Below are 132,400 nucleotides of genomic sequence, written 5' to 3'. Positions count from 1 at the left end.
GCGGCCAGCGGTTTCTACCCACGATCACAACTACCTAGGCAACGTGAATTCATCGAGGGCACCGCGGCGCATTCTTTCGCGCCACCAACGAAACGCCGATGAGTTGGATAGCAGTCTGGATGTCCTTGAAAACTCGCGTCTGCTCTCAGCCATAGCCAATCACCGGCGGCCCACCTCTACCACGAACAGCAACAGTACGAGCAACGTGGTCACAAGAAGTCTGCGTGGTCGCGCCAGTCAGGCAAATTCGCACGACGAGGATCATGAGGAAGAGAATGCAGCTGCCTCCGATGAGGGCACTGATGGAGGCTCTAGCTCGCAGAGCTACGAAGATGAGGATGAAGACTCCGACTCGGAAGACAATCAGCCACTGACCAGCTACGTCTCGCCCAGCAATGGCCGCCCGAGGCGCAAGGCGAAAACATCCTCCTCATCTGCGACAACGCAGGAGCGTTCGCTGCGGCGCACACGGCGGCCGCCATCCAACAACTCAGTCGCGAATGACAACGATGACGATGACGACTATGTTGTGCCGCGCAGTCGTCGTGCCAATCGGGGTGGCAACCAGCGCACCGGGCGTAACCAGAAGAGACCGCGCTACAATGAGCAGTCTGAGGAGGAAGAGGCGGCGGCAGGCTATTCCCATCGGAGTAAACGAATCCGCAATGGTGATGCCCATGCCAGCTCCCAGGAGCGATCAGAGGCCTCCACCGAGCGGGACCAGGCGGAAGACGAGGAGGGTACTTCGGTGGACTCGGATGACCAGCGGGCGAACGTGAGCAGCAGAGGCAGGGTGCGCAAGCCGTCTGCCAAGGCGCGAGGTATCTTCAAGGAGTGACCGCAGACTGTTTTATGTATAAATTAAATCTAATTGCTAAATCAACAAACCATTGTAACATTTGCTAGCGTCTTATTTCTTATTATTGATTAATATGTAAGAGTAAATCACGTCACTTCTCATTGTAATGTCAGTGTCACCGCTACGGTCATTGTCCCACACCAAACCCACTTCGATCCGTCAAATCAGTAGCCCTGAACGTGAAGTGTTAACCCATATCCATTTTACACCGTGGCACAGAATATGTTCAATTATTGTTCAAGTCTTAAGTTGAATATTGGCATGAGTCCTACATTCTATGTGTAGGGGTCACGGCCAAAGCAACGTTTTATATGTATTTCTATAATATATAGGTACTATCATACATATATATTTAAAGGTAACACTCGGAATCACACTTCATTTAAAATAGTTTTAGAATAAAGTATCATGAAAAAACACTGTATGTAACTTTTGGCCTTAATCCTAATTTACAATCTACAATGCGGGGGCAAGATGGAACTACTTGACCGCCTTGGCGTAGTTCTTCACCCACTGTTCGGCCTGCTGCTTGACCTTGGCCACCGTTGCATCCGTTCCATGGTTCTCCTCGAGCTGCAGATACTTTTTGTAGATGACTTGCATCTTGTTTGGCTTTAGTTTTTGCAACACGGCACGTTCCAAAACGTTTCTGAAATGAAATCGGTCAGTGAATTAGGCATCTTTCCACATTATTTTCTATATCTGTGATACTCACCTCGCGGAATCGATTAGACCCGCCTTGATAAGCATGTCCACATACACCGACCAGATGTCGATCCGCTTGGGATAGGAAGTGACTACATCATCGAGCAACGTCTGCGCCATGTCATTGTTATCGTGCTTCGCATACAGCTTGGCAAAGGACACAATGCAGGGAATGTCTGCAACGATGTAAAAAATTAAAACCAGTTACATTTTAACTTAAGTAAATTAAACCTACGCTCTTGATTTGGCAAACCCCGCAATGCGCGCTGGAGCAGATTGTGGACTTGGTCGGACTTGCCCAGCCAGAAATACGCCTCGGCGGCCACTGGCCACACCCTGAGCTCCGTTTTAAACTTGTTGAGGATTGTGGTCAGCACGGAGGACAGTCGGTCCTTTTTCTTGTTCCTCTTTAAGATGTCTACAACACTAATGTAGATCTCCAAAGGATCATTGCAGTTGAGGGCTTCTTTGAGCACATCATCGAAGTTGTCGCTGTAGACGAGTTCCATGTTCAGTAAAGCGCTCCACATGTTTCTCAGTTCCTGTGTTTCCCGGAAGGATATCGTTGATATCGCTCTTCGAGCCAAGTCACGAGCCTTTTCAATCTCCGTGTTGGACAAAAGAAATGCGATGTACTTCAGCCAGGATATGCTGTTGTTTGGCTGGGCAATCACAAGTCGCTCGTACTGGTCGATTGTCTCCAGACGTGCCTTGGGATCAGCATTACGCTCCTCGATCTCCCGCAATCGCTGCTCTTCCTTGACCTCCGCCTTGGCCTTCTCCTTGGCGCTGAGGCGTTTCTTCTTGGCTGCATTTTTTTGTGTTTCCGCCGCATTCAGCTCCTCGTCCTCATCGCTGGAAGTTTCCTTGGATTGGTTCAGATCGTCCTCCCAGAAACTAGACACACCGGGCAAACGCGACTTGCCTTCTCCATTGCTTTTAGGTGTTTCGAACTTGGCATTCTTGGCTGGGGTTTTATCCTCAAAAAAGAGCTTTCCGTTCTGCCTGGGTTTCTCCTTCACAACGCCATTGGTCAGGGGTGGCGTCTTCTTTTGGCCATTGGTAATTTGTTCTACCTCTTCTGTCTTTCGCTTGGTGGGCGTGGCTTTGGCTTCCGTTTTAGTTTCCGCTTTTACTTTCGTTTTAGTTTCCGCTTTGATTTTCTTCTTAGCAGAAGTCTCCTCAATTGTAGCCTTTTTCTGCTTGGGTGGCTCTTCTACTTTTGACTTCTTGGCTTTTACAGGAGCGGCCTGTGTGTCCGCCGTTCTCTTCACTCCTCTCCAGAGGCGCCAAACAGTTTCAGGCACTGCGATATGAAGCTTGTCATGGATGAAGGCTATATTGCAGAAATCTCCTTGACGCAGCTCGGCACTTCCCGAGTTTTCCAAATCGTTGGGGTGCAACCGAATCGGGCAGATGACTAACGGGTTTGTGCCCTTCTTCAGCGAGCACACTGCTACGGACTCCAGTTTCAGCAGCACCTTGGCCTTCATGCCAGCCTTTCCGATCAGATTCGTGGATAGTTCTCCGCTTGGTGAGATATGCGCAATGTCCAGCTTCTTGTTGCTAATGAGTAGCACATCGCTGGAGTAGTCGACCCATAGAATAACTGCCTCGTGCTTGCTACCCGTCTCAGGAGCTTTGGCAGTGCCAGCCAAACTGGAGAGCAGCAGGGCGGACACCTTGGCACTGCCCTCCACTGTGTAGACCCAGTCATGGGAGGTCGCGTCGATGCCCTTGAACACCACGTTGATTTTCTCTCCAACGGAGTATTTTGAAATAGGTGCAGAGGCTTCCTCAAGGGCTGTCTTAATTTGCGCCACTTCGTTCAAATAGCTGTAATGAAATTCGGAGAAAAAGTTAATTATGAACTCAATAAGATCATGTTTTGAAGATCATACCCTTCGACCAGTTTTGCAGTATCACTAAGATCTCCGGTCCAGACATCCGTAAGCTTGGCTGACACTGTTAGCGTCTTAGTTTCCACCTCCTTGCTGAGAACCTTCACCAAAAGTAGCTGCTCCGGTACTAGCTCCACGGGCGCGTTCTTCACGGCATTCAGACGAAGCATCTTAACGTGAACCTTTACCGGTTTGTTGTAGTTGCGAACACACACCATGAGGTCCACCACCTGCTCCGTGGCGTGCTTTACATAAGAGCGAATTATGTCTCCCACTTGAACCGTTTGCCAATCCTTGGTGAGCTGGCCACTGAAGTAGGGGACATCTCGTAAGCTGAAGATGTTCTGCATAATGCAGGCAGCTTCGGTGTAGGAGCCCGCGGGATGGACACGCATTTGGGCGTGCAGCAGTTCCATGTGATCCGACAACAATCGCAGTGGTATTAGGCCCATGAACTCCTCCAGCTTGGGATTCCCGTCTTCATCCTCTTCGTCATCGTCGGCAGCGTAGGTGATTTTAACTTCCAGACCAGCATCCAAGGCATTGGTTATCTCAACGGGACAGATCTCACCTAGCTGGAACTTGTCCTCCGGCAGAGTCAAAGTGATTTGGTCCTTGTTGCGGGTCAGAATGCGGAATTTGGCTGTCTGTCCCTCAAAGAAGGAGTTACTTTCTTTTAGATTCTGCCTGTGCAAGACTCCTTTAATGCCATTGCCAAACTTGACAAGTACATAATTGTCCTCACATCGGACCACGGTGCCCATATAGACGTTTCCAACGTGAGCGGACGCAATATCAGTCAGAAATTTTATTCCCTTGCCCAAATACTCGCTACGATTGCTCACGTAGCAGATCTTTCGCTCGGCATTAACTTCCAGGACGCGACACTTCAGCGACTGACCCACATCGTAGCGGACATTGGGTGCCAGATAGAACTGTTCCAGTATTCCGTTGACCTTGCCAATCTTCACCGACCATCCCTTGATCTTGTCGTCCCTCTTGAATATCTTCGCTGTGACCAGGTCGCCAGCGGTAATGTCCTCCAGACAGTACAGTTTTTCGCTGACCACGTTGGGATCATCGGAGCAGTAGTACAAGGATTCTATGATATCGTATCCTAGGATGCGAACCTTATGCTTCGTTTTTCTTCCGTATTTGGACAACACTTCGTCCTTGTCATAGTTTCCTTTGAAGTTGGCCCTAATGGAACCATAGGATATAATGCCCTTCAGTTTCTTGTTAAGAAGCAGCACCACTCCACCGCTGCCCAGGCGCAGGACTTTGGCTTTCTCCACCACAGTACCCACCTTGAGGGGCTCTTCCTCTTGCTCCTCCTCATTCTGATCTTTTTCTGCTGCCACTCCAGTTTTCATATCTAGATTAAGAGTTAAGTACACCAGTTTTGTTAGGGGCATCACGTAAAGCACCCTGGCGTTGTAATCCTCATTCAGCTCGTAGGCATCCAAAGTATCCAAAGCGTTAGTCAGGTGATGCTCATTGATGTATGCACTAAAGGATTCGTTCATGATGCTGCCTTTGAGGCCATCCTTTAGATGCTTGGCCACCTTAAACTTCACAATGCTGCCTGGCAGAATGTAGTCGAGATTCGTCTCGTTTTGGCTCTTGATGCGCAGCTGGTCCTGCTCCACCTGGACACAGGTGCAGGTGCTTTGGTGGGTGTCGTGGTGAACGTTTTTGACTTTCAGGAAAGCCAGCTGCCCCACGTGTAGCTTCTGTGCTGGCTCCTCGCAGGGCACGAATGCCTGCAGTCCTTGAACTCCCGACTCGATGACATAGCCGTGCTCCTGGATCTCCGCTACGGCGCCAGAGAAGATGAATCCCTTCTTAATGCTCTTGTGATGCAGACTTCCATGCACATCGGCCGGCTTGAGGGAGAGTAGCAGGCTAACCCGTCCGGTGCCCAGCATCTCTGTTTTGATGGCCTTGCCGTAGACGATGCGACCCACCTGGAAAAGCTCGGTTAGGTCGTGGTACTCGCTGGTGTCTCCGGACATGGCCGCCTTGGCCACGCGAGTGTAGGCCTCTGATATATCCGCCACCATGGTGCGCGCGAACATCCGGCCGGGCAAGGCAATCTGCAGCGCGGTGGCTGTCGCCTCCTTGACCACCCCCATGACCAACATGTCCTCCTGCAGCGTGTCCATATTGAGCGTTTCCGCAGAGAAGGCCTCCAGTTGGCCATTTTGTTCCTCGGTTTCGTCGCTCAGGAAGTTGTCTTTCACTTTCGGAGCCTTTTTCACCTTCTTCTGCGAGGCACCAAAAACCTGTGGGACATAAAAGTATGTACAGAGATCTCGAAGAATTCACTGGGCAAACTCACGATATTCGAGCTGATGTCGGCGGCCTTGGCCTCGGTGTGGATTGTCCCGCCACGGGGGAAGCTTTTCTCGTTCGGCACCATCGGTGAGCTGTGTAATTTAGCGTTTTAAATAACAAAATTTCAGCAACGTGCGTTCTACACGTGCTAAGCGCCGATATAGAAAATCAGTTCGACAAATGGCACTAATTTAGACCTAAGATATGGTGGAATCTACAGTTGATCGCGGACTCAAACCAGTTGGGCCGGCCACTGCGTCTGCAGTGTGAACAGACCTTAATACCGCGGTCGAGTCGTGCACGGGCCTCCCCATTCCGGCACACATGTGGAGGTGCAACAATTCGAACGCGGCTAAACAAAATGCAAACATTACGCGAATTTACGCGTAAAACCAAAAGCGGCAACATCCTGAAGATCGTGCGGGAGCACTATCTGCGCGACGACATCGGCTGTGGCTCCGAGCTGTGCCGGGAGTGCTTCCAAAACGAGGTCTACCAGCTGACCGCGCAGCACGCGAATCAGAGCACCCTCTTCAAGTTCCCGCACTACCTCGTTTTGGACACGAATGTGGTTCTGGACCAGATCGACGTGCTGGAGGAGGATGTGTTGCGCAACGTAGTCGTCCTTACCACCGTGCTTAACGAGGTGAAGCACAAGAGCTCCTCCATTTACAAGCGGTTCAATGAGATCGTCCACGACCGCAGAAGGAACTTCTATGTGTTCGTCAACGAGCACCACAAGTAGGTGGATGGATTTTCAATGGGAGGCTATTTTGTAATCGTGTTTCTTGCAGGGACACCTATGCTGATCGCGAACCAGATGAGACCGCCAATGATCGCAATGATCGGGCCATTCGTGTGGCCACCAAGTGGTACGATGACCACCTGAAGGCCTCGCAATCCTCCAAAGAGTTTGAGCGCAGTGGCAGAGCTGCTACGCGGGTTATCCTGCTCACAGATGATGCTGGAAACCGCGCTAAGGCAGAGGAAGAAGGTATTCTGGTGACCTCAGCCGCAGAGTACGTTAAATCTCTCGAGGATTTCCCACTTCTGATGGACAAGCTGTCGCACAAAACATTTGAGAACGAGAAGAAGGGTCTGCCCCAGTACCCGCCGCATCTCAGCATGAAGGAACTGCTGGAAGGACTGCGCCAAAATAAGCTACTACAGGGCGCTTTTCAGGCATCGAGGGAGAACTACTTGGAGGGCAGCGTCAGTGTAGAGAAATTCGAAAAGGGTGTAAGTTAAATTAGTGAAATACCACCCTTGACGTACGATTAACACAACCGCGTATCCCTGTTTAATAGATCCTTATCCAAGGCCGCGAATCTCTTAATAGGGCGGTGGATGGTGACCTGGTGGCCGTGGAGCTTTTGCCCGAGGTGGAGTGGTCGGCGCCCAGTGAAATTGTACTGGAGGAGAAGAATGTCTATGCCGACGAAGTGCCCAGCGAGGAAAGGGCCGAGGATGAAAAGGACATGTTGAAGCAGGTGCGTGCCTCTGCCTCATCCGCAGAGCGCACACCCACAGGCCGAATTGTCGGTATTGTGCGACGCAAGTGGCGCCAGTATTGTGGCATCCTGCAGCCTAGTTTAATAGAGGATACCAATCGGCACATCTTTGTGCCCGCCGACCGGAAAATTCCTCGCATTCGCATCGAAACACGACAGGCAGCTAAGCTGCAAAACCAGCGCATCATCGTGACGATTGACACATGGCCGAGGAACTCGCGCTACCCACATGGACACTTCGTGCGCTCCCTGGGGCCACTCGGGGACATGGCCACCGAGAACGAGGTTATCCTGCTGGAGCACGACGTTCCGCACTGCAAGTTCTCGGACGAAGTACTAAGCTTCTTGCCGAAAATGCCCTGGAAAATTACTGAGGAGGACTACGCCAAACGAGTGGATCTGAGGGATCTGTACATTTGCTCTGTGGACCCCCCGGGCTGCACGGATATCGATGATGCCTTGCACTGCAGGGAACTGCCCAACGGTAACCTGGAAGTGGGCGTTCACATCGCCGACGTGAGTCACTTTATCCGGCCAGGAAATGCATTGGACAAGGAAGCAGCGGCCAGGGGAACCACGGTATACCTGGTGGGCAAAAGAATCGACATGGTACCCGAGCTACTCAGCTCAAATCTCTGCTCACTGGTTGGCGGCGTGGAGCGATTCGCCTTCTCCTGCGTGTGGGAAGTGGACAACGAGGCAAATGTGTTAGGCAAACGCTTCCACAAGAGCGTCATCAAATCTAAGCGTGCCATGACCTACGAAGAAGCGCAGGTTATCATCGACGATGCCACGCAACAGAATGAATTAGCAAAGTCCCTGAGAAACCTTAACCGCTTGGCCAAAATACTGAAAAAGCGACGTATGGATAGTGGGTAAGTTAATATTGAACAGCGCGCAATCAAATGAACTAACGCAACCCGTAACTTACAGAGCTCTTGTTCTCGCCTCGCCCGAGATCCGCTTCCAGGTGGACAGCGAGACACACGAACCACTCGAGGTGGAGGTGAAGCAGATGCGCGAGACCAATTCCATGGTGGAGGAGTTCATGTTGCTGGCCAACATCACAGTAGCCGAGCATATTGCGACGGAGTTCTCCGAGTGTGCAGTTCTGCGTCGCCATCCTCGGCCGCCGCCCACAAATTTCGATCCGCTGGTAAAGGCCGCGCGCTACCAGGGATTCCAGGTGGACATCGAATCGGGACTGGAGCTGTCGCATTCACTGGACAAGTGTGTCAAGGCGGACAACCCGTACTTTAACACAATGATCCGCATCCTCACCACACGCTGCATGATGCAGGCGGTGTACTTCATCAGCGGCAGTCTGCAGAAGGAGGAGTTCTTCCACTACGGCCTGGCTGCTCCCATCTACACGCACTTTACGTCACCCATCCGTCGTTATTCCGACATCATGGTACATCGCTTGCTGGCTGCTTCAATAGGCGCGGATAGCACCTATGCCCAGCTGTTGGATCGCAAGTCGAATGAGGAGCTGTGTCACAATCTTAACTACCGCCACAAAATGGCTCAGTACGCTGGTCGCGCATCGGTGGCCCTCAACACGCATCTCTTCTTCCGCGGCAAGGAGGAGGACGAGGAAGGGTGAGTCAAGAAAACCGCTGGTGGCCAACTTTCTCTTCAAATACTACCTACTCTTAGATACGTGCTATTTGTGCGCAAGAATGCTCTGCAAGTGCTAATCCCCAAGTATGGCCTGGAAGGCACCCTGTATCTGAAGTCGGACAAGGATGGCAAGGACGGTCTGGAGCGCGTTAAGAGCGAGATTGTCTTCACCTTCAATGAAGAGGATTATACGCAGCGTTGCGGCGACGTGGTGTTCCACTCCTTTGATCCTGTCACGGTTCGTCTAAGCCTGGATTCCAGCAATGTGCAGCACGAGAAGCTGATCTTCCGACTGGTCAAGCCGTACATCAAGGGCTTCAGCGTGGAAACGGCCACCGAGGGAACAGAAGGCCAAGCGGTTGCTGCGCCACCTCCTCCGAAAAAGACCAAGAAGGATAAGAAAAAGAAATGATTCTTTGAATTTATGATTAAGTGGAACCCGACTACGCTGAAGATGTGTAACTACAATCATTTCGTATAAATAAAATGTAAGGTTTTTAAATTTCGCCCGTTTCATAAACCTTTTCCACCGTTCCGACTCTCCCAATCTCGGAGAATTTCGAAAGCATACCTTTGATCGGGTGTTTCATTAAGGTTTTGGTTTTCAACTTGCGTTCTACATTCTCCAGATCCATTGCAAAGTTTCGACTACAGTGCGACGGTTGTGCTGAGCTCGCTGATTCGAAAATTCAAAAAGAATATATATAATAAATAAATATATAAGCTTGTATTGAATATATATAAAAACGGAAGTTAAGAAAACTACAATGGAACCCGGTCCAAGTGCAGTGAACTACGAAGGCAGTAAGTCGAAAAAGGTTTCAAGATTCAAATGAAAGGCTGTAAAGTTATTCCATGAGTAATCGCGTGATTCTTGCGGAGCTCGGCACATATATTTTTAAATGCGTATTGAATACATCAGTTAATGGAAAAAAGCTTAAAAAAACAAAACAAGTGTTTTGAACAAAGATGTCAACCATTGAAAGTTTGGTTGTGCCTTGAACTAAATGAATTCTTAATATTTTGAAAATTTCCAAAAACCATCTAAGTGAAGTCCAGCCAACTAATAACTCCTTTGGACCTTTTCCGTTGGAGGTAGATAGGAACAATCCTATGCACAACAGTTCAAAGTGATAACATAGTGTTTTCACCACTGCTCGCCAATTAAAATAATGAACTTTCGATGCGACTTTGAAGTGATTAGAGTTTAGTTGTGCTCCCAAACTGTAGGCACTAAATATTAATGAATTCGATTAGCTTATTCAGACGGAGCCTTTGGAGTCCAATATCCACGGCATGACGTGTGTATTATGCTCGGCGTCTGGGTGAGCCGCACACCCATGTGGGCAGTACATGGGTGCCAGGTTGGGTAAATACGAGTAGAAATCAGTTGAGTGACCGCGACATTTGGAAAATTTAAAATTCAATGTGGTCTTGAGTGGAAGGTTTGTAATTTAGTTTGGTAGCCTCATTTAAAGCAGCGATTAACCCAATAGAGAAAGCAATGAACCCCTCCATCTAATGGTCGCCTGCTGCTCCACGTTTTTCGCAGGTGAATCTGTATGCGGCATGCCGGTGGCGGCGCACGATCCCCTCTACTTGAAGGCCTATCGGCAGAGTGTTCAGAATCCGGCTGCCTTTTGGGAGGAGCAGGCTAATCTGCTCGACTGGGATCGGCCATGGGAGAAGGTACTGGACAACAGCAATCCGCCATTCACCAAGTGGTATACGGGTGGCTATCTGAATGCCTGCTACAATTCCATTGATCGCCACATACTGGCCGGTCGCGGCTCCAATGTGGCCCTAATCCACGACAGTCCTTTGACTGGCACAGTGCGTCGGGTCACCTATCAGGAGCTGTATGACCAGATTGTTCTGCTGGCCGGCGGCCTGGCCAAACTGGGCGTGGTCAAGGGTGATCGCGTCGTGATCTACATGCCCCTCATCCCGGAGACAATCATTGCCATGCTGGCAATTGTGCGCCTGGGTGCGATCCACTCGGTGGTCTTCGGTGGCTTCGCTGCCCGGGAACTCTGTTCGCGTATCGAGCATGTGGAGCCAAAGCTAGTGATCGCCTCCAATGTGGGCGTGGAGCCGGGCAAGGTGGTGCCCTACCTGGACATCCTTCATTCAGCCATAAAGATGTCGCGATGGCGACCACCGCAGCGGAACATAATCTTCCGGCGGGACAATGTATCGCCAGATACCACCAATCTGGATCCTTTGACCGATGTGCTCTGGTCGGATATTCAGAAGATGTCGGAGGGCGAGCGACCCATAGCCTGTGTGCCCATCGAGGCCAACGATCCTCTGTATATCCTCTATACCTCCGGCACGACGGACAAGCCCAAGGGAGTACTGCGCACCATCGGAGGCCACCTGGTTGCCCTGGTATATACGCTGCGAACTCTCTATGGCATCAGTCCTGGCCACACCTGGTGGGCGGCTTCCGATATGGGATGGGTGGTGGGTCACTCTTACATCTGCTACGGACCCCTCTGCCTCGGAGCCACCAGTGTCATGTACGAGGGTAAACCGGACCGTACTCCCGATCCGGGTCAGTACTTTAGGTGAGTGTTAATGCTGGAAGTGGTTGCTTACACTTATTAATGGAGCCCTTTGCAGGATCATCGACCAATACCAGGTGCGCTCGATCTTCTCGGTGCCCACATCCTTCCGGGTCATCCGTCGTGCTGATCCGGACATCAGCTATGGACGGCAGTACTCCATGAAGTCGCTGCGCGCCATCTTCATTGCCGGCGAGCACTGTGACTACGAGACCAAGTCCTGGATCGAGAAGACCTTCAAGGTGCCTGTGCTCAACCACTGGTGGCAGACGGAGACGGGTTCCGCGGTGACCGCCACCTGCCTGGGCTTCCAGCAGAACCTCAGTCCGCCCACCTACTCCACGGGCCTGCCCCTCATGGGCTACGACGGTGAGTGATGCTCCAGATAGCTTGGCTGAGTGAGGACTTAAGTCCTGGGACATCTCTCTTGCAGTCAAAATCCTAAAACCGGACGGCAGTGAGGCGCAGACCTCGGAGCTGGGCAGGATTGCTCTGAAGCTACCACTGCCACCCGGAAACATGGCCACTCTCTACAAGAACGAAGAACTCTTCCGCAAGCTCTACTTTCAAAAGTTTCCGGTGAGTCGTCAAAAGAAACCCCCTCAAGTATTAAGGTATCCTTTAGCTAGTAGGAAGTAGGAAGGATTGGTTCATATCTAACATCCGAAATATACTTTATATTATCTTAAACTTAGGGCTACTACGATACAATGGATGCGGGCTACAAGGACGAACGTGGCTATATCTTCGTGACAGCGCGCGACGATGATGTGATCAATGTGGCTGGTCATCGCTTGTCTACCTCCAGCCTGGAAGACGCCGTGCTCCGGCATCCGGACGTGGTGGACGTGGCCGTTTTCGGGGTGCCCGAGGCCACCAAGGGTCAGGTGCCACTGTGCCTGTACATTCCGGTGGAGAACTGCCAGAAGACCGATGCCAAGCTGTCGACGGAGATCATCAAGCTGATCCGCGACGTGGTTGGGCCCATTGCCGCCTTCCGGCTGGTCACGTCCGTCAACAACCTGCCACGCACTCGTTCCGGTAAGACGATGCGCAAGGCGATGGCGGACTTTGCCCGGAACGAGCGCGTCATCCTGCCGGCGACCATCGATGATGCCAGCGTGTTCATCGAGATTCGCAGGGCTTTGAATCAGCTGGGCTACGCCATGTCCGCACCGGATCCGATTGTGGCCAAGTTGCTCGACTGAAGGGGGTTGGTTCCCTCAACCAAATCCTTAGCTTGTACGATACGATTCCCAAGAAGTAAATAAAATGTAAGCCAGTTTGGCTGGGGGTTTTCCCCAGTTCATGTGCGTAGGCCGCAAAGTGGCGAAAATAATTTAAATGTTAATCGATGGTCTACATGGTGACCCATTCGCCCATTTTCCACTTTCCACTTTCCATTCCCCCTGCACCGACGCACTATTCGCGTACAACTGACACTCAATCAGTTTATTCAAATTTTGTGCAAATTTCGCGACACATTGTTGGGCCAGCCAAGTGTGGATTTTTTTCGAATAACCTACACCCCATTTCGCATATGGCACTGGCATTGCATTATTGGGCCAGAATGTGTCCACATCAAAGATGGACAGCAAATGGCAGCCAGCCATAACCCAATTAGTGGTGGGCAACATGGAACGCATTATCCATGAGTAATCAAATCCTATTCTATCTTATTACATTAGATACATTTTGCGTGGGTATTTCTAGAGGCAAAACAATAACATATAGCGTAGCATTAAATTTCCTTTAGTAAAAACACAAATATCTTGGAAATAAATAAAAAATATCATAAGCAACATGAGTAGTTTTAAGTTTTCTCTCTTTTGTTTTATATACCAGTGTTTTATTTTTAATTAATATTTTTATAAGACTCGTAACCATAGTGGTGCATTTCATGAGCAATTTTCATTCCCCCACTTCTTTAGTCACGCTGACTGTAACAAAAGGAAAGCAAATTAGATTTCCATCTTGCTTAATTCGAATTTTTCCATTCCAAACCCGGTTTATGTGTGCAGCAGAGTCATCCCACTTCAAGATACTCATCCTGACGTCACAGTCGAAATTCTTATCGGGGAACTTGGCAGGCGAAACACGCACAAATTCAAATTAATTGCAACGCTTCGCCTGCAAATCCCAGTCTCATAAACCGAAGATTACTCTGCTACGCATCCGAGGAGCCAAATGCAGTGGCCAGGACAACGGCTTTAAAGTTGCGGCTTAAAGCAGATCCGTGGGTTGGACGGGACAATGTTCGACGGTGGCCATAAATGATTATAACTACCCATAAATAGGTGATGGTTGCCGGCCACTGATCATAAAGCCAACAACTTTTACAACATAATTAAGAGCTGATAAAGTTATATAATAGATAAACACATTGGGAAACTCGGTGGGTTCCCGTTGCCATGCCCACCTCCGCTGCTACCGTCGAAAGTTTGCCAAGTGCACACATCGTGCTTTGGTCGGTGTCGGTGTCGGTGGCGTATGAGTGATGTTTGAGCACGCCCACCAAGTATCCTGCAAGGAGCGCAACATGTGGTCCCCCGTCCCCCATTTTTGCGCGAGTCCTGCCTGTACATTCCCGTCAGCCAATCAGAGGCCACCGCGCCATCTGCGCTCGTCCTCGGCGGAAGTAAATAAAAGCGGATGTCCTGGCTGGACAGGACATCATTCGAGTGCTTGCGTTCAACAAGTCCAGCAAACAGAGCAGCAGCTGAACCCCGGTGATAACCACTACCAAGTTTGCACATTCACTCCTTTGTGGAAGCACCGATAACTCAAAGCCCTCATCAGGTGGGTACTTGTGTCTTGAGATGTGCCGAGTGTTAGATACTTAAGAGGAATACCAGCTGCATACGCAGAAAGTGAATCCTTGTGGTTTCACTTGGAAAGTGTGAGAGATTAAACAAATCTAAAAAGTGCTTTTATTAGTAGAAAGATGGAACTATCATGAGGACTTAAGAGCTTTTACTTAAATATATTATTAACGTAACTGGTGTCCAATGAATATCACCTACTTGCTGTGATAGATTTTTTTTTCGAAATAAGCCTTTAATATATGAGAATGATTAAAAAACTGGTTGGGGTAATAAGATAGAAAGAAATGTAGAATTGCGCATATGTAAAACTTTTTGAAAATATTACTATACCTTTTATATCATGTGGGGAAGATTTTATGCAATGGTATATTTAATCTAGCAATCGATCAGCAGTGAGAGACGTTCCAACTAAGTCGCAATAGATGGTGTCCTGCTAGTAAGCAGGCCTTGCAATTGATTTGCATACGTGCACCTTGATTGAGCCCTAAGCAAGCATCAGTAGTTGGGATCCTTGGAACGTGCCCTATGTGCACCTCCCGATTGGCACCTCCTCCTCACTCCCGATTCCCGCTGTTGGGGTTCTAAGCTAAACAGATGTGGGGACAACACGTTCGCACAGGTGTTTGCATGTCGACTGCAACACGGGGCGTATGAGTGCTGCCTCCATTCTATTCCACTTCCATTTCCATCATTTCCACCGTAATCATCAGCCAGAGGCGTTGACGCAGAACAAATTGCCTTAGCCTGCACCATTTTCAGCTAATAGAAACAAATTGTCTGTCGCGTAAACGTATTAGGGCAGCATTAAGTCGCCTGCTTGGATGCGATTTAAAATGGATACACCGCCGCGAGCCAGAAAGCCAAGTACAACTCCAGTTATGCATAATACTTTGCCAGGGCAACGCCATCATCAGCGAGTGGCAATCAGGCACGTAGCATTAAGATCATTACACTTAATCAAAATCAGCGGGGTTGGAAGGGCACCGAGCATGGCCAAGTCGCCCTCCAGCGAGGATGTCCTTGCCGAGCAACCTTTGCCGCCGATAATCAAATAAGCTCGACACCAGCTTCCGATGTCAATCATAATGTTTCATAACCCACTTGCAGCATGTCCTTCGCTCAGTTCTTTGTCGCCTGCTGCCTGGCCATCGTCCTCCTGGCCGTGTCCAACACACGGGCCGCCGCCCAGGGTCCACCTCTGTGCCAGTCCGGCATCGTCGAGGAGATGCCCCCGCACATCCGGAAGGTGTGCCAGGCCCTGGAGAACTCCGATCAACTGACATCGGCCCTTAAGTCCTACATCAACAACGAGGCATCCGGTGAGTGAATTAGGTCTTGACTTTCACAATATCCGCACACTACTCGACTTTTATCTTTACTCCAGCTTTGGTGGCCAACTCAGATGACCTGTTGAAGAACTACAACAAGCGAACGGATGTCGATCACGTTTTCCTGCGCTTCGGCAAACGTCGTTAAGGACATTTATGCAAGGACATTAGCGAACACCACCTAATCCCGACTTGAGACAACGACACTGGACCCTGACCACAAGCGGCGGAATCGTTTCTGTTCACACAAAAGCACAACAGTATTTTGACGTCTTCAGCATATTTATGTAAACGTAATCAATGGAAACTCAGAACTATACTCAATTGGAAGCTCTCTAGTTCATTAAATATCCAATGTCCAATGTTTCTATGCAACAACCAAAAAAATCGAATACATATTTGTACATACTCAAAGACCCTCGAAATGTGCTGAAAGTTAAACCCTTGGTTTTGATTTAATTTGTACTGTTTTATTTGCTGAGTGTTATAAAAACTAATAATACGTATTCCAACGATGTATAAATATCTCACACATACTTCCCTAGCATGAAGCACTATTATTAAATAACCAACAAATGTTTTCAAATCCAAACACTAGTTTCCGTTGTATACTTTAATAAAGACAAACTTTTCCTCTCAATTTGTGAATGCATAACAAAATGCAATTAAAATGGTTTACATTTATAGAAAATTTGGGCTGCTCCTTGTAATGTATTGCGATGATTTTGGTGAGATAGATTGCTAACTTCACAACGGTTGGGGATCATAAATAAGCTATTTAGCTCTTTAGTTTATAGTAACTCACCAAACAATAAAAATAAAAGTTTGAAATATTTGTTTACATTTTCATTTATTGCGTTTGAGGGTTTCTTATACTTTAGATCACTCTAATAAAATAAATGTTTCTAAATGAATTGATTTGAATTATTGACGTCATTGCATTTTGTTGTACGTCATTTGAGTAAACTTTGAAAAATATTTCCGAATTTTATTCGTATCCTTGCAATATATTTTGGTATGAGAATGGTCAATGGGTTCCATAGTACGCAGATACTTTCGCTCCATTGGGTTTTTTGATTTTCAATATTTTGCTTTTGCTGAAAAAGTTAAAAGTTACCATTTAATTGCATGTATTTATTAAATTATTTTGCCATTCTTAAAGGTTTTATTAAATTAATAAAAAATTAAACAAATAACAGAATATTGTAAATCAAATGGACAGAAAAACGTGAAATAATGCAGTTATTTGGTTTCTATGCATATTCATAAAATCTCTAAACTTGCAAATTAAAAATTATATGCCTTTTAAAAATGATTTCCTTTCTCTGATCTCATTACATATCGCTTTATGCTCGTTGGTCGATTTTCTGATATTTTGTAATGTTTTTCATTTGTATTCCATTTTTATTGGATGATGTGACTTTGTTTTAGGTGCTTTTTCTTGAGGCAAAAATTTGTTTTTAGCTCTTTGGTAATAAATGTTTATTTATTCTTTATTTTTATTTTCAAAAAGGAAATTTGAAAAAAAAGTATTTTAGGCATTTCATTGTCATCTAGATTCGATTCTATATAAATTTGTTGTATAAATAGATTGATTTTATATTTAGTTTTCTTTGGATCTATAGAGATTGTATCTCGTTGAAGTATAATTCAGTCTTTTGAATCAATTTTCATTTGCATAATATCTTGTTTTGTCTTTTTAAGACTGTAATTAAGGTATTTGATTCTGCTTAACAATAACAAATAAAATTATTGTATACATAAACGAAAATATATAAATAACATAAAAGTGCAACATTCAAAATAAAATTTTTTTATATTCATAATCTCTTTGATTTCTTTGTATTCGTGTTGTTTGCTTTGAGATTACCACCCTCGACATATCCATTTAGATCGTTTCCTTCAGATTTGATAAGCGTATACCGCTTTAATTTTGTTAATTTTGATTTCTCATTCCTGTAAAAAAATCTAAATGCTACAATTTATATGGTAAATGCGGCAATAGGGCCGCATTTGCTTGTATGAAGAGCTCAACAGCACTATGTTAAATTTTTCTTCTCAAGTATCAATAATAAAGTTACCTTAAGTTATTCAAAACGTTTACTTTATAATGAAATATATTACTTAGACGAACAGGGCGGTTAGATTGTGTAAAAATTGCTTGTAATCATCAGATTAAATGAATATTATTTGCATGCTGAGATCATCATATACTAAATGTTTTTGTATATATATTTTTTGGCTTTAACCTTAACTTACCAAAATATTTTTTAATATTTGCTTTTTGTACTTTCAGTGCTTTCAGTTTGTAAATTTCGATATTTATCTAAGTGAATGGTTATGGTACGTGTAAGCTCAATCATAGTAAACATTATTTTCGCGACACTATCTTAATAATTTGATTGACTGATGTCCTTGAAATTTCATAACGCATTCGTAATATTGGATTTTAGTTTCGTTTTTTTCCTGAGTTTTGTTGGTCAGGTATACTTGGCACTTTGTTAATCGCTTGGCGATTGATTGTTCTTTGCATTTGGTTGTAATCGTTTCGTAAATACTTAATACTTTGTTATTTCATTCATTTGCCTCTCAGTTTTCATGACTTGAATGCTTGCAGTGCAGCTTCGGTTCGTGAATATATTCAGTCTTACGTTTTTTCACATTTTTCACTTATTATTCGTCTTTTGATTGATTGTTTGGCTTAATAATTTGCATTTTTACTGATTGATTTCTTTTAAACAAAATATTTTAAATAATAATATGTACGCTTAAATAAGTTTAATGCATTAAACACATTTTTGAACATTATTTTATTGACTTTGATTATGGTTATGGTTTTTGCATCTTTTTCTAATATACTTTGTGTATTTCGTTACTTGATTTTTTTTCGGCTTAAATTTAAGGAGTTACATAATTACGAGCTTTTGTTGCTTAAATTGCTGCTATAAGAGGTTTTTGTAAAACAAAAAAAGTAATAAGTCACGCTTTTGTCACGTTTTCGTCATTCATAAAGAAAAAACATAATCTTGCAAAATCATAAACGCTTTCAGATGCATGTGGGATTGAAAATAACTGTGTCGAGAGTCGTTTGCAGTTTTCAGCTTAATAACTAAAATATACATTGCATTCATCTGTATACAATTTTACATGATTCACAAAATGTTTTAATTTAGTTTCGTTCATTCAGAAGATCATGTACGTGCGTACTCGTATTTTTCCGTCATATAAAAAATATGATTGTAGCATACTTTGGTCACAGGTGACTTGTAATTGTAAATGGAACTAAGGAGGAGCACATTTAATTTTCTTAGGCTGGAGCTCAGTGCAGGCTAGCTCCGTTTGTCTATTAAGAGAACATTAAACAACAGGCAAGGCGGATATTTTCAATATATCTGTTCAGGATTCGTAGGGAGACGAAACGAAAACAAAGGGGGATAGTAATTTGGGTTAAGGGTTTATGTAGAAAGACGTCGAAACACTAGTTTGCTTAAATGCTAAGAAAAAGAGAACTGTTATCCTAACAACTAAAATTGTATGTTTTGAGTGACCGCGTGTGTGTGTGTGTTGCGTATTATGTATTGCAAGTTAATTGATGCATTCAACATATATTCCCTTCCTGTTACTCGATATTTTTCTGCCCTAATCCCTCATATTTGGTTTCTTGGCCTATCGAAGCACGCGCAGCGTTCTGATCTCTAGAGTGCCGTCAGGGGTGGGAGTGGGAAGATGTTTTTTTATTTTAGTAGTAGGCGGCTGCGTTTGAATAGTTCTGCGAGTAGGCCTGCGAATCTGTAAGAAGACACCGATGACGGATGACGCAACTAGAGGGCACTGAAGGAACATACCATAACCCGCGTAGGCGCGCTCATCATAGCCAGTACTTTGCGCTCCGTGCTGGCTGTAGTCCGCTTGTCCGGTAGCATTGTAGTCCACTGCAGTCGAGCCGTACTGTTGGCTGTAGTCCTGGCTGTACGACTGGTACCGCGTGTCCTGCGGAGCAGCATATCCCGTCGAGCTGCTGCGAAGCACAAAGAAACATTAGCACTTGCTTGGTCCAATTGAAGGCAACAAAAGTAGAGAGATAGAGGTCAAGATTAGGTAACCCACTTGTAGTTCTGATACTGGCTCTGATCGTATTCGGTGCTGTGGTGGGCTCCGTAGCTGCTGCTCGCCGGAGCACTTGTCTGCGATGTGTGAGGCGCATAGCTGCTGCTACTGCCCTGGCCATAGCCATTGTATCCCTGCTGGGTGGTCTGGGTGCTGTAACTGCTCTGCGCGTAGGGATCCACTTGTTGTGTCTGGTCGTGGGTCTGATAGCTGTGATGGCTGCATAAGGAATAGCGTCAAAAGTTGTTAAATTTTTTTTTGCATACTTAGAAACTCTGTGGCTATGTTTCGCTTGATTGATTTATATAGATTATATAATTTTTAAAAATTTGATGTTTTACCTTTGCTGTGGCGCATGATGACTTGGCGGCGAGCCATAAGAGGACTGCGAAGACATGCCGCCGCCCCCTCCGCCACCCATATGCTGCTGGGTGGAATGGTACTTGGGCGTCATGGGCCGTTGGCCGTAGGGACCGCCCTCGTAGCGACCGCGTTTGGGACCAGGACCACCGGGAGCGCCGCGTTTGAGAGCTGGTACCGGTGCAAGTTGTGTATTGGGATTATGTGCCTGATGGTGATGCAAGGGTGGCCGACTCATACCTTGATTGTAGCCGCCCCTGCCGCGAGGAGCTCCGCGCCTGGGCATCGATCCGTGCTCGCTGCCCGGACCGCCGCCCATGGAATTGCCGTGGTGGCTGTGGGAGCCACCGTACATACTGCCGCCTCCACTGCCGTTCATGTGCGAATTGTAGCCGCCGCCACCACGTCCACGTCCACTGTAGGGACCACCGCGTCCACGTCCACGGCCCAGATAGGGAGGAGGTCCCCCGCCGTTGCTGCCACCAGGACCGGAACTGCCGCCATGTGAGTTGTTTGAAGAAGGGACGACTGCTGATGTCTGACCATCCGTGACCTCGTCACCGTCTGCTTCAACTGCCGGCTGCTCTCCACTGATCGCCGAAGTGGGCACTGGTGATACGGTCTTGTTGTTCTCGGCACCTGTGTGTTGTTTGGGAGCTAAATTGGATTGGATTGGATTTACAAGGTGTGGTAGGGAGTCAAGGGTTTGTCTGCGGAAACTTACGCTGCGAATACAAGGGCGGGCGACCGCCCCGCATGCCCATGGGAGCGCCACCACGCGGCTGATAACCACCGCCGCGTCCCTGATAGCCCATTCCGCCACGGGAGCCACGCATTCCCCTCGGAGGACCCGACATCATGCCCTGCATGGGCGGTCCTCCGCCCATTCCACTGCCGCCGCCTCCGCGCATGCCACCCATAAAGTGTCCACGACCGCCACGACCACGACCGCGATCAAAGCCACCGCGCATAGGTGCTCCACCACCCCGTCCGCGAAAACCGCCGCCACGTGGGCCGCCCATCGATGGCGAGGACACTGAGGCTCCTTCCATGCTCCTCGCTGGCTGTTCTCGCACACTAGATCACACGCGCTAGCACTTCCACAGGAATACCTCGCACTTGGACGCGGATTTAAAGACTGCTGAAGCCGAAGGAAGAAGAAGCAGCGTTTGGAAGCCGGAGATTGGCGATTTAGGGGACGATTGCTGGCGACAGGGAATCGCTTCTGCCGATGCTTACTAGTCACTTAGTCACTCGGCGCGCTTTTAACTGTAGCTTATCTTAAATAACTTATTTTTCTAAACATTATTCGGTGTCCGGAGCGCGTTGGTTTTCGTTGAGTGAAAAAATATGGCGGCGACTATTGATTTTTGTTTCAGCGCTGCCCACTCGTCTATTTTCCGCCAGTGTTGTCATCCTCGGTCGATGATCTAGATATAAAACATGCTATTTTTAATTTCTACAGTTTAATTTACAAAACAAGTTAAAATCCAAAAAAGGTTATAGCTCTAAAATTATGAAAAGAACATACAAATAGAGGCTTGCCATTATTTGTAAGGATATTTTACGTAAGCATATATCAAAAATATATCCGGAAGGTATACTTTAAATTGTAGTTAAAATGACTCCAGCCAGTAATTTTTTTTTAGTTTGCTTAAGAAAAATTAAGGTGATTATTGCTTAATGACTTAAAAACCCCTTTTATTATTATTTAGATTAGCAAAATAAATCTCTAAGCAGTCACAAGGACCTAATCTGTTGGTAAATTGCCATTCGCGGACTACGGCCACACTAAGCACTGGGAAAAATGGAAAACACAAGATAAAACGTGAACCCTTCTGGACGAAATTCGGTGGTCACAATCTGGTATCTGGTGAAAAGGGACAACAGGCGAGAGCGACAGGATGCCGGGCAAGGTGGGGGTGAAGATTAAGGCGGCGCGCAACCTGCCCGTGATGGACAAAAGCAGCGAAACCACGGACGCCTTCGTGGAAATCAAACTGGCCTCGGTGACCCACAAGACGGATGTCTTCCGCAAGAGTTTGAATCCCACCTGGAATACCGATTGGTGAGGTCCGACCATTCACTAACTCCATATATTGTAACCCTTGCTGTCCGATAGGTTCCGTTTCGAGGTGGACGATGCTGAGCTCCAGGATGAGCCCCTGCAAATCCGCCTGATGGACTACGACACATACTCCGCGAACGATGCGATCGGAAAGGTCAACATCAGTTTGAATCCCTTGTGCTTGGAGAGCTCTAGTCAGGCGGTGCACGGCAAGGGCACCGTGCTATCCGGCTGGATTCCCGTTTTCGACACCATGCATGGCATCCGCGGCGAGATCAATGTGATTGTTAAAGTTGATCTGTTCTCGGACGTCAACAAATTCCGTCAAAGCTCCTGCGGCATCCCCTTCTTCCACTGTATAAACATTAATATATTCTTTAATGAAATCGTCTAATTATACTCTTTTCTTCAACAGCTCAGTGTGTGCCATTTGGCTACCGCGCCCAAGTGATTCATGGCTTTGTTGAGGAATTAGTGGTTAATGACGATCCGGAGTACCAGTGGATCGACAAAATACGCACCCCGCGTGCTTCTAACGAGGCTCGCCAGGTGGTGTTTCTCAAGTTGTCGGGTCAGGTGCAGAGGAGAATGGGCCTAAAGGCTATTAATATGGGTGCTAATGCCGTCATCGGTTATACCCAGTGCTTCGATCTGGAGGGCGACGTGGGAGTGGTGGCCCGAGGCATTGGAACGGCTGTCACGCTGATCAAGGACACTAGCACAAGTCAACCGAACAGTGCGGATGTGGCTCTGATCGAAGAGTGAGTATTTGGTGGCACTACGCGCTGTCTGATTACTCAAACCTTTTGACTTATTTTGCTGTTTACAATACTCTTGCAAAGCAATTGTCATATTATAGCTGTCTGATTACATGATTACATAATGTTATTATCCATGTCTGTGCTAGTAAAAGTATTTCTTATCAGGGTGCAAGAGTATTTGAAACTTCGGTTCCCGAAGCCAACCTACCCTTGATTGTACAAACAATTTGTTTAGCATCTGTAGCTGAAAGTAGGAGCTAGTAGAAAACGAACTTAAATAATTTCTAAAGCGAATTTTTTCTTCTTTTGAACGTTCTTCCCCACACCGAAATCTCTCCGACGATGTTCATCCCTCAATATCTTAATTTTCGCTCCTTGTCGTATCGTATTGCACTTTCCAATCGTTGTCGTTTCGTTGTTGTGTCGTGTTTATGTTTATAAAACATTAACGTACCATCTTATCCAAATACGGCTAGACTGACACAAAAGTATCTAGACTTCCTCAACTGTGCGGGGGCAAGCAGCTCAAGTTTGCCGCTTTCCGGCCGCACGCCGCAATATCGTCTCAATATCTATAGGGAACCCAGCTCGTCGGCGCCCTCGTCTGCAGCAGCGGCGGCAGCAGCAACGATGTTTTACTTGGAGAGTGCCAGCAGCGACACCGAGGATGCGGAACTGATGCAGGATCTCATAAGGCAAGAGGACGAGCGTGGCGATCGAAATCGCGAAAAGAAACTACGACACCGTATGCGCCGTCTAACGCTCTCTTCGAGTAAAATTTTTAGTCAGAAATACGCTACACTTATCCGACGGATTGAACCAAAGATACCGGAGAATGCTACACAGTCGTTGAGCAGCATCTTTGGCGGGGCCACTGCAGCCACCTCGAGTTTTAGGCGGCGACGCAAGTCTCGTTTCGCCGCATCGACATCCAAGTCCTCGATTCCCCCTTTTATAACAAGATCCATTAGTAGCGATTCTAACGTCCGTCCTGGTCATATGCCCGTCAAGAGTTTCCTTACCGTGCCAGGGTTGATGGAGTATCAAGAGAACACCCGCTCGGCACCTGATTTGCCAGGGGATGAGTTTCAGGCTAGGACTCGACCTACATCAAATTACTCAACTGAATCAGAAGACTCTCTGCAGTTGGATCTGGAAATAGGTCCACCTGAGAGCAATGGGGAAGATTCCCCGGAAGAGGAGGAGGATCTACAAGATAATTGGATTAAGCCAGGAGAGACTCGGAGCTGCGAGAACAGCCAGAAGGATTTGGGTCCTAGCCACCACAATCTGCTCGACGACCTCAAAGGCTTCTCACGTCGCCTGCAAAAGTTAATGCATCTGAGCCCCAAGTGTAGTAAGTTAGAGAACAGACCAAAGCATCCGTTTGTGCCCTCGCTGGAACGCAAGCCGTATTACAGCTCGCAACCGGAGCTGCCTAGCTGCTCCACTGATTGGCTGGGATCCAACCTCAGCGGATCCTCGTCCATGCTGCAATTGAACTTTCTCCCCAGTTACGAGAAGACCATGCAACGCAGTGCCTCGTTGAATCATCTAGTTGCCTCCGATACTCCTATTCCACCCAACACGTTGCTGCTGAAGGCGCCCGAGCTGCGCGTCTGCCCTTCTACACCCACTCCCACCCAGTCCAATCTAGTCGTCTTCGATTACAATAACTCCCCTTGCCTCACCCAATTAGATCAATCTGTAAATATCTCTAATAGTACTAACCATAGTAACCACAATAATGAATCATCATTGCTTGCTCCATTTGCCATTCGACAACAACAACCACCACGCGTAATTAGATCCAGCACCGAGCTCCAACAGCAGCCCTGTTCCACAGGAGCAGCCGCAAGCACTGGACCGTCCAATATACCCACAACGGTGGAGGGTAGTAGTCCCAATTTGAAACGCTTCGCCTCGCCGGTGAGCAACAGTCGTCTAAAGTTGACGCCCAGTCCCTCGAAAAGTGGCATCTCGGCGACAACAAATGCGGATAGCGCATCCACATCTACAGCCTCGACGGCCACGACAATGGTGCCGGCCACCGTCGGCGAGATCTGCCGCAGATCCTCCGACTCCGACCTTAGTGTCACGCCCAAAGGTATGTAGGGGAGCCAGCCTATGTAAACAGCCCTGTTTTCGAATATGTTTTAAACGTATATTTAAAGTGTTCGCTAAGCTGAAATCGTATTCTTATTTAAAATCGGAAACATGACTGTTTAGGGAGTATCATTCCCTTTAGTTGATAACTAGAGTTAGGCTGTAGACTATAAGCATCTTAACACCAGTGGCTATCAATATTTGTGTGTTCTCTGTCAACGTGTCTTTTTCTGACCGTCTCGTCTCTGAGTAACCATAAACGTATCTTTCAACGTTCTATCCTTGCGTCCGCTGCCACATCTCGCTAGCAGGCATAGCCTTTACGTTCCACCGGAAGCGTAAGTAGATGCTCCGCCTAATCTCAGTGTCCTTTCTCGATGTAACTCTGTGTGTCTGTGCGTGCTCCTTTCTGTCTCTTTACACCCTGCACTTTAAGCAGGTTATTGCTCTTCTGTATCGCCATGTCTTGAATGCTTCATCCGATCTGATCTGTCCTTACATGTTACACTACACCATCATCTCGTGTCATAGAAGTGGGACTTGGTGTGTTCTGAGGATCTGAGTTTATAGGTTTACATTTGATTTAATGTTTTTTAAATTAAACTATTCAAGTGCCCCAGAGCTTAAGTCTGGGCGTTACATTTGGAATATAACATTTATTTTAATTAATTATCATAATAAAATTTTTATTGAAAATTATATCGGCCCATATTTTCACCATTTTCTGTCAGCCTACTCCATATCTCCAACACTCCATACGTGTTTAAGATATTCTGATGTAAATATAAATGTAATCGCTATGTGTAAGACCCGGAAAAGCAAATCCAAGTGCACATGAAAGGCTTATAGTACCTTTGCTACCCTTTTTAATTCCCAGGAAACTCCATATGTGTGGCCAGTGAGCGTCTGGTGGCCGCCACGGCAATGATGCGTTTAACGCAGCCGACGGTGGGAGTCAAACCCGGAACTGCGGCCGACAGTCTGGATATGTTGGAGTATCCCTTCCTGACAATGACAAAATACCCGACGGGCTTCATTCTTCATTTGGGCGCAACGGTCGCGGCACGTTCCGTAAAACTGCTGGAGCGCGTGCCCAATCCGGATGAGCCGGAAGTACGAGACAGCTGGTGGACGGAGCTACGAATGGAGATCCGATCGCATGCCCGGTCCCTGGGCTGTAATGTAGTGCTAGGTTATGCCGAGACCACAACCATATCGTACGTAAATTGCAATAATCTATTATATTGAAATGCCTGAACTCACCTATCTTTGTTTTTTAGTGACGATGTCTGCGTTTTATCTGCCACTGGAACGGCGGCTGTGATTAACATGGTGTTTAATCGATCTGTATCGCAAACCGATATCTTTACCATGTCAAAAGCAACCGCCAGCGTTGCGGCCATGACGAATTCCGTGGAGGACGGAAATGGAAGCACCGCCGGGGATACGAGCATTGGCAAGGACAGCGGTTCCCTGGGTACCGGTAACAGTTCGGGAGGTAAACGCTATGGACTTCCCCCACTCAATGGACCCCGGAATGCCTGTGCCATCTGCCACATACCCTACAACCTTAGCTCGGTGCCTTTCAATGTGAAGATGAAGAAGTGCGCGGTTTGCCGCAAGGGAAGAGTTCCGGATGTACTGCTCGCTACACTGGAAGTGCCTGAGTTTATGCAGGTTACAGGAAGAGGTTGCTTCATGCAGGCCCAAGTGGTGCGTGCCAAAAGAGATCTGCGTGCGGAGCTGAACGCCAAAGAGATATCGGATGGTCTGCCCTTCCTGGAGTACGAACTGCATCGAGTGCTGATTAACAAGCTGAAGGCCAAGGGCATGAATGCTATTTTTGGACTACGCACGCAGGTTGCCATCGGCGAGCGTATGATAGCGTTGATAGCCACGGGAACGGCTCTATTTCTCACAGCTTTACCGGTGCCGCAGGTACCGAAGATCGTGGCAGGCAACTCTTGGACCGACAAGCAAAAGCTAAATGAGTTGCAGAAGAAATTGCAAGAAACGTTTGAACGTAACCAGGAGATATACCAGCTGAAAAGCTTGGATCCGGATTTGGTAGCCAATGTCGGTGGAGTACCTTCCACAGGCGCCTCTGGCGATAAACAATCAGATACAGACGACTCTGATGAAGAGGAGATGAACGAGATCGATCTGAACTGTGGCAACAAGGAGTTGTGTGTCCTGGAAGTGGACGATATCGAGGACTTGGAAATCATATCGCTGTTAATGGAGCCATATCCGCCGGAAGGCTTCCATGTGGTTAATACGCAACAGGTACCGGGAATGCTGGAAATGGATACAGTCAAGAATCTGCAAATGTTTACCCAAGTGTGGCGCGCTCGACTCGAAGTGGGCCAGAGTGTAAACGGCTTCCCCAAACACTTTCAGAGGTAAGTTCGTAACGTTTACCGTGATCAGCACTAAAAATATTTGGTTTCCCAGACTGTTGCAGACCATTTACTTCAAGCTACGCACTATGATACCCTGTGCTATCTGCGATCTTCGCTTCCGACTGGATCTGCCAGAGACGGTAAGGGAATTGCTATAACTTTGATCATAAATCATTAACTTACATGTTTTCCTACAGGATCAAATTCAATTGCTAGTCACTGGCATGGCTATGGGCCTAAGCGATGCCAACAGAATGAAGTACCGCGGACGTGGACGACCGGCTCAGCAACAGCAGCCGGCACCTCAACAGCAGAACGGATTTCATGATGGCACGGTGCACGTCACTCAATCTCAGCCAGAGTTACACGGAAAACGAATGCTGCAAGAGGAGGATTACATATTTCCGTTGGACGAGGATCAGATGGTGGACACACCCACGCCAACCAGCACCGCTATTCCGCCATTCGGAATGAGCTCATTTAAAATGCGAAAAACTTCGCCATCTCGTCTTAACAACCTTGGTTCGGGATTGCCTTCAACCGGAATTAAGCCGTTGAACGTTGGGTCGGTACCACGTAGCCGTTATGTAAGTCTATTAAAATATCATTGATGTCGTTATATTAATAATATTATTCCTTGGCAGTTTCCTCTGCGAGATCGTTATGGCGTGGATGTGACGCCACTGAGTTTCATACCTGGTGGCCGTATAGATAAATATTTGGGCAACCTGAACTTTTTCTTTATTCGGGAGAGCACCTCGATCCGGGAAATCGGTGGCATCAGCGGATTTGTCCATGGCTTTATTACCGAACTGCTGGCTGTAGTGAGGGCTCACATCGCTTCGCTGGGCGGAAATGCCATGGTCTCTTTTTACATCACCGAACTAATGTTGTTCGATAATCAGCACAAAAATCAGGTAAGGCAAACCATAATCTACACACCCTTAAGTTTTTCCACTGAAATCTTGTATTCTTAGGGCCAGTGCCTGATTAGCATCGGTGGCGATGCTGTCTATGTGAGCTACCATGCCGATGACTGATATAAAAACTTACGGGGCATATAGCGCATGTTTTACGCGAATCGTCCCAAAAGCGTTTACTCTCTATTTTCTTCCGCTTAGCTAGAACTATCAGCTCTGCCCAGCAACTGGAGTTAAACTGAAGTTAAACTAATTCACATTTACTTAACAACTTTACAGCGTCTGTAGATGGATTCTTTATGCAATATCTGAACTGTGAGGAATCATTCTAATCCTAACTTAGTGCGAATTTTTTCGGTCTTGTTACTTGTTTGCTTGATGTTTTTAGCGTTAAATCAATTGCAATTTCTGTACATAGTTGATGTTTATTGAATATTGAATTTAGAACGAGTGCGAGACACAAGTATACTATCGATATATACAATTGTTGCAACCACAAACATGACACATATACTCGTACCCCTAGATATCCAATTTTGGCGTGTAAAATACAATACATACAATATTATTGAAATACAACAATTGCTCAATTAAATGTATTTGCTCGATTAGTTTGGTGTAGTGGAGAGCAGCACAAACATGACCCAAAGGTGGAGCAGAGCCACATAGACGATCACGGAGACCCGCATCATGGGATAGCGACGCAAAAAGGTTCCCACACGAATGCCCATGGAGTCCGCCTGGCGAAGAGCTCGCTTGAAGCGACGGGCCACACGATTGTCGAATGGACTTGGATGCATGAGAAGCGGAAATTGTGCTTTGACTAAGTAGAATTCACATTTAGGTGCTTTTCGGTACTCGAAGTATGTTGGACTTACCATCATCTGTACTGTTGAGCAACGCATGGCGGGAGCTGCCCCTTTGGCTTTCCATTTCCACTAAGTGCATGTTCTGCTGTAGCTGCGTCTGTGCCTTCTCGTGCTGCAGTCGCAGGGCATTTCTCTCACTCGTAACTCGTTCCAGGAGACTCTGCCGTTCGACCAGCGATTGGGTTAAGGCCTTCAACCGAGTCTCGTAATCGTTTTTGGCCCCCGTGTTTGCTTCTTCGCTCAATCGCTGACGCATCTGCTGAAGCTGCTGCTCTCGCTCTTGGAGGCGAGTGGCGGCAGCAGCCATTTGGTTACTAAGCTGCTGCCGAAGTGATGCCAGTTCCTGGGTGAGCACTCGTTGATCGGATTCGGAGGTCACATTGTGTTCCCTTGCCTGTCGCAACTCCTTTGCTAGGGTTTCCTCACGTTGGCGGGCTGAGCTCAGCTCCACCTGTTGTTGTCTTTCCTGCGAAATGTAATCGTCCAGCTGCAAACGCGCCTTTTGCAGTTCCTCATTGGCGTGTTCTAGTTCTTGCTTGAGTGACTCGTGCTCTATTTGCAGAAAACGTGTTTCACAGTCTTTCGACACCAGGTTTGGATCTGCGCCCTCCTCTGTGGGCTTAGCCTTCAACTCTGCTATGAGGGAATCCTTTGCCTGCAGGGCTCGCTGAGCTTTGATTCGATATTCCTGGAGCTCCTGGCGCTGCTGTTCCGTTTCTTTCGTTTGCATTTGCAATTTGTGAGCGGCGCTTATGTATTCCTGCTGCAACTTGGCCAGATTGGTTTCCAGTTCGGATATGGAGTGCACGTAGGCCATGTTGGCAGCCTGGGCCTCATTGTGGTCATGAACCGCCTTGTCCCGCTCCTCGGAAAGAGTTTTAACCAGAGCTTCCAGCACCTGCGTGTGCTGATGCAGATCGAACTTTTCGGTTTCATTATTGAGATCATCTAACCGCAGACGAAGTTCATCCCTCTCGGCTGTGATCTCATTCAGGGCGATCTTGAAGGCGGCCAATTCATTTGTGTCCATTGAGTTGAGGGATACGTCGGGGCTGTTGGAGAAACTGGCTGATGTGGCCATCTTTTGGCGCATATCCTTGGTGACCACTGAGCCTCCGCCCTCGCTTTTCACACTAGATGAGCTATTGGCCCCCGAGCGCCTCACTGGCGACAGAGTCGACTTCATGGACGTGGACAGAGACTGGGTGCTGCTCGTCATGCTCCTGCGCATTGGATCCGCTGATCCGGTGGAGTTCTCTGTCTGCAGGGCCGTTGCCGCATTTTGGTCCAGCTTGTTCAAAATGTTTTCGGCCTTATCTGCCAGTCCTGTGATCCAGGATGACATACTTTTCTAAAAAAAAAAAACAAATCTCTGCGAGCAAAACACGTAAACAATATCACAGTGTGCCCAGGTCTTTGTTGACTGCGGAATGGTCAACTCCCAGGTTAAGGCCACACTAAGCGTAACGGTATTATTTTGATTTATAATAATATATTTTGATTCAATGAAAAATTCTATAAAAACACATTTAAGATGATTTTTAATAATAGTAATACAAATTTGGCTTATCCGTGCAGAAAGTTTAGTTTATTATCCTTATCAAAACTCTAAAGGTACAATTGAATATTTCATTCAATACTTCACGGGGCAGTATAATTTTCGAAGCTCACAGCTATAAGCTATCTTTATCTCTTCACTTTCCAATGCAAAAGTCCTTGAAGACGACGTCGAGTATATCTTCGCAGCTGATGTGTCCGGTGATGCGTTCGATGCAGCGCACGGCGTTGCGCAGCTTGGAGGCGGCAATGGCCATGTCAGGGTAAACATCTGGTCTGTAATCTCGGAGGAAAATGTCAATGTTCTCAATGCAGCGCTCCAGTTGTTGGCGGTAGCGTGTGTTTGTGATGCGTGGATTCTCCGCCTGCGGTTCTCCGCACAGTTCTTGCAGCTGCTTCTCCAGAGATCCCAGAAACACGGGCATCTTATCGGGCTTATGGCATGATATGGCTAAGACATTGGACAGCTTGTCCAACTGTTGATGCTCCTCATCCGACAAAGTGTCCGTTTTATTGGCCACCAATTGTAGGCGTTTTCCTGAGCACATGTCCAGGGGTATATCCAACTCGCCCAGATAGCTATCTACAAACGGAGCAACTGCGTCATCGTGCGTCAGCTGTGCAATGTTCTTGGCTTCTGCGAGGAGCAATATCAAATCAGATTGGACCACGCAGTTTTTGGCTCTCTGCATTCCCTCCTGCTCTATACTATCCGTGGTATATCGGCGTAATCCGGCTGTGTCTGAAAATACCACCGGGTATCCTCCGAAATTATGCATTGTTTCTATAATATCCCTTGTGGTGCCCGCCTGATCCGTCACTATGGACACGGATCGCTGACAGAGGAGATTGAGCAGACTACTCTTGCCCACATTAGGTGCTCCGATGATCACAGTACGAACTCCGTCGCGGAGGAGCTCTCCCTGCCGCTGGTCACTCAAATGTTCGCGAATCTCGCGTTTCACCGCTTTCAGTTCTTTGCCGAGTTGCAGGATGATGCCTCCCTCGATTTGCTCCTCTTCGGCGAAGTCGATGTAGGCCTCCAAATGGGCAGCACAACGGATAAGTCGACGGCGCCAGTTGTCGTAGAGGCGCGCCAGTGCACCGGTGCTTTGTAGCAATGCCTGGAGGAAAAGTGGGTTTATAACAAAATTAACGAGACCCTAAGTCCACTGCCCACCTGCTTTCTCTGCGCCTCCGTTTCAGCATGGATAAGATCGGCCAAGCCCTCCACCTCTGTCAAATCCAGTTTGCCCCCAAAGAAGGCTCGCTTTGTGAACTCTCCTGGTGCCGCTGGCCGCAACCCATCCACTCTTCCCAGCGCATCCAGCATGGCCGCAATGACTGCCAGGGATCCATGCACCTGGAACTCGCAGGAATCCTCGCCAGTGAAAGAAGCCGGTCCCGGAAACCAAAGTAAAAGTCCGCGGTCAATCATCTCCTTGCTGGCGGGATGGTAGAAGGATTTCAGATACGCCTGACGAGCCTATTTGTAAAAGTATTTATAAGGGAACTATTACAATTCACTATTATAGTAGAGGTTTCACGTATTTAAATATAAATAGTTATACAAATGAAACCTGGCAGCTTGCCAAATATAACGAACTAAGTTGAGAAATATTTCAATTTATATACTTTGTTTAGTAAACTTAAACAAATTTTTTTTTTAATTTGTATATGTATTTTTATACAAGACTTTTTTAAACAGTCCAAAAATTAACTTTTTACTTAAAATATAAGGAACAAGTCTTTTCATTTGTATATAATTATAAATTGTGGATACTAGGAAACAAAGCTATTCAATCTATAGGTCATGATCCTTCCTACGTCGGATAATATATGCATATATTTATTGACTTGCCTTTGGCTCGTATTCTTTGTTTGCAACAATTGCTCGGAGGGCCTTCTTTGTTTGCGGCCCGGAGACGCGGATTACCGAGACGCCGCACTTGACATGACCGGAACTGAGGCTGTAGATGGTGCATCCGCTGCTGGCAAAGCGCCGGAAACTGCCCAAGAAGCCATTGGACGCGTTTCGGAGCAGCGCCATCGCCGAAAAACAATTAAAAACCAACCGCCGAATAATAAACAATTAAATGTGATATTAAGTGTGACCGCGGAATGGCCGTTACAAAAATATATCATTCCGCTCGGAGATATATACTAAAGAATTGTGCATAAAAGATTGCGAGGCGGTGGTATACTTGGCTAAATTTTAGTTCTGACACAAACCTTTTTTACGCTAAATTGTATTTTTGTACGTCGGAAAAATGTAATAAAAAATCTATTAAATATACTTTATATGATGTCCCTATAAATATTTATTGTCAAGTTATTTTTAAAAATAACGATTTTCAACAAAAGTAGTTAAGTAATAATCAGTTTATTGACCAGAGCATTTGATATTATGGTCTCAATGGCATATCTCGATGAACTTGTAAATAAATCTTCACTTGATTTGATTTCAAATTTGGTAATTTTATTTTTTTTGCGATTTGTTGCAAAGGTTTACGATGTTACCCCTTACAAAAATTGCAAATTTTTTTTCTCTTATTTCACATTTAGTTGAGGTATGGACCTTAGAACTTCAGTCTTGGGACATTTTTGAATTACTACAATACCATTACATTAGAAAAATTAAAAAAATATTGAAAAAAATAAAATTCTAAATTTGAATGCAGATTTTTAGAGAATTGCTCCAGAAACATTTAGAGGTATGCCACTTCAAAATCCGATTAAGATCAGTTGAGTTATGGACCGTAGAACTTCAGCCTTGGGACATATCTTGATTTTTGTGAATTTCTACAACATTATAACATCAAGGAAATGACAAAAAAATTGAAAAAAAAATAAAATTCTAAATTTGAATGCAGATTATTAGAGAATTGCTCCAGAAACATTTAGAGGTATGCCACTTCAAAATCCGATTAAGATCAGTTGAGTTGTGGACCGTAGAACTTCAGCCTTGGAACATATCTTGATTTTTGTGAATTTCTACAACATTATAACATCAAGGAAATGACAAAAAAATTGAAAAAAAATAAAATTCTAAATTTGAATGCAGATTATTAGAGAATTGCTCCAGAAACATTTAGAGGTATGCCACTTCAAAATCCGATTAAGATCAGTTGAGTTATGGACCGCAGAACTTCAGCCTTGGGACATTTCTTGATTTTTGTGAATTTCTACAACATTATAACATCAAGGGAATGACAAAAAAAATTGAAAAAAAATAAAATTCTATATTTGAATGCAGATTATTAGAGAATTGCTCCAGAAACATTTATAGGTATGCCTCTTTAAAATCCGATTAATATAGGTTGAGTTATAGGGTTTAGAACTTCAGCTTGAGCTACTTTTCTTTGAACTACTTTTGAACTACTACTTTAGAATACCTTTTCACTCTACGAGTAAAGGGTATTGAAATTTCTTCCTAATTCCGCTAAAAAATGATAAAAAGCATTTGCATTTTACATATCTCGAATAGCCCTTCGAAAATAACGAATTTTAGCCAAAAGTATTTTTCGGCATTTTTGGCCAAAGTAACCATTGAATTAAATTCTCAGCAGATATTTTAGCTGTTTGACCATTTTTGACAATGTTATGATGATCTCAATAAACTTACATATGTTTTATTAGCAACAAATATCACATCTGGACTACAGACACAGTACAACATTTTCGGATTTGGACGCATTAAAATCTGATGCCTTGGACACTATTAATTTGATCAGGCTACTAAGATAAACAATTGCTAGAATTTCTGATGAGAATACAACTGTCAAGTATAACCGGATGGATTAGTATAGGAATTGGCGTTGTCGGGTGCTACAGGCGTTTGACATCCGGAGCGATACAATGGGTGGTGGACAGCAATCGGTGGCCCGAGCAAATTTGTTGCGCTGGATCATCGCCGCATTGGTATCCCATTGGTTGATAAAGGCACGTGCCTCGTCGTCACATGGTTTTGCCGTGCTTGGGCGGTCTCCCTGAAGAAAAGAAAAATATGGGAATCTGTAGATTGATTTCTTTCCATTAAATACCTGAGTTCGGCGACGTCGGGGGGCCTCTGTGTCCATCGTTTCCAGGAAATCCCGCCTGCGATTTCGCTTGGTCGCCACACTCTCCGGGAAATTGACCCAAGTGCACTCGTAGTTGCGCTTCTCCAGTTCCCGCGGATGGTACTGGTCGTTGTCGAAGCGCTCCTGATCGTCTCCGGCGGAGATGCGACCGCTGTGGCCCTCGTCCTGCTCCCACATGGAGCGTCGTTTGTTCTTCTTGTACACATCCGCTTTCTCCCGCTCCCTGAGTATCTGATCGTCGGGCAGGTATTGACTGGCCACCTTACCCTGTTCCCGGGTACGCTGGTACCGCCTGGCTATGTGGCGAGTGGAGGCGCATTCGATCCGCGCTCGGAGGAGCTCGATGCAGCGGTTCACCATCATCCGAGTGCCACCGTGTATGTTAACCATCCTCGGAATATTTTTTTTTTCAGTTATAGGAATTTTATTAAAAGAGTTAGTGAACTGTGCAAGTTAACTATTGAAATGCCAAAAAGTAGCCTGCTTCCAAAGAGGCGGCGTGTAACAAAATGAATCCGCTCGCAACAAATCGAGGTGACATGTAAGGTGCGTACGAGTCAAAGCACACCTGATGCTGTAAGCCAGCCCATCTTTCTTAATTAGCGCTGCTCACCTGGCCTCAATTTTGCACGACTAGTACCTGGCACACAGTTCAGTTCAGTTCTCAGAGTGGCGGCATGAGGTCTACGATTTTGGTACTTCTTTGGCTCGGAGCCATTAGAGCGGCTTTTGGGAATCAAACCCATCTGGTGGACTCCTCCTTGGAGAATCGCTTGCTATCGCGGCGAGTGCGTGCTTTGGTATTTCCGGACAAGGCTGCCATCCTCCTGACCGCCGCCCTAACTAAACTCATTTTGGGCGGACGACCAAGTGGACTCCAGTACAGCCTGGAATTTGATATGTATGTTCCGGTTCCCGACACCGTCGAGGGTTGGCAGCCCAAGATTCTGAAGAGGATGAAGCCGAAGCCAACGTCAAAGCGCCGATATGATTGGTCATATACCAAAAGACCTGAAAGCTATCATCCATACTATGCGGGGCCTTATAGAAATGCTCATTACCATAGGTAAAGTGTCTATATCAATCAGTTGAAGAAATAAATTCGAAATTTTAAGTTTCAGTCCGGACATTAATAAGGTTCCATTCTACCAAGCAACAACGAGGTAAAATTAAATGAATAATTTTGAAGGACTTTAACATAGCTTGAAAATATTTCAGACCCTCATTGAATAGGGCCTCTTTCTATCAAACCCCATGGAGTTGGTCCGCAAATCGGAAGAACTCAAATCAACCGGTAGAAGAAGTTTATGAATCCTGGGATCAAGTGCCCAGCTGGAAGTTACATCGTGGATACAGAGAGCGCAGAGAGATTTTCGATCAGTTTGAGGCCCTGGGAAAAGTGTAAGCCTTAGGCACTCCACAAAATAATTTAAAACAACCCACCAATTTACAGTTTTCAGTTGGACCTAAGGTCCTGTATCAAGAGAGCCATGTGTGAGCTAAGGGCCAAATTAAATGCTGGTGAAGATCAGGGGTTTCTCATGGAGGATCTAATGCGCATTGTGCTGACGTAAGTGAAATGATATATTGTGCCATAATGTGCCCATTAAATAAGCTATTCCTCAGAGTTCCCGAGGAGGTGACCGATGATAAGTACAGGCATCGCATGGATATCCAGGACTGTTCCCGATTCTACGCCCCAAGTTGTCCGTACAATGTTCTAGACTTTCTCGCCCAAAGTGGTGCAAAATTGTAAACGTAGTAAGCCGATAATCAAACTTTCGCCCCACGTCATTGTACTGTGATTTCGTATTACCCAGAGCTCACAGTTCCTATTCCGTTCTCTGACTGGATAGGTCTCTAACCTCCCAGTGTCGTGTTCCTCGAAATTCCATCTAAATTTGCGGCCCAAACTTTTTGGAAAATATATTTCGGCTAAAATTCAAAATTCCAGAGCTTCATAATGGCACTGAGTGTTAATTCCTCTCGAGCGCTGTTTCGTCCATCCCCAATGATTTTGGGTGCGGTTAACAGCTGTGTGCGATTTGCATCTGGTTGCGATAAGAAGGGAGAGAACCGGTGTCCCAAAGCGATGACCAAGTTCCCCTGCGGCAAGCCCCAATTGCAGGCTCCGCCTGAGAAGAAGAAAAAGATGATCAAGGCAGAGTCCATGTGGCTGAACCCATTCTGCGATCCTGACGACACGGCCTGTCCGTTCAATCCGCGCTTCGACGATATCTACTATGTCGAGTCGGACAAGGCCAAGCGGAAGTATTGGCAGACATGGGTGGCCTGTCCGGCCATCCAGATCAAGCCCAAGAAGATATGCTGTTTCGCCAAGGCCAAGCCGGCTCCTGTCAAGCGGCGCAAGCCATCGGCCAGGCCCTCGACCGCCTGCCCGCAGCCCTGTCCGGATCCCTCGGAAGAGGATTGTCCCCGACTGGCCCGTCGCTGTCACCGCGATGGCCGCCGACCACCCTCGTGCAGAAGGGAACGGGGACCCTTGCCGTGTGTGAAGCCCCGGACGCCGTATCCCTCCTTCTCAGAGTGCCGGCGTCTCAAGCCCGGCGCAGCGCCCCTCAAGGAGTGCAACTGTCTGGTGAAGCCGCTGCTCTGCGAGATTTGGGCCGAGTTCCGACGACGAGCCATTGCCAAGAAGTAGAGCCGTGGCTCTGATTATATAAAGCGCTTTTACGATTCTACAGCATATACACTTTTTATTTGTATGAGGAAATTAAATTGTGTGCCCTGAGTGCCAGCACGGATGCCGGATGTGTGATGTGTGATCATTGAAACGGATTCTTGGCCATGTTGGTCACTAGGACCCAGAGCAGCGGATTGCAGTCGCTGTAGGTTCGCTCGCAGTCCGCTCCTCCACGTCCCGCGTCCCGGGCATGCAGATACTTGCTGGCCACATTGTCCAGGGTGGGTCTAAAATTGTATTTCAAGTACATTTGAGCACTTCATTCCTGCCGAGTAATATGGCTACTTACACCAGCACTGCGTTCACGATCTCACTGAAGATGTTGCTGTTCTGGAAGGGTTTCTGCGCGATTTCGCATATGCTTCTTAGCAGGCAAACTCCGCCGTGAGCACCATCTAATCTGCGGAAAAAGAATTAAATTTAATAAACTGTAGGTAGATAGTTAGCTAATCCCTTTAGTCATACTCACTGCTCCATGCCTACTTCGATGGCATTGTAGACCCAGGTGCGGGCCTCGTCGTGCAGGACTTTTGACTGCATGTCCTTGCGCCATTCGCGAGCTGTAGACACAAAGGTGGTGGTGTTCCAGAAACTCCACCAGTATAGCGGAATGGTGGTGGGTATCCACTGGCCTTGCACGTTAATAAACCACCAAAAGGACTGTGTTTTGTCGGTCTGCTTCACAGGATACGCCAGGCTCGGTACTAACTGAAAGTGGATTCGATAAGTGGAATGGTTGGAGATGTGACGAATCTACCATGTGGTAATCCCACCTTGACAACGCCCTGTCCATTGTAGATGGCCACGCGTTTGGACCGACGCAAAGAAGCAAGACTGCTGTTGCCGCTCTCATCTGGATGGCTTATACTTTTGCCAATCCTTAAAAAAGGTTCGTCTGAGGTGTAGATGTTCTTTGTGAGGCTCAGCACCAAGTCAATGGTGAATAGCAAACTGAGGAGCAACAAAAGACAGGTCAGAACTCTGTGTACCATCTTGTTTGTGTTCCAGTGCAATGCTAACTAATCGTTCTTTGTTTAAACTTGGATCTAAGCCACGACACACAAGGAACGCAAGATGTGTTTGCCTAAGAAATTGACAGATTCGTATTGGGAAGAACGCACAGAAAAAAATAAATTGAACTAAATTCGTGTTAAAAAGTTCATGTTTATGGCACTTTTTTAGTAGTATATAATAAGAAGATGTCTTCAGCTTATGTGAAGGGTATAAGACAACATTTAGATAAAATCTGAACTTTTTTCTGTGTGGAACCAAGAATAGCTTTTCCCAATGACTGAAGACCTTTGGGTAATGAAATGTTCTTGTGGAAAGAAATGGAGCCAGCCGAAGATGTCTCTTGATTAATGATGGAGCATGCGTTCCACTTTCAGAGGTGTTTTGTGGACCGTTCTAATTGCTATTCACGCATCTGGCTGTGGTCGTTGATCCGCTCATTCACAGCTCGCCTTAATTAATCCCCAAATAGACAATGGAGTGCTCTGGATTTCGGGTGTCTCGTTGCATGATTCCCAATTGGATCACATCGCCATGTATCGCCCAAAGCTGCAGAACGTCGGAGATCTCGGCCAGGTCACCCTGCTGCTGATCACCCTTTTTCGACCCATTCATGGACTTCTGCTCTATCCCGCCTCGACGGTGCTCCAGCTGACCTCATCTGTCTCCATTCCCGCCGACCTCAACACCCGCACCAAAGTCTTCATGGACATGGGCTTCCAGATGAACTACAACCTGCCGGCCACGGTGTCCGCCTTCTACAATGCCACCATCTGGGCAGATGAGCTGTCCCGGAGGCAAAAGCGCCAGTTGGACAACAGTCTGGATGCAAATCTGCAGCAGTTGGATCTGGAGGGCGGCATGCATCCGGGTGATTTTACGGCCGGACAACTGTACAAGGGTGTAGAAAATATGCTCGAGACCTATGGTTTCCACAGATCCTGTCTGCTCCGAAGTGTCTGTGAGCTGGCCCTGCATCCCTTCGCCGAGAACCACTTCTATGGAATGGTCACCGAAGTCATAACCTTCCTGCTCACGTAAGTTTTCAACTCTAAACTCTTTTTTTGCTATTTTACTTTTTATGAGTTAGATAAAACAATAATAAATATTTCAAAATACAATTATACTAAAGAAGATATATGTATTTATTTAGAAATTTCTGATTTTTATTGCAGACCATCTCAACACGAGGGATTCACTGAGGACGAGCAGCATTATCGTGATAGATACGAAAAAGCCGAGCAAATTGGCTTTCTCGGTGGCCAGTGCCATCTATCATATCCGAGTTGTGAAGCAGATATCATAAATCTAGTCACCCGACTGGTCAGATGAAATAAATATCTTAGCCATAACATTGTCGCTTATTTAATTGGTCCAGATTATTTCTGCAATGGCACACAGTTGCAGTTTACAATTAAGCTTCATTGAATTGAAAATGCCTTCCTAAATTATTATGCCTCTAGGCCAGCTGCTTGTCCACAATCAGTTTAATGAATCAGGTAAATACTGCTAGCTCAACAGGCTGCTGATGCCACTGAGAAAGTCCACGGGGCAGTTGGAATATATATGTCCACAATCCTTTCCAAGAAATCCTTGTTGTTCAGCAAGTTCGTAGACTTCTCGGTAAATGTTTTCCCCAGGTGCAAAGGCCTCATGCAAAGAAGGCCTGCAATTGAAAGTTATACCAAAATTCAAAGACTAAATATAACGTTTTGATTTTTACTTACGTAAGGGTAAACGTCAGCAGGGCGTTGAGCATATTGTTTTCTATGTCCTCGAAAGGATGTCGCGCCAATTCACAAACACTGCGCAGCAGGCAGGACTCATCAAAGCCATACTGCATGAGCATATTCTCCAGACTCTCGTACAGCTCTCCGGCCGTAAAGTCACTCGGATGCACTGTGGACGCAGCTTGTGGTAGATACTTTGCGGTCTCATTCCACAAGTGACGCTTTTCCCGCCGCGAAAACTCATCTGGCCATATGGTGGCTGCGTAGAAGGAGGACGGTTGAGCCGGCAGGGCGTAGTTCATCTGAAGACCCCAATCCCAGAAGACTTTGCGATCCGGAATGACCACGGGCACGGACAGCGAGGAGGTGATCTGGTAAACTGAGGATGCCGGAAATAACAGAGGGAGCTCAGCCCGGATGGGTATGGCAATGCTGCACAGCAAGAGCTGAGCTCCAATGAAGTGGACGCCAGTGAGATACATTCTGATCTGCTGACCATCACACCGAGAAGAATGTGTATCTCAACTTGATTTCTTGACAACACAACGCACTGCCCTAATTAGTGACTGCTAATGAAACGCACAGACATTGCAATTTACATGTAGACCTATTTCCACAGCTTTTATTAGTTCTAGTGAAATATTACTTGACTCATGAGCTGCAACACATCGTGTTTGCAGTGGGAATATAAACTCAAGCAATCCCGACCAAGGAATCCATCTTGCTCGGCCAGTTCGTAGGCATTTCTGTACACGTCTTCGTCATCCCGAAAACCTTCGTGTTGGGAGGGGCTACAAAAATGATTATAAATTAATTAACTAAAAATACAGATCTCTTAAATTATTCTCACCTCAAAACAAAGGTGACTATGTCGCTGAGCAAGTGCTGGTGGTTGTCATCGAAGGGGTGCTGTGCCAATTCGCAAACACTTCTTAGCAAGCACGTTTCATGGAATCCGTATCCTGCTAAGGTATCCTCAAGGAAAGCATAGAGTTCCCCAGCCGAAAAGTCCTTGGGATGCATACCAATGTCCTTATCATGTCCATATTTGGTGTAGAAGTTCTTATCCGTCAGTTCCAGTTGGGGCACTTCGCGTTTCGCTTTGTAGTTGGCGAATCCTGGCCAAATGGGTATACTATAGAACTCAGTCAGGTTATAAGGATAGTTGTAGGAGATGGCGAAGCACCAATCAATCAGAATACGACGTTCTGGATAGAGTTCAGCAATGGGTATGGACACTGAAAGTGTCAGCTACAAGGGATGAGTTAGTATTATAGCCCAGATATTATCAGACTTTACTTACACCCAAGTTGGAAGAGGCTGGCCATAGCAGAGATTCCGATTGATGAGTCAGAATAAGAACCAGGATGCACGTAGTTAGGCAATTTCGTTTCATTTTGGGTACCATTCGTCTTGAGTTTTGAAGGGGAACTGATCGATCGACAAACAAGCGATTTCCAGAATTACTGCACAAATTGGGTCGGTGGGTTAATGGATACATGATCATCGTAAATATACTCGTATCAAGACGTCAATCAGCTGTAGGTAAATATTTGGGCAATCGGTTGGCACTGCCAGAATAACTGGCCTCTTTGGGCAGCATCCATAATTCAAGCTTTTCAGTTGGCTAAGATGCTACGAGCCAAGATCTTTACCTTATTGGTGCTGTATGCCGCTTTAGGCCCAAGCTTGGGAGAATATCTGGGCAAACCGAAGAACACGGAACTTAAAGATGTAGTGCCTAGAGTTTTTTCCCGGCGGCGAAGAGCGGTCTTGTTTCCGCCGGGATCGTTTGTGAAGTTCACCTGCTCCCTTGCTACTGGACTTCTGGCCACCTATCCCAAAGGAATATCATTTGTTTTGGAAGAAGCTGTCTATTTTCCGATACCCGGAGCTGTGGAGGATATCTACCCGAAGAAGTTTCTACCCCAGACCACGACTAAAAAACCGGACAAGCTGCCAGATTCAATTATTTACATACCCGGTACAGATTGGCGTTTTAAGGCCCAGACTTTGCCCAAACCCAAATGGGGACAACCGCCTCCGAAAACCCAACGCATCGACGATGATAGCTATGCCAATCCCTATAAGTGGCAACATTGGAGTCAGAACCAAAAATGGAATACTTACCAATGGGAAGGAAGCGATTCCAACAAGGCAAAGTGGTCGAAATGGACCACACATTCGCCAAAGTGGAAATCCAAATGGAGTCAGCACAAGTACAGTGCAGCCTGGCAATCGCACCATTACCACGGCCATCGCGACCGAAGATCACTGTTCGATCGTTTCACCAAACTCAGTTCCCAGTGGGTACTTAGGTTTATTTTTATATCTTTCTCTCATAATCTTGCACCCCTTAAGGATTGGCATCGATGTGAAGTCTTGTATTTTACGCACCATCTGTGATAGCAAAAGACTGCTGCTGCCACCTGGGTATTCCATGCTGCAGGACATGTTGCGAGTGGTATTCACGTAAGTTGAAAGCCTCTTATTTAAAATTTTAATATTTCATTTAAGCTATGTTTAAAAGTCTGCCCCGTTTGGATGGCTTGGAAGATGAATACAGCCGCATAATGGACAAAGATGCTGATGAATGTGCGGCGGAGCTAAAGTCTAAGTGTAATATGAATTTATTGATTTGGCTGTTGAGTGGCAGACTTGAATAAAGTAAAACTTATTTATCAGTCACGTATTTGGCCAAGACTCAAATTAAGTTCTTCAATTGTTGAAAGTGCAATTAACACCTCAGTACATCAACTACAATGGTAGTAGTACATAGAAATTGGTACTGGTTGTCTTCACTTTGGACATCTCAATCAGTTCTCTTTAGAAATGCGTGTCGAACTGTTGATCGTGTTGGGCTTCGAACTTATCCACTTGACTGTGACCCAGGTGGACTCAAACCGCACGGAGTTGAACCATGTGCTTGATAGAGTCTTTTCCCGTCGAAAGCGTTTCGTGCTATTTCCTCCAGGATCAAATTTGAAGTTTACTGGGCAGCTGAGTAAAGGTCTAATCTCTGCTTATCCGAAGGGTGTGAATATGAATATCGACCAGGCTTGTTATTATCCCGTGCCCACAAAACGCGAAGATGTCTACCCGAAGCGATATCGTCAGAGAACTACGACCACGGAGAAACCAAAGACAACGACGGAAGCCACCTACGTTTGGATACCCGGAACAAACTGGAGATATAAGGCCACTCCTCTAAAGAAACCCATGCCAATTAAACTGCACCAACGCATCGATTTGAGGCCTCAAAAACCAACCTACGTGGATCCGGCCAAGTGGGCACATTGGTCCAAATATGGTCACCGTTACGAAAACTGGTCGCCAGCGAATCACAACTATGAGAAGTACAGGCAGCCTGGCAAATGGAGCAAGTGGACCACGCAGTCGCCCAAGTGGTCAAAACGCTGGTATAGATCTGCAGATGGCGAGTACTACGATCCCGAGGTGGTACCGTATGAGGATGTGAGGTCTCAGCCGCTGTTTGATCCCTACGATCCCGACATGGCACCGCACGAAGTAGCTCACTATCCCGAATTGGCGCATCTCACGGATATGCGCCATTACAACGGACATCGCGATCGCAGGCAGCTTTTCGAGCACTTTGATGGTTTCAGTAAGCTGTAAGGACGAGTCTTAGGTGTAATTTACTATGACTAACTTCTTCGTAATACTTTAGTTTGGGAATCGATGCTAAGGCCTGTGTTTTGAGAGCCATTTGTGATGGTAAGAGGCTGCTGCTGCCTCGGGGATATTCGATGATACAGGATATTGTGAGACTTGTTTTCACGTAAGTTTAAGTTTAGTGCATTTCTACGATATCAGTTGACTAATTTATGTGTGTTTCATGAATATCATCTTCTTATATTTTAAAACACATTAACCAACTTAGACTACCCACCGTATCCGGCGTAGAGGATGACTACTCCCGGGCAATGCAAATGGAAGCGGACGACTGTGACCGCCAGTTTCGGGACTCGTGTAAGCTGAACTTACTGGCCTGGCTAATCGGCGGAAAGTGGAACTGAATAAAAGCAACTTTAAGCAGACTTGGGGAGTGGGTGTTTATTGTATGAACTGGGCCTGCCACATCGACTGTTTGCACTCCGGATAGAGGGCGGCACAGTCCGCCTTGGAGGCGTGGGCCTTGTCGTAGTGGGTGTCGCGATAGGCAACCGGCTCGTTGTCCATGGCTTCCGGAAGGGTGAACACCGCTCGCATCAGTTCGCCCACGAAGGTGCCGGGCTCCTCCTCCGCCGACTTCTGGCCCGTTTCGCAGAGCGTTCGCAATACGCAGTGGTGGCCATGGTGACCTCGTCTGTGGAGGAAGTAAGTCGTTTGGCATGCTAATTAGTGGATAAGTACTTCTCAACTGTAATCCCTGCTGGGTCTACATCAAACTAGTGGCTCAACTTTAAGGTATCTTCAAGAAATACAGGAATAAATGTACACATTCCTTGGGTTTGAAGTCCAATGCCTCAGCGCTACTTACTTGTCCAGATATTTCTCGATTCTCTCGTACAAGGACTGTCGGCTTCTGCGATGGTGCTGGATCTGGAGTTGCTCCAGGCGGCTCATCCTGTCCTCGTGCTCGGTGGCCACTCCACTGCGTCGCTGGCGTTTATGCGGATTGGCTGCATCCGGAATGCTGCGCTTGCCAAACACCGGATATATGCGATGATGTCGAGGAGCCGGCCTTCGAGTGGGTCGACTGGTGGTGGTGGTGGTGCTGGTGCTGTCCTGTCGTCGCTGCGCCGCCGGCGGTGCTTGCTGTTGGCTTTTGAAGCCGTAGTGTCTATCTTTGAGTCTGCAAATGAGAAGGTTAATAATTAAATTAGGAACATGGCTGAGATACAACTGAATAGGATTGAATACCAAGTCCAAACTGAGCAAAGCCATTTTGGAGGGATGGAGATGTTTTTAATACGTAGTCTTAGTGCAGTCTTACCTTGAGTTTAGAGCCCAGTAGGGATACCGTGAGTTCTGGGCGTGAGAGTAGCCTTCCGTCCACTTGGCGAATGGATTGCTCGAGCTGGAGCTGGAGCTGGAGCTGACTCCCGGACGACTGTAGAAGTAGTGGTTGTCCTTGCGCCTGCCGCCCTTTGGCCGTGAGGAGTAATAACTATCCGCATATCGATGCGACGGATGCATGGGAGTGCGGAATACGGGCGAGTGGCTGTAGTAGGAGTTGCTGCCACCCGAGGATGAGCCGTAACTCGACAAATTGATGTAGTTGGGCTTGTAGTCCGGCGGCCTGCTCGTCGTGGTCACCGAGGCATCCACATCCGCATCCACATAGGTTATGTTCGACACGGTGTCGTTACGACTGATGTCTATTGTGCCGTCCTCCAACTTGGTCAGCAGATCGTCCAGCTCCTCGCTGGGCGGCTTGCTGGGCAGCTCCCAGGCCAGGGCCACCGTAATGCCCAGAATCAAGTAGTTCGTGTGGTCCACCACTCCCACAATCTCATCGTACACTGAACGGATGGAGATTTGGAGAACGGGGGTAATTGAGGCATATGATTTGCATTACGACAGTGGCGTAGTAAGGGGTATTAAAAAAAGGTTTTATATTCGTAAGATACACAAGTTTAGTCTTTGTAATTAAGCTCTAAATATTCAGGATTTTTAAATGTTTGTGTATTGGAATTGCGACAACCCCGCAACGAATGCAATGTAAAATACCCTTCAGCTTCGCCACTGTCCCGTGACTGAGGACTTACCCATCTGAAAGGAGCTGCCCTCCGGAAATACCAAATAACGTCGTTTCCGGGACAACAGCTCCTGGCTGGCTGACTGGCTGTTCTGGACGGATGCGGACGCAGACTCATTCAGCCGCATCTCGATGAGCTGCTCCAGGCTGCTGTCCGCATTGTTTATGTGCAGTGATGGTGGGCTCCCGGTTGCCAACTGGATGGATTCCCCGGTCTTCAGTGCGTCGACCAAGTTGGCCAGCATGAGTAGCGCCAGGATGGTCGGCCAGCAATTACCTATTGGGGAATTTCCCCTCTCGATGGCGTTGGAGCAGTTCCCCTTCTTTTTCCGAGTCCACATTTTTCCAACCTGCTGTCGAAGCGTTGTCCATGCGGCAACTGTTGGCCAACTATCGCGCTGCTGGCCTAAACCGAAAGAGCGAGGCGGCAGCAGAAGCGTTCTTGGCCAAAACTTGGCTGTTAATTGTGAGTAGTGGTGGTGGCCAGCCAGCTTTCCCTCCAGAAAGTTTCCAGTTTCAGTTTGAACTCCGTTCGTTAAATTTCTTTCGCCCTCCTTTGTCTCTCATTAGTTTTCACACTTTTCGTCTTTTGTGTTTTGCCAAGCAGTTTGTCTTGCAGAGCTGCTTCTTTTGCGTTTGCCTTTGCCTTTTGCTCCGAGTGCTCATTGGTCTATTTAGAGGTTCAAATTACTTTTTCACGCTCCCAACTTTTGGTTTACTCGCTTTATCCCGAAAGTAGCACACTTCCATCTTATTCCGATAGTGCTGCGGAGTTGAAGTTAAAGTAATGTGATCACTAGTCTCCGTTTTTCCGGGGACAAACTCAGATGCTCCCCCCAAATCGGTAAATGCTTTCAGCTGGAAGTGAAGAAACTTCCAAATGACTTTTGTGCAATCTTTCTTTACAATATCCGACTAGAATTGTAGTTACCATTGAATGCAGTATATAACTTGGAATAAAACTCAATAGCGTGCTCATATTTGCCAGCCTTTTATTATATTTCTTGTTCAATCCAACCAGAATGTGTGATTGCAATCGCCGTAGATTTGCCGACAGTCGCCCTGTTGCCGATGTGCCGCCAGATAATGAGGTGAAATCATTAGCTCCAGGTCCCCCGGCTCCTTCACGTCATCGCCGCTGGGCAATTGGAAGATGGCCGAGAGCAGTTCCATTATAAAGCTTTGTGGCTTGACCACACTCGTCCCTCGCAGGACATGCTGTTGCCTTTGGGCGGATTCGCAGAGGGCGCGGAGCACACAAGAGGTGCCATTTAGTCGTCGCCTGGGGGAATACAGGTTCACTACACCACTGAGCGAAATGATTTATGGTGGGCGTCTTGAACTCACGACTTGTACAGGCGTTCGATTTTGCCAAAGAGCAGCTGCCTCGAGCTGAGATGCTGCTCCAGGTGGAGTCGCTCGAAGTGGGCATCCTGCTCCAGACTTCGTCGCCTCCTGCGCCTGGCGAACACGGGGTATATGTGGTGTTTGGGTGGTGCTCGCAGCACTTGTCGTGGTCGCTGGGTGTAGCCATAGCTGCAAAGTATATATATTATAATATATGTAATATTTTAACTTTATTCTGTATATTTCAGCTTTACTTACTCCCACTTCGAGGGGCCCCACATGTGCTGTTTCTCGCGCCAGTTCTGCTGCAACCGCTGTCCATTCCGCGTCCACCAGTTGCCCGTTTCCGCCGCCGCCGACTCCCCCCTCTGCTGCCAGCCGGCGAGCGACTGTCGCGCATGCCAATTAGCAGGAATCGCCGCCTGGCCCTGCTGACCATTTGCATTTGCATACGCATCCGCATTTGCATATGGGTAAGCGGCCGGGATGCGCTGGATATTCGTGTAATACGAGTGGGTGTCATGCTCATTGGCCGCATATGCCGGTGGATTCGCTGGCGGTGCGTGCACTGCCTGCCAATTAGCCGAGCCTGCTCCTCGATTGTCCAGTTCCAGATTCGGGGACTGTGGGTCCGGTTCTGGATCGGGAACGCTGCCATTCCGGCGGACAGTGCCGATGGTGCCGTCGTTGATGCGCGTGAGCACGTTTTCAATCAGCTCGCTGGGCGGCTTACTGGGCAGCTCCCAGGCCACGGAGCAGGTGATGCCCAGGATGGCGTAGTTGGTGTAGTCTATGATGGGTATGATGATGTCGAACACCAGCTGAAAGGAGGAGCCCTCGGGGAAGAGTAGGTACCTTTTCTGGCGATGCAGGCGCACCATCGCATCCCTTCCGGATTCAAGTGGACCAGCAGGAGCAGTAGCAGTGGGAGCAGGTGTAGTGACCACTGCGTGGAAGTCATTCGAGTGACCATTACCACTTGGTGCACTATAATTTTGGATCAGGCAAAGAGGCAGCAGCAATATGAGCAGAGTGCCGACTCCAGCACATCCAATTACTTTGATTGTTTTTCCCATTTTTCCTTAATGGCAACCAGCAAAAGTCACTTGGTCAACACTCGGCAGCCAAAAGGTAGTTCTAATGGGGGCATTTGCATAGGAGAGTTGTAAAGGACATAAATCTCAGAATTTATTCACATTTTATAATTATAATTACTATATACATATATAAATTTATAAATTTAAGAGCGGAGTTTTTGAAAGCAATGGGAGTATCTCTCAAGAGTGTTTTACTATTGGAGCAGGTTCCACCATTTTTATTTTCACGAATTGTGCCCCTTTTGTTCACCAGTGTAATTGAGCAATCGAACATTCCGATTGCTGCGTGCCTGGGCACTCACATCGAAAAAAGCGGCGACGAAATTTGCATAATTTCACTTTAGCTGTGACGCTTCCATTTGCCGGCACTGCCAATCATGCGTTAAATTAATGCAATTTTCGACAATATTCGAGGCGCAAGAGATGGCCGATGGCCGATGGTCGATGGTCCAGTTTGATTCCGTTCCGATCGGGCTGCACAATTAAAACACTGCCATTTTGGAGGGGCCAAAACTCCGGGCGGAATTGAACGCGAATTTATGAAGCAGATAATTACCATGAGAGGCGAATTGGTGCCTCGATTGGGAGCGATTTGGCCGGGCCTAAACTTTTTATTTTACGATATGTTGATGCCATTAGCTGTCCGAATCGAACTGGCACTGAAACTGATGCCACGCATTCCGGCCAGCGATTTTGGGCCAGTTCGGCCTGGCAAAGTTTAATTGTACAATTAGCACCCAATTGAGTGTCGTTAACTCGGTTCGGTGGCATCCCAAGTGCTCTTTGGAAGGTGCTAAATAGTCCGATCCATTTGCATCGCATCTCCCAATTGAAATGGCCTGCAGCTGAAGTACTAATTCCTCGATTTTTCACTCTAACCAGCCCATTCATTTACTACGTTGTCAAATTGCCCGATAACAGATTGTTTAATTACTATATTTGGACGGCGATTGCTGGATTTTTCACGCTAACAACCGCAATAAATAATCTTTAAAGTGACACGTCGGGTAAAAAAAAACAGTAGCTCATGGTTAATTTTTAAAATATTTTAATCACTACAGCTTTCGAAGGGATTACGCGTTTCAGGCATTTCGTAAAATTTTCAGCTTGATTGAGTGCTTTTTAAATTCTACATTTTATTTTACCTTTTACCATCGAAACCCAAAATTAATGTTACGGCAAGGCTTTTAATTAATTATTGTGTAAATACTTCACTATTATTTAATATGAATTGTTCAATAAAAATAAATATATTTCATCTTTAAAACTACTAACGAGTTCAATTGGCAGGACACTGAACCGCCAGAAACACCGCTTGAAGGAAGGATCCTCCGTTGGAAGCGCCATCGAAGTGGCAGACAAAAAGCCCTGGGCTTTCAATAAATCCAGGTGCCAGCAGAGGATGCTCCCTGCAGGGACAGAGGCTACATATCCGATGGTAGGCTCCGCCAAAGGCGATTGAGTCCCATTCAGAATGCCATTCCGGTCACGGAAAAGTGGAGCTGGGTGGAGGGCAGATGGTTTAAGGAGGCATTGCGGATCGAAGCCACGTAAGTGTTCCAGATAGTTGCAGTGGCCACAGCTTCAGTTGCGGTTTCGGTGCTCAGTATTGATTCCATCCAATCTTTTGGAATATAATAACATAAATGGACGATTATGTTCGGGTTTAAATATTCATTTGAAATGTGGTCTTTGAAAGTTTTGTGGTTTTAAAATTTGGTTGCATCTCGCTTCAGATGCAATTTAATTGGACATTTTACAATTCAGTTTATTTATTCAACCCCAATTTGTTTCTTGAAAGATAACCCACACCTTTTTCCTCAGTGCATAATGGTAGTTTTCTGTTAACTTTGCGATTTCTCCGTTTGTCAATTTCTTTGGCAAACTAAGAGCTGAGTTTCCCAATGCTGCCACAAGTTGCACCGGCTGCAAAATTAGTTGACCATGCACTCCAGTGGCAAACAGTTCCAGCCGAATCCTTACTCCGTCCTGCTCCTGTTCGTCCTTGCTGCGAGTGTTGCAGGAGATGGGATTGATGGAAAAGCTAGCTCCGGTTTGAGCCTCAGTCGCTCCAAACGCTTGGCCATTTTCAATGGCCAGGGCACAAACAAGGTTGACCATCGATCCAAGTTTGTCATTCGGGCTCCTAATTGTTCTCCCCCAGATTGTCGCTGGCTTGGCGTTTCCCATTAAACAGGCGGATACGGTGCAGTCGGTTTGGGGATTCGTCAACTACCAGGCGCAATACGTGCCATCGCCTGTCCCAATTTACTGGTGGAGCTTCTGGAACACCTCGACATTTGTGTCCACCGCCAGGGAGTGGCGGAAAAGCATCCAGAGCAGGGTTTTCCAGGACGACAGTCGTGTTTGGCTGTACGATGTCGTGGAGACGGGCTTGGAACGGTGGGTATATGATGGCTCATCTGTCATCGCCTTTTACTGGCTTATTCCTATTACAGGTTCGGAGATCGGAATGCAGGTGCCTGTCTGCTCAAAAGTATCTGTGAGATATCCCAACGACCCTTTATGCACAACAGCATTTACGGCGAGATACTCAATGCTGTGCTGGTGTATGTATAGTTTTCAGTACCTTTAAAGAGCTCATGGAAAATGTAGCAATTGTTATCTTCCACCATTTAACAGTCCATCCCTGGATAATGTGCCCGAAAAGTATCTGCAAGCCCGGAATGCCGGAAAAGCTGGTGCCAATTGCCGGAAAACGTACAGTGGCTGCAGCAAGGAGCTCTGGAATAAACTCATGCAAATGGCAAGGATAACAATTCAAGTGTAATAAAAAATAGTTCAGTTGAAAATCTCTTGGCTCATCTATGTATTTAATATTGTTTTAGAGATTTTTCGGTTCATAAACCAGTTCATTTTCTACGCTTTCGGCTGCACCCAAAAAGTAAAGCAACATCAATTTAAATTAGTTTCTCGAATTCGTGCTGTGCGCTCCTTTGCATTTGTCTTTTCGATTCGAGCTGCTGGTATTTTTATTGTCTCGCTTTTTTATTTCTGTGGCTGGTGCTCGTGTGAGATTTTTACTAATTTCCAACCAAGTTGAACTGTAAACAATGTCAGCAGAGAAACCAAATGAAAACAAATGCAGCTAGCAAAACACCGAGCGCAAGGACGACGGGCAGCCGAGGTACAGGGGCTCCTCGCACTAACGAACAGCAGTCGTCGCAGCAGTGGCAAAAATTTTGCAGCATGCAAAACATTTGTCAAATGTAAATTAGCAAAGAAGTGCGGAGGAAAGTGCGGGGAGGGAAAGGTTCTGCTGCTTCTGCGGTTTTTCCCCTTCCAGTGGCGCCGCTTGAGGGGCGCGGATAAGGGGGTGTGGCAGGATGTGGGCGGCTTAGGGGGCGGCGTTGAACGGGTGTTTGCCTGGTACAAATCGCATAAAATCACACTTAATGCCCGCAGGCAACATGCAGCATGTAAAAAGTGCAGCGAGGCGTGAATGTCGCTGGCACACAAACTTTTCCATGTGTGCGGTACACACACCTACACGAACACACACGAGAAAATTAATTAAAACACTACATTTCAATACAGTATCATTGGTGAGTGCTGAGTGCTTTAAAATATTTAATAAAATTCAATATATGTGGACAATGTTTTTAATCATTTGTGGGCACGCTCATTGGAATTCAGCGATTCATTTAGCTAATGAAACTCACAATAATTTACGCATGGTATTTATTATTTTTTGCCGTGCACACACGCACACTCACATGCTCAGGCGGTGGTGCAATGTTGCAGCTGAACGCAAATGCGGAAGCATTAACATGGTCACACCCTCCTGCCCCTCGGGCTCGTCCTCCTGTTTGCGTCTATTGTTCGCAATTATCATGGAAAGCAAAAGGCAATGCTTAATTTTTGTTATCCGAAACTTTTACTTTGCCCCGCTGCACTGGCACACCCCTCTGCTAGCCAAAAACCAAAAAAAAAAATTATGATAAAAATATGCAAAAGTACAAGTCAAACTTTAATAAGCGCCATTTCTGATCTCCGTGTCGTCCTCGTTTGGTTTTTGGTTGGCTTCTGGTCCACACGGCGTATGAGCAATTTGCATTTGTTTGCGCCACGTCCTTTTGGATCCTTTGGGGGACCAAACAAAGTTCTAGGCGATGCTCTCAAGTGAATTTTATCGCACCCAGATAGCAAACAAAACAAGTTTGCATTTGTATGCGAGGTAGAGCCTTAAGCAAAGTCAAGTTATAATTAAATTTTGGAAATGCAAAGGCACAGACGACATCTGAAAAAGTGCCACCAAGAATTCCGAGTGCTTGAATTGAATTAAAAAAAATTCTGCTATTTAACAAATGATGCTAGAACTGTAGAAAGTTCTTAGATAAGTACAGAATTATGTACTTCAAGAAAATTCTGTTCTAAATCATGATCTATGGTTTAGCAGCTCTCGTTTCAAGTCACTGACTCTGAAATTATTTCACACCTGGGTGTGAAGTCCAATGAACTTCTGGAACCAGAATCTTAACGGGAAGAGATTTTTCGTTAAGAGTTTGTTACAATTTCCGTAGAAAATATGGGACAGTTGGCTAATATAATTAGCACCTTGGCTTAATCACTCAAAAGAAATTAGCAAAATGTGCGCTATACCTTTTATTTATATTTTCGAGCTGTCTGACTATGGTTGTATACAGCTGTTGGATTCAGCATTTTAATTATGTCAAATTTACTCAGATTTACGCTGCTGTTCTGGCTGACATTTCAGCAGCAGCTCTTTCTCTGTAATTTCCGCTGCTGTTTCTGTTGTTAGCTGGTAAATGTCAGCAGCCAATTAGGAGGAGTGAGCCAACGGATGTGCCACTGCGTCTTCGTCATCGCGAGTCAGTCAATGTCACTCTCTCGTTGTCCACCGGCGCAGTTGGCCCACTCAAAGTCCCAAACTCCCCAGCCTTCCCAGCCATCTGGGGTAATCGGGGGATTTTGGATGCCAATGCCACTCCAGCGCCTGTCTTGGCCTTGTCATCATTTGCATAAGAAATTTATCTCAATGAGTAGCTAATTGGGAAATTGTGACATGCCCGCTCTGCCCCATCGGCAGCCCCCGTGCTCCTGCCCAGAATCTCTGCCCCAGTTCCCCTAAGTCAACAAAAGGGCTGCGCAAATCCGTGGCACGTTAGTTTTATTGCACTAATCCTTGAACTAATTTGGGGAGGCGGCAGCGAGAGTGATTCGCTGATGCTGAGAGTCTTGGGATTTTAAAATTAAGTCTGGTCTAGGCATATTGGTTTTTATAATGCCAGCCATAGGAATAGAGATAGAAGTACCTTAGGATAGAAGTGCAAGCTTCAAATAAATCAATTGATTGGTTGGGGGATTAAGTCATAAATCACTTGTAGTATTTGGTAAAATGAAAAAACTATCGGAAACTTTAGTAAGTAACTGCTGTGGATGCTATTCGCCTGGACGGAATTGTGCAAAGCGCGGCAATCAGCGTTTGACTAACTAATTGCGTATAAGCCATGCGCTCTGCCGTATCATAGACGGTTTAATTTAGACACACACACACGCACACGCGATCCTGGCCACAAACTGAATTGGCTAACTGAGCTCATTAGCAGCCGCTGTCAGGGTCCATATGCCCCATCTGGAATCCCCCCATCCGCCGCTTAAGATAGGTATGCAGATAGATAGAAAGCCAGCAGGGTGTGCGGCCTATCGCCCCAACCAACCAATTACATGTTCGATAATGTGAGGCAAACCAAATGAAATTAATTGCACATTTTAATTGACAACGCATCAAATCAATTTGCATGCCAGTCAAGCCCCACCTCTGTGCGATTAATGAATGAATGAGTGTGGCAGATGAGTGTGCAGATGAATGCAACTGCACCCAGGCTGCCCTTTTCCACCCAGTCAGCCCTTTTCGCATGCATAATGAGCCAGTTCAGCACACCAGATGCGCATTTCGCAGGTCCTTGACGGCCAATAAATTACCCGAGCTGTGCGCTAATCTCGTCTATAATGTTTGGGCCAAAATCACACAGATACTGCTCGTCTACCATTGTATCGGATGGGGGCCAAATAGCTTACCACACCTGTCGGCTCATATAAATTTTGGATGTCGAAGAGCCTTTTAGCTGTAAATTGCCTATTTTCCTAAGTAATTAAAATGGCTTTCGTGCTGACAATTAAAATATTTATTTGCTCGTAGTAGCAAGAGAGTTTTTATTATTATTTGCAATTTGGGCAACAGCTAAATGCTTTTATATTTTCAACAATTTATTGACTTTTATTTATTTGGCGTCAAGTGCCTTGCATTGTAAAAAGTACACAAATTGTATCAAAATAAATAAATATATAATTGGCAGACCGAGTAAGATAACTAAATAAATTTGCAAAGTGCCAGCTATCAGATTTAATTCGGAGCAATTAAAAATTGTTATTTTATTATATTGGAGAGGCTTCACACATTGCATTTTGAATACAAATAAACTGTCATTTTATTTACAATTTTAGCAGTCAATAATGTTTTAAGTCTTAATACATTTATGGTGATTTCATTTGCTCACTAATCATTGACTATTCTACATCTACGAGTTTAATTTGTTTATGTCACTAGTAGGTCCTATCACCTGCCATTTCCAGGGTATTTGAAATATAATTGTAATGGCGAAAACACACTTCACCCAAACTCACAAACTTACAAGGAAAACGAGAAAAATCCAAATAAGAAATTTAAACTTCAACCAACAGCAGACAAATTCCGCTGTCAGCAAAGTAGCAAGTAAAAACTTAAGTTTTTAGTGTAAATAAAAAATTCCAAGTGATTGTAAACTACATTCCTTAAATATATTTCTATAATATTTTTCTATAATTATTTAAATATTCAATAGTTTGAGAACTGTGAATAGAGTTATAGATAATATAGATATAGATATAAGCTATATAGTTTCCTAGGCCAATTTTAAAGAAATCAAGTGAAGGTAAAGTGCAATGGGGGGTTAGGTGATTGGAGGCTGGATGCCTGTGGATCGAGTAAGGTCACTTGCAGTGCACAGGGTGAGTGTAGTTGACCTCTTAATGCGGAAATTCAACGCACGGCAAGATAATTAATAGTTGATTAAGGCTGGGGCAGCAACTCGCTGCTGCGTGTGCATTTAACTACGTGTATTTTTTCACTTTCTCTTAAGTAGGACAAAGTTGTGGCCCAATAAACTCTTAAAGTTTTGCGGTCAATGTCCCAGTGGAGGGACTCCTCCAGCTCCGAATCGCGTATCCTTGTGGCGAAGTTCTGAATGGAGAGCTCCCGCAACTGCAATTTAATGCCCTTGTACGCGTGCATGTAATTTATGTTTTTCAACTTAATTAAAGTTAATTCTTAATGCCGCTGCGGTGGGCGACAGGTTTTCCTTGGCATGGCAAGGGGCGTGGCACGTGCATCAAAGGCTGCCGCAAACATTTTAACACCACTCGGCATTTTCGTGCTGGTGACATTAAACAGCTGGAGCACTTTTGTCATGCAACGAGGTCAACAATGGGCAGCGAGTCCTTGCTCCGCCCGGTATCCTTTTTTTGTTTTTTTTTAGTGCAGCCTTTGCCCAACTGCTCATTTTCAGCTGTTTAATAAAAATGCCAATTAAATGCATGTCGCTGATTGCCACACGCAGGATCAGCGGCTGCCGGAAAAACAGAAACACTCATCCAAAACCTGCAAATGGCACACAAGTTAATTATAAATTGCAAATGGCAACAACACCGAATTAATATCATCAGCAGCCACAAGCACTTATAGAAATTTCCACACAAAAATCTGTAAAATCTTCAAAATTGCGTAGCTTTAATACCCAACTTTTTATTCATTGAGCATTAATGCGAAGGAAATATTTATGGGAAATAACCATCACTTAACAATAATCACTTTCAATAAATAGTACTTGAATATATTTAGTTTCCCTTTTGTATGTAAATTTACCCCATCAAAGGGTATTAAACATAACTTAAATGAAGATAAATAGGCTTGTGCTGAAATAAAGTTTTTAGTTTGTATTAAAACAGGCTGAATTAACAATTGTATGAAGGTTTATTGTGCCATGGTACGAACTTTAATGTTTAATCACCCCAGGCTTCAATCTCTTTGAAGTGCTTTTATTACTTTCAGTATTATTATTTTAGGCAATCAGTCCGTCAGTTTTGTGTGTATATTTATTTGTTTTGATGTGCAATTCAATCTGTGTCTTGTTTATTTTATGTAGCTCAAAAAAAGCAAACCCGTTCACTTCACTGCTGCTATTTGCCAGTGATGATTTCCTGTGCGGAAAACTCCTTTTATAGAAGGTTCGTCGAAGTCGCATTTAGTTTATTTAGCTTAACATTAATTGAAACAAACTTATTTTTTACATTATCTATAGATACCTATTCACATTTATTTCCCAATCTGTTCTCTTTTCCAAGTGCTTAGTGCTAAACATCATCCGTGTACGGGGATATGCTGTCGAAACTCAAAGGACAATGGCTGTGCATGATTTGCTCGCAGTTCTCCTCCCGCAGATGCGGCATATGCCGCTTGTCGTGCTCATCCAGGCTGCAATTAAGTAAAGTGTGTGGTTGGGCGTATTAATCCACGACTGGCGGGCACTCACGTAAATACGTATTTCAAGAGCTTAAACAAAAATCCCTGACCATGATCCCCGGCCAGGACGGTGCAGTAGGCCTTCAGGACACAGGCTCGTCCATCCAGGCCACTGCGATCGATCAGCTCGTGGAGCAACTCGTAGGTGTCCCTGCGAAAGGGCCTGTTCTCCCTTTTGACCAACACCGGGGTATTGGCCCGAAAGCCATAGCCATGGGCCCACACAAGCGGCGACTTGATCACATTGTTCTTGACATTTACGCGGAACTTTAAAGGGGGTTTAATATTAAATATAAGCAACTTTTACGGACCTGAAAAACTTTTAAAGGAGCTCTAACTGGAAAAATAAACATATTCTCTAATTTTCAGTTAGGGCTCGTTGTTTACCCACAAATATACGAGTTGTCTCTATGATATCCAAATATCGCTTGGCCCGACTGTGAATGGCAGTGGAATTCTGATCTTGGCCAGCCACCAGGGTCAAAATGGAGAGAACTAGGCCCAACCGAACCGTGACCATTGTAACCAATGTAGGAACTCAACTAACAGCAGAGCATGGAATGAACAGCTTATGGATGTTCCTAGCTCAAATTAAAACAGGTTTCCTTGTGTTCATACCTTATGAGCATAATGCTAATTAAAGACAAAGCTGTGTCCACCCCACCTGGAAACTGGAGCATATGATCCACTTACCGGAATATCAATTTGAGCATTTTGAAGAGCATTCCGCTCTTTTGCTTGGGATTATCCACGTCGTTAATGGCAGTGCAGAACGACTTCAGCATGCAAGCGCGACCATCGAAGCCATGTCTATAAGGGAAAATGTAATAGATGACACGATATAGTAGTATATTGAGAGTGGGAAACTTCAGAGGGCACTCACCCATCCAGAGCGGTCTCCAGTTTCGAGAAGAGGTCCCGCTTGAACAGGCGAAAGAAGACGGCATTATCCTTCTTCTGCTCCTCGATGGAGGGAAAGGGATAATTGGCACGGAAGCCATAGCCGTAGGCATACAGAGTGTTGATTGTCCACAGATTGTTCTTGCCGTTGGTACGCCACTGCAAAGCATCGAAGGAGCCAATTAAAACAGGACACCACACACCCACCATAGATGCACCCTGTACGCACCGACATACGTGATCCCTTGCTGAATTGAAGATACCGCTTGCCCCGACTCAGAATCCTGGTGGAATTGCCGGATGCGGAATCGAAGTACGAGCTGGGAATATGGCTAGTCGATAGACTGTCCATTGGGCTCTGGAACTGTTTGGGCAGTGTGCTGAGCCCGTCCGCATTGTCAACGGGTTGGGGCTGAGTGACGGGAGGATTGGACGCTGGGATGGGCACCACCAGGACCAATTGCAGCGTCAGCAGTGCCACCGCTGACAGGTGAGTCATGTTGCTGAATTTCCAAGTGTACACTAATTAATACTTTCAACTGCTGCGGATTATTTCAATTCTTGACGTTTTTCCGGCTTAATTGCCTCGCTCACATTGTTCCTCGTGGATGGCTCTTGTGTCCAGTTCCAGTTCCCCCGGGCAACTGATATAAGCTTGGATATATTTAATCTGGCTGACATAAATACGAGAGCCAAAAAGAGAAGCAAGCAAACAAACAAAGAATTTGTTCTTGCTGGCGTTGCTTATTTATTTATTGCTCTGTGTGGTTCGGTGACATCTCGTGTCTTGGTCATTCTATCCATTCTATCCATTCTGTCCCGTCTGTCCATTCCATCCTGCTCCGGAATTCTAGTTTCTAGTTCTGGACATGACGTTTACTTGTTAACACTTTTCTCTCCATCTTTCACTGAGCCACTGCTTGTTGACGTTCCCAATTTCCCCGTTTACCATTATAAATGAGGTCAGTGGAGCATGCGGATGAGGTGCTAACACCTGGAAATGGTTCCTTACGGGGGCTTATGAGCTCCAGATTACCGTGAATTAGTAATATTAAAGTGGTTTATATAACTATATAAGTTTTAAGGTTACGGCAGTCGTTATAGTTTAATAAAAAGTTAAATTGCATTTAAATTGGCTATTCTTCTGATCCATTTGTCTATTTACTATTTTTACAGATTTTATGACGCTCTAAATGTATTACAGCCCATATTTATCGATGCCCAAATGTTGGCCAGTAGTCGTAAATGTGTCAGCCAGTCACCTCATTTTCACTCATTGCCCAAGACAATGCCAACTTTCCTTTTGATTGATTTAAGTTTTCGCAACAGCAGCAAGGAAACTTTGGCCAATGTATTTTTATTTGGCTTCAATTGAGGTTCGTTTGCCACTGGCAGCATGATAATGATGGGCCAGAAGGTGTCAGGAGACCAGCTTCCACATCAGTCAGCCGGAGTCTGCCCACAGACACCATCAATTCCATTTGTTTGCGGAGGAGGGATGGCGGTTGGCAACTTGCAGCTGGCCAGAAGATACATGAAGTGTCATTTTTAACCTGGCTCAACAAGTGCCCTTTCCGACTGCCCTTCGCACTTCCCCTCTCCAACCCTCTCCAAGTTGACATTTAAAAGGAATTTAATGCGAAACACTTTTAGGAATCGGATATTTATTAGGCGTAATAATTTTTCGGCGGTGTGGTGTATTTCCCAAAGGCCAGCTCCAGCAAGGAGAAGTGGCAGTTGTACTGGGTGCAGTCGTCGGAATGGGCATTCCGATATGCCTGATCGTAGTGCACTATGTCCGCATTCTCGTGCAGTTCCCGGGTGAAAATCCTCTGCTTTGGCAAGCTGCGCATATAGGAGGATATTAGAAATCCAGTGCTATTATTAAGTGGTTCGGAACTTACCTGAATATGGTACGCAGCATCTCGCCCACCATGCTCATCTTGGTGCGCTGGAAGTACTGGCGACTTTCGCAGAGGGTTCTTAGGATGCAGTCACGTCCATTGTAGCCCATGCTAAATGCATTTTAGCGTAGTAAAATAACGAAAAACAGTTGCATTTTATCATGTGCCAGGAAATACAATGGATATAGTTAGAAGTAAAGCATATAGACCAGAAAATTCAGAAAACCCCTTACTTATCCACCACCGACTCGATCTGCCGGTAGATGGCGCTCCTCGACCTTCTACGCAGAACTGCTGGAGCCACAGGATGCGTGGCAAATCCGTGCAGATGCTGTAGTACCCACGTGGTATTCGGCAGGTCATAAGCCACTCCCCAATTCAGGCCGAAACTGTTGTAGCCATAGTACGGATTGCCAATGATGCCAACGGTGAAGCAGACGGCCACCTGATCAAGGAGACGGTGACAACAACGGGCTGACTGCTGGAGGGGATTGGTCGGGATGACACATACGGAAAACGAGGAGCCCTCGGGAAAGCTGAGATAGCGCTTCGGACGACTGAGCACTCGCTGCCACCGGCGATGCAACAGATGCGAGGATGTAACCAGAGACTCCGGCGAGGAGTCGGATGTGGATGTGGTGGAGTCGTCCGCACGTTCCATCATAGTCATCAATGTTGGCGGTGACCATAAATCACGGCTGACATTACCCGGGAAAAACGAGGCAGTTGGGTCGAGTAACGAGGGCCCCGCATTTGTCGTTGCAATTAAATCGTAAATCAAAAACTTTGCAACAATTAAACGATAATTAAACAATGCGGAGTGCGCGTAAATCATGGCGGAAAAGAGGAGCAACGTGGCACGTGCCACTCTAGCAGGCGACTGAAAACTGAAAACTGCAAACTGCAAGCTGCCGAGGCAACTCACTTCGGGCCAAGACAATGCATCGGCTGGGCCAAAGGAAACTGGCCCAAGTGCAAATGTGTCAATTGTCCGTTAACGTTTAGAATGCTCTTCAGACACTTGCAGCAGTCACGTTTACAATAAACATGGCACCGGCCCAAAAGGTCGATGGGCAAACGAAGGAGGGCCGCCGAGGAGGGCGGCAAGCATTCAACTTAATTGAATTGCCTCTGCCGACACTTGCAACTGCACCTCCACCTGCATTCCCAGCTGCATCCACAGCACCTGTCGATGCCAGGCGAAAGGTCGGGCTGCCTGGGTGGGCAAAGTCAAAGATGCGATGACAGAGATCGATGGGCTGGACGGCAATGGCGTCCATATTTGCCAGCTCTGCTGCACGGCGAAAGTGCAGTGCAATATTAGTTCACGCCTCAAGTGATTGGGTGACTGAAAAGGCCTTGCCGTGTTGGTTTAAACTGGCAAGAGAGTTCTAGTCATCGAGTCTGGCTAACAGGCAAAATTATGCCATTGAGCGGAAGAAATTATAAACAGAAATAAAATAGTCATTAGCGTTGATGATATGGACTGGCACATAATGAACCGTTTAAAGGAGTTTTCCAGCAAATAGTATATTTTCCAAGGGACTTTATGCTCGGGAGTGGGCATAACTTTTCAGCCACCCTTCACGCCAAATCCCCGCCTGAAACAGTGGCGGCTGTCAACTTGAATGCTGCGGCCTGGGCGACAGGCGAGCAAACAAACAAACAACTTCATTAACCCCATAGGGCATACATCGCATACACAAGGACTCCCACTGCCACTGCCACTGGCAGTGGCACTGCCACATGCGAGTGTAGATGTATACTATATGTGGGGATATATATCCGGACATATCGGATAGAGGCAATTGAGGCCAGGGAAGGCGCTTAGCTGACCCATTAGAGGGAGAGGCGGTCGTAAACCAGAGGAGCCAATGCCAAAAGTCAGGGGCGAAATTGCCGGGCATCAATTGTGGGACGCTAAGCAAAACAGACAATCGAAAAGCGAAACCAATCGAGGGAAAACAATCATGAAACACAAGACGAGCGAACACCCAACACACATTCAAGATACAAGTCACCGAATTCCCGACACGTGAAGCTGAGGTCAAAGCCAGGGGAAAATCCTGCGGAGGATGTCAAAAGGAAAAGCCAGCCGGTCGAAGGACAAATATGGTAACTTTTTGACGACCACTTGAAGCTTAGGCGCTCCCAGGAATTGAGGCAGAAACTCAAGTCGTATCGAAAAGGGGATCAGGTCCTTGATTACCATGACAACGCCCATCACCGAATGTATCTCAATGTGCGGATGTGTGTGTGTGTGCTTGGGTGTGGGTGTGGGTGTGCGGATCGTTGATAAGACATTTTACAGATTGCAGATAGTTTAACGGCCACCCGCCACATAACTCTGCCCCAATTACGGCCTAATTTGCTATGCATTTTTCGCATTTGCCTCAAGTTAAAGTTGCCGGAACCGCAGAGTGCGACTCCGACTCAGACTCACGGTCCTCTACGGATATTAAACTATTTCCGAAGCATACAAAAAGCCAATTTAAATGCTAATATAAAATACCAACATTTTATTATTATGCCATGAGCACGCATCGCAGAGTAGGGCGGTAATATGGGCGTTGTGGGCTGGTGGGAGTGGTGGGAGTGGTGGGCGTGGCCTGGTAGGGACAACGACCACTTTGGGTGCGAAGTTTCCTTGGTCGCAGTGTGCGTGATAAGCCAAGTGGTTTGGCTGATTTTGGCAGGGTGTCCTGCCACTTGGGCCATGCAAAGGATCTACATATGTGTGGGTGGATACATCTGCGGGCCGTACAGTGCGTTTCGCAAATAAAAAGCCCCAAGAGTCATTAATCAGAGCGAATTTATGCGAGTAATTCAAGACTGCGAATGAGATGATTTACGTTTCCTAATTGTGCTAATAAATCATTAATATTGATAGGATACATGTGAATTATAGTACAGTTCCTTCAATTCAAAACTACTTCTATTAACTGAAAAAGGCAGTATTCTTTAAATACATGAACTATTTGCTCAAGCTAATTTTGCAGTTGCGAAGTGAACTTTAATGTGCTCCCCAAATTGTTTTGTTTGACACACCCAATGATGAGTTTATACACTTCGGTGAGGCCAATTCAGAAAGTACAATAGATTTTAAATATTCTTTGTCTGCACGGGGCCTTTCAAGTAGTTAGAGCCGAAGAAATCTCAGCTTTGCCTCTATTTTCACTCCCAAAAGGACCTGTGGTGGTCGAGTGCCTTTGACCCATGAATACCGATCCATGAATACCTGCCCACTCACCTGTCTATCATTGTCTCCAGGCGGCCATAGAGCTCACGTCGATGTCTGCGCTTGATTTGCGCCTGGGCCGACTTCTTTGTGGTCCACCCGTGGGCATTCTGCAGCACCCAGGTGACATTGGGCAGGTCGTAGGCAACGCCCCAATTGATGCCCAAACTGAGGTACAGCAGGTTGGGGTTGCCAATAACACCGGTGGTCAGACAGACAGCTCCCTGGAACACGGCCACAAAATGTTTTATTCAAGTAAGTCAGAGTTGCATGCAAGTAGATCCCAACTATGCATAAACGTTTTTCCTTAAATTCGTGCTAAATTCTATTTTAAAGAATTATTTTTTGCCGTGCATACTGTTTCTGTCCCATTGTTCGGGGTTCGTTGACTCACCGATGCTGATGAACCCTGGGGAAAGGCCACAAAGCGCTTGCCTCTCGAGAGTTTCCGCTGCGACGATGAGGCCGCATGTGGTGTCAGTGGGTCCTGGTCCAAGTCCCGGTCCGGGTCCCGGTCCCGGTCGAAGTCCTGTTTCCCCTGCGCGACGACGCCGAGTCCTGGCGGCGGAGTCAGCGTGACATTGTTGACTTTGCCGGCTTCGTGACTTGTCGCCGGCGGAGCAAATTCATCCGGCAAACTGCTCTGGCATTCGCCCAAAAGCCATGCCGTGAACAAGAGCGTCAGCCAAGTCGCAGACATTATTCCAACTGAATCAATAATTCGGGTCTTTGATATCCGTCCATATTGCGTCTGGCTCTTTGTCTTAACGTTCTATCAAAATGGCAACTTGTTAATTGAATTAGAGCCTGGCCAAGTGACCCCTTTCAGACTAATGCCGTGACCAAATAGCTGCTCCGGACCGAATTGGATAGCCACGCGAACGGAATGGGCACATTACTTGTTCAATCTGGAGTTAAGTGTCGATCCGGTAGCGGTCTGGATATTCAGTTCTTGGCCAGCTTCGCCATGGAAAGCTTAATATGGTTAAGGCTGGCGGTTTTGGCCATTTTAGTGGCCTTAGTAGCGTCTGGCAATAGTACTACTTCCCTAATGCTTAAGTCTAACTCCGGGAATAGAGGCGTGACCTACATGCACGAGAAGATCCATCTACTCCATCGCCAGAAGCGCTGGCTCACCTTTGAACTGGGATCCGCTCTTACGGTGAGTAAAATAGTCATGTACTGTCTAACTAATGGCAGTTATTAAACTTACTTTTGTTGGTCACAGCTTACTGCCAATTGCGCCAAGGCGATTCTAGATACGATTCCTAGAGGACTTTTATGGCTGGGAGAGATTACGAGTCTTTATGAACTACCTGCTGCCATTGAAGATTGGATACCCAGGCGTGTGGGCAAGCCGAAGGTGAAACCTACACCGCCACCACCGCCTCCTCCTCCTCCTCCTCCACCACCACCACCACCGGCGCCACCTGGTGCTGCTGTCTATCCAGTTGCACTTCCACCGCAGCCCGTGATTGTGCCTCTGAATCCCGCGGATCCCATACAGTCCTTCTACTTCGCCTACCCGCAAGGCATTCCCACGCTGAGTCGCCGCAAATCCTATTCGCAGCAGATGCAGATGGGCTGTCCAGCCTCGCACCTGGTCAAGGACATGTACGGTACCTACTACTGCCGACCATCGGCGATGTCCCGCCGGTTGAGAAGGGAACTGGAGAGCCAGGGAAAGCGGGTGATCAATGAGGCGCAGAGTCCGCACGGCATGCTCTTTGATCTGATCTCCATAATGGCCACCATGTAAGTATTGATCTCTTTGATCAGTGTGTGTGGCAATGGACTTTCAACATTTCTCTGCTTGCAGGTTTAGCTACCAGCCCAACTACTGCGTGATGCGAACCCTGTGCGAGGCACGTCATCTGCTGGCTCCGCCGGGCATAACGCTCTTCCACGACATCTTCCGCATCATGCTGCGCTACGTGCATCCGGAGATAGCCCACAAGCCCAAGTACCGGGAGGCCTTCACCGCCGGCCACTCGCTCCACCAATGCGCCACTTTGTATGGACCACATTGCCGGCAGAGTTTCTTGCTGCTCATCAGCGAAAGATTTCAGGAGAAGTACGCCCACTGATTGTATGAAAGTGGAAATATGGAAAGCATATTGTATGGAAATGAATTTATCCAACTGGACGAGGCCGCAACTGCTATGAAACCCTATATAGACTTAATGCACCGCGTTGCATGCCAAATTTGATTGCAATAAACGGAATTGTAAATATGCTGCGTTTGTTTTTAATGCAGTTTCATGGAAATTTCTATCAATTTAAGGGTATTGGTATGCATTATTAATTACAATTTGCATTGATAATTTCCCACAAAAATTGTACTTTATAGGAGCCATGAAGGGAAAGTTAATGTATCTATAAAAGTGATAAGTGTGGTGTTTAGAATCCACATTTACTTGTCGCCCAGCCTTGCCCCTTAATTTCTGGCGCTTATTGAAGCTCGTAACGAAGTTAAAAAATCAATACTTGTGTGCATTAAGCTTGTACAAATTGTGTAATACTTCCACAGTGCAAACAATAAATACAAATGAAAAATGAGTGCATAAATTGATGAGCAAAAAAATGAATTTTATTGTGCGCCACAGCAGAAAGTTGAATGGAAATTAAGTAAATACTCGTACATCGACATTTTTATTGACCATTTTTTTGGCCACTTTGTGGTGCGCTTCACCGAAAAATGCAGCGCATGTGAGTTCTACTGTTTATATGTGTTGATAGTTAAACTTATTATTGCTTTTATATGACCCCCCGACTTTAAATATCCGATCCGGTGAGATAAGTGTATTTGATGTTAAAGTAGGGTATGGAAACATTGATGGAGTCCCAAGTGCATGGAACCCACTCTCCGGGGATCCCAACTGGCAATTCCATAATTTGTGCTGTTTGTTTTTCGCTTCACAATGCTGACAATTGGAGTGGAAGTGGAAACAAAACAAGTGTATTTCCCACTGTTGACAGAAATTTACATGCTACAGCAATCAGTGTTGGCCGTGTCGACGCACGATGGCCAGGGGATCGGAGATAGGGGAACATAACCAAAACCCAAGCCCAAACCAGGAGGACCACCTCACAATGGGCACTTGTTAAAAGCAGACTTTGCAGGCAACCGCTAATCAGTGCAATCAACACGGCACTCGAACTAATAAGCCGCTAAAGCGACTGGTTCCCTATTCAGTTTGGTTTTCAGTTACCAACGGAACGTTCCACCGACAGTATGAGACCCTCGCCAACTGTCCACTTCAGTTTGCTGGCACTTTGCCTCCTGCTGCACGAGGTGCAATCCCAGGTGATGTCCATGTCACCAGCTGCAAATGCCACTCGAACAGAGGAGGTGGCCAAGGTTCTGCGCCGGCACAAGCGTTATCTGGCATTTCCGGAGGGCTCTTCGGTTTCGGTGTGAGTGTGTTGATGGCCAGTTGGCCAGTTGGCCAGTGAAACGGCTCTAATGGAAAGCATATCCTGCAGGGAGCCATTTGCATGACGATCGGCATGATTGGCAACCCAGATGTCGACTATCTCAGCTGGGCGGTCAACTGGGGCGTGGCCTACGATCTGCCCAACCACCAGTGGGTCATCCAACACGCCCATGGACTGAATGCCACCCTGGCCAAGGATACCATCAAGCGGCGATCCCGCCGAGCCTTTTACGATGAGATCCAGTCCTTATTTGACAAGTAAGTGAAAGCGAAGTGCAATCTTGAATCTATGAATCCTTTAATGCTACGTTATTGATTTTCCCGTAGCATGGGATTCAATGGTCGTTCCTGTGTGGCTCGAGCTCTCTGTGAAAGTGCCCGGTTCATGCTGCCGTCCGAGGAACGTGGCAACATGTTGCAGGAGTTGGTCAGGACCGTCTTCAGCCTGCCCTCCTCCCCTGTGGCTGCCCACGAGCCACAAGCCCATCATCAGTACGATCGCATGTACCGCCGATCCAAGCGGAACTCACGGGAGTGCCATGAAATCTATCCAGGATGCCAGTTTTCACTGCTGGCCTTGGCTTTGGGCAAGTACATGGCAGCCACTACCACGAAGTTCAGTTCATTCAACTACATGTGAATGCAAAAATTATTAATTTGAACAAATAAATACCAGGAAAAGTTGTCACAGCTCTGGAAATTATTTACTATTTGAAAACGGGCTTGTGATAGAAATTGTTTATTAGTATTCCCTTTCCTTGTTGAACTTGCTAAAAAAAACTTAAATAAAAGACGGGCTGGTTTTTTTAAAACAAATTATTTTCATTCTTCTTTATTTAATAACGCGTAACATTTATTTATATAGTAATTGTTTTCTTTTAATGTGTTGTTTTTTAATTGTTTTCAATTTTAGTGTTCTTTTTTTCGCAATTGTTGCTATTATTTCAATTTGTTTTTGCGTTAGCTTAGGTTCGTTAATTAGTGTCTTACATTTAGGTTGTTAATGCATTTCTTTTTATACTGTTGTGTTAGTCAACATATTTATTCTTCTATCGGTTTCGTTTACTTTGTTTTAATATCTTCAATTTATTTGTGTATGATCTGGTAATTTTTGATCAATTTTCAATGTTTTTCAATTGTTTGCTTGCTGGCTGCGCGTGAGTGTAATTAATTTAGTTTCGGTTTGTTATGTAATATGTTTGCTGTTTTGTTGTTCAAGAGAGTTTCGAATATATATTTAATATATATAGTTATCATATATATTTACGCACGTATTTGTTATGTGAAATGTAAATGCAACGCTTTTCCGTTTAAGTTTAAGTATTGTGTCACATTTATCTGAATTATACTGATGCACAAATGTCAATTTTACCTTCTCATTTTCATTAGGTTCGCATTTAGCTGATCTTGCTTTGATTTGCAGTTTCAAATTTAACTTACTCTATACTTAGTCGCAAGTATTTTACATAAATCGGATTATCGTTACTTAGCTTACTTACGTTATGCGATTCCTTTAACTAAATTTTCAATTTAGTCAAAATTGATTCTCGTGTAGAATTTTTAGCGAGCGCTTGGGACGCCTAACTAAATGTTTACTCCATACTTGTATTTATATCTGGCTTTATTTTACTGCGTATATGTATGTATATTTATCGTTAATTATTTGGTTTTAGGTATTATTTTTTTGTTGAGCAATTTGCCGTTAGTTTGGCCCGTGGGCATTTTACCTTTAACTTTAATATTCGTGGTGTTGTTTTCCCCAGTGAGTTGCAAGACTTTAAGATTTGCCATTTGCTTTGATTTGTTTTGAGTTAAAAATCTTGACGCTAAAATTGATTTTGGTTTTCATATCTCGATCGAACGAATTGAAAGAAAATTTACACAAAACTTGCAACGGAAGCACTTAAGTCTAACGGCACCTAATTGTTAATACAAAAAATATACATACAAGTGTATATGCATAGTGTATACCTCCTAATGCTATATACTTTCAAATACATAGCTAGTACAATTGTTTTACACTCGAGCGATTTGTAGTTTATGAATTTACACATTTGATTTTGCTTTATCTCGCACACACACACATGCAATGCCATTCACTCAATTTCATACGAAACACATACATACACAAGCATAAAATATTCGACTTTATCCGTAAATGTGTGTGTTTAGCTTAGGGTTGTGTGTGTGTATTGTGCTGCTTGCGAATCCGCGGTTTTTTCTATGTCGACGATTAAAAGCCTTTTAAAAAATGAATTCTCTTTTGAATGTATGGAGGTGCTACAAAAATGGATAGATTTGAAATCAGCTAAAATTTCCATTGCATGCTCTTAGGCGACATATCTATGCTCTACCGATTTCTGAAGCACCTATAGTAGTTTGAATTACTGAAAAAGCCAGGAACTAACTAAATCAATTGTGTTGGTTTTGCTCTCGGAAATATTTTACAAAAGTTGTCTGGTTTTCCATTCGTACATATGAAATCATAGGAAATGAGTCTAGTTGTTTGTATGCTATAAATGATGGGGAAATTCTAATTGCTCTGAAAAGTGTACTCGTGTGTCGGTGTCTAAATTTTCTAGCTGCCATTGAAACCGTTTTTAATGAATTAATTTATGTATTTTTGATTTGCCTCGCTTCTGGACAACTTTGTGAAAGTTTGTTAGCCAAATAATACAAATCATTCGGCAACTGTATGTACAAGACGAGCTTTAATGGAATGGATCGATGTGCTGTGCTTAGAAATTGTGGAAAAGTGTAGTTCATCTATTGTCAGGTACTTGATTAGTTGCTGGGAACCTAATGGGGTCAGAGTTCAAGTGAGAGAGTGAGAGCGAGGAATGCTGCGTGAAAGCTGTCACCATTCAATTGCCTGTTAACCTGTTAACCCTTAAAGAATGCCATGATTATTCGCTATTCAAGCTTGCAGAGTGCACTTTCAGTTTGTGTGTGTGTGTTTGGGGGTTGATGGTGTGTGTTTTAACTTGTGTGTGTTGGCTTGCGCTTCAGATACTTAGCATTTCTGCATAATCAGCGCCGCAGTTGCTTCCAATTCGATTTGTTTACTTGTTTCTTGTTTAGCAATACGCAGACTTTGATTCTTGTTGTGTTTGCTACAAAAGACGACCTTTGATTGGAAGACATACGATTTTATGTTTTTTGAATCTCAGGGTCAAGCCGCATATTTATCAAATACCTCAATTTCCTGTTTACATCGTAATTATTTTGCTTCAGTTAGCCCATTTTGCTCGATTTCATATATTTTGTTTAATAACTATTTCGCGTTTAACTAATTATGATAATTGTTAGTGCTAAGTGTGATTGGCCTTAAAATGGTTTTCCTTTTGCTAAAATGAAACACATTATTGCCTTGTGTAAATGCCCCTATTAAAATGGAATGTAACGCGAATTAAATCGAATTCTTTTGGAAATATCTAGTTGTTTCAAATATATCCCTTAAGGGCATTATACTCGGCAACTGTTGAGTAGCTTTCGTTACTAGTCTCCTCAAGTATTTTCCTGTGCTTTATCTAAGATTTCTGTGTGTTCACAAGTTCGTTGTCCTTTGTAACTGTAATCGGGAAATGAATTGTACTGGAATTAAATTCTTTTCGCTTGCTGAATGATCGATCGGTGATGGATCGGCGGTTGCCTCACAATATATATCTATATATACAGGTTTGAATTGCTTCAACTGCGTGCTTCTTGTGTATGCATTGCTGTGTGTGTGTGGGTGTGTGTGTGGATGTCCTGTGGTGGTTACTTTAGTTATATACAGAGTTATTGGTGAGTTGCCTATATAGTTAGTACTTAGGTTCAATGTTAACTTCGAGCCCCGATCTGCATGATCTACCCTTACGTGACTATAGCTCCTTCGCAAAGGATCTGTTTTCCATTGCCGTGGACACACTGCGAAATTTGTTTGCTCTTAACTAGTTCGTATATCATTATACTCGTTCCCATATCATATATAGATGATACATATATGTGTATATTTTCTATATGTTCTATTTGCATTTCATTTCGTCTTATTTGTGGCAGTATTTAAATTACACGGTTTCTTCTCGATTACCTAAATTAACTGCTTAACTCTTTGTATCAAGCACACTAAACATTTAGCTAGAAACCTAGGGAAAACTTGAACAGAATCGATTCGAAAAGGCAAATTCAAAATGTTTGACATTACTAGCATAATATACAGATAGTCGCTAAATTCCATTTAATTTACGCTTTAATATTTATGAATCAATGTTGAAATGAACTGTACAACTATAGGTCCGACCGATCGTGAGTGGGATCGACAGATCGACAGATCGACAGACCGACTGATTGAGTGATTGAATGAACGATTGTTTGTCTGTTTGCTTGTTTGTTTGGGCGGTGCGTGTGTTTGTGTGTGTGCAGGACGAAGGACCGGCACACCCACACGCCCACAGACCCACACAGAGCCAAACCTATTTGTTTATAACCTAAAAACACAACCAATGAGAGCATATACACTTCTATGTATTTGACGTTAATTCGATTTTGTTTTTCTCGAGTATCTTCATTTTTCCTTTTTGTGTTTTGCATTATTTGGTAAAACGAGTTTTCATTTATTTCTCTATTTATTTAGTTTTTTGTTTTTAGTTTGGCTTTAGCGTGTCGATTTCCCAAGTGAAACAATTTACAAAAATGGTTTTTGTTGAAATGAATTTCATCTAATTGTTCTTCCACGCTTCTCGCACTTTTTGTATGTGTGTTTTTTTTTCTCTTTTTGCATTTTTATATTTGCATAGTGACATTAGGTTTAAATATGCATAAATGTTTTATAGGGGTTTTACTCATTTAGTTTATTTTATTCACAGAAAAGTTACGCCATTTACTTGTCATTAGTTCTTTGTTTTCATTTCGCTTTGCTGCGTTTAAATATATTTTAATAGTTGATTGTCTAAAACTATAACAAAAGATTTGTTAAGCTGGAAATCTGTACAAAATAGTTTAAAATTAAGAAGCTTACAGTAAATAGTCGATTCAACAATTTTTATGCATTTAAACAAAACTTATATCAGCACACTGAAATAATTTTAATAATTCCTATTGAACAAACATATTTAAAGCTTAAGCAAATGTTGATTTAAATGTATATAATATTTACAAGTCACACCAAAAATGGCTGATATTTTTTGCCTATGATTCTGAAGTATGTAAGACCTGAACAAAATCAATAACTATTATTATTGTACAAAATATATTTCATTTTTCCATTTGGTAATACCGGCATGTCCTTTTGCATTAAACCATATCTTTTCCTTTTTTTGTAATTCAATTTAGTCCTCTATGAATAATTTTTTGCAATCAGTTTTTTGCGTATTTTCCTTGTGTCAGTGGTTATTCGGTTTTGCATTTTAAAAGGTGTCATGTGTTGTGTTCCATATTCTATGTATTTATGTGTGTGTTTTTTTTCTATATATACTTGATTTTTTTTCAGACTTTTTTATTTTATGCTTTTCGATACGGAAGTCGAGAATGTTGTCAAATAGTTTACGCCCTTATTTTCATTTTAGTTAGCAACTGTGTGTGTCAATTTTTTGTATTTTATATTTTATAAGCTCAGTTTAATACTTTCAATATATGTTGCACAATTGTATTTCCTGTTTGTGAAATAAATGAATTGGTATTTTTGTGGATTTTGTTGCTGCTTTTTGCATTGTTCATTTAACCGATTTAATTTAAATGTGACATTGGTTTCGTTCTAAGTTTAGTCCTCGCATTTGTATTTAATTACTTGATTTATGATATTCCGACGTTTATTTTATAGGCTTTATAATACGTTTAGTTTTAATAGCTAGATATTTAAAAAATGTTAACTGTTGATTTTATGCACTTTACATTTTAATACACCCAAAACGGCATCCGCTATTTAGATTTTCCTGTTTAGTTTTCCTCTTTTTTTTAATCTTTTTTTTTTATCGCTATCGTGTGATTGTGTGTGTGTCATCTTTGGCTGTGTGCATTGGGATGAAATATTTGATTATAAAAACATGAAAATTTAAATTTTCCCACCCAGTTCTCTCGAGCATTTCACCCAAAACAAGTTTGAAATTTATATATTTTCTAGCCGAGCTGTGGCCGCTTTTTCTGTGTGCTTTAACAGTGCCACATTCGTTGGCTTCGAAAACTATTTTAATTAATCCACACTCACAAATGTTGAATATTTTCGATTAGGAATTTTAATTAAACTTTTGCCGCCTCGCACGCACAACTCTGCTGACGCAGCAACAGAAGCTGCAACATTCAGGCTCTTCGCCTGGCAACAATGCGCAACACCCATGCCGCTCGACAACCCTGGCAGCGTGCTCAGGGTTGTCGCTGTCGCTTGTCGCGACATTCTTTGCTAATAGTTTCCACAGATTTCACTTATGCTTGGCAAGTTATTGTGGCTGGAATGTGATTACACTGAGATAATTGAAAAGACTCTAACACAATTTCGGAATTTAGTTTTATTTCCTTTCACGCATAATAAGAAATGTTTTGAGCCTTTGATTTTAAATACTCAACAATTGTAAGAGAAAATCAGATTGAATCTAATATTTCTGAAATCATTTTGAACCTCAAAACCCTTTGCAAATACTTTTGTTTTCAGTGCACCTCCAATCGCGTGTGTGTAAGTATTTGTTTACTTTTGGCTTTTTATTAACTCGCACACAGCCTCTTATGCACATAGCATTGCAAATTGCATTCCGCACTTAATTTGTTGCATGCCTTGCGGCGCCGCCACGCCCCCTTTTGCCACAACCCCGCCCCTTTGGGCGTCGTCTCTGGCGAAAAAGCAACGGTGGCTCGTGCATTTGCTTAATGTTTACTGTTCTTGTTGCTCCAGCGGCAGAAAGTTTTGCAAAATCAATTAAAAATGCAAAGGCATAAATGAGGGGCGAATGGGCGGGTGGGCGTGGCAGTCAACCTTGTGGCAAGTTTCGTTTGCTTTGGCATTTAAATTGAAGGTGTTTTCTGTGTGCCACTCGAGCTGGGGCATTGGAATGGCCAGAAACCAGACCCCAGACCTCAGAAGGCAAAACTTGGAGCTCAGGACGGCACTCGCGTGGCCCGTTGAAAGTAATTAAAAACTTTTATTTTAAATTGAACTTGCCAAAGGTTTCTGAACGCTCCGTATGCTCCAATGAATGCATAATGAGTGCCGAGAACTACAAAGGAGCTGCTTATATAAACGGCAAGGATGGAGTGGTTGGGTGGGGAAAAACAATCAAAATCTAAATCGAAATCGAAATCAAGTGGAAATGGAATTCGTATTATACGCAATAATTTAATTGATTAAAATTGCTTTAAAGTAAACAAATAGCCATTCGCTTTAGTTATTGTTACTTGTTTTACGCCGTATCTGTGTGTTTGTGTGCGTGTTTTTAATTGAAATTGTTTTGTGTTTCGACTAGCTGCAATCCTATAAATACGTATACGTACTCTATATATATTTATATGTATGCTTGCACGATATAATATATATTTATGTTTGTGTGTGTTGCTTGCTCGTGTGGTTAGTAAAAATGTGTGACTTTAAAAATGTGACGACGACTCGCTTGTATCGACATTCAACTAAATTTATTTCAGAATTTCGCGCTTCTTACGAGCCGATTTGTCGGAACTCGTGTTGTTTTTAATATTAAATTTAATTCAATACTTGATTTGCTTAGCTACAACTAGTTACGACTTATTGGCTAATTAAATGTAGTTTATCGTATTTACTTCACTTATTTATGCTAAAAATAGATTGGAATTTTATGAGACTTAATTTAACCCATTCTGCGTGGGCCGCAATTCTTCAGTGTTTGTTTTTGCTCTGCTAAAAATAATGTGAAAAATATGCACAAATAAATAAACCATTAAAATTGATTTTCTTCTTCATATGTATATTGTGGCACGCACACACTCACACAGTCTCCTGCTGAAGCACCCACACTCACGCACTGAACACATGCAGTCTGATTTAAATTTAAAATGCAATTTTAAAACATTTTCATTTGTTTTTCTTCATTTTTGTTGCTTTGTTGTTGTGTGTTGTGTGGAACTTTAAAACTAAAAGATGTAACAAGGAACTTTTTGGCGCTCAAAAATACAATATAACTTACAAAACTTCATACGCTTTTTACAACACTGGTTCGGGAACCACCTAAACTCCATCGACCACACAATCATACATCAAGTACATCAAAAAACTTACAAACTAAGCTTCGCTACGCAGCGATCTTGTGGCTTGCTTCGCTGTCCAGCACTGTCACGGTTAATCAACACTACAACTCCATCAAATTACATTACATACATATTTTGATCAACTGCTCCAAAAACTTGCCTCCATTCGATTGTATCTCAATTCATTTCGCAATGTTCACTTCACTCGCCTCGCGCACATTTACGATGGGCTCCACGAGTCATCCGTTTCGTTGGTGCTGCCAACACTACTCACAATAACCTTTACAACACTGCCGATGACACTGCCACTGTCACTGGCGTTGCCCATGCTGATGCTGCTGCTGCTGCTGCTGCTGCTGCTACTGCTACTGCTGTTAGTGTTGTACAACGCCGAGGAAATACTCATGGTGTGGCTCATCGTATATTATCCACGATCATCGTCGCGAGCGGCGAACAGGGTCCGCAGCGAGCTGATGATTAGATTCCACCAGCCGGCCGCGAACCCAAGTGGTCGCTATAAGGTGTTCTCGCTGCCCATCTTGAGCAGCTCGAACTTCTTTTTGGCAATCTTCGAGTAGAGTATATCGATCGGCTGCGATTGGTCGTACAAGCTGGGCGCCTGCAGGATAATCAGCGCTGTTCCGACCACGCAAGCGATCGCGAAGATCCACAGAAACATACGATCCAATACCATGGCAACGTACTTCCAGTCCTCTTCCACCTGAAAGGCGTGGAAACAAAGTCAGGATGAGTAAGGATTTAATTTTAATCACTTATGATCACTTAAAAGTAAGTGGGTACTAATAAATAGCTAAATTTAAAGTATTTGTTTATATACAAATAAGAAACGACAGTCAGTAAAACTAATAAGTCTTTCACCGCTCCTAACCATCTTCATTAATCATTTTGCCATTCGAACAAAATGGTTTTGGCACATCCAAATCAGATTTGCGGTTCGGGCCTTGCAAGTTAAATTGAAATGTTCCGGAGCAAACATCGATTGCAACTCGAAGCTCACACTCACCGCACACTCCATCTGCACACACACACACACCCACACACAGACGATGTACACACACCACCCTAGCAACCAATTGCACACCCAGCAATTCGCCGACAAATGGCAAACTGCAGTGCAGGAACCGCATGTTGCGAACTCTTCGTATTTGCGCACAAACAACTCAATCACTCAACTCCAAACGGCGGCGACAGACCGATTGCCCTTCACTCGGCACCACCATGGTGCACCAGCACTACCAGCTCCACCAGTTCCGCCAGTTTCGCCAACGTGATCCCAAAAAGGATCCACCAGCACCACCCCACTCGTTTGCGATTCCTGATTAGAAAGGACGCAAGCAACGCGATTTAAACGGCTCTGGTTCGTTTTGGCCGGGCAGAAATGCATGATTTTTACGGTCCTAATGCGGGTTATCAGGAGCAGACATAAACACTGTACCAGACATGCTGGCCAGGTCTTTTCGGGTCTGGCTAGCAGCGGATCCGGTGCGCCTGTTCCAGCTGCGAGTGCCAGACAATGATTGCGGCTGATTGGCCTGCGACGGCGGGAGACTCGCCCGTTTTGCAATGCTGCGTGTTGCGGAGGTGGGGCTTGGATTATTGGATTAGTTTCGCAACATGGAAAATTAATAACATCGCGGTATTGCAATTGCGAATTGGGAATCCGCACTGGATTAGTTGAGTTATGGAGTGTAGAACTTCTGCCTTGCGACATTTATTAATTTTTTGAATTTCTACATCATCATCACATGAAAAATTAAAAAAAAAATGTAAAAAAAATATATTTCAAAATTTTTATGCAGATTTTTAGAGAATTGCGCCAGAAACATTTAGAGGTATGCCACTTCAAAATCCGATCAAGATTAGTTGAGTTATGGAGTGTAGAACTTCGGCCTTGGGACATTTATTAATTTTTTTGAATTTCTACATCATCATCACATGAAAAAATTAAAAAAAAATGTAAAAAAATATATATTTCAAAAATTTTATGCTGATTTTTAGAGAATTGCGCCAGAAGCATTTAGAGGTATGCCACTTCAAAATCCGATCAAGATTAGTTGAGTTATGGAGTGTAGAACTTCTGCCTTGTGACAATTCTTAATTTCTTTGAATTTCTACATCATCACATGAAAAAATTACAAAAAAATTAAAAAAAAATAAATTTCAAAATTTGAATGCAAATATTTAGAGAATTGCGCCACAAACATTTAGAGGTATGCCACTTCAAAATCCGATTAAGATCAGTTGAGTTATGGAGTGTAGAACTTCAGCCTTGGGACATATCTTGATTTTTGTGAATTTCTCCAACATTATAAAATCAAGGAAATGACAAAAAAATTGAAAAAAAATAAAATTCTATATTTGAATGCAGATTATTAGAGAATTGCGCCAGAACCATTTAGAGGTATGCCACTTCAAAATCCGATTAATATAGATTAAGTTATGGACTTTAGAACTTAAACAATTCTGAATTTTTTTGAATTTCTACATCATCACAAAAAAAATTAAAAAAAAAAATTTTTTTAATAAATTACAAAATTTGAGTTGCGCCAGAAACATTTATGATAAAATGTTGAAATAAACCAAAAGTAGATGAACATTTTTATGTAATTTAAGTTTAATTTAAGTTTAGAAAACAAAATGAGTATGGATACATAGTAGATACTCGTACTTACACTCTCAAACTTATCCTTGTTCTTCACGTGCTGCGCGATGAAGCGGGATCCCTCGATGGTCTTCTCCATTTCGCGGGCGTAGGGCTTCTCGAACGTGGGACTGAGATCGGCGGCGGCGGCGGCGGCGGCAGCGGCAGCGGCGGCTGCAGCGGCCGGACAGCAGCCGGGACTGATGTCTCCGTTGAGGCCCGACGGGCTGAACAGGTCGTCGTCGGCGCCCGGGAGTGGCAGTGAGGAGGGGAGCGGCGGTTCCGCAAAACAGTGGGCGCTAATCCCGCCCGCGGCGGCCAAGTCGAAGCGATGCGAAGCGGGTAGTGCTGGAAAAAAGATGAGAATATATATAAGTGTGCTGGAAGTAAGCAAATTCTTTAAAACCCTTAGCACGTACATTTCTTTTAACAAGAACAACCCTTTAGAATTGAAACTACTGTTGGTAAATAGAAAGTAAAGCCCCTTTTAAACTACACTTTCCATCTCTAACAGACGCTGCTTCTTGCGTAACTTTCTACAGATTCAAAGGCCCAATTTGGGATAGATTCTTTTTTCCGAGTGTTTGCCAGCATTAACAGCATTAGGCAAATAAAGTTGTAAATGCAATTTTCAACTTTTCTGCATTGTCTTCGCCGTCGCAATGCTCCTTGGCACAAAGTCCCCGAAGGAAGTGAGTGGACAAAGGACCCTCAACCTCGAGGGCGACACAACAGAAGCAGAGGAGCAGGACTTCAGGTCCGGGGATACAATAAGGAAACTCAATAAATAGTTTTCTGCATTCTGTTTTCCATTTATTTCGCTGGGCCATTTGAAAGTTTCAGGTCCTTTCTTTTAGGATTTCCCTTTCTTTTTCGCGCGCTTTGAAAGCCTCTTGAAGAAGTAGGAAATATTTAATTCTTTGACCGTGAGCGGAAAATTATTGCTTCTCGTGGCGTATACGCAATATTACGTATACGCCAAGTGTGCGCTTGATTAAAAAACTACTTCGTTACTGCTGACTCCATTTTAATGAGCCATCTAAATGCTGTCAGTTTGGGGCGACAAAATAGCATGAAAGGCATTTCCCAGAACTTATAATGCCGGGACGAAACTTTCCCTTTTGGACGGCGTCCTTGCAGATGCACTTGTTAATTGTCATAAATTATTTCGCCCCGCCCTCCGAAGACGGCATCATTATAATGTGGTGTGTCTGAATGCATATAATTTCCATGTTGTTGTGCATATTTAAAATGGAATATAAACTGGCAAGTTGCAAGTTTCCCGTCGCTCGCTGCATGCACCGTTGGTAACGTGCCCACTAAAGCCAGTTGAAAACATTCATAAATTTCCCAGCTGCAGGATGGGAAATTACAAGAAGCCCACGAATCCCAAGATGCCAAGTTCTACACAGAAAGTTTGCCTCAAGCGGAGCGGGAAAATGGGTGGAAAACTTTTGCTCCTTTTGAATCGTGGGGGAATCCCCCACGAATTCTGCACCCGCCAGAACGACCACCATTGTTATACGGAATTGGGTTTATGGATGGAATTGCGGTTCCTACCTGGAATGCCGTAGTCGCCGCTGAAACGCTTCGAATCGTAGTTGACAAACTTGTCCACATCCGGCGGCAGGTGATAGACATCGGTGAGCACCTCGGGCGGCTGATCCTCCTCGGGCTCCTCCTTCTTGGGCCGCTCGATGCAGAGCAGCTTGGGCAGGATCTGGATGAAGAGGCGCTGCACCCACGGCGCCATGCGATGCGTGACAGGGGATCTAAGCAGGCAGGACAAGAATACCCAAGGATTGAAATCAGAATCAATAAAATAAGAGATTTTTGTGTTGCCTCACCTAAAGTTCACATTGAGCACGGCGATGGTGACCACGACGGATAGCGTGACCAGCATCATGGTGAAGAGCAGATACTTTCCCAGCAGCGGCACCGTCAGCGAGGTGGGCGGAATGATCTCGGCCAGCAGGAGGAAGAACACGGTCAGCGAGAGCAGGATGCTGATGCAGAGCGAGATCTTCTCGCCAGAGTCGCTGGGCAGGTAGAAGACCAGAACGGACAGGAACGAGATGCCCACGCAGGGGATGATCAGGTTGACCGTGTAGAAGAGCGTCTTCCGGCGGAGCGTCAGGTTGAACACTATGTCCAGATACGGCTCCTCGCAGCAGCTGTAAAACTTCTCGTTCCGCACCGCCGGCACCCGCATGATGTCCCACTCCACGGAGATGTAGTAGTCCTGCAGGTCGATGCCCACCTCGATGTTGTCCGAGTCGGCGGTCTGCTTCAAGTGCCGCAAGTCGACCTGGAATGGGTTCGAGACATAACTTTGTATTTTTGTGCACTTAACTGTATATTTCGTTTACAAATTAGGTTTTAATTCCATAGCTTTGAGCTGATTACATCGATTCAAGTGCGAGGTAATCAATATGCAGGACCAGCTGCTCTTTCTTTAAACTTGCTGATTTATGGCCAGTAACTTTGGCAACTGCTGCACCTGTTCGCCTGTTCACCTCGATCCAACATCAAGCCAGGCCAATCATACATCTATTTATGCTGATTTGTTGGCCCATTTCCCCAGACGCAGTTTCCTCGGAAACATTTGGCCCAAGTGCCGCTCGCGGAATCAGAAAATCAGAGGTGATGGAAAAACGTACTTTCTGACAAATTTTTGACAATCGTCAATTGCTCGGAGAATCGTTTGCTGGGAATGGAGATGGGCATGGGCATGGGGATGGGGATGCGGCAGGTGAATGGTTCCTATTCCCGTTCCGGATCCTCACTCAGCGACAGATGGCAGGAATCGCGATAAGTTCGACTCACGTGCGAACCGAAACCGAAACACAAATGGCATTTGCGCTTGTAACCTTTATTTCATTTCCATTTGGCTTGATTTGTCATTTTGTTGTCTGTTGCTCATTTATCAATGTGCACTTGTAGTGAGTGTATTTTTTATAATAACAATTTATATTCTTCCTCTAATATAGAAGACACAGGCTGGCATTTCATTTAGTATACTGTCCTGGAAGTTTTTAAGTTAACATACGACTACATCTATCTACATCTATAACTCCTAATTCTGTGTGCCGAAGAGGTCGAAAGAAACAACTTTAAGGACATCTAGTCCTGCGAGACAGTCGTGATTAATACCTCGTCCTGCACTTGTGCTGACACTAAAAAAGGCCCAAAAAGCGATCCACAAATTTCGCATCCCATACGATTTGTAGGAAAGTCGAAAGTCAATGAAGCATGCTCGAAATTTGTGATGCGTAAAGGGGAGGAAAACGAAAATTTATATGTAGAATAATGTGCTGTCATTTTTCGATTTTTCCCCCAGCTTCCGATTTTCCTACGCTTTTGTTGTTGCCCATAATGAACACAATAACAACAGGAAAAGGCGCCATATAGCAATATAGCAGCGCAACAGTTGTTTTTCTCGAATCAATTTAGCCATACACTTGAAAAAAGCGAGGTTGAAAAAGGTATAACATACATTTTTAGTTATTTTAAACGGGATTAGACTTGGCTATTTGCTTAATTTAAAGTAGTTAAGAACAAGTTTTTTTAATATTTTTTCTTTGCATTAAAACTTGGGTTCAGTTCGCTTTTTTCTTAATACATTAAACCATGCCGACGCAAAAAGTTTTGGAAAAGGTGTGGGCGTGGCTGGTTCATTAAACGCAGCTGCCAGCTGTTATCTGAAACACAAGCACACGCACACACACATGTGCATGGAAAATGGAAAATGGAGAAGGGACTCCCCACTTGATTTATCACATGACAGCAAGTGAAACGTGTCAAGTGTATACAAAAAATGAAAACAAAGTAAACATTAACAGATTCCAAATGAAAAACGCGCACATATTTAACCACGAAAATCCCCCCGAGTGAATCATAAAAAAGAAACGTTCAATGCCATTATTTTAACATGTTTAAATAGTCGTTTAACCGCCACTTTCTTTTTGCTTTAAATTAATGTTTTTTTAATCGAGTCAGGGCAACGTTTGATTAGCACTCAGTCAGATAGAATCAAGCCAAAGCCTCGTTCTCGGTTTTTTTTTATTTTGCTTCGATTTTGATTGATGGGCTGAGGGATAATCTGTTCGTGGCCAGAGCTGCCAGCTGTTGCCTCCTTTCGGAGAATGAATTCTGGGTCACACCCGCCATGAAGTACCCAACTCACCATGTAGCCATCGTAGGTCCAGGAGCCGAACTTCATGAAACATGTCTGCTCGTCGAAGGGAAAGTACTCGACATCAATTTCGCAAAAGGATTTGTAAATGGCGGGCGGTTTCCACACCACCTTGCCCGTGTGATGAAGAATTGCTTTTGTCATTATTGTCACTTCATAGTTGCCATCGGCGCTGCAATGGAAAAACCATGGAAAATATATTGGATTAATATAATAGGTATATAGGATTGCTATTTTGTGATTTAACTTTTAAATATATCACGAAAAGTTCTACCAATTTAGTCGGAAGATTTTTTTGGGCTCCCATTGAAGCTTTTGGTGGGCGATGGCACGTTTTTTCTCCGCCCGAAATCGACTAAAAGTGCCGAACTAATTAAAAATACATTTTAGCTTCTAATTACGAATTCATTTTAGACTGGGAAAACTGCGGCTAATGCTTGGATGTTTGGGTACTGTTTCCCCGGGGAAGGGGCCACGCCCCCCTATATAAGGCATATAGCATCGGCCGCTGCGAACGACGGTCCATTAGCAGCAAGGTCCTTTTTGGATCCTCTGGCTATGGCCAACGGCCAGAGACTCACACTAAATCTAAATCCGAAAGCAAAGCGTTTTAAAATGTTATTACAACAACAGCAGCAGTGGCAGTGGCGGTGGCAGTGGCAGTGGCAGCAGCAACCATTAATGGCTAAAAACCATTTAAAATGGCTGTCGGCAGTGCACACACACACAAGCACACACACACACACACAGGCTCGAGGGAGTGAGATGGAGATTAGGGATGGGATAAGGGGGCGGTGGGGCGTGGGCGGCTGTCTGAGGCGACAGAGAAAGAAAATCAACAAAGCGAACAAAAGTTTATAACCGAAACCAAAAAAACCAAAACCACGCCTGGGGGTCACCGCAATTGCAGCCATTATCTTAACGGTGATTCACACACAGAGTCCACACAGATATACATATATACATGTACATCTATATGTATATGTGTGGGCTTAGAAGCCGGACAACGCGGCGTATGAGTGTCATCGCTGTGGTGCTGGCAGTTATCCTGGCCAAGCCGACGGCGCCTGCCGCGTCTATCAGCGCGTTAATCTCAGCGCCGCACAGCGAGCGCCATCTTTGTATCTGTGCTTCCTGCGCCGTCAAAGTTTTCAGGCCACAAATCGAAGCGGTCCACAGTGGGCCAGATGCCTTGGAAAGTGGTCAGAAATAATCGGTAATATTACTTTGAAAATGGCTTGATGGCAAACTGGAACGGTATCCCAATTACTTGTTATTTAAATTGATTGCTCGATTGATTAGTTGAAGTTCAAGGGTTTCCGCATTGGAGAGTTGGCTCCACTGTACCGTCACGGAATCAAGGGAGTTGGCAACCCGCTGGCGGGCAAGAAAAACTTTTTGCTGACTTTGTTGCCGCTGCTCCCGATTCCCGATTCCCTGGCCATGTCCTTTTCTGCCCGCTTCCCTCTGTCCACCCCATCGCCATCGCCTTTGTCTTGCTTCTCAACCCATCCACCCAACCGCATCCCTTCGTCCTTCTGGTACTTCGCCATGCCATTTTTATTTTTATAAATCTAATGAAAGATAATGAAATTTTATTTCGTTTCTTTTGATTTCAACGCAGTTGTCGTCAGCTTTCATGCTAAAAACTAAAAGCCAACAGCAGTTGAAAAAGAATCATAGATAGGGGATGCCTTGGGTGCGGGGTTGGAAGGATGTGGGTGTTTGTGGAGCAACCTAAACCAGCCAGACCAACCAGACGCCCATCCAGCTACATACAATAATAGAATTAAAGTGGCTGCGGCTCCTGTGCCACTGATTCCACTGTAGCTTCAGCTGTGTGGGTGTGGGTGTGGGTGTGGGTGTGGGTGTGGCTGTGGGTGTGGCCCTTTGGTCGAAGAGCGGGCCTCGCAAAAGTTCAGCTGATAATAAAGTTGTCAACAACATTCATTTAATTAAAGAAAACAAAGCCAAAGCAGAGCACTTTGGGAATAGTACCGAGTGCTGAGTGCACGAAGCCAGATCCACATCCCAATGTGGCCAAAACGGGCGTCCGAACGGGGGAAGTCTAATGCCCAGGCAGAGATTTATGGTATTCAGCTAATATGGCATTTCAAAATGGTAATGCGTTTCGCCCATGACTGAGTTGGTGTGCGAATGTGTTAGTGTGTCGGCTTAGTGGCATTATTATTATTTTTTTTTGCCAAATAGGGCAGACGTATGGGCGTGGTCCTAAATCTGTTTTAAACGCGATGGCCAGAACTATTCCGCACGGCAAATAAAACTTAATGCGATCATTTATACATCACGTTATCAAATGAGATTGTTTATCACATCAAAATAAAACCAACATAATCAAGTGGGGAAAAAATACAAGAACTTTCGAATGATTTAAATCGAATGTGTCGAATATAAATTCATAATCTGTGTCATATGCGCGGAGTATAATATGATGGAATCCTCTTAAACAGCGCAGATATTTTTAACGATTTAATGAAAGCAAATACAAGTAATTAAGTGACACAGAATTTGAGCAGAATGTTGCCGAATTTACTCTGCATGTAGACAAACAGTAATTATTCGGCGCTTGCCAAATAAACTCATATGCGTTATGTGTGTGGCATGACGGCTAACCGAAATAAACCACTAAGTGCGGCCGGAGTAAGCTTGGTTACGGGCTGAATACGGCCAAAACCGAAACCGGGGTCTGGAGTCACTCGAGTGCGATTTTAATATCTTGGATCAACATGAAAATTAATTGCTGGAATTAAGCGGCTTTCACAAATACAAACAGTGCCCCAATCAGTGGGTGGAGTTCGGTGTCTCTTGGCTGCGAGTAATTCCGAGCAGGCAGCCTATTTTAGCAGCTTCAAGTGGATTTCATATTCGCTTGCGGAGTTTGGCTGCCAAATAGCTTTGGTAGTCACGTCTGTCGGCTGTATGCGCATTTGATGGGCTCACATGCGAATGGTGGCCGTATAATTAGGCCGGATCCCAGGAGGCCACTACAAGTTGAGTGGAAAACAAATGCAAGTGGTAATTGCAATTAAAAATTAACAAAATGTTGCAATTTGCTGCGGCTCTGGCCGAAAACAAGACCGAATGCCAGAACGCGAGCAATAAATAACAACTTTTGACGCTTGTTTTGAATTCTTTTGTGGCATTTTCCAGCATTTTGGCCCTGAATGTGCCGCGCTTTTGCAAGGATATGAATGTACGAGTGTGTGGTGCAAATGCCGCACGCAACGCACGCAGGTATTTTTTTGGTTCTTTTTGTTTTTTTGTTTTGCGGTGGTAGTGATGGGCCGGCACAAATTCGGGCCATTTACAAAGGCTGGCCAACTATTTATTTTGATGCCACTGCGCGTTTAGCAGACAATTAAACATTTTTCATTGCATACAAATGGGCGCACGAGGCGCAGGCGATTCCCATTCCGCGGACCGCCACTCACACGCGTGCAAAAAGTTGCATCGTAAAATAGATTGCCATCGTCCTTGTTGCGTGCGTGCCTGCGTGTGTGTGTGTGTGGGTATGTGTAAGTGTGACAATAAACGCGTTTTCCTCCGCCGGCTGCTGCACATGTATTTGCATTTAAAATTACAGCCAGCAAACGCGTCTTTTTTGCACTGCAGCACTTGGCGCTTAATTTCTGCATAAATTTTCATGCCCGCTTGTTTGCTCCAAGGATCTTCGAGCGGAAACAAATCAAACTGAGAGAGCCCAGCAGCCAGGATATTGATATTGACGTTGGACTTACGTTTATTATCCTTGCGGCAACATTAAAAGCCGACAAGATAAATATTCGACTATCATTCGCTTAACTTTTATGAATTTGGCTCAGATTCTCGGCCGAGATTCTATGCGGGGAATGCCATAAAGCAGCCCGTAAGCCATCACCTTAACTTGACACTAAATTAAATGGACTTTGGCCAGCCTTTTCGATTGGCATTTGGAGAGAAAAAGAGAAAAAGAAACGGAAAAACACGCAGCACAATTAAGTGCGTTGAACACAAAGGACACTTCAAGTTCAATTTTATGTGGCAACAAAGCGAAAGCGCTTCATTATGGTGCGTACAAATTATTTGCAGTTTAAAAAAGCGTCCCAACGACCAGAACCCTGGCCATATAACACCCATGGCGTTGTTCGGGTAACACCCGCTTCCAGTTTCTTTAGTTACAATGCTTTTGTCGCTGGCTGGCTGGATGGCAAATGAAATTTAAGCTTTTTCCAAGCAATAAATTACGACTTTTTATGACACTGCCGCCAACGAAACATCCCGAAAGTGTGCTATGCGTATAGTTGCCTTTGCCAAGTCGCTGGAGTACAAAATGTGAGTATCTCCCCTCGTTTCAACACACATAAAGGGCCCATAAAGCGCGTAAGCCGATCTGCCGCAGCAACAACATCAACAGCAGCCATGGCCAAGATATCCTGACCGATGTCCTGGGAAGAGTACTCGAGCAGCTTGGCAAATCGACAAAGTCAAGTGTCCAGGCAACCAAGCCGAGGGGCTACAGTGGGCAGAAGTCCTCAAAGGGATTGCAAAATGAATTTGGTAAGCACAAGGAATCGATAGGGTTGGCTAAGATACATTTCAATAATATTAAGTTCAATTTTAAGGCAAATGTAAATGAATGTTAAAAGCTTTAAAAATTATAAGTTTATATATTTTTGAGCATATTATATATTACAATGTTTCGCTTGAAATCAATTTCATTGATTTTCATTGAATTCCTTTTAATTCCTCGACATGTTCCATTGCCTCTGCATCAGTGGATACATTTCGATCCTTGTCCCCTAATTGGCTTCACTCCAGCAAATTATAATAATTATACCGACCCAACGTAACGTTCAATTTGAGAGCAGTTCGGAGCCCGATCTGTGGACTGGAGGCCAAGAAGGACCTCGCCAGGACACTTAGCCAGCCTCCAGGGAGAGCCGAAAGGCAACCGCAATGCTCAAGTTACATTGAAATAAAAATACGTTAATCATCGCCTGATAAATGGCCTAGTCCGGGTACAGTACAGCTTGGCTTTGATTTATGCCGCCGCCCATTCGGGGCAATTATGCAAATGGTGGAGAGGCTCCAGGCTCCGGACTCCCAGGTTCGGCTCCTGGCTACAGGAGATGCTGGGATGCTGACCGCAGGCGAATCCCGGAGCCGTTGAGCTGGGCGAAAATTAGTTTGGCACTTACTTGTTATAGAGCACAATATCCGGCAGCCATATATGCTCGGAGGGAACGTGCAACGTGTCCACGCCGCCATAGTCATCCGGATTCCATTTCAATTTATAGTCGTTCCATTCCTGAAATGGCAAAATGCACATTGTAAAGCAGTGGTCTACACAACAAAAGATGTCACTATCCGAATGGCAATTATTTATGCCCGATTGCCATAAATAATAGAAAAACAAATGTATATTTGCGGGCTGAAAAATTAGAAAATATCCGCACTTTGAGTGGGGCTATTCAGGCCTTTGGTGTATCTATAAATATTTCATTTTGCGGTTCAGGGCGTTTAACTCTCTTGTATGGCTGCAATTTCAATTTCATTAATTATGCATTAATTCATTGGTCGCTAAGCTGTTGGCATTAAATTACATTTTCATAATACAATTGTGCTTCGATGTTGGGTTTCAATGTTTAAGCACGCATTACTATTTAAGCACGGGGATATAGGTGCTCAACGACCTCTGAGGTGCAAAAATTAAAGTATAAGTTTCACGTAAGCTAAAAAAGATTTACTCTCTGCTATTTTTAAAGTGAATTGAACTTGTTCAGTGGCAACTAACTAAATATTATGTTAGCTGGGGTATCTGTCAGTCGATACGCTTTCATCGGACATCGAACTTCTTTTTCATTGCTCATACGCATAACTGTAATTATGTTGATTGCCACTTTCCATATACATATATATATGTATTTATACGACCACGCCAAGTGGGAGCCATCACACTGGGGATTACCAGAGTTGATATTGGGTTGGGGTTTCATGGTGGTCAACGGAGCGGGAGCACGCTTGCTTTTGTGCTGACCAAGCACGAAATTCCCCGATAATTGCAAATATAATTGCAGAGTGGGATTCCCGAATGGTTTAATATTGATCCGACTTACACACGGAATCGGGTTTCAATTGTCCTTACATGAGTCTCAGCCATTAAATGAAGTAAGTGAGTTACCAGTCAAAAGTGATGTCCGCTTATTGTACAAAAAAAATATAATTCTAGTGCTGAATGATGTTGGTCACAACAAATTCGAATAATATAATATTTTTAGCCCTAATGTCGCTGCTTTCCCACTACAATTATGGAAATGTATGGCTCACTTAATTGCGGTTGGCCACCAGCTTAAATGCAAGTGCATCTGCCCAATACGTTTCCAAATACACAATAGCTTTTATGGGCTACGTGCGCAAGCGTTTGTGGCTTTATTGACAGACTGCCGCCCATTTATGAATGGGCGTGGCATACCACGAAACCAAATGCGAAAACAAATAAATTGCAGTATGATGCATGGCAATTGGTTCCTGAATCCGGCCTTATCTGGCTCTTTATTACACATTATTCGGTTGTGTAAGTGGCAGCTATTATACCAATGCACATGCAGTGAACTAAATGTTCAGCCAATTTACTACCACTTCTTCAAGCCTTAAGTAATCTTAGTCATATTCAGATATCACTTAAATTTGTATAATTTTGTGATTGCGCAACATATTGAATTTTCTCAAGTGTACTTTAAAAAGAATCTTTTTGAATGGCTGGCGAATTCCTAATCGGGAACACGATGGGCCATTCAACATTCAACACACTCTCATCATGAGGACTGAAATGAGCACTTGCATTTGGATTTTGGCTGAAACAAACACAGCTGCACACAATTGCAAATTGCTCGGCAAATGCATAATTTATATATCATTTTGCATGCCGCTTTTGTTATTGTTTTCGGTTTTAGTGAATTGTCAAACCAAATACTTTGGATAAGCTGCTGCCACTATTGACTGCAATTTGTGTGCGAGGAATTTGCTGTGCATGTTTTATGCAAAACCGGAAAACTTTAAAGTCCCTCCAAAAGAGAAAAAAAGATATTTGAAGAGTGTTTAAAAGCAGCTGGGATAAAAGAGGCATTACGGACCAATTGATATTCCTCTGGCTCGTACTTTTTTCGTTTTGATATTTTTTTTGTTTTTTTGTTTCTGGGCTTGTGGCCAACTGCTGCTTGCCGCATTAGTGCAAAGCCAATGGACATGTCGAGTGGCAAGCGCACAGGAACTGGAAGTGGGAGTGGTCCTGGCGGTCCTGCTGGTCCTGCTGGTCCTGGCAAATGGAGCCCGGCCACTTGGCCAACTTAGAAGTTTGGCATAATGCGAGCGCGTCGAAATTGGCTGGCCAAATTATTTTGCATTCGACGGCAGCGAGGCATGCAAATGGCCAATTCATGTTCCCCGAAAGCCAAATCACAGCTGAGCAAACGCAAAATTATTTGTCCAACTATTTCAGCTTGTGCGCGGCTGAGTCATGATGCGTGTATGGTATAAACGAATAACTTACCTGTTCCACCCAGACATTTGTTGTCATAATTTGATTTTTCAGATTCTGCAAGTAAACGAAACAAAGGCATACAGATTTGTTAGTCTCGAGTGTTAACAAGTGTTTCATTAATTTACTGCTGACAGTTTCCACTTCTGCTGAATGGAGAGAGGGCTGGCTGTGTGGCTTTTGCAACAGCAACACCATTGAGTGGCAGAGACCATTAAATGGAACTCGTTGCGCCCGGAAAATGTTGTTTTAGTGAACTGAGCTCGGGCACCTCCTCCACTGCCAACCCAATGCAGCTCTTGTCGCGTAACAAATCTATTTCAAACTACTCCGAAAAGTGGAAGAGGGTGGCTCCAACTGGGGCGAGTGGAATCGAGTTCGTGATGTCGTGAAGTGAGCTGCAGTCTCCTATAACCATTCAGTTTTAATCAATTTATGTGCTAAGCGAGATCATCCTCCCCTGTCGAATAGAGAAACTTTTGCCTTTAACAGCAGCTAAAGCTTTCCGCTTTCTTAAGTGGCCATTGCGGAGAGCCGCTAATCGAACAGAGAATTGTTAATTGGGAAACGGATTATAGGCAGGAAAGTATCTCAAAAAATTCTTCGCAATTTTCTAATTTTTTGATAGCAATAGAAGTAATGGGCCAACATATTTTTATATGTTTTTTATATATCCATTGCTAGACAACCTATGATGAAAAAACCTCTTGAAAACATCAAAGTTTTCCCACAAGTAGTTTTCGGCATTTTTCGTCAAATAATAATCAGATTTTTGGCCAAAACTTTGGAAATATTCGTCCAAATATCGAATGGCATATCTCGATGAACTTGTTATTAAATCCTCAATTGATTTGAGTTAAAATTTGGTAATTTTATTTTTTTGCGATTTTTTGCAAAATTTGATGATGTTACCCCTTACAAAAATTGAAAAAAAATAAAAAAATTTTTTTTTTTCTAATTCCGCTTGAAAGTGATAAAAATAATTGGCATTGATAAAAAGCTGTAAGAAAAAGTTTTTGTGAGGCCTTTATGATCATTTTTTACCAAGTTATATCGAATAGCCCTTCAAAAAAAACGAATTTTAGCCAAAAGTAGTTTTTGGCATTTTTCGTCAAATAATTATCAGATTTTCGGCCAAAACTTTGGAAATATTCGTCCAAATATCGAATGGCATATCTCGATGAACTTGTTATTAAATCCTCAATTGATTTGAGTTAAAATTTGGTAATTTTATTTTTTTGCGATTTTTTGCAAAATTTGATGATGTTACCCCTTACAAAAATTGAAAAAAAAATAAAAAATTTTTTTTTTTCTAATTCCGCTTGAAAGTGATAAAAATAATTGGCATTGATAAAAAGCTGTAAGAAAAAGTTTTTGTTATGCCTTTATGAACATTTTTTACCAAGTTATATCGAATAGCCCTTCAAAAAAAACGAATTTTAGCCAAAAGTAGTTTTTGGCATTTTTCGTCAAATAATTATCAGATTTTCGGCCAAAACTTTGGAAATATTCGTCCAAATATCGAATGGCATATCTCGATGAACTTGTTATTAAATCCTCAATTGATTTGAGTTCAAATTTGAAAATTTTATTTTTTTTTCGATTTTTTGCAAAATTTGATGATGTTACCCCTTACAAAAATTGAAAAAAAATAAAATTTTTTTTTTTTCTAATTCCACCTAAAATTGATAAAAATACTTGGCATTGATAAAAAGCTGTAAGAAAAAGTTTTTGTTATGCCTTTATGAACATTTTTTACCAAGTTATATCGAATAGCCCTTCAAAAAAAAACGAATTTTAGCCAAAAGTAGTTTTTGGCATTTTTCGTCAAATAATTATCAGATTTTCGGCCAAAACTTTGGAAATATTCGTCCAAATATCGAATGGCATATCTCGATGAACTTGTTATTAAATCCTCAATTGATTTGAGTTAAAATTTGGTAATTTTATTTTTTTGCGATTTTTTGCAAAATTTGATGATGTTACCCCTTACAAAAATTGAAAAAAAATAAAATTTTTTTTTTTTCTAATTCCACCTAAAATTGATAAAAATACTTGGCATTGATAAAAAGCTGTAAGAAAAAGTTTTTGTTATGCCTTTATGAACATTTTTTACCAAGTTATATCGAATAGCCCTTCAAAAAAAACGAATTTTAGCCAAAAGTAGTTTTTGGCATTTTTCGTCAAATAATTATCAGATTTTCGGCCAAAACTTTGGAAATATTCGTCCAAATATCGAATGGCATATCTCGATGAACTTGTTATTAAATCCTCAATTGATTTGAGTTAAAATTTGGTAATTTTATTTTTTTGCGATTTTTTGCAAAATTTGATGATGTTACCCCTTACAAAAATTGAAAAAAAATAAAAAATTTTTTTTTTTCTAATTCCGCTTGAAAGTGATAAAAATAATTGGCATTGATAAAAAGCTGTAAGAAAAAGTTTTTGTGAGGCCTTTATGATCATTTTTTACCAAGTTATATCGAATAGCCCTTCAAAAAAAAAACGAATTTTAGCCAAAAGTAGTTTTTGGCATTTTTCGTCAAATAATTATCAGATTTTTGGCCAAAACTTTGGAAATATTCGTCCAAATATCGAATGGCATATCTCGATGAACTTGTTATTAAATCCTCAATTGATTTGAGTTAAAATTTGGTAATTTTATTTTTTTGCGATTTTTTGCAAAATTTGATGATGTTACCCCTTACAAAAATTGAAAAAAAATAAAAAATTTTTTTTTTTCTAATTCCGCTTGAAAGTGATAAAAATAATTGGCATTGAGAAAAAGCTGTAAGAAAAAGTTTTTGTGAGGCCTTTATGATAATTTTTTACCAAGTTATATCGAATAGCCCTTCAAAAAAAACGAATTTTAGCCAAAAGTAGTTTTTGGCATTTTTCGTCAAATAATTATCAGATTTTTGGCCAAAACTTTGGAAATATTCGTCCAAATATCGAATGGCATATCTCGATGAACTTGTTATTAAATCCTCAATTGATTTGAGTTAAAATTTAATAATTTTATTTTTTTGCGATTTTTTTGCAAAATTTGATGATGTTACCCCTTACAAAAATTGAAAAAAAATAAAAAAATTTTTTTTTTCTAATTCCGCTTGAAAGTGATAAAAATAATTGGCATTGATAAAAAGATGTAAGAAAAAGTTTTTGTTATGACTTTATGAACTTTTTTGGCCAATTTATTTCGAATAGGCCCTCGAAAATTACGAATTTTAACCAAAAGTAGTTTTTTGGCCTTTTTCGTCAAATAATAATCCGATTAAATAAATTCAATATCAATTTGATTTGATTTTCTAAGCACATTTATGTAAGTTATAATGGACAAAACCCTAACATATCCCCATATTATCTGGCTCATTCCTAGACATCTCAAGGGAAGCTACTGAATCTGCTCCCTCATATTTCTTTGCACGACGTGGGAAACTCATTAAATGCGGGGAAGCTCAATAGAAAAAATTAGAAAACGATAAAATTGCGGAATAAATCACTTAAGCGTTGAAAAATGTAATTAACGACAGAATGATAATGATGCGGCGTAACTTGTTTCTCGCACTTCTTTCCGCCGCAGAGTCTGGACCTGGAATCTTTTGTAGGATGGGGGTGGAAAACCTCAGGGACCGCGGCAATATGTCGAGGCACGCAGTGTTAATAGATTTTTCCAGCCACGCAACCCAGGCTGCCGACTCACGGATCCTTTATCCTGGCTTCCCCCGGTAATCACCCGCTCAGAGGACTCTTAGTCCTTCTGTGGACCAGACCAGAACAGAGCAGAGCGAGGCAGCCAGCCCGTGGAAAGGTCATTAGGCGAGGGCGACGCGGAAAACCGGCAATAAAACGACAAAGCCAAGAACCAGGCACAATGACTAAGAAAGGCGATGAGTACGGCATAAGGAAGAGATAAAATATGCGGCATCATGGGAGCGGGAAAGCCGAAGGATGTGGAGGATGCGAAGGACACGAAGGGAAGCTGAGCCGGTAGCCTTTATGCTTTATGTGGGGCATCCGTTGCAACCAGTGGCAGAAAGCGGAGCACGTTAAAAAATGGGGAATTACTCAGTTTCAGTAACAGTATCTAAACAGAAAGTAGGGACAGATTACTTTAAATTTTAGCTATGAGCTGGGCTTTGGCATTTCATTATTTATTTACTTTTATTTAAATTCATTCAACCTCCTTTTATTCTTAAATTAAGTAGCTAGAATATTATTTGTTTTGAGCAATTTCTTTCAGTGTGGCAAACGCATCAGCACAGGCGTTGCGCCGCAGCTTATCTCATAAGAAATTGAGAAATTTGCAATCAGGATGCCGACTTCCAGAGTAGTTGTAGTAGTGGTTGTACTTGTAATAGCGGAGGTCCTCGGGCAGTTCGCACCTCGGATTGTAATTGGTGTTGCTTTTGTCGTTGTTGCACGTCTCGCCTATTCGCACTTAGGCGGGGGCAGCGGCAAGGATACAGGACTCTCCCCCAACACGATGCAGGATATACAGCATTTAAATAGCTCAAGCCAACTGCTTTAAGCAGTCGTCCTGCAGCAGGATTTGCATCCTCTGTGCGGGTGTGTGTGTGTGTGGGTCTTTGTGTGTGTGTGACAGGTTTACCCACTCGGGGGATCCGGATACCCAGTTCTGGGCAGGAAGAGGATTGCCCGGTGCCGTGCCCATGGCTTGCCTCACTGGGCTTGTTTGCAATTTAAATCGAATTTCCTGTGTGCAGTAAATAAACTTTGCAAAAGGCATTCCACTCGGCACACAAAAAAGTGTCCTGTGACCACAGGAGCAGCCAGAGCCGCCTTTGAAAGGCGGTGTAAGCTGAATAAGCAGTAAATTAATTTCCGAAAATATCATGAAATACTGGCTTATTTCAGGAGGTCCTTTCTAATTCCGACAATTGGTAGGGGGAAAATGCAAGAGGTCAAGTTAATGCACTTTGGAAGACTCTAACGTGTACCTTGGGTCAGAAAATGTACCATTTTCTGTATATATATTTTTTTTTGTTGGCACCAAAACCCAATTATCTATATATATAATTCCATTTTATTTTACATTTATATTGGCCTAGTACAAGGAGCGCTTGAGATACCTTCTCCTGGTATTTCCAATTAAATTGCAGCTCTGTAAATTCCACAAGCCCTATGCAGCACATTTATGTACCTCAAATAGAATGTGAAAAGTTAATTTGGTTGGGATTGCAACACGAGCACACAAAAGGCTTGGCTTTCCCAGTTGAACACAACCCAATTTCGGTCTCCGTTTCAATTTCCCCAATAATATGTGTAATTTATGGTCAACATGCAATTAACTGGCACGAAAATGTGCAACATTTGCCATTTGAATGCATTTTGGGCGGCCAAATGTAAGCCGCTCTTGCAATGCACCTGCTATTGTGATGGCCAGCCAGAATTGCCCTCCTCGGGCTGCATATACAGTGTGCCTGTCACCTGGTCGAGCAGCAGTTATGCAACTAATAAGCCCAAGCTACCCGGAGCCAAACTCAGCCGTGGATCTGGTGACCGAGGAGCAAGCAGATGGAAAATTGCAAATTTCAAATTCTACGGCCAAAACGCACGGCTGCATTGTAGCAGCCTCCACATACTTTTCAGCCTCCCCTCTCTCTCTCTCTCTCTCTCTCCCTCTCTCTCTCTCTCGCTCTCTCCCTCTCCCTCTCCCTCGTCCTTCTGACAGTTGATTGCAATTTCCAGGAGAACAGAAAAACAAAAAAATGTATACAAGCAGTGATTTCAGTGCGGAGAATTTACAAGCAATTGTATGCCAATAAGGAAAAGAAGGCAACACGTGTGTCCCACAACAACAGGACCAAAGGGGGCGTGGCCGGGGTGGTTGAAGTGGGCGGAAAACGTGGACTGCCACTAGTGGACTATTGCAATAAAAGAAATTCTGCGAATATTTCAAGCAAGCCAGTCAGCAGTCAAGCGCACACAGGGCGGCTGTGCGATATTTCTCTGCACCAGCAGCAGCTCGCACACACAGAAAAGCAATTTCGATATAAGCACCTTATGCCAGATGGCCAGATGCCCCACCACAGTGGAGTGGAAGCAGGCGAAATGGCTTAAAGGGTTGATTTAGCCAAATAGTTGTGCGGTTTTCTGGTGATTTGGAAAGTCGATCGGACCAAATAGCAACTCTATATTGTTAAAAAGCTTTAGCAGTGTAAGAAATAAATTATGAAGATACATAAAAATAAATCTACGCTAAGAAATGGATAACTCAAGAAAACAAGGATGTTCTCCATACTTCCGTGCAATCCCAACAACAGGCCAAAAGAACGATTTATCTTACAACTCCTTTTTTAATTAAACCAGATTTTGCCGAAGCTTGGTGCCAATGTGCATTGGTATGACTCCTTCTGCATCTGACTGCTGCTGCTGCTGCTGCTGCGGCTCCTGTCCTGCATGTCCTTTAGTGGTCTTGGTGCTTAGCGCGTGATTTATAACAGCAGGGGAAAAAATAGAAGCCAAAAATCCGAGCCAAGGAACAGGCATCACAGGGCAGCAGGCAAAGAGCAGGAGCCAAAGCTCAGCAGAGTAAAGGGAGCCAGGGAGCCAGGGAGCCAGGGAGTTGGAACAGAGCTACTGTGTGGCCAACAGCACGTAACTGTTAGCCGCTTCCCATTTCCGGCTGTCATGTGCAGCCACAGCGAGCAGAAGATTGTGCTCCATTTGCCTGGCCAAGCCGATCTGGCCTAGCTGCAATTGCAGCCAAGCTCCTCGGTATTGCCACGTATGCATATACGTATATTTGATATAGGTAAGCCGGGGTGTTGCTTAATTCAAACGTCGATGCCCTAGCAACTGGCAATTGCATAGTTAATCAAGAAAACAATCAACTGGGCCAAAAGCCATTGATTTATTATGCAAACAACCAGCAGCGGGACAATGAAGAGTGGGCTGGCTTAGTTGCCTGGCTTTTTAATCGCCGGGTAAACAGTTATTAATTGTGCGCCGATTGTTTGCTGCGGCTTACACAAATGCCGTTTCCTACTTACCGGCGTTGCGGGGCTTTTGCGAATTAATCTGTTATGATTGTCATTTGATAAGCTTATCATGGAACCACGCCGCGGGATGGGCACACTTGTCAAACAAATGGATTGCTCAGTTTGGGGCATTGTTTGCAGCGCTTGTCTGCCAATTGGCAGACTATTTGGAAAAGGGATCAAGGAGCTGGGAATGTTCTCTCCAATTAAAACCATCAATCTTTTGATAACTTTCCAAAATCTTGGTTAACTCTCTAATGACGCTTTAAGCACTTGCAGCTTTTAAATTAATTTGAAAAAAGAACCAGCTTCGTTGTAACTCTTATTCAACCCTGTTTAACCCCGGACAAAACGCATCCTGAACACCCCTGGGAACTATAAAATTGAAAGTTTTTCTGTTGCGCGGCAACTAACCAGACACAAGCCCCATTGATTTATGTGCGAAACGTGTTATCAGAGGTACTTTGCTGCAAAAAAGGGTCACTTTGCCTAGCACTTACCACATCGATCAGCTGGGAGAGGCGCAGACCCATCTTGACGGTGAGGCGGTCCGAGTTGTTGCCCACGGGTCGGATGAGGCGATTGTAGTTGCTCAGCAGGTCGTCGTAGAGTCGCTTTGCATCTGGGTTGGCCAGGCCGCCGGTGGCAAAGTGTAATGCTATGAATACAGCTGCGAATAGCACGCTACCCATCTTAGGCCAGGTCCAACCCTGGTGTTGGAAATAGAGTAAAAATAAATATGGAAATAAGTTGCGGGTAATGTCTTTTGCCAGTGCGGATTTAGTTCGGCTTGCATTAGCATTATTTCAGTATAAAACATAAAAACTTTCCACTGCAATTGTGCGAGTGCGAGTCGTAAATTTTGCTAAAGTGTCAAAAGTCTTGGAGCTTTGTTCCCTTTTGGGGCACCAGTAGCACCAGTAGCACCATCGTGCAGCCGTAAACACCATTTAATCTTTGGCTCAAACACTCAAGACACCATCGCAAACAAGCATGAGTATGTGTGTGTGTGCGTGTGTGTTTACGTGCGTGTGTGTGTTGGAGCATCCTTCCGTTTCCGGCGTCCCCCTGCGCTCCACGTTTTTGTTATTGTTCAAGCCCGGAGTCCTGCCCACACAATTACCCATATACTACACATCACACACCAGCCACCCACTCAATATGCGTTTCTGCATTTTATGCATAAAAATCCCAGCGTTATGCCAACAGACATTCTGAAGTGCTGTCGTGTACAGCTACATTAGGCGCAAACAAGCAATTATTATCAATTCCTGGGCATTCTGGCCAATTAGAAAAGTGGCCAAGAAGCAGAGATGCAGAGAAGCAGAGAAGCATAGAAAAAGGAACGATATATGTGTACCAGTAAATATTGACCCAAGTAATTGAGACAAAAGCAATAACTGTTTGCTTGGGCAGATATAAAACTGAAATATTTGGCAATGCAACTTTCATGTGGCACAAACAAGGAGTATCACACTGCACACGAAGTAAATGGTTATCTACATATATTTACATATTCCTGAGCAGCTCGATCAATTTTGGCTACTTCGGCTAACTCGGAATGGCCACTTGACCAAGTGGTTTTATGCCGACTCAAGATTTGCCCAAGCAAGGCTACTGTAACTTAAGACTTGAAACTTTTAACTGAAAAACTGTATACTTAAAAGTTTGTTATGCTTAGTTTTAGCCTTTTTCCTCGAACTCCGCAAAAGTTTTTCGCAAAAGATTTTGTGTGTCAGCTGGAAAAGTTTTCCATAATTTGATGTGCACATAGAAAATCGTATGTGATGAATCTGAGGGAGCGAAAAGGAATGTCCTCGGCCAATTACATTTATCAATTTGATGGTTTGGCAACGAGGCTAAATTAATTATGCTAATTTAATGTGTAAATTGTTCGTAATTTGTGCATTGATTCTATAAAAGTGCGGCTCTATCTCGACCCAAAATAAATCAAATCACACACCAACGTCTGCATAATTCAGCACAAAACACGTGTCACTGACCGCAGAGCAGAGCAAAAACAGCAGGGAAAGAAATAATAATAATAATATTAGCCGGGAAGGCAACATGACATGTACACAAAATGGCGACAGGACAACGAACAACCGAACAACGAAAATGGCTGGCATAAACAACGACAACGAAAATGAATGTCATTTCGAGGGCTATTTATGCGCCTCTTAGTTGGCAGATTATTTCATTTTCATTTCCATATGACCATTTATATTTATTTATTATTTATACTCCCTCACACACGCACGCACACCCAATTTTTTGGCCACAATTTGGCTTGCTGCGGCTGTCAACGCTGCGTATGCGCAATATTATTTGCTGACTATTTATTAATATGTACTGGGTGTCAGCTGTGTGTGTGTGTGGGCTTGTGTGTAAACTTTTCGTTAGAGCACTGCTCACCATAAAAACCAGACGATGACGTGTCCTGCCCCGAAAATAGCTCGCAAAGCCATTAATGAAAAATGTAAACTGCAAAACTTTCTCATTGAATGTTTGCTGGCTTTTTTGTTGCGAGAGTTTTAGAAGGACTACGATTGCTGGTCGACTGCACAGTGGACTATTATTCAGTATATACTCATATCAAACATGCATATTAATTTACACGTTTCTCTTTAAAGCATTCAAGCCATATGTAAAATATAGGTGAATATTTCTATAAAACTATAGCTTCAGAATGCCTTTACGGTTCAGTAAAGTTCCCGTGTACACCACTGTTCGCCAGTTTAATTACACAAATGTTTCTTCTCCATTTTGGTTACACGGAGTTGGCAGGATAATGAAGCCAAAAAAGTGACATTGACTGCGGGCCACAATTTTAATTGCAATCGGAAAAAGAACAAAAAACATAGATAGAGGGAAGAGTAGAGACCGGCTTATTGCGGAACGAGCTTGATTTTAGCACAGGCAGGACAAATTCTCAGCTTTTTCGAAAGGGGATCTGTGAAATTAACGCTCGGTGCTTCATCCTCATTTGCGGGGATTGAAGTCCACTACGACCGCGATTAAGTGCAGCAGAAGCAATATGAGCAGCGGTTCAGGTTCCCCGCCAACAGCAGAACAAATTGTTATGTAATTGCCCGATGTATATATATATATAGACGAGATACACAATCCACTGTAACACTGCCGCACAAAGGCAAGCACCGGCATCCTGTTTTCCCGCTTGCTTCCATTTTATTAGCACTTGTTGGTCGCCGGAGGGGCGGAGGAGCGGTGCGGTGGAGCGGTGGTGGAATATAAAAATAATAAGTATCAAAAATAACTGACCAGCTCTATGGCCGTAAAGAGAACGAGACGGACATTGAATGCACTCGACGTGTCCGACGGTGGCTATAATTTCAATCACTTCCCCGGCAAACTGAAACTGCAGCAGGAGCAGCCAAAATGTGGCATTAAAAACACTCGTAAACGTTGCAGGATCGCAGGACTCAGCTGAGCTGAGGGGTGAATTTTAGTGTATCAGCTTCTCTGCTCAATTTTTTCCCTTGTGCTTTTCCACCCGTTTGAGTGCAGCGGGCGAAATTGCAGCAAATATTGAAAGAGAAACTATTTGTTAGCTAGCCGTCAATTTGTTCGTAATGAGCTGCGGCTGAGTCCAAAGTCCAGGCTCTTTGTTGTTGGCCAACTTTTGTTGCTGGTGCTTGTGCTGTGTTGTGCCACAAATGAAAATGTCTTTCAGCGTGGTAAATATTTTATGTCATTTCTGTGCTCGTCTTTTGTGCGCTTACTTGTAGTTGCCTGGGTGCTTTATTTTTGTATTTTTTCTTTTTTCGGTTTTTGCTTCCTTCACTTTGGCCCGCTTGTTGTTCCCTTTTTCTTTTATTTTGTTTTTTCTTCTTCCGCTGGCATTTTTAAGCGCCAGTAAATTTTTTAGTAGGCAGAGCTGCGCAGAGCAACCGCAGCAAAAGCAGCAACAATAACCAAGTGAAGCTCTGCCGGAAACGCCGTCGACGGCAAAATGGCTGGCGAGTCAACTTCCGCTTGCTGTATGTGAGCTGTATGTGTGTGCGTATGGGTGCTCTGGGTGTTGTGGGTGCTGTAAGGGTGTGGTGAGGGTGTGTGCTCTGGGCAGAGGGGCTCCTGCAATTTTCCAGTCGAGTTCGTTTTTCATTTCCGTGTTATTTGTTTTGCATGTGCCACTTCGTCCCTTATCCCATTTCTTTGTTACTCCCACGCCGCCTTTTTCGTTGCATACTTTTGGGCTGATATATTAACATGGCCGCAACGGCAGCTGCCATTTTTGGCATTGTTGCTGTAATTGCTTTTGTCTCTGTGCCCCCGTAATTGAATTTCACTTTTCCCCCTTTCAAAAAGACCCGTCATCATCGCACTTAATCCGTTGGTTCCCCATGCGAATCAACTCGTTTCTGTGCCTGAAAAAGTTGCACTCACAAAAACAATGTATACAACTATAGTCAAGAGTTCTGACCATTTATTCTTTGCAACTGCTCATATTGAATTAAATGCCATACATTTCCACTACCGTAATTAGTGTTTATTTAAGAAAAGCCAGTAGTTGTATTAACTTTCTTTGGGTACTCGAATTCCCAGCCCACTAAAGCCATTCGAGTGTCTAATTTATGCAAATATGTTTTATATAATTGCAGTGGCTTGGTCCTTCGCATTGATTGGCCTGTTATTAGCTGGCTGACTATCTGGCTGAGTGCATTTTTCCGAAATTATGTAAATTTAACTGAGAATTATGTGCAGAATCAGATGCATGCATAATTTATACATATTTTGAAGTCATTTCTTGGGCAATGCTAAAGGGTGGAGCTGTGTAGCTGTGCTCGGAAAATTCATAGCCAAAAGCTAAAAGTGAGCACACAAATCGAATGGGGGAAAGCTTCAAGCCGGGAAGGGAAAAGCCAAAGGGATAGATGTAGTAGGAGAGTTGTATAATCAAAGGAGCGCGCACACACACTGCCGTAATTTGGCTGAAGGTAGTCCAAAATACCTGGCTGAGTTTTTTGCGTGTACTTTTTGTCGGGTAAAAGTAAAAGCTGAAATTTTGTTATTTGAACTTTTGCTTATGAGCGCCCTCAGGTAGCTTGTTAAACATTCTTGGGCTGCCTACATATACACAAATTTATATGGAAGTGTGTGTACATGTTGTGTTTTTTTTTGAGAAACGAGAGGCAAACTTCAACTTGAAACATGAAAATTTGCATATGATAAGCAAATAAGCAGATGTATGCAAGGTAGCTGGGCAAAGTTTTATTAGATTCTTGATTCGTGAATGGAAAAGGGCAAATCGGCGTTGATGGCACGGGTAGCGCGCTTTTGCGGCTTCTTCTGGCCAACGGAGGCTATGAATATGCGGACCGAAAACCTTTGGAAATATGCAAAGCATTTGAAAATTATTTTTGCATAAATAAAGTTGATGTAGTCTCTTGTGTGTGGCGCGCCAAAGGGTTGCAAATGAGCTCAAACATCTGAGCATTAGGTCCAAAGAGGCTTACCAACTATGTACCATTGCACAGTCACTTGAGCAGCGCAAATGATGTGCAAATGTGCGTGAACCGCACACAAATGGTGGAACTAAATCCGTACAATGCGGCGTATGCGCAATATTTAATTTCAAGTGCTGCGAGCTCTCACACGCACGACACACACGCACCTAGACAAAGCTAATTTTCGCTCAAACTGAGGGTGAGTGAGTGTGTGTGTGTTGCGGAGCGTGTGTGTGTGTGGGGGGGAGGGGGGGAAGCATGAAATGCACTTGCTTTCACCATCAGCGCTTTAAATAAAATATTAGCATTTATTGCCTTCTGCACTCAGCGGACTATTTAGGCGGGTCGGGTGGATGCACAGGTTGGCCAGGATGCGCAGGATGCGGGGTGCTGAGATGGAATGCCGAACGGGAGTCGTAACTTGCCCTAAGTGCTATGCAAAAGGGTTGCTGCCCCCATCCCAGGTGAATTACCGCTGCTACTCCTGGCGAGAATCCGGAAGCTGCAGCATCAACAGCAGCGGCGTTAATGTCGCCGGGTGACTGCTGCATTTGCCGTGTCTCTTAATTTTATTGGAAAACCCATTAGCCACTTCAAGTCTTCAGTTATTACCAGATTTTATAAAGTATTGAACTAATTTGGTAAGCTATTAGGTGAACTTCCTTTCGATTAATATTTCTGTGTAAGAATTTATTGGGAAAGATGAGATGTTTGATTATGATGTATCTTCCTGATTGTCAAACGTTAATAAAATCAAATGCTGTCCCCTTGAAACACTATCCACAAGTGTGGTAATAGATGCGAATCCTCTATGCTACTCAAGCTAACTTATTCTGCCAATTACTTAACGGATGATGTGTCCAACTCGAGTGCAAGCTTCATCAGTCAGCAGGGCCAAAAGCAGGGCGTTGCTGCGGTTAATTTGGCTCAAAGCCACACAAATTGCTGGCAGTACAGCAAGTACTTGCAGCGTGAATTCGCAACTCATACAGGAGTAACCAGTTCGTAAGCAGCGAGTGAGCAGCGAGGGGGACTCAAATGCTCGCACTTAAACCAATTGAGCTTTAAACGCCCAACTGACAGGGGCAACAATGGCAACAGTTTCAGCAACATTTACCAGGACTCGGGAGCAGGACAATCGGCAGAAGTGACAGCTCAGCTGGATGGCGGAGACACAATGGGATATGGATATGGATTGTGCTGGAAATGCATCTCACTTATGGCCCGTTGACTCCACTTTGAGAGCCATTGTGTGTGTGTGGCAGTACTTGCATTATCCCATCTGCTTATCAATAAACAGTAGTTTCCGCTGAGTCGCATGAGTGCCAAACTGTTGAATTCACTTTGCCGCCGACTTGCGAAACTGTATTTCTCCTGAAGGACACGTCAATTGGCCAGGGACACAGGTGCGAGATTATTTTGAGAATTTTTCCGTGCTTTATGGCCAAAGTTGGGCGGGTATGTTGGCTCATGCGAAAGCTCTTCAAGCGCTTTTATTTGGCCATCAAAAAGTTTCATACGCCCTGTTGACCGGGCCGAGTTAATTATGTTTATGCAATGGCATTTGCATAAGAAAGAGCAAAAGAGCAGCCAGATGAGCAGATTCCTCTTCGCTGGACTTGTGGGTACATCAAAATTTCCGACTTCAGGATCAGAACAAGATGTATGCATAATAGCCCGAGGTGTTAATTTAATAAACGAATTACGAAAACATGAAGTGCCCGAGGCAGGAACTGAAATGTGACGGTTAATGCTAATTCTCAGACGAGATATCCTTTGCATAATGCCAATTTTAGATGGACAATTATGCTAAGTAATTTCGAGATGACAAGCTTACTGGGGAGGCTATTTAGGAATACGGAAAGCAAAATTATAAAGCGATTAAATCCGGGCATATCATTATTTTCTCAAAAATCCGTCAAAAACAAGGCTGATGAGCTAACATTGCCTACTATAAATCCTAAAAAAATGTTCACTAGTTTCTTCTCTTATTCAATCAATTGTGTGACCATTAAAATGTGATATGTACCAGTACTCATCTAAGTTTACTCTGGGCACGTTATTAACAATCCAGCTAAATGGGTAGTTCCTGCGGCAGTTGATGCTGTCAAAACTGCAAACATGGCTTTCATGGCTGCTCTAGGTAATTCCGGCAAAGGGTGATTTCCCTCCATTCCCGGCAGCGCAGGATCTCTCGAGGAATAGTTTTATGCACGCAGCTAAAATTTGTGGCATACTTTCTGGGGCCGCCAGAGAAACTGAAACTGCTGCTGCTGCCGCTTTTGCTGCTTTGGCTGCTGCTGGTGGAGCAGCTAACAACTGAAGAATGTTGGGACTTGCGGCTATGAAACAGCATGCCAAAAAGCAAATAGACGCCGGGGTTTGGGGCTGGGATCCTGCCACGCCTCGAAACTAGCAAATATGTAGGTTGCCACCACCTCCTCCTCCGCCTCCGCCTCCTCCACCGCCTGCTCTTCGCTGAGGGGCAGCTACCCGTGAACTAGTTTCGCGTTCGCTTTAAATTATCTTTGATGCGAAAAGCGAGGATGGTTGGGGCTGGGAAACGAATTGCCGCAGGTGTCAAAAACACACAGACAAAGTCAATTTGCGCTGGCAGACGACAGGACATGCCGGCGGATGGGAATGGTTTGGCTAAGGGAATGGGTGTGGTGGCATGGGTGTGGGTGGGTAGTTTGGGGTGGGGCAGGAGTGAGCGTAGTGGCGGTAAGCGTGTGCTGCTCATTACGCGGCGCCTTTGATGTGCAGCAAGCCGTCGTAAAGAGCCGGCAGCAACAACAAACAACATTACAAGCGCCAAGTGGCCCGCTTTCTGCTGGCTGCTCTCTGATTATAATCATCATGATAAGTACTCTATATACCACGTGCCACGCCCACTAGTTGGCTGCCTAACAATGGCAAGCCGCAAGCCACCGCCAGCCATCCCATTTGATGTCGCATTTACCGCAGCAACCGCCCGCCGGCGACGGGAGGGGAATCCGAATGGCAACGGGAACGCGAACGGGAATGGTAATATATCCCCCTGATTTTGGGGTGGATCCAGGGCGAATTTAATGTGCACCTGCACGACACACAGCGCCTCGTGTTTATCTTTAATGCATACAAATAATGCACAAACTGCAAATGCTGATGGCAAGGGCGATGGCGATGGTGATGGCGATGACGACGACGGTGGCACCCGCAACTGGCAACTCGACACGCCATAAAATCAAGACACACGACATTTTAGAGCCGGCAGCAGCAATATCAGCAGGAATATCTGGCAAATTGGGGAAACGCCCTCACCATCTAATTCAGGCAAATGGGCTAAGCGATGCACTGAGAAAAAACACTCTGAAAATCCCATGACAACTTTGTGGTATTACTTCCCTTTCATATAATATTCATCATCGAATGTAACCAATAATTAAATTGCTATAATATTAGGCTGAACATTACTGGCTTTCTAAATTCTTTGAATTATTAAATAAATTAATAATGCATTAATACAATTTTAATGCAACAAGCGATAGGAAACCTATTTATCCTGTTATCCCTTTTTTGTATGTGAAATGAAGCATGTGAAGCTCTAGGAAGAGCAATAAAATGAGTTTCCGCCAACAGCTCTTTAACATCGAATAGCAATCCGAGGCAACAAAACTTTCATAAATTTCGACAACTCTCATCATCTTTCAGGCAGTGTCAGAAGCAAATTGATAGTCCCAGTTCGATTTTCAGCACTAGGAAACAAAGCACAACCGGCTGTTGGATTGACTTTCACCCATTTTGATAGATAGATAGAGAGATGTCCGTGGCGACCAGAGGAAAAACAATGCCGACAGCTGCCAAGGCCTGTCAATATTTCAGAAGAGCGGCTACATTAATCAAACGAGTCCGAGTCCTGGGCTGCTCGTTCACCTATTTCGAGTGATTTGGGCAGAAATAATTGGCTGTATATGTGAGTGGGGCATTGGCCAGTGGGATTGTGTAGACCCCTTGCCAATTTCTGTCATTTGATATGCACAAAAGATTTATGAGTTAATTAATGTAGCGAAGTGCCCGTGGAAGCGGATTCGTTGTTGAGCATGATTAATGCGTTCATCGTTTTTTGTCGCGACCGGAAGCGGAAACGCAATTGTTGCTGCTACCGGTGTGGCTTAGCATTAAAGTCTCGACAAAGTATGCTCGTTGCATTAAAGTGCATCAAATTGGGTCAGCTGGCTGACGCGTCTGCTCCACTTGGTAGTCGTAACTCATTCATAGCTCATAAACGGTGCTAATATTGAGTGTCGATTTTCCACCACACTGGCCCAGGACATTGCACCAATGTCTCTCTTTCACACTTTCCCCCTTTTCCCCGCCATCTGCGTCGCTTTTCTCCAGCTTGTGTGTGTGTGTGAGTGAACAATGCAGCTGTTTTCCTCGGCTTCTACATTTTCTGCGACCCGCTTTTTGTGCAATGGCGCCGAGGACTACGGTCTACCAACTACCGACTGTGGAATAAGGACTCAGGACAACGGACTGCGGCGGCAGCTGGTTCATTACGGAAGCCAGTATCCTGTTAATAGTTTAACATAAACTGTGGTAAAAAGTGCACGCCGCCTGCCGTCGGTTTTATTGATTATCCTTGCTGCTGCAGGACACTTACACTGCACTCGCTGCTGTGCTGCACCGGAAGTTGACACACTTAGCGAATGGCGGCCGCCCTCAAGATGGCCGCCGCCCACCGGATGGCCTACAAAATGGCGGGCAATTCATAAAAAAACCACATCGTCGAAGTTTAAGCAGCGCTTCAAAATAAGTTTCAGCACTGCTTCCATATAACCCTTACCACTAACTCTGCATTTTGTATCTATTTTCTGGCACACACACTTTCACGTACCAACTGCAGCGTCATAATTCATCTTGGTCTGCTGGCCCTAAGATTGCGATTCTATCGGTGGACAGGAAAAACCTACATCCCTGTCCTCGGATAGCAGATTCATATACCCTTTACTACGAACTGAAATGAAAGTTGTGTTTGGCTAGGAAAATCGGAAATGTTGTTCAATGTTCAATGGACTTTGCTATCTGAAGGAATAAATCATATTGAATTTAATGATTAAACACCGAGTTCGTGCATTTTCAGCTAACTGAATATAATTTGTATACCACCACTTTTAAGGGATATTCCCCGTCGAAACCATTCCATTCCATAGACTGTTCAACTTATTTTTTGTTGCGCCACATGCTTTGGACAACCATAGTCATAAATTTAAATCAAACCATCTGACAGGCGACCGAAGGCGATTGCAAATTTATCTATAAGAAGGGCCAGACAGCATTTGAAAGTTGGACAACAGATGTCCGCTGTAAAATTATTCCTATTTCTTGGCCACGAATGTACATAGCCAGAAATGTATATAAATGATATACGATAAATAAAGGTTTTTGTGGTGGAAATGTAGGTATATACGCGTATCTGATTTATTCGCCAACATTTTGGTGCTTTGACTAATTATGTGCGGAGTTTTTGAATGCACAATTGATTGATTGATGGATGGGTTTGTTTGGCGCTCATTATTTGCAAAATTGATATTGTAAAACAGATGTTTCCGCTCCCACTTCATTGTTATTTAATTACCCCCAAATGCGGAACACGAAGTTTGGCGCTTGATTAATGTTTGACCATCGCTCTCGCAGCTCGCCAGTATTTCGCAGGTAGGAAATGAGCGATGCAATCGATAAATGAATAAATGACAGCTAATTAATCCAAGCACGCACACACAAACACAATCGGATAATTATTGTACTGCCAGCACGCATTTTCCCTGTGTCCTTGTTGCATTTTAAACGCTTTTCCATTCGCCACGAAGGGCGAAAAAGTGAAAAGCATTAAAAATTCATTAGCATTCAACTGACACGGCGCATCGATATCCTGCGATACAATGCACCGCCAATTAGGCAGCAGATCGATTTCGATTTTAGCCATCATTGTCATAGTTTCACTCCGGGCATCAAACTGGCCAGAGCCCCCGGCCAAGTGAGCTTTATTGACTTAGCAGCCATCGTGGTCGCTTCATGCTCGGTTGGACACCAGATACTATTCGAGTATAGCAGATACCGGGTCCTTAGACCCTGAATAAAATGGACAGCTTGAAACACCCACAACAACTGCCATCTGGATGTGGATGGGTATGTGGATGGGTATGTGGATGTGGCTGTGGACTCAGATGAGGGTGGATTGGTGGCTTGAGAGGAGTTGCATGCGGTCTGACTTATGCATTGCCACGCATGAATTATTCAAATACTATGCCCATGCTATATATGCATAGCTGCGAGCTAGATGCAGAAATGAAAATGAAAACGAAAACCTAGAGCAAGCAAACCAAAACTCAAACAGCATAAACTGCAGCCACTGGAATTGGATTGAGTTTTCTGCTGCAAATGCAACTGAATTTGCAACTGCAACTGAGCTCTGGCAAAGGGGGCGGCAGCGAGTGTGGGCGTGGCCGGCCAGAAAGTCACACACACAGCCACACGAACGAGCAAATGCGACATGGTGGAACAGAGTTATGATGGAAAACATTGGAATACATAGCCCATTTGAACGCAAGGTTAGCAAACCAACATGTTCATTTGAAGTTCGTGTGTGGAGAATGCAAAAAATTCAATTTCTCTGCGAAATCTGGCACAAATTGTGAAAAATGGGAAAAGTAATGAAACTGGCACACATAACGGGTGCATAACCAGCCACAAAAGCGATTACGCCAACATCCACGAAACTGCCATTCAAATCGAGAAATACCCTCGATTCCACTAGCTTGGAAACTAAATTATTACACAACTTTTTGGCAAAGGCAATTTGATAAATTGCCGAAATCGCTGCAGAGTCTGGCTAAAACGAAATGATGTGATTCCGCAGCACTTAGCCGACTCAGAGCCCCGCATATTTGCTCAACTTAATGGCTAAAAAGCAACAGAAGCGCGTAGTTCGATTATTTAATGCAAATCCAATGCATTGTCAATCAGCCAGACAGACTCCTCATCTGCTCATCCGCTCATCTCCTCCTCGACGGCACAGTTGGCAAAGCGATTTTCAATTTCCAATTTCAAATTTCAATTCTATGCAAAGTAGACGATGACTATCCATCCAGCCATCCAGCCATCCAGCCATCCCCCTGATTCCATGAACAATCGGGTGTATGTGTGCCAACTATTGACACAGAACTCTCACTCACACGCTCATCCAGCCACCCATACAGCCATACAAGCATACAACCATACATCCCCAAGAATACACACACACCATTGCATGGCAGAGCACTTGAGCAAATAGCCGACTATCCGAGTAGCTCAGGAGGTGGAGGCATACGAGGATGCGAGCGACTCCCGGCTGTTCCGGCTGCTGAATTCGCTCCAATTAATGCTGGAATTTGTGCTAATTTTGATAAAATGCTTTTCTCAAGAGCTCTGTGGAATGAGTTCTCTCTCGGTTTCAGGAATTAGATCAGAAATGTGCTCTACCAAACTGATAACACAACATCTAAGTAATGCAGTGCAATGCATGGCTGCTAATTAGATTGGCAAACCTTATTTTTCGAATCACCATATAGTAAAGTATAGAGCTAATAATCACAAACATCAGTTGAGGAACTTCTCCGGTTTTGTGCCCCTCTAACTGGCTCTAACCATCGCTGCCTGGCTTTATCTGCCTCGCACCATCGCCTCTAGTTTACTTGCGCTAATAGCATTGAACGAGCTGGAAATCAAAGCAGCGACATCCAGCTGAGACTCCTCGATTTGCCACGCCCCCCAACCCGATGGATGTGTGAGTGTGTGTGTGTGTGCCGCCCTTTGTCTCCTGCCGCGTGTCGCAAGTGCATTCAATTACTTGATGTGTCTATATGGCAGCTACAATGTCGCCTCCAATGGCCCCATCGGCCCCCTTAAATCACTGCCATTCCTTCGGATTCGAGCGCGTTTAATACAATTGCTATTTTGTAGCGCAGGCAGGCGGGTGGGTGGAAAGAAGAAAATTGTAAAATTGATGGATAAAATGATGCAATGGCACTGGCTTTTCCAGCATCCTGGTTGTCCTCTGATTGTTTTTCTCCTATCCCCTACCCCATCCAATGGTAGAGGGTAAAATATATATAAATAAATATGAGTGGTTGTTTAAAAGCTATAACCTGCTGACAGGAAGATGAGATACATCTTCATACGTCTTACTGAAAATACTGCAGATATTCAAGTCGCAAGTTCCAAGTGCTGTGTGGTTGTCAAGAGCTCAAGGATAATTGCGAGTGGTTAACGTGAATTAGGTGCCATTTAAAGTATAATTCAAGCACAAATTCCCAATCACTTATCTACGAGCTTGCATCTCACCCAGTCGCATTTGTTGATCAACTCACCTGCAAGCAGACAAATGAAAATTTCAATTAGCAAATGGTTAATAGATGTCGCACTCATGTAAATAATTAAGTTGCAGTCTGAGCTCCAAAGGCCCCACTGGTTTTTGCGACACAAAAAGCCCTGAAAGTAGCCGGAAAACAGGAGCAGACAACTATTGGATGCTCTCAGAGATTATCAGTACAAATGTACTGCCCATTATCCCGAGCATCGCACATAATCTCCGCACAAAAGGCCGTGCAGCCCAAGGAGCTCGAACAATGCGAGTTGAAGTTTGATAGCCTTGAATTGCGCTTATCATTCGGGATTTAATTGAAAACTTCTGTTGACCAAAGAACATGGACATGACGTTTGAGGAAATGAAAAGTCGGCGGGCGCGGGCAAATAGGGCAGTGCACAGCAGCTGGAAGCTGTCACGAGCTGGAAAACACGCTGCTGTCACCCAGAAGGCAGGTGGAAAGTTGCCACTTTCCACATGCGGAACCGCATGTGGCTCCATTATCAGGGCATCCAAATGTTTGGCCGTGTTGCACTTGACTAAAACCCAGCCCTAAATTAGCAAGAACTCTCCATCCAAACCGCAGTTGCACTGAGAAAAAAACACAGCATTAAAAATAATTTGATTTCGGGATATAATATTCTATAGAAGTACTAAACATTGATGGCGTGAAATCCGTAAAAACTGTTATGTTGCTTATATTCAATTTTCATTTAATTCTTGTCTTGTGGCTTTTCTCCCAGTGCAGCCACTTTGGACTGTTGCTTTCTCTCATAAATTCTAATGCGGGTGTGAGTGTGTCTGTGCTTTTGGGAATTTTTTGTTATACTTTCGGCGCTTGGTTTTTGTTTATGTTTTAGTGAGTGGTGGAGGTGGGTGGGTGGCAATCTTTGATGGGTGGATGCGGTGCGGGGCGGTGAGGTGCCAAGGGGCGGGGCTATGGGCTGTGGGCTGTGGGCTTTTGGCTGCGGGCCTGGCTGTTAATAATGCGTTGTCCCGGCTTTTTGTGTTGTCGCAGCTGCAAAACTCATGCTTTTGATATGGCAGATAAGCCCAGCATAAAATATTTTATTAGCCAGCGACTGCATTCGCCGAGGCGTGGGGGAAAAAGCAGGAAAATACAGAGGAAAAAGAGAAAAAGAAGAGCTCCAGCTCGACATAATGACGTCGACAGTGGCAGCAGCGGAAAAAAGTGCCACTCAACTCAAACAGTGGCATTTTTTGGCGTTTTTCTTTTCGGCAGCTTAGACATAAATTCCTTGTCGAAAAACGGGCATGGCGAATGGGTTCAGGGGTACGGAAAATTTTCCATTTTCCACTCACCAGCCAAAGGATAATGAGCGTGTGGTCGTAAGGGTATGCGGGGTTCGTTGGACTTGAGAGGTTTTTTGGTTTTTTGGCTTTTTTGTTTTCTGTAACCATTGCGAAAATGAAAATTAATGAATGCGAGCAAATGCTTTTGGCATTGTGCCAGGCAAGGGCAACATACCAAAGACAGTAAATTAAATGTCATATGTCAACTTCTCTCGCTGTGTTTTCCAGCTTTTCTTTGCCGCTTTTCCAGCTCCCATTTGCCAGCGTGTGTGAGTGCGTTTCCCTTCAGCTCCCCTCCCTGCTGCCATTCGCCATTTGCCTTTTGCCTGTTTCCTATTTTGCTGCTCAGTCGCTGTTGGTCTTGGCCAAGTTCATTTAGCCATCTGCCAGCAGACGGCCGCCTCTAATGCCCGCTTGATGTATTTTAAATTAAATTTCAATTTCAGCCGCTTCGCTGTAGCGTAATTTAATCCAATCCGTCTGAGAGTTCAATTCGATTACGCCCAAAACTCCAACAGCCACCACTGCATAAAGCCCGGCTAAAAGCTTTATAAGTAGTTAGGAAAAAATATTAATTTCATTTCCGGTTAACACTCACGTGTGCCAGGTGTCATCAACTCACCTTGGCGCCGTTTTTTCATCTACCGCGCGGCGCGTTAAATTATTTAATGGCTCGTGTCAAAGGTAATAAATGCTCGTTTTCGTTCTACTTTTTGGCTCTCAAGGGTTAAGGGTGTGGGCGGTGGTCGACAAAAGGAAATAAAGGCAAAAATCGCGCTTAATGCGTTTAATAGTTCGCGCATCATTAAGTTGGATTGCAGGGAAAAAGGCAACCGCATAAAAGAAATATTCTTATGGCTGTTTTTTCGCTAGCTTTCGCTGCACTTAATTGCAAATCAATATGGCAAGGGCCGATTGCTAATTGCACACTGCGATTTGGTCAGTATAAATTTCATTAAATTACCCCGGCATTTTTTGCCCATAGCATTCCGCCAATAACAACATTTCGTCTGTCACCCGACGAGTAATTTTCAATTTCCATGCAAAGCAGGAATTCCACTCATACCAAAAAGCTCGAATTTAGCCAGCCAGAAAAACCCAATAGAACTCATGTGCAAAGGAAAATACTGTAAATAATAAATGAGATTGGGACTAGAAGAAGTTTGCTGCTTAGCCGCATGACTTTTGCTTTTATTGCAAGCGTTTTCCTTCGATTTTAGCCATTTCACACTTGGCCATAATGGGCGGGCCAGGAAATTGCCAGAGCAACAAATAATAAAATGCGGCGTTGATGTTGTTAGCAGGATGACTTTGAAGTGCTCATCTACTGGCTGGCAGCAATCATGTTTACGGCCAGAATTGAATGCGGAACTTTCAGATGGCCTAAAGAGTTAAGCCCTGTGAAATTATAGCTGAAATATGGATTTAAACACGCCTCCCATCAGATGACAATACAATTCCTGGGCCAGTTCCTTCTGATCCCGTTTCCAGCCACGTGTATAACTTATTTATAAGGCTTTTACGCACAAATACACAAAAATGTGCACAGGCAGAGAGTTGCAAACAGTGCTGGAAATGTGGAAAACCGGTGAGTGTGGGCTTTTCCGGGGCTTTTGTGTTACTTTAACCCGCTTTCAGCACTGAATTTGCAAATGGACTTGGCGAAAGCGAAACTTGTCCTTTGTGTGCGCTTTACACATGTACTCGTATATATTTTTTTTTTGGGGGTGGGGCTGGTGTATATACTTGTACATAGAGCACATATCCCTGGGACAGTAGTTACATGTAGGGATGCCCGAGATAATTGCGTCTTTGTGTGCCCAAATGTACATGCGTGCGTCCGAGTGTATTCATAAGCATTTCCAGAGACTCACACCGAAATGTGTATATATGTTGTATATATACTATATAGATACAGCCAGAAACACTTCTGGATATCGCCCGACTGTCAAGTGTGGCAATGAAATGGCCATGGCAGCCATTAAAAATGTAAAATAGGAAACAACACGAGCCGCAAAGAGCCAGCGAATACTAATATTTTTTTACGAGCCAGCGTTGTGCAAATTTGTCCATCTATGACATAAGCATAAATTCCATTGGCCACAGGGCGCTCAAGGGTTAAGCGAAAAAAGTTTCGCTTCGACATCTATTGCAAATTATATTTTCGCCATAAAGCAGCTTAAATAAATTCGTAATTATTTTAAATGTGCCCGTGGCGCCACGCCCCCACTGCGCCCCCCGGCGAAAGTTTCGGCCAAAGTTTCCATCGCCGCTCATTAAGTAGCACAATTTCTGTTTTCTTCGCCAAGTTTTCCTCGGCCAGCCAAGTGGGCGGGAAAATGGAAGGCCAGAGGCCAGGGGGCGTGGCAGGGTGGGTGGTGGTGGGCTGAAGTGGCGCCGCATCACACGCCAAGTAATTATGAATATTTTAACGAACTTTTGCCACAGGCAGCGGCAAATCAAAATATTTCATTCGACTGCACCAAAGTTAGAGCGAAAAATAATTCCATTCCGAAAATAGAAAGGCGGCCGCGGGAGCGAAAAGCGTAAAACAAGCACAAAGAATAATAATTAAAACTGCATCAGATACATTCTAGCAGCGCGATGCTAGCATCCAGATAAATCATTCGCTATTTAGCACATCTCGGGTAATTTAAATAATTAATTAAGCAAAGTTGGATAGTTTTTCGGTTGAGCCGAAAGTTTTCTTACCCCAGCAGCAGCGATTAAAAGATAAAATAGGAGGGACCACAAAAAATTAAGTTATAAAATTATAAATTTCTAACTGTGCTGCAAGTTTTTCACTCCCAACCAAAACTGTCGCCTGCATCTGAACTTCAACTTGGCCCGCCCCAAAGCTTTTTGGCCTGATTAACTTGCACATTGCGTATACGCAATCGATCCGAGTGCCAGATGCCAATCACTGTGAATGGTGGCCCTGTCTCACTGGCACTAAGCTGCCTTTTTGTCTGGGTGCATAAATTGATTTTGGCCTTAAAGCCAATTAAGTGGGTCAGTCCGCTGGCCCAACTCAATTCATCTCGACTTGGCCCAAGCTGCGGCTTTGTTGGCCAAAGTTTCGGGATGCGCTTAAGCGCATACACTTGCAACATGCTTTGTGGCCCAAAAGCGTTGCTGCACCGGGCGGGCTGTCTAATTATCATAAAAATAATAACGCCCCAGCGAACTTAATTGAATTCTACAACAATGCAGTAGCCGCTGGTCGCTGCAGCACCTGATAAAAACTCTGAGCCGCGACACAAACACCTGGGCCGGACTTCTTGACTGGCAGCGCATAATTATGAAGCGAGAAAAAAGAAGGAGTCTGTTTATTTTGCTTTGACGTATTCGAGGGGAGATGGAGCCGCTTAATTTTATGCAGAATTTCAATGACTTGGGTAACTTTGCGACGGACTTTGCGCCACTCAGCTCCTGAGCTGCATGGATTAGCATAAAATCAACGAGACAACGAGCCACGCCCACTCTTTCCGGGCCAAAAGTCATTTCGGTTTTCAATTAAAAGCCAGCCAGCTGACTTGGCCACACATACATCACCTGGGGCCGCGTAATTCACCTGCATCATCAATCTAACACCCGAGTCCTGGAGCCACAGCGTCCAGGATGCCCCGTCGTAAAATGCGCGGCCAAAAGGAAAACAGGATGTGGGGCGCTTATAAATTTGCAAGAACATGGCAGCCCTGACTGACTTCGAACTCGTAATTCTTTGTGCCAGCTAGAAGGAGCACTGGCCAGCACAGACTGGCTTCAAAAACTGACAATTAAGGAAGATAATCATAATCGAAAACAAGATTCCTTAAATCAGTTTTTAAGTGCCTATTAGCCGATGAACATTATTGATTTCTAGAATTCCCGTGAGCAAATATTATTCCAAAGAGTTCCCTTTATTGCCATGAGTGTTGCAAGCCCAATGGAGCGGAAGTTGTGTTGGCCGGTGTAAATAATTGGCTCGCAGCAACTACTACATCCAGTCATTCATCCATTCATTTGCGCCATCATAGCGTGATTTGTATGTGGGCAGCTGCGTTAGATTTATGCATGTGGTGCTTAGTCCTTCGTCCTGCGTCCTTCGCAGGGAAGGGCCAACAGCCAGGTAGGTAGTAAAACTAATTATGAAAGTTTACCTGGTCGGGTGAACGAACCGACATGTGGAACGTGCAGTGGCAATGTCGTTACTCCAGGAGCCAGATAATAATCGTGGCATTAATTAATGGTACAACCAGAAGGCATTCGACTTTGTTTGTCCCCCGTCTGCGGATTTCATGACTTTTTGTTACATTAAAATTAGTGCGAAGGGCGGACGAACTGCGTTCGGGGTTTTGTGGCCATTAAATTGCGCCATAAATATGCCCCCGAATGGCAAATGGCCGTTGTAGCCTTTGTGATCGCAGTGAAAATACGCATTTAAATTTCGCTTTCATGGAAATTAATTAGCTACGAAGCCGGAAAATATGCTGGAAATGCCGGTCTGATCTGTGGAGATACAATTGCCGAGCCGGGCTTCCGCCATTCCTCATCCTCATTCCTCGTTTGGTCCGGCTTGGTTTATCTTGCCCCAGTCCTCATCCTTTCACCCACCGCTACTACTTTCCTTGTCGAAGGACATTTGATTCGTTATGATTATGTGCTCGTACTTCCTTGCTGCTGGTGTTCTTCTTTTGCTAGTTGGAAGCAACATCATAAATATCATGTCTGCTTTCGTTTTTGCTCAGTGGCCAGCTTAGTAGATTTATGTGAGCCGGCACTCCAAGCCGAATCGGAGCGGAAGATTGTGGGGAAAACTTTATTTCCTCCAAGACCAAAAGACTTTGGACTCTCATGTGACATAACTTTGATTACGATTGGCTCGGCGGCCACTTGCGGGGCTGAGGGGGCAATGCGGGGCAGCTATTTGCAGATACTCGTATCTAATATGCAAACTGACAACTTAAGTACGCACATAAACGAAATCCAAGACAGGCATAGACAACGCTCAGCACAAACAAACTGCTCTCAAACACCATCGAGATTACCCACATACCTTCCACTTCCAAGGCCGCACCACCCAAAAACCACACCACCCATGACTCTGGACTCCCCGCTCGTTCCCTCCACGCTGCTCCAAATGACAAGTTAATCATTTATTAACGTTGACATGTCATTGCTCAAGTATTTATTTACTGCCTGGCTGCGGCAACTACACATACGCATCCACACTCGGGGCTCAGAGGTTTCCTGGGCCATTACCTTTGCTCAAAATCCATCCCCTGATTCCCTTTCACCTGGCTGCAGTCAGGACTCCCACAAGCCTCATAACACTGAGCATACAGTCAGAAATATCGCAAAAACACTGCAGTTTTGTGTGATTCCCATGGCTTTCATCAACCGTATTCATTTAACAAGTATTCATTTAACAAGCATTCATTTAACAAAGTTACACAAAAAATGCTTGATTTTTTATACAGCTTTTTCGTGAAATATTGTTTATTATTTTGTTGATAGCTGAAAGCGCTGCTATAAATTTATTATAACACAGTTTTTCTCTATCTGCACTTTTGGGGACTCAACTGAAAAGCAGATGCAATATAATAATGGCGGGAGCAGCTGCAAAATTATTTATAATAAACATAATAAGCGGGCGACAGCTGTTGCCAATGGCTGTCACAGGATCTGAGGTCCTGCCTTTGGTCTTTGGTGGATTCGGGTGTCGGTTTCCCGATGACAGCATCCAGCGACACGAGAAATGCCTAATCCTTGGGACATTTTCCAGCTTAATTGCGTGTTTACCGCGCCCTTCACTTACCACTCTTTTGCTTCAGGTGGGCTCTTCGAGGACTTAGTTTTTGCTTGGACCCCGAAAACACGCACATACACACGCTCACACACACACACGCACACGCACACAAACGGGGATAATATGTTGATCCATAAAGTATGCTACAAATTTTATACTTTCTAGCATATTTGCCGCGCATAGCACAAATTTCTGACGGTTTCGTGCCCAGTGAAAATGTGAAATATTTTATGGTTTACCCCGAAAAGGAAATATAAAAAGGAGCTGCGATGATGAAGCCAAGCTGGAGAAAGGATAGAAAATACCAATCAGCGTGACTGTTGGCTGAACTCGTTCTTATCGCCGAGTTTTTGATTTGCCTTCAACTTTCCTTTCATTCAGTTCACATCCTCAACCCCAGCATCACCAGCCCAGACTTTCCATTGCCCCAAGATGAACTGAGTTTTCTTTTGAGGCAGGCTCATCCTTTCCGCGTGTCCCAGCATCGTTTTCCTTCTTTCAGTTTTTTCAGTTAGGCGCCTGCCGCGGCTCAATTATATAAATTTTTATGGGGCCCCGAAAGGAAAAATTTATGCGAACGTTCGTTTCTGTTGTTTACACAACAAAAACGTGGCCCCAGCCCCTCGTCCCCACTTCTCCTGCTGCTTCTCCTGTTTCTGCCCTTTTCCGGCTAACAAGTGTGGCGTGAATATGTCCTGGCCTGGCCTGAATCGCTAACTGGGTCTCTGCAATAAGCCTTTTGCTTGAGCTACAACCCACAGAGTGCCTATCTCTTTGCCGCTCTGTGATTAATAGTTTTTTCATCGACATTCAGGGGTCCTGAGCTCGGACGAAAAAAAAGAGAATTATACAACCCAGAAGCAACGCTTCAGTGAACTCAAAAGTATAAATAAATTCCATCAAGTTGCCGGAATAAATATACGCCCTCCAATAATTATCGTGGCTGTGTGAAAAAGTTTGTGTGCCGAAACTTTGTTCCTCTTGGCCAAAAATTCCCCTTTCAGTTAGTTTTATTGGCTTTGCCTGTCGTTTCTCACACTGCCCTTGACTGATATTATGCCAGGGGGATTACTTTGATGGCAGCACATGAATTACAGCCACAGTCGGCCACATAAAACTATACCCATATCGATCGAAAAGGTGCTGCCACTGCTACTGCTGCTGCCAATTCTACTGCAATGTGTACATCAGGTTGGCCGACTAGGCTGGCGAAAGTTTTATTACCACGGCTGTGAGGATTCCTCCTGTCGAGGAGGTTATTTCGGGTTTTATGCTCCAAGCGGAGTCAATGAATTGATTGATGTACGCCTGGCTGCGAAGCGAACCCGAAACGGCATCAAAAGGCAGCAACTGAGTGGCAGAGCGGCATAGAATGCGCATAAAAAGGCCAAAAGGCGCACTGGCAGGAGGTATCAGTTTCAGTTGCCATTTTGGCCATTTTCTGGGGGGCAAGAACCCAAGCAGCTCGCTCACACATGCACATAAATTACGGGTTTACGCTGACATTTTACTATTTGCCGTCGCTGGCTTTTCATTTTTGGAGGCGAACGCACTAAAAAACCAAAGCTAATAGCCATGAGCAACTTGGCTCTTGCCGAATGGCCATGTTCGACCCACCACAAACACAGGCACACACACACGCACACTCACATACAAATGCAGCTGGCATAAACTATAGGACTTTATGTTCTATTTGTGGGTTTTACTGTTTTCCCTTACTCTTGGCCGGGCCCAAACTTCAAACAAGCTAAAAATTAATTTAATACGCCATTTCCATGGGGCAGCGGGAAAAGCCATCGGGGATCCGCGGCGCTGGCTGCGGAAAAAATGATTGTAAACGGCGAAAGTCATTGGGGCAAGCAAATGAAAATGTAAACTTAAGTGGCACACACGCATTTTTTCCAGCCATTTTATATGTGTGTACGAAGCGCTGGAGAAAGCTGCAAAAAGCTGGGAAAAAAACCGTAGGAAAAGCTGGCTAAAGCAAACGAAAGCCGAACAAGCGGCTGGCAAACAAGCTGTTTGTGAGTCTCGACTCCACTGGCACTCACTCCATATTTTATTTAACAGTCGCTGTACGAACACTCGACACACATTCGGCGCTAGTTTCGGCCACCATTAATTGGACGTGCCAGTTGCAATGCCATCCCCACCATCTTCAGCCTCCAACCTCCGACTTTCGGCCCTCCATCGCCAGCCTCCAACTTCCAGCTTCCAAACCACCGACCGTTGGAGCTGGGCTTCAATTAAATTCAAATTAAGGCCCGACCTAAGCCGAAAACAGATGGGCAGAGATTTTGGCAGCACTGCTGGCAACGAAAAATTGGGTACTTCGAAAAATTTATACATAGTTATGAAAATCTTAAAAAAAGCACACACATAAAACTTGATCAATTAAATCATTCATTACTCAGACACTACAAGAAAAATGAACTTCCATTTAGCAGGCATTGCAAAGATTAACACACAGATTTTACTGCCACATTTCTCCCACAGTGCAGCCAATTTTGCAACACAAACGACTTAAATGATGCCCCAATGACGTCGCATAAATATTTCGTTATAGCCGTTCGGCGAAAAAGCGGCGAGCGGGAAAAAAGAGCAGTCGCAATGTGGCAGCAAATCGATGCCACTTGCGCCGCTCAACGTGGCGTATGCGTAATGCGGACAAGAGTCGCTGGCCATTATGTCCTTTGCGTTATTTATGGTATCGCCGTACGACTATCGCTCGGACCTTTGAGGCTCGAGACGCGGCAGCGATGATCAGCGGCTCAATTAAGTGGAAAACAAGCATAAATCATGGCAACATCATATCTCTGCAATTGAGTTGCAACTTGCGCTGATTTCATGCCCCCAGGTAGTATCTGCTATCGGATGGCTTCTTTCCTGTGCGGTTCAACGGCTGAGTCGGTGGCGTCGGTATCCGGATCTGAATCTGAATCCGAATCCGAATTCGAAGCCGAGACTGATTCAGAGGCGTTAGCTTGTCGCACAGACACATACACACACGGACACACAGACACGCACTGGCGAGGAAAAGAACGCGGCATTATTCGATTCTTATTGTAATCGCATGAATATATTTCTCGCATTATAATGCTCAGCTGAGCTTCAGTGGCTTTTTCCTGCGCAGTCGTTGACTTTTTGCATTTTTAATGTGTGCGAATCCCTTCCGCCGCCTTCCGTTTTTCCCGATTTTCCCTGCGTATCGGCGCATGTGTGTGAGTGCGTTCAATAATTTCCGCCACGGCATTTTGAGTTGGGTACGCTGCCAAATAGAGTGTAACGTGAAGTGTGCATGTGTGTGTGGGCTTGCCAGGCGCCATCAACTTGAAAAAGTGTCAGCAGCCAAAGCCTTAAATCTCTGCCTGCCACTTTGCTTGTGTGTGTGTGTGAGTGTGTGTATTTGTATGGTACACACCTCTTCCGCCTTTCCGTTGCCAGAAAATCGCATTTGTATCACTGCATTTGGCATTTTCCGTTTTCCATTTCAGCCCGCCACCCCCCAGCCATTCGCTTTGCCCACCCGCCAATTTCTGCCGCCTAACAAACCGGAAGGAAGTAAGTTTTTAAACGCAGCCAGCCAGGCCGAGATTCAGAGATTCCAGCTCGCCCGTGGACACGAAACCGTGATGCTGACTGCGGTTTTCCACCTTATCCAGGCCCGGTTTTTCCCCGTTTTCCTCCAGCTTTTGCCAGCTTTTCCACCTCGCTTACAACCCGCTTACACTCCGCTCTCAGCATTCAAGACAGTTTATTACGTTGCACGCGCGAATTGCACTGCTTCCAGCCAACGAACCGAATTCAGCCAGTCCAAAAAGCGAAATTGGCCATTGAGACCAAAGGGGCCAAAGGCACCAATTTAAAGGGCTGGCCCATTCTTTGGTTATTTCGCTGTTAAAATGTGCCTTTTGGCCAGCCCCAGTCGATACCAGTCAACTGCAAATCTCTGGCAGTTGGGCTTTAACCATTTTTGATAAACTTTTCGTAAGGTCCTTATAGCAGTGGCTGCCATACAATTTGACAGCTTCCCAGGCTCCTGCCACCAAACTTGTTGGTCTTCAACGGCAAAACTTTTGCCTGTGGGTGGAAACGCCATCCCCCAAAACGAGCTCCACTCATTACATACAAGATGGGCTGTGCCCAACCCTTTCGGAAGCAATTTGCTACCCCTTAAGTCATTTAAATTAAATACACTTTAAACTAAAGGCGGGCTTAGGCGGAAGAATCGCGAAGGACAGGAGTCCAGGCAAAAGTATCCGTGTCGAAATCATTTCGAGAACCCGCATGAATGCGAATTGCTGTGACTGGTGCGAAAGATATATATTTTATATAAACGGAGCCCGAGGAAATTAAAGTGGTTTTCTTTTTCGGATTTGGGGGTTGGCTATTCTTCGTCTGTATAAGCTGGTGGGCGTATGTATGTGTGGGTGTGCGAGTGTGAGTGAGCATCTGAGTACGATATTTCGGAAATTACTTTGCCCTGCTGGTGGTGGTTGCTGTGGTAATGCTGACACCACTCTGGACTCCGGCTTTGAAGTTCGTTCAGGTTGGGAGACCCATCTACCTGAGCTGGGAGCATGAACTTCCGCTCGCCGACATTTGGCAAATTGACATTTTTATTTTTGCCACACAATACTTTTTCAGTTGTTTCGTGAGTTTCAGGGCTTTCAGTTAGCCAGCCACCCACCTGGCCGGAATATTCGTCTAAATGAAAACTCGCAGCCACCTTTTGTCCGGCAGTGGGAAAAAAACAAAGAAAATCCGTTGGAAATTTGAAAAGGGGTTCGTTTCATTTTTATTCGCCTTTTTTTTCTTGCTGCTCTTGGCCTTTGTCTTTCGTGCGTGTCTCGATTACTCCTTTTGGTCCTTTGGCTCCTTCTGCTCCCCTTGCTCCCCCTGCTCCCGCTGCTCCCCTGCTCCTTTGGCCCATTCATTCCAGTTCCACTTTTTGCCTGTGTGTGAGTGAATGGCTTTCATGCTGGCGCCATTTCATGCTGCTGCCTAAAAAGTGTTGAATGAAAGCGTCTTGAGCCTATTATGCCATAGCCTATATTTAGATGAGTGTTCTCGGTGCCGTATTATCGTGCAATTTTCATACAGCCCTCCTCTGCGAGGAACAGAGGAGAAAGCATTCCTGAGAGTGGGCTTAAAGGGTTGAAAAAAACATGACACCATCAAGACACTAATTCCGGAATTTTGCAGAGTAGAAAGTAGCAAATCTGCAAAGTGGCAATCATTTTAAGAGAACAAGTGTGCTTAAAATATTTAGGAAATAGTTGACACTCGTTTATATAAATACAAGAAACATGACACCATGACAAACACATTCTATGTTTTTAAGTGCATGTTTTAAGTTTATTAAAATGAATTTTTGTATTCGGCATTTGTAATATAACTTTATTTAATGCTTGCTCAAGGGCAAGACTTCGTGTCAATCATTTTTACAGTCACCGAAATGACACAACTCATATATTTACATTTTCATGGCTCAGTTATGATTCGAATGGGCTTAGAAGCATCCACTAAACGTCCACTTCCAGGCCAATTTGATTATGGTTTATGCATAGACATACGCTGCTCGTATGGGTAAATATGTACCCATGCATCTGTTTGTTTAAGACAGTTTCCCAATATGCCGCACATACATAACCCAGAAGTTGTAATAGATATGCACATAAAAGTTTTTGGAACACGAAATTCTCTCTTCTTTCCGTCATATCTCCTCTTTTATGCAGAACAAGTCGCATGGAATACTTGTCTTTTTTTTCGGTGGCTGCATACATTTGCGTATAATTTTACAATGTCATTCAAATTCAAGCAACATCAATAAAATCTTGGATCGCTTCTTGAATATATTTATATACATGCTTGTGCCCTATTTATTTCGCTCCTAAATCGATGAGGAGAAAGGGACTTCCTGCCCTACTCTCTATATGCGCGAATTGCATGCAAAAACAAACCGAGCAGCGTGCATATGGGAAATGGCAACATTTTATAGCGCCAACTTATAAAAAATATAATGGCTGGATGGGGGCTCGCGAGGCAAGGACCAACTTATAGTTGATATGCCACCAAGCGGCCCTATAGCAACTTCGACTTCTTAGATTAACTGCCAAACACACACACACACACGCACACTCACACACACACGCACACACACAGTTAAGAAAAAAGCGAAGCAGATGAAGATAGAGAGAAGAAAATGGCGCAAGAGGACATCGACGGAAGTCTGTTTGTCCTTGTCATCATTTGGTGCTGGCAAAAAAGGAAATTTTTGGCAAAATGCGAAAAACAAGTAAACGGAATTTGACAAACAATTTCAATAAATTTCTGCAAATAACTGACAGAGACAGCGCGACAGCGAAATAGAGAGAGAGAGAGAGAGAGCGAGAGGGAGAGGGAGAGCGAGAGGGCAGACAAAATGGCTGACGACGAGGAGTTCAAAACGAAATTAAGAAGAGGAAGTCAGGCGAGCGGAAGGGATAACAAGTCGAATGTTGCGTTGACAATATTAGTTGATGTTCCGCACAAACACAAACAGAGAGAGCACACGCACACACACAAGCAAACACACACACACAGTGGATGTTATTCCAGGAAAAGGATCTGCGAAGCGGGGGTGAAACGGCGGCCATGTCATATCGTAGTTCATTGGTTTGCCTGTCAGCTGTCAGCACGTAAGCCGCTCGTTGGAGCGACTTTGCCTCTCTGTCCCGCTCTCTGCTTCCGATTTAGCTGACCAGGACCCATCGCTCTGTCTCCCGAGTCCTTTTGCAGATTCGTTAGCCCTTGTCCGTGGACTAAGGCCCATCTGCTTGGCCGCTGCTCCTTGGAATGTCATGACATGTCAACATTTAACACTTTGTCCTTTTGCCAGCCGAGGTCCTTTCCTCCTGGCAAACTTTTCCTGTTACTCTGCAGCATTTTTTCGTGATTTTTTCTCCCTCCCACCCTTTTATTTTTTTTTTTGGTTGCGACAAAAATTTGTCACACGAGCAAAATGTTATCGAAGGCATATTACATGCTGTGCTTCTGGCTTATGAATTACGAGTTACGAGTTGCGAGTTGCGAGTACATTGCATAACTGTGGGGGAAAAGTAGCAGGAACGAGGATGACTGAAACGTAGATTGGATTTTGGCTGGATGTAATGCGAATGCGGGAGTGACTACCCACTGATGACAGCCAAGTGAAGTGAAGTGAACGTGAAAATATTTAACCCAAATTCATAGCTTTTTATCGACGGAAGAGACGGCATCCTGTGATACGAGGACTATCCGACGGATTGATTTTATTTCCATTTATGTTATGGAGCGGGTTGCTTTGTGAGCTGTGAGCTTGTCGATGCCCCTGGCCAGAAAGCCACCCATCGGAGCAATTTCCCGACTCTCTCCTGACGCACCGACTGCAATCAGAGATCAAACTAGCCAAAGGCAAGATGGCACTCCACTTGATTGCCAATAATAATCGCTGCTTCCTTGGCTTCTGGCCCAAACGTGCCTCCAGTTAGTCGCAATCACAGAGGCAGACACTTGAGCAGGCTAGATGCACCAGCAGAAAAAAACAAATCGGAAGATTGGCCACTTTTTCACATTGAAGTAAACCTGCTTCCTTATATTCATGCGAATTCGAGCAAGGGACTTTACTGAACTGGTATTCCTTTGAGCAAAAACTAAATTTGCAAAAGTATTTAAGCTATGCTGCTCCTTAATTTAATCATGAAAATGGGTTAACATATTGTGTGCGTTATGTACTTGTAGTAGCTATTCAGGCAGTACATTTTCCCAGTGAGCCTGATAAGGAGTTCCAACTAACAACACAAAACTTTAAGTGCGCCCATAAAAGGTTGTACATTTTATTATACCCCAGCAGACTCACACAATGGCACACAGCTACGTAATTATGATACAAGTCGAGCTGAAATCATATAAAAATTTATAACTCAAATGCTGATGGTGGCGACAACAACATTGGGGGCATTATGCATGGTTTATTCTTCGCTAAGCCGCAACAACGGCGACGAGCAGGGTTTTTGGCTTAGGGTTCGAGTTTGGCATCTATTTTTATGCGGCAACGTTACATTTTTTATGAGCGCCTAATAGTATGCAGTGTGTATTACGTATACGCCCCGTTTTGTAGTGTCAAGGTGTTCGGCGTTCAACCCACTGGCATTCGCTTGGGCTCAGGGACCCATAGACGGTGCTAAAATTAAACCAGACGTGGCCTGCGTTTCGCAGCACCACAGCAACACGTGCACTTTGGGCCATTGTTGTCAGCGTCGCTGATGAGCGCGAAAATCTCAATTTTCCCTGCAGTACAATTTGTCAGGCGCTTTTGCTTTCGCTTTCGCTTAATCCACCCTTGTTTCCCTAGTTTTTTTGCACGTCATTTTGTTTTTTTGTCGATGCAGTCTCTGGCGAAATTCGCCTACAATGACAATGTTGCTGACAGCCCACGGCTTCGATGCGCGCCTGTGGTTTGTCGCTGGCAGCAACGGCAACAACTCTGCTGTTATCCTTTTATGCATTTTAATTTCCACAAGCACACAGATACACCAACACATGCGTCCTAGCAGTAGGCTGGCACACGTGCGTGGCAGCACCCGTGGGTGTTTTTTCGCCAGAGTGTTTGTGTGTGTGCGGCGATCATAAAAGCATCGCATTAGAAATTATACGACTGTCGCTGGCAGAGCCACGCAGATACGGCAACATATCTGCACACAGCCACAGCCACAGACGCAGATACAAGTACTCACACATACAAATACAGACAGAGTGTGCTGGGGAATTCATTAGCACGTCTCTCGCTGAAAGTTTGCCCACGTCACGCTGTCGCAACTTTAAAGTGCCTGTTTCCCATACCAATTCCCCAGTCCATTGCCATTCAGATGGCCCAGCCACTCCCCACATATTTTTTTTAGCCCCCCTGCGTGTGCTTATCATAAATTCATATGTGCGATGCTCCGCTGTGTGTTTGTGTTTTATTAACATTTTGGGTGCATTAACCTGACAGCTAATGGGCAGGCGTAGGCCCGAGTCGCAGGCACAGATTTTCACATTTTCACATTTCCACTTTTCCACATTTTCACATTTTCCATTGGCCTCCGGATACGGAGGCTCCGGCTGGCGAGATTGACACGAGATCACGTAATGGTCGTGGGAAATTCTCGGAAGTAACTTGTAAAGATGGGATAATTGAGTTTCGCGTCGGAGGCTATCTTCGCAGCTCCTTGAGGGCCAACTTCCCCAGCAAATTATTGACAATTATGAAAACGTTTTCATGGCAACTGTGTTATCTTGAAGTGTAAGGTGTGCTCCAAGGTTTATTTTTAGCATGCTTGATAGCAAGGGCAGGTGCAACACCTGACTAAATTATATTTTCCGTACTTTTAAGGAGCTCTCAAATCGATTTACTCAGTACATAGGTAATTTTTTTCACTGCACTTACCGTTGCTGCACAGCGCGTTGCATTGCCTACCGATGACAGGCCGTCGTAGCGTCGCCGACGACCGGATTGCTGATGTTGCAGGTTGCAGTGTTGCTGCTGCGTTGTTGCTGCTGCTGCGCCGCCGTCGTCGTCGCCAGTGTTGCTGCTGCTGCCCGGCTCCTCGATGAGTTGCTGAGTGGCGAGCAATGGGCAGCTGCCGGCCACGCCCCCTGCGCCCAACAGCCCGCTGCAGTTGCTGCTGCTGCAGTTGCTGCTGCTGCTGCTGCGTCGTCGTCGTCTGCGATGGCGATGATGCGGGTGGTGCTGTCGCTGGCGTTGATTGTGACGACGGCAGCGTTGCTGTTGCGCCGCGGCGTCTATTTTAATGGCAGCTATGGTGCTGCTTTACAGCAGCACACCACCTGTCCACGGAGGTTGTCCTGCTCCTAGTTGCTTCTCTTGCCAGATGCTGCTCCTGCCGCTCAGTGTTGCTGCTGCTGCTGCTGTTGCTGCTGCTGTTGCTGTTGCCACATGCCTTGAGCTGTTGCGTCAGTTGCGCGCTAACGATGACAATTCCATGAACATGCTCTCTGGGTCTTCCTCGCTGTCCCTGATGTTTCTTTTTGGTTTTGCTTAAATTCCTGATTACGTTTTGTTGCTGGCAGCACTTTGTTGTGGTTGTTTCTTCGTTTGTGATGGTGATGGTTCGAAGCAATTCCAGTTAGCAGTCTTCAATGTTGTTGTCGCTGCAAGAATTGGCCAAAGAAACAGGACGAAAAGTTAATGGAAGGTGTCAATTGGAAACCGAAAGAAGCTTGACAGACTCCTGTCTAGAGGCTGTTTAAAAAACCCATCATACTCGACTTGGGTCGGTTTAAAATACCCTTAGAAAGCCATCATATCTAAGATACCTTAAGAAAGCCATCATATCTAAGATACCTTTAGAAAGCCATCATATCTAAGATACCTTTAGAAAGCCACCAAATACATTTAACTTAGAAGCAATAAAATAGTGCATCAAGTTGGGAGTGTGACTGTTGGCATGCCTGCAAAATGAATAATAATGAATATTATACCATTAGCCCAGCAACGGCTGCCAGCACCCAAATGGAATTAACCAAAAACAGTTGCCAAATTTGTAGCGGACTAGACCCCGTCTCCTGGCCATTTGGCACACTTCCTATCGAGAGTTGGCTAAGGTCGCCAGTTCAGGGGTCCAGTCTGATGCGATTATGGCCATATCTGGCGGCATCAGCACGAATTTGTTATAAACGATGCGAAATCGGAATGGTAACCATTTATATTGGAAAAGCGTTCCGATGCGGAAACGAATTTTGTGTAAATTATAGATTTTTTCCTCTGCTGCCGCGGCTGCTGCCCGGTTGCCTGGCAATTTATCGTATTTGAGTTTTGGCTGGCAATGATAATTTATATATATATCGTATGTGTATGGACCGGCTGTGTGTATCTGGTCTGGTCTGGTCTGATTCAGTCTGGCTTGGTCTGGGCTTTTGAGGGGCCACACCCAGTTGACAAATTGCCAGAGGAAAATTAAATATTTTTTGCAGTTGTTAAATTGCAATAACGCTGAACGGGCTCGATTTCGTAAGAAATTCGTTTGCACAAACTTTGGCAATACCGATTTAAGCCAAACTTGAATGGCAGCTCTTAAAGTCAGCAAAGGAGCAAAGTTCATGTGGCGCCCAATTTATTATTGATTCCATTCAGTAATTGAGGACTGCAATTAAAAGTCACAAAATGCACAACGGAGCAGAAAATGTTGGGCCATTTAAATGAACGAAATGTGCAGTGGGAACATTTGAAATGCTAAAAGGAGTCCAAATATGGAATGCAAATGACAAAGCCGGGATAAAGTGCAAAAGGAAAATGGGAAATGGGAAATGGCAAAATGGCATAAATGTGGGCAGTAAAAAATGGATGATGAGGAGCAGGCAGCTGGGAGTTGGAAGTGAAAATGGAAATGGAATGAAAAGCTTGCAACTCCTAATGAGTGCGCTGACATAAAAATAATTATGAATTAAAGCCAAAGTTGTTTGGTTATTTTGTGTGTGTGCTGTTGGGTTTAGTATGCCTTTCAGTTGGCTCATAATTCAAATGCATGTTAAACAAATAGAAGCGGGGACGGCAAAAAGGACGAGCGGCGAGGACGAGACACAGTTGTCAACGAACTCGGCTGGGATCTGTGCCGGGTCCAGTTTGTTTCATTGTCTCCAGAAATGCGACGTCATCGTCAGACGTTGCTGCCAATGTTGCTGCTGCTGTTGCTGCTGCTGCTGCTGTTGCTGCTGCTGCTGTCGTCGGCTGGCGCCCGTTGTCTGTCTGCATTTTCATTTGTGGCGCATAAAGGAAGGGAGCCGAGGAGGCACAAGAGCTGCCAGCAAATGTCCATCAGCCAGCAGCCACCACCACCACCACACCACCAGGAGCGACATCGATGCTCCCGTATCTCTGGGCCATCTCCGGGCATCTCTGGGTGCCTCCATGTGCGGCAGTCGCATTGTGTGTGTGCGTGGAGCACAGAGCATAAAGGAGCAGCGAACTGGGAACAGGCAGCCGGCAATGCGGGCAGTTGGCTCAAAAATAAAAATGCCGTGGAGGAGATGGTGTAGTATTCTTTTGTAGGCACTGCGGGTCGGCTAAGTGCATCGCCGGCCACAATGATTCGCCCAGATTTCTGGCGGAAAGATGGCGGAGCGCATAATGCACTCGGGAGTTGGCGCTTAAAGCCCGGATTGAATGCGATAGCACGTTCTGGCCAAGTGCGGCTCCGCGCCGCGGGAATCGCGACTAATGAGCTGGCTTAAATATTTAGCCAGACAGCGGAAACTGGAAATTGAATGCTATAAATTCTGGTCCACAGCGACAAAGCAATTCCATGCTGACTGCAATCGAATTTCGCTTCATTTCGCTGAATTTCGCTGCCATCTGTAGTGCACACAATATTTGGATACAAACTGTAGATGATTCATTTGTATATTGATTGCTGCTTAAGAGGAGTGTTCTCTTGCCCCCAAGTTTCCGCCAAGCGCTTCGTTTATTTTGTAAATTGTTTGCTCAAATTTCCATCCCACTGTGCAGCGCTAAAATAACAATTGTGACGGCAACTTTTGTCCAAGCAACTTGCAACTTGCTTAATTTTGTTTGCGCTGCACAAACTACTTAAGCGTGCAGCAGGATGAAAGGACGAGCGGGTCATTGACTGAGACAATTGTGCCACGTTCCCTCCGAGATAATACATCAATTTCAAATTATTTGCAGAGCTCCTCTTCGTTTGCCGGACTCAATGGACACGGGTGGCTGGTGGCTGGTGGCTGACTGGCTGGCGGGCGTGACACTTGCCGGCCAATATAAATAAACACTCGATATTCAATTTAGCAACGATTCATCAGCATATTGGCGCGGAGTGGGATGTTTTTGGGGTGGCGGAGCTCCGGAACTTGAGAACTTGAGATGGCAACAAAAGGCGCTCAGACGGAGACCAAAATCAACTTCAAAAAAGGCAAATATTTGCGCAACAACAGGACGATGGCGCTGCCGGATAGTATATAAATGCACACACACATACGTGCACATAGATATGTATATAAAAAGTAGCATTTGTGTGTCAGGACAAAGACAATGGCACACAAAAACAAGGCAGAACAGGCAACTAAGCAAGTGGGAATTTGCGTTAAAAACAATAACAACGAAAACAAAAAGGAAAAGCGAAAAGCGAAAAGAAAAGCAGGGAAACCAAGCCGAAGGAGACTGTCTGTCTGTCTGTCAGACCGACTGGCTGACTGGCTGGCTGGTTGGCTGGCTGGCTGGTTGGCTGGCGTACGGGGCGTATGGGTAATGTGCTACCTTGCAGGTGGCAGGTGACTGCAAGTAGATGGGGCAGGAATGGGTGGGGGAAGCAGCTGAAGGAGGCGACTGGCGAAACTGGGATAACAGGTCGGAGCGTATTCATTAGAGCAAACGAGAAAAACGTTTGAGGTAATAATAAAACGAGAAAATCAACACAAAGCAAAGGCAGCCCAGACATGTGAGCCTAGCGAAGTCAACATTTGTTTACACGAGTCACTGAATTGTGATTAAATTAGCAGACGCACCATTCATAGGTAGCGATGTGGCGTTCTAAAATGTATCTCAGTATTTAAAATCCATCAAATGGAACATATGGGCTGCTTGATAAAGCATTTTAGCACTCACTGAACTTTTTAGCTAAATGTGTATATACAAGAACTTATAAAGTGATAATATAAGGCGAAGGGACGACCATTATTTATTGACATTTGAGTGGCACAGTTCTCAAACACACTGCCACTTCCTGTAGATACACATCTATCCAAAATGCTCCACGCATTTGATGCTTCTTTCTCGGCGATATCAGGACATGGGTCTGGCATAAACACGGAGCTTGCCTTCGCCTCAATACTGAAGTACAGTGAGCTCGCACACTGACACACATTTCCGATGCCCCTGTTCGCCTGTTCGCCTGTCCGTCCGTCTGTTTGCCTGTCCGTCCGTCCGCTCGTCTGCTTGTCTGCCTTTTTGTATGTCTGCCTGGCTGGGGCGTTGAACGCTGCCGCAGTTTGGAGCAACAGTTAAGCAGGAATCATGTAGCACACATTTTGGGGGCCTCGTGCTGCAGGGAAGGTGGCGACTTACATTACAGGGCTGCTGCTGTCATCAATTTTTGAGCAGGAAAAACTGCCTGAACGGACGACCGATCCACCGACCTGACCGGACCGGACCGGAACGGAACGGAACTTCACTGCACGCGCGGCGGAACCGGAAACGAAACTCAATTTCAGATGCGACACTCGGCGCCGTTTAGATTAGTTTGCTGGAATGCGATTGGCGGACGCCTTACACTGCAATTGCTGGCGGTCCGCTGCGGCTGAACACTGGCACACACACAGGGAGACGCGGCGAGAGGCTGATGCGGATGCGGATGTGGATGCGGATGCGGAAGCGGATGCGAGTGCGGATGCGGGACCGGGCTCGGACTCGCTGCTCTGCAGCAGCCGCAGATGGGAGCCAATGGCTAGCGGGCTCATTTGCCTGCGATTCGTGGCAGCATTTTGTTGCGATTGTTTTTGGGGCTTACTACAAAATATTCGTTGGACTGGCGCTGTTTTTGTGTCAGTGTAGCAGGTATTCTACGTTATACTGTTGTTTAAGTTTTGATTTTTTGTTGTTTTTTATTTGGTTTTTTGGTTTTTTTTTTTGTTTTTTTCTTTTTCTTGTTTGGGGCTCTGCTTTTGCTTTTCTTTGTTTGGTGAGACGCGGCGCTTGTCACTCGCTCGATGCGTACGATTTCTTCAACCCGCGGGCTCTGAGGCAACTACTGATGGCCGCCGCTGCACGGCAGACTTTTTCGCAGCTGGGGCCGCCGCCGCTGGTCCTTTGGAGTGGATGCTGCTCGGGATGTGGCCGTGTGGCACTCGCCAACGCTCTCTGCGCCGCTCTGCGCATGCTGGGCCACAAAGCGACAAAATCGAAGAGCTGAACTGAATCTCTGAGGTACAGGACCTTTATCGCTCTCTTCGAGTGGCAGGTCCTACGGCATGCTGGTAACCAAGCAATGGGCTTTGGTTCCCAAGCAGTCTCAGCCTTCAAGTTTGGTAATTTCTTGGGCAAGCCCGAAAGTAGGCACTACTTTCCAGCAGAGCGCTGCTAAGTAGGCAATGCATTTTGACAGGAAAGGATATGTCTGTACTCGCCTTCTCGATGTATTCCACAACTGGTTCTTATGTTATTATTTTCTATTAATTTTATAATTCTTGTTCTTTTGTCAAAATGAAAATAACAAAAACTCTCTTAGCCCTACACTCTCTTATCTGCAA

General features: G+C 44.6%; 26 protein-coding genes and 1 long non-coding RNA gene across 36 annotated transcripts in view; 13 read left to right on the top strand and 14 right to left on the bottom strand.

The window, feature by feature from the left end:
- Positions 1-1,283, top strand: part of LOC6554842 (bromodomain and WD repeat-containing protein 3) — a 9,663-nt gene extending 8,380 nt beyond the window's left edge. The window contains exon 15 of the mRNA XM_001981970.3: positions 1-1,283. This exon is cut by the window's left edge and continues 163 nt beyond it. Within this exon, the coding sequence (XP_001982006.1) occupies positions 1-838 (838 nt within the window). The 3' untranslated portion in view covers positions 839-1,283.
- Positions 1,090-6,009, bottom strand: LOC6554832 (protein RRP5 homolog). The gene is made up of 5 exons (XM_001981969.3): positions 5,807-6,009; positions 3,466-5,750; positions 1,800-3,400; positions 1,575-1,740; positions 1,090-1,508 (listed from the first exon to the last, which is right to left on the bottom strand). The coding sequence occupies exons 1-5, from the start codon at positions 5,885-5,887 to the stop codon at positions 1,340-1,342; spliced, it is 4,302 nt and encodes a 1,433-aa protein (XP_001982005.1). The 5' UTR covers positions 5,888-6,009; the 3' UTR covers positions 1,090-1,339.
- Positions 6,010-6,057: 48 nt separating this feature from the next.
- LOC6554831 (exosome complex exonuclease RRP44) lies at positions 6,058-9,740 on the top strand. Its single transcript, XM_001981968.3, has 5 exons — positions 6,058-6,543; positions 6,597-7,041; positions 7,110-8,188; positions 8,247-8,915; positions 8,973-9,740. The coding sequence occupies exons 1-5, from the start codon at positions 6,164-6,166 to the stop codon at positions 9,346-9,348; spliced, it is 2,949 nt and encodes a 982-aa protein (XP_001982004.1). The 5' UTR covers positions 6,058-6,163; the 3' UTR covers positions 9,349-9,740.
- LOC6554830 (acyl-CoA synthetase short-chain family member 3, mitochondrial) lies at positions 9,585-12,854 on the top strand. Its single transcript, XM_001981967.3, has 5 exons — positions 9,585-9,740; positions 10,489-11,506; positions 11,562-11,872; positions 11,937-12,082; positions 12,199-12,854. The coding sequence occupies exons 1-5, from the start codon at positions 9,704-9,706 to the stop codon at positions 12,709-12,711; spliced, it is 2,025 nt and encodes a 674-aa protein (XP_001982003.1). The 5' UTR covers positions 9,585-9,703; the 3' UTR covers positions 12,712-12,854.
- A 1,292-nt stretch (positions 12,855-14,146) lies between these two features.
- Positions 14,147-16,296, top strand: LOC6554829 (dromyosuppressin). The gene is made up of 3 exons (XM_001981966.3): positions 14,147-14,302; positions 15,436-15,647; positions 15,713-16,296. The coding sequence occupies exons 2-3, from the start codon at positions 15,437-15,439 to the stop codon at positions 15,802-15,804; spliced, it is 303 nt and encodes a 100-aa protein (XP_001982002.1). The 5' UTR covers positions 14,147-14,302; position 15,436; the 3' UTR covers positions 15,805-16,296.
- Positions 16,297-18,447: 2,151 nt separating this feature from the next.
- LOC6554828 (hornerin) lies at positions 18,448-21,535 on the bottom strand. Of its 7 annotated transcripts, none has more exons than XM_015153799.2 (6): positions 20,848-21,535; positions 20,364-20,762; positions 20,105-20,294; positions 19,764-19,982; positions 19,502-19,671; positions 18,448-19,445 (listed from the first exon to the last, which is right to left on the bottom strand). In XM_015153799.2, the coding sequence occupies exons 1-6, from the start codon at positions 21,173-21,175 to the stop codon at positions 19,396-19,398; spliced, it is 1,356 nt and encodes a 451-aa protein (XP_015009285.1). In that variant the 5' UTR covers positions 21,176-21,535; the 3' UTR covers positions 18,448-19,395. The 7 variants fall into 7 exon arrangements, with proteins under 7 accessions (XP_015009285.1, XP_015009284.1, XP_001982001.1 ...); XM_015153798.2 differs by having other exon boundaries at positions 19,502-19,674; positions 20,364-20,780; positions 20,848-21,534; XM_001981965.3 differs by having other exon boundaries at positions 20,364-20,780; positions 20,848-21,534.
- A 328-nt stretch (positions 21,536-21,863) lies between these two features.
- On the top strand, positions 21,864-28,975 carry LOC6554827 (C2 domain-containing protein 5). Of its 2 annotated transcripts, XM_015153418.2 has the most exons (10): positions 21,864-22,191; positions 22,246-22,547; positions 22,607-22,952; positions 24,761-25,059; positions 25,936-26,275; positions 26,339-27,460; positions 27,513-27,600; positions 27,658-28,047; positions 28,105-28,377; positions 28,438-28,975. In XM_015153418.2, exons 1-10 carry the CDS (start codon positions 22,028-22,030, stop codon positions 28,498-28,500), a joined length of 3,387 nt encoding a protein of 1,128 aa, XP_015008904.1. In that variant the 5' UTR covers positions 21,864-22,027; the 3' UTR covers positions 28,501-28,975. The 2 variants fall into 2 exon arrangements, with proteins under 2 accessions (XP_015008904.1, XP_026834982.1); XM_026979181.1 differs by lacking the exons at positions 21,864-22,191; positions 22,246-22,547; positions 22,607-22,952 and having other exon boundaries at positions 22,975-25,059.
- LOC6554826 (golgin-84) lies at positions 28,789-30,679 on the bottom strand. The gene is made up of 2 exons (XM_001981963.3): positions 29,259-30,679; positions 28,789-29,203 (listed from the first exon to the last, which is right to left on the bottom strand). The coding sequence occupies exons 1-2, from the start codon at positions 30,592-30,594 to the stop codon at positions 28,989-28,991; spliced, it is 1,551 nt and encodes a 516-aa protein (XP_001981999.1). The 5' UTR covers positions 30,595-30,679; the 3' UTR covers positions 28,789-28,988.
- Positions 30,680-30,818: 139 nt separating this feature from the next.
- On the bottom strand, positions 30,819-32,932 carry LOC6554825 (tRNA modification GTPase GTPBP3, mitochondrial). Its single transcript, XM_001981962.3, has 3 exons — positions 32,668-32,932; positions 31,987-32,292; positions 30,819-31,930 (listed from the first exon to the last, which is right to left on the bottom strand). The coding sequence occupies exons 1-3, from the start codon at positions 32,854-32,856 to the stop codon at positions 30,944-30,946; spliced, it is 1,482 nt and encodes a 493-aa protein (XP_001981998.1). The 5' UTR covers positions 32,857-32,932; the 3' UTR covers positions 30,819-30,943.
- A 1,475-nt stretch (positions 32,933-34,407) lies between these two features.
- LOC6554841 lies at positions 34,408-35,434 on the bottom strand. The gene is made up of 2 exons (XM_001981961.3): positions 34,850-35,434; positions 34,408-34,795 (listed from the first exon to the last, which is right to left on the bottom strand). The coding sequence occupies exons 1-2, from the start codon at positions 35,276-35,278 to the stop codon at positions 34,607-34,609; spliced, it is 618 nt and encodes a 205-aa protein (XP_001981997.1). The 5' UTR covers positions 35,279-35,434; the 3' UTR covers positions 34,408-34,606.
- A 131-nt stretch (positions 35,435-35,565) lies between these two features.
- On the top strand, positions 35,566-36,644 carry LOC6554840. Its single transcript, XM_026980903.1, is given in 5 exon segments — positions 35,566-35,954; positions 36,010-36,093; positions 36,095-36,289; positions 36,342-36,458; positions 36,515-36,644. Coding segments are annotated over 5 exon segments (915 nt in total).
- A 63-nt stretch (positions 36,645-36,707) lies between these two features.
- LOC6554839 (keratinocyte proline-rich protein) lies at positions 36,708-37,660 on the top strand. The gene has a single exon (XM_001981959.3). The coding sequence runs from the start codon at positions 36,852-36,854 to the stop codon at positions 37,548-37,550; it is 699 nt and encodes a 232-aa protein (XP_001981995.1). The 5' UTR covers positions 36,708-36,851; the 3' UTR covers positions 37,551-37,660.
- On the bottom strand, positions 37,586-38,617 carry LOC6554838. Of its 2 annotated transcripts, XM_001981958.3 has the most exons (4): positions 38,366-38,617; positions 38,062-38,300; positions 37,882-37,992; positions 37,586-37,819 (listed from the first exon to the last, which is right to left on the bottom strand). In XM_001981958.3, exons 1-4 carry the CDS (start codon positions 38,582-38,584, stop codon positions 37,675-37,677), a joined length of 714 nt encoding a protein of 237 aa, XP_001981994.1. In that variant the 5' UTR covers positions 38,585-38,617; the 3' UTR covers positions 37,586-37,674. The 2 variants fall into 2 exon arrangements, with proteins under 2 accessions (XP_001981994.1, XP_026836695.1); XM_026980894.1 differs by lacking the exon at positions 37,586-37,819 and having other exon boundaries at positions 37,918-37,992; positions 38,058-38,300.
- Positions 38,618-39,130: 513 nt separating this feature from the next.
- LOC6554837 lies at positions 39,131-39,945 on the top strand. The gene is made up of 2 exons (XM_001981957.2): positions 39,131-39,640; positions 39,779-39,945. Exons 1-2 carry the CDS (start codon positions 39,138-39,140, stop codon positions 39,933-39,935), a joined length of 660 nt encoding a protein of 219 aa, XP_001981993.1. The 5' UTR covers positions 39,131-39,137; the 3' UTR covers positions 39,936-39,945.
- A 3-nt stretch (positions 39,946-39,948) lies between these two features.
- LOC6554836 lies at positions 39,949-40,904 on the bottom strand. Its single transcript, XM_001981956.3, has 2 exons — positions 40,331-40,904; positions 39,949-40,269 (listed from the first exon to the last, which is right to left on the bottom strand). Exons 1-2 carry the CDS (start codon positions 40,813-40,815, stop codon positions 40,113-40,115), a joined length of 642 nt encoding a protein of 213 aa, XP_001981992.2. The 5' UTR covers positions 40,816-40,904; the 3' UTR covers positions 39,949-40,112.
- Positions 40,905-40,964: 60 nt separating this feature from the next.
- LOC26526626 lies at positions 40,965-41,807 on the bottom strand. The gene is made up of 3 exons (XM_015153910.2): positions 41,637-41,807; positions 41,184-41,584; positions 40,965-41,124 (listed from the first exon to the last, which is right to left on the bottom strand). The coding sequence occupies exons 1-3, from the start codon at positions 41,739-41,741 to the stop codon at positions 40,965-40,967; spliced, it is 666 nt and encodes a 221-aa protein (XP_015009396.1). The 5' UTR covers positions 41,742-41,807.
- A 151-nt stretch (positions 41,808-41,958) lies between these two features.
- On the top strand, positions 41,959-43,024 carry LOC6554835. The gene is made up of 3 exons (XM_001981955.3): positions 41,959-42,639; positions 42,695-42,805; positions 42,864-43,024. The coding sequence occupies exons 1-3, from the start codon at positions 41,966-41,968 to the stop codon at positions 42,997-42,999; spliced, it is 921 nt and encodes a 306-aa protein (XP_001981991.1). The 5' UTR covers positions 41,959-41,965; the 3' UTR covers positions 43,000-43,024.
- Positions 43,025-43,144: 120 nt separating this feature from the next.
- LOC6554834 lies at positions 43,145-44,370 on the top strand. Its single transcript, XM_001981954.2, has 3 exons — positions 43,145-43,965; positions 44,022-44,132; positions 44,235-44,370. Exons 1-3 carry the CDS (start codon positions 43,166-43,168, stop codon positions 44,368-44,370), a joined length of 1,047 nt encoding a protein of 348 aa, XP_001981990.1. The 5' UTR covers positions 43,145-43,165.
- A 21-nt stretch (positions 44,371-44,391) lies between these two features.
- On the bottom strand, positions 44,392-46,470 carry LOC6554833. Its single transcript, XM_001981953.3, has 4 exons — positions 46,066-46,470; positions 45,291-45,819; positions 44,835-45,149; positions 44,392-44,660 (listed from the first exon to the last, which is right to left on the bottom strand). The coding sequence occupies exons 1-4, from the start codon at positions 46,394-46,396 to the stop codon at positions 44,408-44,410; spliced, it is 1,428 nt and encodes a 475-aa protein (XP_001981989.1). The 5' UTR covers positions 46,397-46,470; the 3' UTR covers positions 44,392-44,407.
- Positions 46,471-47,042: 572 nt separating this feature from the next.
- On the bottom strand, positions 47,043-49,168 carry LOC6554791. The gene is made up of 4 exons (XM_001981952.3): positions 49,056-49,168; positions 47,661-48,539; positions 47,403-47,591; positions 47,043-47,337 (listed from the first exon to the last, which is right to left on the bottom strand). The coding sequence occupies exons 2-4, from the start codon at positions 48,476-48,478 to the stop codon at positions 47,064-47,066; spliced, it is 1,281 nt and encodes a 426-aa protein (XP_001981988.1). The 5' UTR covers positions 48,479-48,539; positions 49,056-49,168; the 3' UTR covers positions 47,043-47,063.
- A 1,275-nt stretch (positions 49,169-50,443) lies between these two features.
- On the top strand, positions 50,444-51,290 carry LOC6554790. The gene is made up of 4 exons (XM_001981951.1): positions 50,444-50,611; positions 50,664-50,902; positions 50,959-51,069; positions 51,143-51,290. The coding sequence occupies exons 1-4, from the start codon at positions 50,444-50,446 to the stop codon at positions 51,288-51,290; spliced, it is 666 nt and encodes a 221-aa protein (XP_001981987.1).
- Positions 51,291-56,906: 5,616 nt separating this feature from the next.
- LOC6554789 lies at positions 56,907-58,642 on the bottom strand. The gene is given in 7 exon segments (XM_001981950.3): positions 56,907-57,053; positions 57,112-57,412; positions 57,489-57,538; positions 57,795-57,911; positions 57,985-58,160; positions 58,231-58,504; positions 58,596-58,642. Coding segments are annotated over 6 exon segments (1,035 nt in total). The 5' UTR covers positions 58,501-58,504; positions 58,596-58,642; the 3' UTR covers positions 56,907-56,932.
- Positions 58,643-59,646: 1,004 nt separating this feature from the next.
- LOC6554788 lies at positions 59,647-63,876 on the bottom strand. Of its 2 annotated transcripts, none has more exons than XM_015153795.2 (4): positions 63,538-63,876; positions 63,156-63,367; positions 59,906-60,016; positions 59,647-59,846 (listed from the first exon to the last, which is right to left on the bottom strand). In XM_015153795.2, the coding sequence occupies exons 1-4, from the start codon at positions 63,841-63,843 to the stop codon at positions 59,669-59,671; spliced, it is 807 nt and encodes a 268-aa protein (XP_015009281.1). In that variant the 5' UTR covers positions 63,844-63,876; the 3' UTR covers positions 59,647-59,668. The 2 variants fall into 2 exon arrangements, with proteins under 2 accessions (XP_015009281.1, XP_001981985.2); XM_001981949.3 differs by lacking the exon at positions 63,156-63,367 and adding an exon at positions 60,139-60,350.
- A 156-nt stretch (positions 63,877-64,032) lies between these two features.
- On the top strand, positions 64,033-65,230 carry LOC6554787. The gene is made up of 3 exons (XM_001981948.3): positions 64,033-64,305; positions 64,372-64,898; positions 64,963-65,230. The coding sequence occupies exons 1-3, from the start codon at positions 64,111-64,113 to the stop codon at positions 65,228-65,230; spliced, it is 990 nt and encodes a 329-aa protein (XP_001981984.2). The 5' UTR covers positions 64,033-64,110.
- Positions 65,231-66,343: 1,113 nt separating this feature from the next.
- On the top strand, positions 66,344-67,302 carry LOC6554786. Its single transcript, XM_001981947.3, has 3 exons — positions 66,344-66,558; positions 66,630-66,838; positions 66,908-67,302. Exons 1-3 carry the CDS (start codon positions 66,379-66,381, stop codon positions 67,218-67,220), a joined length of 702 nt encoding a protein of 233 aa, XP_001981983.1. The 5' UTR covers positions 66,344-66,378; the 3' UTR covers positions 67,221-67,302.
- A 7,976-nt stretch (positions 67,303-75,278) lies between these two features.
- On the bottom strand, positions 75,279-126,638 carry LOC6554784 (acetylcholine receptor subunit alpha-like 1). The gene is made up of 9 exons (XM_001981945.3): positions 126,570-126,638; positions 96,663-96,872; positions 89,171-89,215; positions 86,820-86,929; positions 81,613-81,793; positions 79,274-79,734; positions 78,987-79,198; positions 77,458-77,774; positions 75,279-75,485 (listed from the first exon to the last, which is right to left on the bottom strand). The coding sequence occupies exons 2-9, from the start codon at positions 96,852-96,854 to the stop codon at positions 75,279-75,281; spliced, it is 1,725 nt and encodes a 574-aa protein (XP_001981981.3). The 5' UTR covers positions 96,855-96,872; positions 126,570-126,638.
- Positions 126,639-127,236: 598 nt separating this feature from the next.
- Positions 127,237-131,320, bottom strand: LOC113564836. Its single transcript, XR_003408337.1, has 2 exons — positions 131,220-131,320; positions 127,237-127,294 (listed from the first exon to the last, which is right to left on the bottom strand). It is a non-coding gene; the product is annotated as an uncharacterized LOC113564836 (long non-coding RNA).
- Positions 131,321-132,400: the final 1,080 nt, after the last annotated feature.

The sequence above is a fragment of the Drosophila erecta genome, unplaced genomic scaffold (genome assembly GCF_003286155.1).
Source record: "Drosophila erecta strain 14021-0224.00,06,07 unplaced genomic scaffold, DereRS2 tig00000000-arrow-pilon, whole genome shotgun sequence".
Taxonomy (NCBI): Eukaryota; Metazoa; Arthropoda; class Insecta; order Diptera; family Drosophilidae; genus Drosophila; species Drosophila erecta.
Note: the sequence above shows the minus strand (reverse complement) of the source record. Positions and strands in the feature narration are given on the sequence as shown.

Bases quoted from the DNA above. Each gene is read 5' to 3' on its own strand.
- LOC6554832 (XM_001981969.3), bottom strand. From the start codon at position 5,887: ATGGTGCCGAACGAGAAAAGCTTCCCCCGTGGCGGGACAATCCACACC. The intron at 3,401-3,465 runs GTATGATCTTCA...ATTTCATTACAG, and splicing joins ACTGCAAAACTGGTCGAAGG to CTATTTGAACGAAGTGGCGC. The intron at 1,509-1,574 runs GTGAGTATCACA...ATTTCATTTCAG, and splicing joins GGTCTAATCGATTCCGCGAG to AAACGTTTTGGAACGTGCCG.
- LOC6554831 (XM_001981968.3), top strand. From the start codon at position 6,164: ATGCAAACATTACGCGAATTTACGCGTAAAACCAAAAGCGGCAACATC. The intron at 7,042-7,109 runs GTAAGTTAAATT...CCTGTTTAATAG, and splicing joins TAGAGAAATTCGAAAAGGGT to ATCCTTATCCAAGGCCGCGA. The intron at 8,916-8,972 runs GTGAGTCAAGAA...ACCTACTCTTAG, and splicing joins AAGGAGGAGGACGAGGAAGG to ATACGTGCTATTTGTGCGCA.
- LOC6554830 (XM_001981967.3), top strand. From the start codon at position 9,704: ATGGAACCCGGTCCAAGTGCAGTGAACTACGAAGGCA. The intron at 11,873-11,936 runs GTGAGTGATGCT...TCTCTCTTGCAG, and splicing joins GCCCCTCATGGGCTACGACG to TCAAAATCCTAAAACCGGAC. The intron at 12,083-12,198 runs GTGAGTCGTCAA...TCTTAAACTTAG, and splicing joins TCTACTTTCAAAAGTTTCCG to GGCTACTACGATACAATGGA.
- LOC6554829 (XM_001981966.3), top strand. From the start codon at position 15,437: ATGTCCTTCGCTCAGTTCTTTGTCGCCTGCTGCCTGGCCATCGTCCTC. The intron at 15,648-15,712 runs GTGAGTGAATTA...TCTTTACTCCAG, and splicing joins CATCAACAACGAGGCATCCG to CTTTGGTGGCCAACTCAGAT.
- LOC6554828 (XM_015153796.2), bottom strand. From the start codon at position 21,175: ATGGAAGGAGCCTCAGTGTCCTCGCCATCGATGGGCGGCCCACGTGGC. The intron at 20,781-20,847 runs GTAAGTTTCCGC...AATCCAATTTAG, and splicing joins CCCGCCCTTGTATTCGCAGC to CTCCCAAACAACACACAGGT. The intron at 19,446-19,501 runs GTATGTTCCTTC...GTCTTCTTACAG, and splicing joins GCGCGCCTACGCGGGTTATG to ATTCGCAGGCCTACTCGCAG.
- LOC6554827 (XM_026979181.1), top strand. From the start codon at position 23,583: ATGTTTTACTTGGAGAGTGCCAGCAGCGACACCGAGGATGCGGAACTG. The intron at 26,276-26,338 runs GTACGTAAATTG...TTTGTTTTTTAG, and splicing joins GCCGAGACCACAACCATATC to TGACGATGTCTGCGTTTTAT. The intron at 27,601-27,657 runs GTAAGGGAATTG...GTTTTCCTACAG, and splicing joins GACTGGATCTGCCAGAGACG to GATCAAATTCAATTGCTAGT.
- LOC6554826 (XM_001981963.3), bottom strand. From the start codon at position 30,594: ATGTCATCCTGGATCACAGGACTGGCAGATAAGGCCGAAAACATTTTG. The intron at 29,204-29,258 runs GTAAGTCCAACA...AATTCTACTTAG, and splicing joins GCTCAACAGTACAGATGATG to TCAAAGCACAATTTCCGCTT.
- LOC6554825 (XM_001981962.3), bottom strand. From the start codon at position 32,856: ATGGCGCTGCTCCGAAACGCGTCCAATGGCTTCTTGGGCAGTTTCCGG. The intron at 32,293-32,667 runs GCAAGTCAATAA...TTTTACAAATAG, and splicing joins ACAAAGAATACGAGCCAAAG to GCTCGTCAGGCGTATCTGAA. The intron at 31,931-31,986 runs GTGGGCAGTGGA...CTTTTCCTCCAG, and splicing joins CGGAGGCGCAGAGAAAGCAG to GCATTGCTACAAAGCACCGG.
- LOC6554841 (XM_001981961.3), bottom strand. From the start codon at position 35,278: ATGGTTAACATACACGGTGGCACTCGGATGATGGTGAACCGCTGCATC. The intron at 34,796-34,849 runs GTATTTAATGGA...TCTTTTCTTCAG, and splicing joins CCCGACGTCGCCGAACTCAG to GGAGACCGCCCAAGCACGGC.
- LOC6554839 (XM_001981959.3), top strand. From the start codon at position 36,852: ATGGCACTGAGTGTTAATTCCTCTCGAGCGCTGTTTCGTCCATCCCCA.
- LOC6554838 (XM_001981958.3), bottom strand. From the start codon at position 38,584: ATGGTACACAGAGTTCTGACCTGTCTTTTGTTGCTCCTCAGTTTGCTA. The intron at 37,993-38,061 runs GTGAGTATGACT...CTTTTTCCGCAG, and splicing joins ATCGAAGTAGGCATGGAGCA to ATTAGATGGTGCTCACGGCG. The intron at 37,820-37,881 runs GTAAGTAGCCAT...ATACAATTTTAG, and splicing joins ATCGTGAACGCAGTGCTGGT to ACCCACCCTGGACAATGTGG.
- LOC6554837 (XM_001981957.2), top strand. From the start codon at position 39,138: ATGTATCGCCCAAAGCTGCAGAACGTCGGAGATCTCGGCCAGGTCACC. The intron at 39,641-39,778 runs GTAAGTTTTCAA...TTTTTATTGCAG, and splicing joins GTCATAACCTTCCTGCTCAC to ACCATCTCAACACGAGGGAT.
- LOC6554836 (XM_001981956.3), bottom strand. From the start codon at position 40,815: ATGTATCTCACTGGCGTCCACTTCATTGGAGCTCAGCTCTTGCTGTGC. The intron at 40,270-40,330 runs GTAAGTAAAAAT...TTTCAATTGCAG, and splicing joins CTGCTGACGTTTACCCTTAC to GCCTTCTTTGCATGAGGCCT.
- LOC26526626 (XM_015153910.2), bottom strand. From the start codon at position 41,741: ATGGTACCCAAAATGAAACGAAATTGCCTAACTACGTGCATCCTGGTT. The intron at 41,585-41,636 runs GTAAGTAAAGTC...CATCCCTTGTAG, and splicing joins CAGCCTCTTCCAACTTGGGT to CTGACACTTTCAGTGTCCAT. The intron at 41,125-41,183 runs GTGAGAATAATT...TCATTTTTGTAG, and splicing joins ATAGTCACCTTTGTTTTGAG to CCCCTCCCAACACGAAGGTT.
- LOC6554835 (XM_001981955.3), top strand. From the start codon at position 41,966: ATGCTACGAGCCAAGATCTTTACCTTATTGGTGCTGTATGCCGCTTTA. The intron at 42,640-42,694 runs GTGGGTACTTAG...GCACCCCTTAAG, and splicing joins TTCACCAAACTCAGTTCCCA to GATTGGCATCGATGTGAAGT. The intron at 42,806-42,863 runs GTAAGTTGAAAG...TATGTTTAAAAG, and splicing joins ATGTTGCGAGTGGTATTCAC to TCTGCCCCGTTTGGATGGCT.
- LOC6554834 (XM_001981954.2), top strand. From the start codon at position 43,166: ATGCGTGTCGAACTGTTGATCGTGTTGGGCTTCGAACTTATCCACTTG. The intron at 43,966-44,021 runs GTAAGGACGAGT...GTAATACTTTAG, and splicing joins TTTGATGGTTTCAGTAAGCT to TTTGGGAATCGATGCTAAGG. The intron at 44,133-44,234 runs GTAAGTTTAAGT...TAACCAACTTAG, and splicing joins ATTGTGAGACTTGTTTTCAC to ACTACCCACCGTATCCGGCG.
- LOC6554833 (XM_001981953.3), bottom strand. From the start codon at position 46,396: ATGTGGACTCGGAAAAAGAAGGGGAACTGCTCCAACGCCATCGAGAGG. The intron at 45,820-46,065 runs GTAAGTCCTCAG...CCATCCGTTCAG, and splicing joins GGGCAGCTCCTTTCAGATGG to TGTACGATGAGATTGTGGGA. The intron at 45,150-45,290 runs GTAAGACTGCAC...TCTCATTTGCAG, and splicing joins TACTGGGCTCTAAACTCAAG to ACTCAAAGATAGACACTACG.
- LOC6554791 (XM_001981952.3), bottom strand. From the start codon at position 48,478: ATGGGAAAAACAATCAAAGTAATTGGATGTGCTGGAGTCGGCACTCTG. The intron at 47,592-47,660 runs GTAAGTAAAGCT...TATACTTTGCAG, and splicing joins TGGGGCCCCTCGAAGTGGGA to CTATGGCTACACCCAGCGAC. The intron at 47,338-47,402 runs GTGAGTTCAAGA...GTATTCCCCCAG, and splicing joins ATCGAACGCCTGTACAAGTC to GCGACGACTAAATGGCACCT.
- LOC6554790 (XM_001981951.1), top strand. From the start codon at position 50,444: ATGCACTCCAGTGGCAAACAGTTCCAGCCGAATCCTTACTCCGTCCTG. The intron at 50,903-50,958 runs GTGGGTATATGA...TTCCTATTACAG, and splicing joins GTGGAGACGGGCTTGGAACG to GTTCGGAGATCGGAATGCAG. The intron at 51,070-51,142 runs GTATGTATAGTT...ACCATTTAACAG, and splicing joins ATACTCAATGCTGTGCTGGT to TCCATCCCTGGATAATGTGC.
- LOC6554788 (XM_015153795.2), bottom strand. From the start codon at position 63,843: ATGTCTGCGACTTGGCTGACGCTCTTGTTCACGGCATGGCTTTTGGGC. The intron at 63,368-63,537 runs GTGAGTCAACGA...GCCGTGTTCCAG, and splicing joins CCCAGGGTTCATCAGCATCG to GGAGCTGTCTGTCTGACCAC. The intron at 60,017-63,155 runs GTGAGTGGGCAG...AAATGCATTTAG, and splicing joins CTGGAGACAATGATAGACAG to CATGGGCTACAATGGACGTG.
- LOC6554787 (XM_001981948.3), top strand. From the start codon at position 64,111: ATGGAAAGCTTAATATGGTTAAGGCTGGCGGTTTTGGCCATTTTAGTG. The intron at 64,306-64,371 runs GTGAGTAAAATA...TGTTGGTCACAG, and splicing joins AACTGGGATCCGCTCTTACG to CTTACTGCCAATTGCGCCAA. The intron at 64,899-64,962 runs GTAAGTATTGAT...CTCTGCTTGCAG, and splicing joins ATCTCCATAATGGCCACCAT to GTTTAGCTACCAGCCCAACT.
- LOC6554786 (XM_001981947.3), top strand. From the start codon at position 66,379: ATGAGACCCTCGCCAACTGTCCACTTCAGTTTGCTGGCACTTTGCCTC. The intron at 66,559-66,629 runs GTGTGAGTGTGT...CATATCCTGCAG, and splicing joins CGGAGGGCTCTTCGGTTTCG to GGAGCCATTTGCATGACGAT. The intron at 66,839-66,907 runs GTAAGTGAAAGC...ATTTTCCCGTAG, and splicing joins ATCCAGTCCTTATTTGACAA to CATGGGATTCAATGGTCGTT.
- LOC6554784 (XM_001981945.3), bottom strand. From the start codon at position 96,854: ATGGGTAGCGTGCTATTCGCAGCTGTATTCATAGCATTACACTTTGCC. The intron at 86,930-89,170 runs GTAAGTTATTCG...TTGCCATTTCAG, and splicing joins CAAATGTCTGGGTGGAACAG to GAATGGAACGACTATAAATT. The intron at 75,486-77,457 runs GTAAGTACGAGT...CACGCCTTTCAG, and splicing joins ACAAGGATAAGTTTGAGAGT to GTGGAAGAGGACTGGAAGTA.